This window comes from Citrus clementina, unplaced genomic scaffold, assembly GCF_000493195.1.
Source record: "Citrus clementina cultivar Clemenules unplaced genomic scaffold, Citrus_clementina_v1.0 scaffold_5, whole genome shotgun sequence".
NCBI classification, from domain to species: domain Eukaryota; kingdom Viridiplantae; phylum Streptophyta; class Magnoliopsida; order Sapindales; family Rutaceae; genus Citrus; species Citrus x clementina.
Window position 1 is genome coordinate 32,172,846 of NW_006262201.1, and position 136,113 is coordinate 32,308,958.

General features: G+C 36.7%; 16 protein-coding genes across 19 annotated transcripts; 11 read left to right on the forward strand and 5 right to left on the reverse strand.

Annotated features, from left to right (window-relative positions):
* Positions 1 to 13,150: 13,150 nt before the first annotated feature.
* On the forward strand, positions 13,151 to 16,604 carry LOC18040246 (cysteine-rich receptor-like protein kinase 10). The gene is made up of 7 exons (XM_024184354.1): positions 13,151 to 13,958; positions 14,292 to 14,390; positions 14,482 to 14,684; positions 15,150 to 15,360; positions 15,571 to 15,808; positions 15,907 to 16,057; positions 16,293 to 16,604. The coding sequence occupies exons 1-7, from the start codon at positions 13,151 to 13,153 to the stop codon at positions 16,602 to 16,604; spliced, it is 2,022 nt and encodes a 673-aa protein (XP_024040122.1).
* Positions 16,605 to 22,802: 6,198 nt separating this feature from the next.
* Positions 22,803 to 23,955, forward strand: LOC112098164. The gene is made up of 2 exons (XM_024183796.1): positions 22,803 to 23,619; positions 23,696 to 23,955. Exons 1-2 carry the CDS (start codon positions 22,803 to 22,805, stop codon positions 23,953 to 23,955), a joined length of 1,077 nt encoding a protein of 358 aa, XP_024039564.1.
* Positions 23,956 to 28,586: 4,631 nt separating this feature from the next.
* LOC18042762 (magnesium transporter MRS2-3) lies at positions 28,587 to 29,846 on the forward strand. The gene is made up of 4 exons (XM_024183797.1): positions 28,587 to 28,645; positions 28,774 to 29,203; positions 29,319 to 29,561; positions 29,670 to 29,846. Exons 1-4 carry the CDS (start codon positions 28,587 to 28,589, stop codon positions 29,832 to 29,834), a joined length of 897 nt encoding a protein of 298 aa, XP_024039565.1. The 3' UTR covers positions 29,835 to 29,846.
* A 4,352-nt stretch (positions 29,847 to 34,198) lies between these two features.
* Positions 34,199 to 37,987, forward strand: LOC18042764 (cysteine-rich receptor-like protein kinase 10). 2 transcript variants are annotated; one of them, XM_006433161.2, is made up of 7 exons: positions 34,199 to 35,009; positions 35,380 to 35,487; positions 35,578 to 35,780; positions 36,240 to 36,450; positions 36,951 to 37,188; positions 37,287 to 37,437; positions 37,673 to 37,987. In XM_006433161.2, exons 1-7 carry the CDS (start codon positions 34,199 to 34,201, stop codon positions 37,985 to 37,987), a joined length of 2,037 nt encoding a protein of 678 aa, XP_006433224.2. The 2 variants fall into 2 exon arrangements, with proteins under 2 accessions (XP_006433224.2, XP_024040183.1); XM_024184415.1 differs by having other exon boundaries at positions 34,199 to 35,006; positions 35,386 to 35,487.
* A 5,819-nt stretch (positions 37,988 to 43,806) lies between these two features.
* On the reverse strand, positions 43,807 to 54,291 carry LOC112098165 (sugar transporter ERD6-like 5). The gene is given in 19 exon segments (XM_024183798.1): positions 43,807 to 43,848; positions 43,850 to 43,935; positions 44,177 to 44,291; positions 44,369 to 44,428; positions 44,544 to 44,580; positions 44,658 to 44,737; positions 44,845 to 44,907; positions 45,019 to 45,062; positions 45,180 to 45,264; positions 45,377 to 45,457; positions 45,562 to 45,654; positions 52,943 to 53,007; positions 53,089 to 53,164; positions 53,398 to 53,463; positions 53,561 to 53,626; positions 53,717 to 53,776; positions 53,866 to 53,955; positions 54,060 to 54,122; positions 54,235 to 54,291. Coding segments are annotated over 19 exon segments (1,329 nt in total).
* Positions 54,292 to 59,078: 4,787 nt separating this feature from the next.
* LOC112098166 lies at positions 59,079 to 60,585 on the reverse strand. The gene is made up of 3 exons (XM_024183799.1): positions 60,423 to 60,585; positions 60,024 to 60,145; positions 59,079 to 59,945 (listed from the first exon to the last, which is right to left on the reverse strand). The coding sequence occupies exons 1-3, from the start codon at positions 60,583 to 60,585 to the stop codon at positions 59,079 to 59,081; spliced, it is 1,152 nt and encodes a 383-aa protein (XP_024039567.1).
* A 1,574-nt stretch (positions 60,586 to 62,159) lies between these two features.
* On the reverse strand, positions 62,160 to 63,971 carry LOC18040187 (probable LRR receptor-like serine/threonine-protein kinase RKF3). Its single transcript, XM_024183800.1, has one exon. The coding sequence runs from the start codon at positions 63,969 to 63,971 to the stop codon at positions 62,160 to 62,162; it is 1,812 nt and encodes a 603-aa protein (XP_024039568.1).
* A 5,158-nt stretch (positions 63,972 to 69,129) lies between these two features.
* On the forward strand, positions 69,130 to 74,436 carry LOC18040188 (receptor-like cytosolic serine/threonine-protein kinase RBK2). Of its 2 annotated transcripts, none has more exons than XM_024184375.1 (9): positions 69,130 to 69,276; positions 70,324 to 70,436; positions 70,561 to 70,920; positions 71,064 to 71,312; positions 71,409 to 71,563; positions 73,147 to 73,226; positions 73,309 to 73,444; positions 73,536 to 73,685; positions 74,036 to 74,436. In XM_024184375.1, exons 1-9 carry the CDS (start codon positions 69,197 to 69,199, stop codon positions 74,204 to 74,206), a joined length of 1,494 nt encoding a protein of 497 aa, XP_024040143.1. In that variant the 5' UTR covers positions 69,130 to 69,196; the 3' UTR covers positions 74,207 to 74,436. The 2 variants fall into 2 exon arrangements, with proteins under 2 accessions (XP_024040143.1, XP_024040144.1); XM_024184376.1 differs by having other exon boundaries at positions 69,130 to 69,240.
* A 2,764-nt stretch (positions 74,437 to 77,200) lies between these two features.
* Positions 77,201 to 83,452, forward strand: LOC18040189 (autophagy-related protein 18h). Its single transcript, XM_006433164.2, has 9 exons — positions 77,201 to 77,676; positions 78,287 to 78,751; positions 79,096 to 79,536; positions 79,852 to 80,103; positions 80,400 to 81,200; positions 81,278 to 81,453; positions 81,940 to 82,070; positions 82,157 to 82,714; positions 83,144 to 83,452. The coding sequence occupies exons 1-9, from the start codon at positions 77,485 to 77,487 to the stop codon at positions 83,146 to 83,148; spliced, it is 3,021 nt and encodes a 1,006-aa protein (XP_006433227.1). The 5' UTR covers positions 77,201 to 77,484; the 3' UTR covers positions 83,149 to 83,452.
* A 4,905-nt stretch (positions 83,453 to 88,357) lies between these two features.
* On the forward strand, positions 88,358 to 90,211 carry LOC18041892 (histidine-containing phosphotransfer protein 1). Its single transcript, XM_006433165.2, has 6 exons — positions 88,358 to 88,786; positions 88,896 to 89,026; positions 89,136 to 89,204; positions 89,567 to 89,638; positions 89,740 to 89,812; positions 89,907 to 90,211. The coding sequence occupies exons 1-6, from the start codon at positions 88,724 to 88,726 to the stop codon at positions 89,961 to 89,963; spliced, it is 465 nt and encodes a 154-aa protein (XP_006433228.1). The 5' UTR covers positions 88,358 to 88,723; the 3' UTR covers positions 89,964 to 90,211.
* A 2,743-nt stretch (positions 90,212 to 92,954) lies between these two features.
* Positions 92,955 to 95,199, forward strand: LOC18041893 (cinnamoyl-CoA reductase 2). Its single transcript, XM_006433166.2, has 6 exons — positions 92,955 to 93,220; positions 93,490 to 93,659; positions 93,813 to 93,998; positions 94,148 to 94,310; positions 94,584 to 94,773; positions 94,924 to 95,199. Exons 1-6 carry the CDS (start codon positions 93,103 to 93,105, stop codon positions 95,054 to 95,056), a joined length of 960 nt encoding a protein of 319 aa, XP_006433229.1. The 5' UTR covers positions 92,955 to 93,102; the 3' UTR covers positions 95,057 to 95,199.
* A 2,015-nt stretch (positions 95,200 to 97,214) lies between these two features.
* LOC18041276 lies at positions 97,215 to 101,741 on the reverse strand. The gene is made up of 13 exons (XM_024183801.1): positions 101,683 to 101,741; positions 101,308 to 101,479; positions 100,913 to 101,092; positions 100,687 to 100,791; positions 100,264 to 100,578; positions 99,960 to 100,139; positions 99,576 to 99,857; positions 99,361 to 99,483; positions 98,915 to 99,112; positions 98,535 to 98,788; positions 98,158 to 98,359; positions 97,636 to 97,938; positions 97,215 to 97,532 (listed from the first exon to the last, which is right to left on the reverse strand). The coding sequence occupies exons 1-13, from the start codon at positions 101,739 to 101,741 to the stop codon at positions 97,215 to 97,217; spliced, it is 2,691 nt and encodes an 896-aa protein (XP_024039569.1).
* Positions 101,742 to 104,131: 2,390 nt separating this feature from the next.
* LOC18041277 (cinnamoyl-CoA reductase 2) lies at positions 104,132 to 117,426 on the forward strand. 2 transcript variants are annotated; one of them, XM_006433168.2, is made up of 7 exons: positions 104,132 to 104,671; positions 104,876 to 104,969; positions 115,959 to 116,034; positions 116,121 to 116,306; positions 116,453 to 116,615; positions 116,879 to 117,068; positions 117,182 to 117,426. In XM_006433168.2, the coding sequence occupies exons 1-7, from the start codon at positions 104,554 to 104,556 to the stop codon at positions 117,312 to 117,314; spliced, it is 960 nt and encodes a 319-aa protein (XP_006433231.2). In that variant the 5' UTR covers positions 104,132 to 104,553; the 3' UTR covers positions 117,315 to 117,426. The 2 variants fall into 2 exon arrangements, with proteins under 2 accessions (XP_006433231.2, XP_024039795.1); XM_024184027.1 differs by having other exon boundaries at positions 116,882 to 117,068.
* Positions 117,427 to 119,389: 1,963 nt separating this feature from the next.
* LOC18043170 (cinnamoyl-CoA reductase 2) lies at positions 119,390 to 121,550 on the forward strand. Its single transcript, XM_006433169.2, has 6 exons — positions 119,390 to 119,747; positions 119,874 to 120,043; positions 120,187 to 120,372; positions 120,476 to 120,638; positions 120,930 to 121,119; positions 121,267 to 121,550. The coding sequence occupies exons 1-6, from the start codon at positions 119,627 to 119,629 to the stop codon at positions 121,403 to 121,405; spliced, it is 969 nt and encodes a 322-aa protein (XP_006433232.1). The 5' UTR covers positions 119,390 to 119,626; the 3' UTR covers positions 121,406 to 121,550.
* Positions 121,551 to 123,123: 1,573 nt separating this feature from the next.
* LOC18043171 (spindle pole body component 110) lies at positions 123,124 to 125,421 on the forward strand. Its single transcript, XM_024184422.1, has one exon. The coding sequence runs from the start codon at positions 123,321 to 123,323 to the stop codon at positions 125,208 to 125,210; it is 1,890 nt and encodes a 629-aa protein (XP_024040190.1). The 5' UTR covers positions 123,124 to 123,320; the 3' UTR covers positions 125,211 to 125,421.
* A 1,573-nt stretch (positions 125,422 to 126,994) lies between these two features.
* LOC18043172 (gibberellin receptor GID1C) lies at positions 126,995 to 129,739 on the reverse strand. The gene is made up of 2 exons (XM_006433172.2): positions 129,408 to 129,739; positions 126,995 to 128,601 (listed from the first exon to the last, which is right to left on the reverse strand). The coding sequence occupies exons 1-2, from the start codon at positions 129,444 to 129,446 to the stop codon at positions 127,606 to 127,608; spliced, it is 1,035 nt and encodes a 344-aa protein (XP_006433235.1). The 5' UTR covers positions 129,447 to 129,739; the 3' UTR covers positions 126,995 to 127,605.
* Between the last annotated feature and the right edge of the window lie 6,374 nt (positions 129,740 to 136,113).

A 136,113-nucleotide genomic window follows, 5' to 3' on the forward strand; every position in this document is an offset into this window, starting at 1 on the left:
AGGAAAAGAACTAATGATATGATCAAATTAATCTTCCGCAAGATGAATATGAATTTGATCCTCGTGTTTCTCTCTATGCTAAGCTTTCTGATCAGCCTCGCAAGAGTATGTGGTGACCCTTCCTTCGTATGTCTTTCTTGCAGAGACGAAGGGGTGGCTTTAGGTATAGGCGAACAAGGTAGTTGCCTAAGGCCTCATATTTTAAGAAGGCTTCATATTTTTAGTATTTCTTTAATAATTCTCTAATTAATAAAAAATTTTAATATGTATTTTAAAAAATCAAAAAAGTTTATTAAATATCTATCTATTCTTAATTATCCTACAATTAAGAAATATTTTTGATAAAAAAAATCTATATTTGGAAACCTTAATTTTAAAGAAATATAATTAATAATATGATTTAACCATTAGTTCATGCATTATTAATATTTCCAAAAAATTATTTACCTTTTTAATTATTCAATGTTAAAATCTTGACTTTTAGTATTTCTTTTAATTTTTATTAAAAACCTTATAATCTCAAGAATTAGTAAATGAAAAAAATTTCTTGTTCTTTTCTCTACAAAGAAAATTATTATATTCATTGGTTCATTTAAATATAATTAGTTTCTTAAAATATAAAGTCCGTTTTTATTTTTGAACATCAATTTATCATTTCAAATTTTTATATTCTATCATTCTAAATATTCTATTTGAAAATAATATTATCTTTATTTATTTGTTTATTTGTTTTTAACGGTTTTAATGGAATACAAAAATATATCTTCTTGACTATTTTTTAGGTTCTATTTTTAAAATTTTTTATCTTTTTTTAATTATTGTTGAAATTCAAGAATAAAAGATGAAATAAATTTTGATCCTTTTTATATATCTTTGAGTATTGAAATTGTAAAATAAATAAAGGTCTCCTAAAAAAATTTCGCCTAAGGGCCCTTCGACCCTAAAGCCGGCCCCGCAGAGATGGAGTAAATTTTGCCAGAAACAGTGCTTACCAATCCAACCTCAATCTCCTGCTCTCTACTCTTCGCTCTGACGCTTCCCACAGCAGCAATGACAAATTCTCCGAAGGATTTTACAATGCTACCGCAGGCCAAGACCCTGAGAAGGTCTATGGTCTCTTTGTCTGCCGTAATGACCTCAGTACAGAAACCTACAAGGATTGTGTCAATTGCCTCAGCCCAAAACTCTTTGCCCAATCCAGTATTAGACAACATACATTGAACTTTCTCCAGTATAGTCCGGTTCATGTGTTCTGCCACCCCATTTTGTTGTGGTGTATCTCGAACAGTGAAGTGTCGCACAATACCCTTATCTTGGCATATTTGAAGAAATGAATCATTCTTGTACTCACCACCATTGTCTGAACGAAATCTTTTGACCTTTCGACCAGTCTGAGTCTCGACCATTTTCTTCCATTTCCTAAATATGCCCAAAACTTCATTCTTATTCTTCATCAAATACACTCACACTTTTCTTGAATAATCATCAACAAAAGTAACAAAATAGTGCATACCTCCCAAAGAAGCTGTTTTGGTAGGTCCCCACACATCACAGTGAACATAGTCCAGAATTTCTTTTATATTGTGAATTGCTGAACCAAACTTTATCCTTGTCTGCTTGCCCAGAGCACAATGTTCACAAAATTCTAATTTGCAAGAATTTGTACCTTTCAATAAGCCTTGCTTCGACAAAGTCTGCAAAGCTTTTTCACCAGCATGTCTCAAACGCATATGCCATAACTTGGTTACTTCTTTTCAAATGCATCTTTTCACCAGCATGTCTCAAATGCATCTTTTCCAGAAACTGTTGATGCTGATCCAATAACTGTACTTCCTTGGAAATAATACAAGTTATTTATTCTTGTGCCTTTCATCACCGTTAGTGCCCCAACTACTACCTTCAACAATCCATCTCTCAAAGTGATTGTGAACCCTTTAGATTCTAGGACTCCTAATGAGATGAGATTTTTGTTCAAGCTTGGTACATAGCGAACATCCCTCAAGACTTGGATTGAGCCATCATGATTCTTTAATTGGTTTGTACCTATTCCCATGGTTTTACAAGCATTGTCATTGCCCATAAAAACAACTCCACCGTCTAGCTCCTTAAAACTAAAAAAGCAGCCCTTGTTAGGACACATATGATAAGTACAACTTGAATCCAAAATCCACTCATCTGAGTGACATATCAATGTCATGCCAACCAGACTAAAGTCTGACTCCTCATCATTCTCTGCTACACATGCATCAGAAGTAGCCTTGCCCTTTTGTAACTTAGGACAATTCTTTTTCCAATGCCCTTTCTCGCGACAAAAAGCACACTCATCTTTGGCAGGCTTCCCTTTAGACTTGCTTCTTTTTCCAGGTTTGCAGCTTTGTGAACGACCTCTCGCTGTCAATGCTTCTGCTACTGCATCTTTATGATCTTTTCTGTCTTTTTTTCTGGTCTCAGAGTTGTACAATGCACTGCATACAGCATCGAATATGACACTGTCCTTCCTATTAAGCAAAGTAGTGGTGAGATGATCATATTCATCAGGAAGGGAATTCAACAACAGTGCCTTATCTTCATCTTCAAATTTTTCATCCAAATTTAGCAAATCTACTAATATTTTGTTGAATGAGTTCACATGGTCATTCATTGATATGCCAAGTGTATATGTGAAACGATAGAGTTTCTTCTTCATATAAAGCCTATTTTCAAGACTTTTCTTCATATACTTTTCTTCCAGTGTCTCCCACAATTTCTTTGCCGATGACAGAGCATTTCTGATCTTTAGCCAAATATAGGCGAATAGTTCCACATGCCTGTCTATTGATTTTTATCCACTCCTTGTCATCCATCATGTCAGGCTTTTCTTCAAGAGCAACGTTCAACTCTTACTGACATAAGACATCTAACACCTCACATTGCCACATACCAAAATTATTGATACCATCGAATTTCTCCACTTCAAACTTTGCATTAGTCACAGTAGTCCTTGCTGATGAAGACGACAACGATGCCTCTGCCATCCTTTTTATCTCAAATGATCAGTTTCTTCAACAACTATTTACACTTGAAAAAAAGCCTCTATGATGTTTATCTCGCGTGAATAAATGCACCAGGAAAGTTTCTAGGAGAATGAAGGGGTCACAACGGTCCCACTTAAAACCTAGACTCCTTAGGCTCTTATCGCCTTGTTGACAGAACTTTCCTAGACATGCAAAAATACACACTACTTACAATAGACTGCCTCCCAAGTATAAATGACCATCTCCATCGTATCAATGAACAGTATCGTATATGTGAACAATATCGTATCTGTGAACAGTTCCGTATACGTGAACAGTACCATATGCCCCAAACACGAACCTCCGGCTTTGATACCAATTGTTGCGGAAACGCGGGTTGAGCAATTACTAATACTGCGATTTCTGGAGAAATATAAATGTGGTGATAAACAAATGCAAAGAAAATATGACACAATAATTTACGTGGTTCGGCGTAATGCCTACGTTCACAGACAAAAACTGGAAGATAATTTTACTAATAATGAGACTTTACAAAAGTGGAAAAACTCTCAAAAAACCCAATACCCAATACCCAATACACCCAAATTTCTTTAGCACCTAAGGAATTTCTCTACCAAAACTCACATGGAAATCTCACAAATTTGGATGCCCTAACAAATGAGGAATTGCCTTCTATTTATAGGGAAAAATGGGGTGCACTATTGCACCAACCCCAACAAAATTGTCAACAAAAATTAGGCACCTACCTTAGGAATTTGTCTTCAAATTTGCCTCTCCAAAATTGAATGGATGCATGTGTATGCAAGTTGGTCAAATGATGTATTAGCCAAATTTGAATGCATGTATTTGAATTCCAATTTTAAATTTTTCAACAAGTTATCCTGTGTTATTAATGCTCGGAATTGAAACTTTCAAAATAAGGTAACACAAGACTATCACTCATTATAATCAGTGATTGTTTGAATATAAATAAAATAATAACTAAATCTCAGCTTATAAATATACTCATAATAGAATCTTATTAAAAGATTAGCACTAGATCTAAACTTCTCAAAATTAATCTCTCCAAGACAATCAGTTGTTACTGTAAGGACTAATAAAATAATTATTATATTGTTTATACTGAAATTTATGCTATTCATAGTTGCCCCTCCTCAACAAAATTCATGGCTAGCCTTCCTTGGATCTCTTAATACTAGGCATCTATGGTTCATTATGTCGCAATCGACAAATGTCTCGTAGCTCTTCTAACTTTCTGGACAGAGAGATTCTCCATTTACTTTTTCCACGAGAAGAAGGAAAATTAATTGGATGCTTGACATACCTTTACCGACTGCTCGAGTCAACATATCTTAATTGGATGCTTGACATGTTCTTAATGCACGAGAAGAAGGAAAATTAATTGGATGCTTGACTTCACCCTTAAACCCACGTCAACTCTACTCAAGTTATTATTATTAACTTTTTTGGTAAAAAAGTAAATTGGTTTGGCTGCGGTATTGAAAGTTTTGTTATTACTATTTTCTTTTTTAAAAGCTGTGAAATATATAATATATTTATATTATTAATTAGATAGTAACTCATCACATTAATTTGCAATCCACATACGTGTACAAGCATTTATCAAACACTTTACAATAAACTATTGAGGAACCAAATAGAGCCTTACAATGGTGCCAAGTGAGCCATCATGTCGGACGGATAAGCGCTGTTTCGGGACAATATTGTGTCGGAGCAATTATGATTAACTTTGTTGAAGACCTAGACAATTTTTCTTTCCTTCTCCATGAGGCTAATATTGTGCTTGTGACAAGTGTAATCATTCAGTTAGGTACGTAGAAAAATGTTGCAACGTTATAGGAAAGGAGAAAAAAGAGCAAAAGTAGTTCTCGGGTACCATGTTCGACGGATAGACTCTAAGATGCTTTAAAAAAACAACTTTAGATAGTATTGAGGCCATAAGGCCACCAAGGGGATTACATAGTATTGAGGCCACACATACACATATATAAATGCACGCGTGATAGAATATTATTTAAAGATTAGTGTCATTGGATCTAAATTTCTCAAAAGTACACACTCTATTGCTGGTATAATGGTTAATAAATAATGGTTAGGTTAAAATTTATAGTATTCATAGTTGTCCCTCCTCAACAAATTTCATGTCTCCATCCCAGCAGATGTAGCCTAAAACATTAGAAATACTAATATATATTCGGTAAAAATGCTAAAGTGGTGGACCCAAATGATAAGAACCTGCCATTTTACTACGCTCTGCTTAGTTTTTTGATGGAACCATTCGTATTAATGCTATGGGATCCATTGTTTGTAAAATGAGAAAAAAAAATAGATTCATCAATAGGTTACTGGCTGACTCGAAAATATTGTTACTAGGCCCTGTTTAGTTTGTGATGGAACAATTAGTATTAATGCTATGAGATCCATTGGTTTTAAAATGAGGAAAAAAAAATAGATTCATCAATAGGTCACAGGCTAACTCGAAAATATTGTTTACATTGCAGAGAAATTTATAGACACCTCCAAATATTTGGAATACAACGAGTCTAAATCCAACCCCAATTTTTATTTTCTTTTTTTTTCCAATGATATGTTTATATAAGTCAGGAAAGGCATATAAACAAAGTTAACTGGCCAGAAGATAATGGATAAATAATCTGTAAGTCTTTCAATGAGTGAATGGATATATTCCCGCCGGAACAAGCTCAAAAATTCATTCCTGACATCTACTGAAGGGAGTCTGTATAATCCTGAAAATTAATGACAGAAAAATAAAAAATAAAAACTTTACTTTGATTTCAGCAGCTTCTTGAGAGATATCATCTGCCCTCTCCTCTGAGGATCTGTAAAGAAGCTGTTGAAAAGTCAAAGAGTTTTGGTTGAAAAAGAAAAGTGAGCCACATGCATTGCTTTTGTTTTTCAAAGTCGGCACCAAAATGCAAGCTGTAAAATATTTGGCATTTGACAATCCTGCACCAAATGAAAAAAAATGGAAAAGTTAGCAAAATTTGTCAAATTGACAGAGATGAAGATTGACAAATTGCAGAGGGATTAGGTGGAATAGTGCAAGCTTGAAGCCTATAAATTGAAGCCATTTCTTCATTCTAAATTATCCTAAAATTGTTAAGCTTATAAGTTTCTAAGCTTTTGAGAGAAGTGAGAGAAGTGTATTTGGGGAATTTATCTTTCCTGCAGAGTGTGAGAGTACTGGGTATATTTGGGTTTCTGGGAAGTGAGATTCTTTACTCGAATATTTGTACTCTATTAATTATTAAATAAATAATTATTCTTAGTTGCCTCCGTGGATGTAGGTTTAATTACCGAACCACGTAATTCTTGTGTCCTTTATTTTTCTATAATTATTTGGTGCGCTTGATTCCGCATTTCGCACACAACAAGTGGTATCAGAGCCGACGGTTCATACTTGGGGGGATACCGTACTGTTCGCGTATACGGTACTGTTCACATACGGTACTATTCACGAATACGATGGAGACGGCCATTTGTACTTAGGAGACAGTCTATTGTAAGTAGTGTGTATTTTTGCATGTCTAGGAAAGTTCTGTCAACAAAGGCGATAAGAGTCTAAGGATTTTGGTTTTTAATTAGGACCAAGTTCCCGTCCAGTCTCCTGGGAACTTTCCTGGTGCATTTATTCACACGAAATTAACATCATAGAGACTGTTTTTCAAGTGGAAATAGTTCGTTGAGAAAATGGTAGAAGGTGAAACTTCCAGAATTGGGGAGAGATCTACCGAGACTATTTCAGGAGACACTTCAGGTGGGAGGCGAGATTTGTCAAATCGCTATTCAGCACCTGTTATAAGAGGCCAGAAAATCGATGTTGAAAAGTTTGATGGGAAAATCAACTTCGGCATGTGGAGGCGCGAAGTTATGGATGTCCTTATTCAAATCGATCTTGATGTTGTTCTGAAAAATAAAAGACACTTGTATGATGAAGAAATTTGGGATCGTATGAACGAGAAAGCCTATGGTCAGATCAGATCTTGTTTGACCAAGGAGGTAAATTACTTGGTGAAAGATGAGGAGTGTACGATGACTTTGTGGTGTACATTGGAGGAGAAGTACCTGGTGAAAAGTCCTGAAAATCGCCTTCATGCAATGAGCCAAGTATATGATTTTCGAATGAAGCCTGGGGTGTCAATGCACGATCATGTCTCAAGATTTGAAAAGTTAGTTGCTGATTTGAAGAATCTTGATGAAGATATTAAGGATGAAGTCAAGACTATGATTCTGTTACACTCACTACCAGAGGAATATAGCCATTTTGTGACTACTTTGATATATGGGAAGAGTGTGATCGTCTTTAAAGATGTTTGCACAACATTGACTAGCTTAGAGATTCAAAATAATGATAAAAATTCTGAAAGAGCATCGTCTGAAGCTTTGGTGAGCAGAGATTGGGCGATGGAGAAACAGAAGAAGCGTGGTGGAAAGAATTCTCGATCCAAATCGATAAGTAGAAATATAGCTCGAGACGAGTGTGCCTTTTGTCATGAAAAGGGTCATTGGAGGAAAGATTGTCCAAAGGCTCAAAAAAGAGATGGGAAGAAACCAGCAGCAGCAAACATGGCATGGAAAGATGAAGACTCTGATTATTCACTAAGTATTACTCCTGGAGCATACGTGGCTAGTTCGAGCGAGTGGATACTTGATACTGGAGTAACCTATCATTTGTGTCCTATTAAGGAATGGTTTACAGATTTTCGTAATCTAGAATCCGGTGCAGTTGTGATGGGGAATGATCAACCTTGTCGCACAATGGGGATAGGAACAATTCGACTCAAAATGTTTTATGGAATGATCAGAGAACTCAAAGAGGTTAGATTTGTTCCAGCTTTAAAGAAAAATCTAATTTCTGTGGGTGCTTTGGAAGTTAAAGGTTACAAGGTTACCATGGAAGATGGTATAATGAAGTTTACACATGGGGCTATGGTGATTCTGCAAGGGGTTCGACGTCACAATCTGTACTATTTGAAGGGAGGTACAATTGATGAAGCAAATGTTGTTGAAGCGCACAGTGACACCACCAAGTTATGACATGTACAACTGGGACATGCTGGAGAGAAGTCTTTGCAAACTCTGATGAGACATAGACTCTTAAAAGGTACCAAAACCTGTAAATTAAATTTCTGTGAGCATTGTGTAGTAGGCAAGAAAACAAGGGTTAAGTTTGGTACAGCTAATCACGATACTCGTGAGATCCTTAAATATGTTCATAGTGATGTATGGAGACCAACCAAGACTGCATCAATTGGTGGAAGCCATTATTTTGTTACATTTGTTAATGATTTCTCTAGACGTGTGTGGGTGTACAACATGCGAGTAAAGGATGAGGTTCTAGAGATTTTCGTGAAATGGAAGAAATTGGTGGAGACTCAAACTAGCAGAAAGATCAAAGTATTACGATATGATAATGGGGGTGAATATACTTCTGATCCATTCTTGCAAGTATGCCAGAACGAGGGTATTAAAAAATATTTCACGGTAAGACATACTCCGCAACATTGTTAATAGCCCTTTTCCCTTTTGGTAACTTTATAAGTTCCCAAGTCTGGTTTTGATCGAGAGATTTCATCTCTTCCTCCATGACTAACTTTCATTGATCACTTTCACTGTTGCGTAATGCTTCACCGAAAGTGTTGGGGATGTCATCATCAATAACTGGAAGTAAGGATCTCTGAATCAAACAACTCCTCGATACAAGGCAAGGCTCGTGGCAAAAGGTTTTGCTCAAAAGGAAGGTATTGACTACAATGAAGTTTTCTCTCCAGTTGTAAAACATACTTCCATTCGTATTGTACTTGCCTAAGTTGCAGAATATGAGTTAAAGTTGGCTCAATTGGATGTTAAGACGGCGTTCTTACATGGAGATTTAGAGGAGGAAATCTATATGATTCAGCCTTGTGGTTTCAGAGTTGCTGGAAAGGAGAATCATGTGTATAAGTTGATTAAATCTTTGTACGGACTGAAGCAATCGCCAAGGCAGTGGTACAAAAGATTTGATCAATTTATACAAGGGCAGAAATTCACCACAAGTGAACACGATCATTGTGTTTACTTTAGAAGACTACTAGATGGAGCTTTCATCTATTTGTTACTCTATGTCGACGATATGCTTATAGCATCGAAGAATAGAGATGAGATCGAAAGATTAAAAAAGCAGCTGGCTTCTGAGTTCGAGATGAAAGACTTGGGTGATGCACAGAAAATACTTGGGATGGAGATTCGTAGAGACAAGAACAATGGGAGTGTATGGTTGACTCAAAAGTCTTATTTGAAGAAAGTGCTAGAAAGATTCGGTATGGATGACAAAACTAAACCGGTATGTACACCTCTAGCTCCTCATTTCAAATTAAGCTCTTCTTCATGTCCTAGATCTCAAGAGGAGCGCGATTACATGGCTCGTGTTCCATATGCTAGTGCTGTGGGTAGTCTTATGTATGCTATGGTATGCACAAGACCCAATATATCTCAAGCAGTGAGCATGGTTAGTAGATACATGTACAATCCGGGTAAAAATCACTGGCTTGTGGTAAAGTGGATTCTCCGATATCTGTATGGGACAATTGATGTTGGGTTATTGTTCAAGAAGGATTGTGGTCAACAATGTGTTGGGTATTGTGATTCTGATTTCGCCGGAGACCTAGATAAGCGAAGATCAACAACGGGTTATGTATTCACATTAGGTGGAGGTACGATTAGCTGGAGGTCGATTCTACAATCGACAATTGCTCTGTCCACTACGGAAGCAGAGTACATGGCAGCAACTGAAGCTGTAAAGGAAGCTATCTGGTTGAAAGGCTTGTTAGGTGATTTGGGAGTAATCCAAGAGAACATTGCGGTCTTTTGTGATAACCAAAGTGCGATATTCCTCGCGAAGAATCAAACATATCACGCTCGGACGAAGCACATAGATGTGAAATATCATTATGTGAGGGAGATTATCGAGGGTGGTGATGTATTGTTGAAGAAGATCGGTACAAAAGATAATCCATCAGATATGTTGACGAAGGTAGTTTCTAGAGTTAAGTTTCAACATTACTTGAAATTAATTCAAATCCTTTGATTGTGTTAAGTTATGTCCTTGGGGAACTTTGAACTACGTTGGCTTGATCCCAAATTTTGGGTACGTAGGCAGTCACAGAGATGCAGCCACTTTGGGGATGATGATTGGTTGGTAGTCGGCTCAGATTTGGACAAATCTTCACCGAGGTGGAGAATTGTTGAAAAGTCAAAGAGTTTTAGTTGAAAAAGAAAAGTGAGCCACATGCATTGCTTTTTTTTTTCAAAGTCGGCACCAAAATGCAAGCTATAAAATATTTGGCATTTGACAATCCTGCACCAAATGAAGAAAAATGGAAAAGTTAGCAAAATTTGTCAAATTGACAAAGATGAAGATTGACTAATTGCAGAGGGATTAGGTGGAATAGTGCAAACTTGAAGCCTATAAATTGAAGCCATTTCTTCATTCTAAATTGTCCCAAAATTGTTAAGCTTATAAGTTTCTAAGCTTTTGAGAGAAGTGAGAGAAGTGTGTCTGGGGAATTTATCTTTCCTGCAGAGTGTGAGAGTACTGTGTGTATTTGGGTTTCTGGGAAGTGAGATTCGTTACTCAAATATTTGTACTCTATTAATTGTTAAATAAACAAGTATTCCTTCTTGCCTCCGTGGATGTAGGTTTAATTATCGAACCACGTAATTCTTGTGTCCTTTATTTTTCTATAATTATTTGGTGCCCTTGATTCTGCATTCCGCGAACAACAAAAACTTCAAACTCAATCATTCGACGAACGTTTGCTTGCAGTGATGTGCAATCCTGGTTGGATGCTTGGAGCATATCATAAACAATTGTGCCACCAAGAACAGAGCCAAAACGCAGAGTTTTCTGCTGTCGAACTCTGTGATTTCATTGGACAAGTCCTCACTTGGTTAAAGTCTTTGAACTGTTTTATTGTCAACTTAAAGTCAATTATTTAAATTACAACAAAGATAAAACAAGAGAAAAGTACATAAAATAGTATTATCCATCCCAAATTTTTCTTCTCAAAAAACTATTTAAAATGATACAGCATTTCATTAATTGATTGGTGAAATAATACAATTAATTCACTTAGATTTTGTAAAGACTTATCAAACACTTAATGAATAACATATCATTTGAGATAAAATTTGAAATAAAAAAAATTAATTTTTTTTCCTTTTTTTCTTATTTTTTAACTAGAATTGTTTAATTTTACTGAATTGTGGATACAAGTTATGAGCGAGCTGTCGGAGGCTAAACAGGAAATAGAAAATCTAGCCGAGAGCTCAACAGATTTTACCGAAACGATTATGATCTAAGCTCACAGAATTAAGGTTATGTAACAAAGGAAAGAGATATTCGTGACTGAAAGCAATCAGCGAGAAAATAGAATGACTGGGATTCCTAAGGTTATTTCCATTACTTTCAAACAAACAGTCAAGTAAAACTTTGCTTTTTGGTTTTTGATTTGGATGCTGATTCAGCTATTGTAATAATTTCCTTAGCAGTTTCTGGGCATTTTCATATCGAACTCGAGAAAAGTACGTTGATGTATTGTGTAGCGTGTAATGCTCTTCTAAAATTATCGGGCACTGTTGCCTGATGGAATAAAATTCCCAACAACCTCAACTTGCCACGATTACTAACAAAAGGACCACTATTTCTTATGGAATGACTAAAATTTCCCCCTTTTTTCATCTAATTAATACATCCCTTCTATTTAGTTTTTATCACTTCTATAAATATTCAAATATTGTAGCCACTCAAAATTGAATTTGGATTTAGTACTGATTTTTTAGAAAATTGTAGCGTATAGTTATTGGATACAAATATATAGTTAATTAGATCTGATTTATATATACTAATATAAATGCACGTGTCATAGAATATTATTTAAATATTAGTGTTGGATCCAAATTCCTTAAAAGTAGTCTCTCTAACACATTCTATTGTTACTAATTTACTATAATGATTAATAAAAAAATAATTATGTTAAAAATTTATATTAGTCATAGTTGTCCCTCCTTAACTTGGGTGGGCAAAAAAGTCCGGGCCAGCCTGGCCTTCACACATGAGGGCCTGGACAAGGGCTCAAGAAAAAAAATCCGATCTAGGTCCAGGCCTACTATTTTAAAAAAAAAAATGTATAATTAGAATAATATAATTAAAATTGAAAAGTAACATAAAAATAAAAATAAAAACTTAAATTCTTAATTTATAAATTAATGATTATTCAAAAAAGTAAAAATTATGATACTAGACTCTCTCTTATGTGTTAATTAATTAAGAAAATGTTTGAATTAAGAAATTCAATATTAAAAGAAATTAAATTTCTAAGCTTTTATTTATTTTATTTATTAATTTACTTTGAAATATTTATTTTCTTTAATTTATTTATAATTATAATAATTTATTGATCATTAATTTATTTTAATTTTATAATAATTTAAAAAAATTTAAAAAATAAATAAAACCCGAGCTCGACCCAAGTCGGCTTTCGCCATCTCTCTCAACAAATTTATTATCTCCGTCTACAAGACTACAACAAATGCAGTTTAAGACTGTAGAAAAATTAATGTCGGTCGGCCATAACATCTTACTCTGTTAAGGTGGTGCACCCAAACAGATAAGAACATGTCATATATTTTGCTGGGCCTGCTTGGTTTTGTGATGGAACCATCCGTTTTAATGCTACGCTTTTTATTGGTTTTAAAATAAAAAATAAGTCAGATCCCTTCAAATTTGCCAAATGGTTAGTTCTTATTTGTGGGTTCCACCAGCTTCAAGTCTGCCAAATTAGTACTCTTGTAAGTTTTTTTCTACTTATGTCCCAATTGATATGGAAAATAGCTCTTCCAACTCCACGAGCCCGCGGAAACTTTCCACAATCATTATTGACTTTTGAACATCGGAGTCTCCTTCGCGCGCACCTTCATCCTCGTGTCAAACATTTATTAGCTATCTGATAATTATGGCTACGAATACGAAAGAAACAAAACAAAACAAGCGGAGTAGAAAGAAAAAGGAAAAGAACTGATGATATAATCAAATTAATCAATTAATCTCCCGCAAGATGAATATGAATATGATCCTCGTGTTTCTCTCTGTGTTAAGTTTTCTAATCAGTCTCCCAAGAGCATATGGTAACCCTTGGCGCATGGGTTATTATTGCAGCGACGGAATGAATTTCACCAGCAACAGCACATACCAATCAAACCTTAAGCTCCTCCTCTCTACTCTTCGATCTAGCGCTACCCACGGCAGCAGCGACAAATTCTCCGATGGATTTTACAACGCTACCGCAGGCCAAGACCCTGACAAGGTCTACGGTCTCTTTCTCTGCCGTGGTGATGTCAGTAGAGAAACCTGCCAAGATTGTGTCAATTTTGCTATATCAGAGCTATCCAAATTCTGTCCCGTGCAAAAGATAGCCGTAATATGGTACCAAGAGTGCCTTTTACATTATTCGAACTATTCTTTCCTTTCAACCGTGGACACCTCGGCAGTTGTTTTGGTGCCGAAACCACAAGATTCCCCAAATCGGTCATTTGACGGGGGAGTGTCGAATTTGATGAACGAAGCTTTAAGTCGGGCTCTGAGGACCCCCAAAATGTTCGGGACAGCAAAGAAAGATTATTCAGACTCTCCAACGCTGTACGGCCTCGCTCAGTGCACGCAGGACCTGTCACCAGATCAGTGTCGTAGTTGTCTTGGAGAGGCTATTTCAAAGCTGGCTGGGTGCTGCAGCATTAGGCAAGGAGGACAAGTGCTGTATCCAAGTTGTATCACCCGATATGAGCTGTCCCAATTTTATAATGATACGTTGATCGCTTCACCGACACCGGCGCCCCCATCTCCTGGTTCTGAAAGAAGCTCTAAAGGTAAACTAATTTCGAATTTCATTCTTAACTTTATGAATTAACATCAAATTTAATAGCTATCCTTTAAGTTAAGTTCATTTTGTTAAAATTATTCGAACTTTTTGTGAGAACGTAATACTATCCCTCATTAAACCTCTTGTTTTCATGCAAAATACCAACAGAACTCGGTATCTCCTTGATAAAAGAGCAATCTATTTATTCATTTTTGTGTATTTTTACTAATGTGTATAAGACATTTTTCACATGAGTTTGTGCCTATAACATTACTTATTTTAGTTAGTTCAAACGAATAAAATAAAATAATATAATATATATGGTTCTGGTATCTCGTAGGCAGAGGAACGAAAGCAATATGGATTGCAATTGGCACAACTATACCTCTATTCATATTGTTGGTTTCTGTCGTTTGGCGCAGGAGGAGAACAAATAAAAGTAATAATGAATTTCTTTCGCGACTTCGAAGGTTGTTTCATTTTTTCACAAATACTAGGAAAAAAAAATAATAAATTGATGTGTCTTGCAGAGAAGAAAGCAATAAATCAACAAGAACTTTATACGAGAGAAGGTAGAACCGGGGACGACTCATATGATATTTTAGGAGGAGAAACGCACGGGGATTCTCATCAAGAGCTCCCAATCTTCCCGTTAAGTCTAGCACTCGAGGCTACAAGACATTTCTCTGATGAAAATAAGCTTGGAGAAGGTGGTTTCGGCTCTGTGTACAAGGTACTTGGCTTTAATTTATTTAAGCAATTAAACCACTTATGCCATGAGTGTCAGAGTGTGTCATCTAGCTCAAGGCCCTGTGCTTAATTTCCGTGTTGTTATCCTTATATTGGCTTAATTTTAGGTTTGTTGCTGGTTTATTAACCCAAAGCACCTTCCGCTTAACAACTGATTTTTAAGACACAGTTCTACCTTGTGAGTTCATAACAATCGGTTGTCAGAGCAAGGGCTTCAAGTTGGGAAAAAATCTTCTCCATTCTCCATGCATGCAACCCTTTTATTATATGTGTATTTCACAAACAATCATGAATATATATATATATATATATATATCCCTTTCAGGAAAAAAAAATAGTATATTGATCAAACGTAAATTCTGATATGGAAATGATTGATCAAATGTAACTCGAACAGGGGATTTAGAATTTTGTTTTATACATTGTAACAATAGAAATTTGTGTCCAGGGTATATTAGCGGGTGGGAAGGAAATTGCAGTAAAAAGGCTCTCAGGATCATCCGGCCAAGGGCTACAAGAGTTCAAGAATGAAGTTACTTTAATCGCCAAATTACAACACAAAAATCTTGTGAGACTATTGGGATGCTGTTTAGATGGAAATGAACTGCTGCTCATCTATGAATATATGCCCAACAAAAGCCTTGATGTCTTCCTTTTCGGTTCGCCTCTTAAAACTTTCTAGCTCTAGTTCAGTCTTGATTACATTTAATTTCCCTTGCTGCCGGTAGCAAAGTTCCAGGATGAGATCAATCAATATGAAATCAAACTTCCATGAATCAACAACTTTTTCTATTTCTTCTCCCTTAGAAATAAAGCATGACAAACTAAGTGATCAAGTGCGTAATTCAATTTTTTTTCTTGGTTTTCAGATTCAACTAGGCGTGCACAATTGGATTGGAAAAGACGCATTAGCATCATTAATGGAATTGCACGAGGCCTTTTGTACTTGCACGAGGATTCTCGGCTGAAAGTTATTCATCGAGATCTTAAACCAAGTAATGTCTTGCTAGATCATGAGATGAACCCAAAAATATCAGACTTCGGAATGGCAAGAATCTTTGGTGGCAATCAAAATGAATCTAATACCAGTAAAGTTGTTGGAACATAGTAAGTACAAACCTATTATACCATATACATGTATTGAGAATTTATCTAAAATAATGTGTGTTGATTGACTTAATTTATTTGACATTTATTTCCAACAGTGGATATATGGCGCCCGAATATGCACTGGAAGGAATAATTTCACTAAAATCGGATGTTTTTAGTTTCGGAGTTCTTCTTTTGGAGATCATAAGTGGAAAAAAGAATAGTGGATTTTATCTTTCCGAACACGGTCAAAGCCTACTTACTTATGTATGTGATCATTTTGTTTTATTTAATTATAGCATGATTGGTAACTAAATCTACTCTCTGGCCTACTTGTGGATTTCAAACATCAAATCTCTTATTTTAACTCTTAAAGATTTTACTAACTGAACTATTGATACTTGAGACCATGCATGTATGCAACTATATTTATCACTCATTTGGAAGAATGATTTCTCCATGATTAAAGGTCGGATGCTAATCTTTGTTCACAACATTTCAGACATGGAAATTATGGTGTAAAGGAGAAGCTCTAGAGCTGATGGATCCAGTACTCAAGCAGTCATGCGTGGCCGCTGAACTTCTGAAATTTATACATATTGGATTATTGTGCGTTCAGGAAGACCCAGCCGACAGACCTAACATGTCATCTGTGGCTGTAATGTTGGCGAGTGATACAGTACCACTTCCTCAACCATCCCAACCTGCGTTTTCTGCTGGCCGAAGTATTGCTAGGTCTGGTCAATCCTCATCATCAGATTCTAAAATTTGCTCCGTTAATGAGGTTACTCTTTCAGACGTGTCTCCTCGTTAACAATTTTCTGTCGTTCGAAAATCAAAACACAGGTTATTTCATGGACCATAATATGTCTTAGAAACTCTCTACAAATTTCTGTGCGTGCAAAGTGCCAGAGTTATCCCAAAATTTGTCACCCTTTGTCAAATCAATAATAAAAACACTTGTTATTATTGCATGCTGAAATATTTTGATTTGAGTTACGCCCCTCAAGCTCGGTTAGCTGTGAATACATTTTCATTGGTTATCGCTCAAGTTCTAGTAATAATAGAGTTGGTGTTTTATAAATGAGGTTTTTTATCCCCATCAAGTCTTTAAAAAAGAAAAAAAAAACAGAGTTATTTCTATGTTAAATCTATTCAGATTCTATTTCCAGCAAATGTATAGCATTTTCTCAGTACTTGGTGTTTTGCAATCTCTGGGGAAAAAAAAAAACAATTTCAACGACAATAGGGAATAAATTAAATGCTCAACTCCAATGAATGAAATTAAATACTCAACTCCAATAAATCAATAGTACAAATACAAAATGAGAAAATAACATTCATATCAAGATCAATCTGTGAATCTCCTCTTCATTATTTTGAGAAGGGAAGAATTGTTGGGATTATGTGCTTTTTTAAAGCATATTAATTTATTTTCTGATTAATAAAATATTTGAGATATTTTCAATTGCATAAATATATTGAAAAAGTTTCGTTTACTCATATTTTATGTATTTATGTGATCATTATATGGATTCACAGAAAACATAAATACAAGTTATCTTATGATTAAATAAATTAAGTTCGCAGTTGATAAATAGAGTTGGGCGCTCTATTTATGTTTAGACTGTAGTAAATTCATTGAATGATTTGTCTTAATCGTGTATGAATTTACTGATGTAGTTTGACTACATTAAGCTGGATCACATATCAGATTTAATTAACCTTGAAATGACTATCAGACTTATTAAATCTCATAGGCATTAATTTTACTGTAATCTTAATCTTGAGTTAGTTATAATTTCATGATTGTAATTGTTATTCCATTTGAGTTACCAATGGGCACGACACACACTTATAGTCAAGATTACCCGGTATCTTGGTGGGAGCAATTATGAGTATTGGAGTTATAGATTAACAATATAGAATTTGTACAACAAATCTCTTGATGAATTTTCGGCACTTGATCATAGAATTCTCTGGCCAGAGTGTGTCAACATATTTAGTATGTTGAAAATGATCATTAGAGAAAACCAGTAAGTATCAAGGAACAAGATGTAATTAAATCGATTGGATAGTTGAGATATCGATTTAATTAACGATGTGGTACAAAAGATTATGCAATAAAGAAATCAATGTGGCTTGGGACGAATTATTATTCGAGCATACAATTATAGAGGTCAGTTCCAATTTTATAGTGGAGTAGAGTTGGAATTAAATGATTAAGCTTGTTCATTTACAAGCTTAATTGTTGTAGCCACTATTATATGTTCTCAAATGATCCCCGGGTTAGCTCATTTAATTGACTGCGCCGCTACTGGATTAATAAACAAGATAACTAGTTATTTGGGTTAAAAGCCTAAATATATTATTTAGTAGGAGGCTCCATAAAATATGCTTGTGTGTAAGGGGTCTTGTGTTATTTTACAAGGTGGGCCCCTGTCACAAGAAGAAGTAACGTTACTTTTAGTTTTATTATTTTTAATTTAAATCAAATTTGATTTATTAGAATTAAAAAATAAAAATATGGAGCCTAGGGTTTCCACTAGATAGAGATATAAAATGGCTTGTTTTCTCCTAAAAGAATAGAGAAGCCATATTATACAGATCAAAGAAAAAAAAAATTTTTCTCTAATTTTGAGAGGAATATTTTATCTTGCTAGTTGCTTTTAGTAGTGATAAAGGCGCCCACACGTCAAGTGCAGACCAAACCTAAGTCATAACCCGAAAGATTATTTGGTGACGGATCGTGATCTAATCAGCATAGTGGTGACGGATCGTAAGCGTGGTGGTGACAGATCGTAAGCGTGGTGGTGACAGATCGTGATCTAACAGGCGTGGTGGTGACGGATCATGATCTGGGAAGCCTGTATTAATTTCAATTGTTCATCTTCTCGGATTGTCAAGGTATAATTTTCTAGATTACGTATTCATATATATTGTATGAGATCGGTCCTAAAAGTTTTTATAAAAAAATTAAAAAACTGATTTTTCTCCAACAATAATAACTTTTGTTTTCTCTGGCAGAAACAATTAACACGCAAACAGGCAAAAGCTCGTTTTGGGGTTGCAATAGCTTTTTATCCATCCTACTGACCCATTTCACAGTACCTTGTAGCTTAAATAATTATAGTTTACAAACTTTCTTAGTAGAATTTGTTTCTAGATTCAAAATTTTCATAAATTAAATTAATCACCTCGATATAATATGCTCTTCAATGTGTTGCTTTTTTTTTTTTTCAATAACAGCAACCATCCATCATTGAGGCTTGAATTTCTTTGAGTGTTCTATTGGGGAAAAATCAATTTTTTTAAATTTTTATAAAAAATTTTATGATCGCTCTCATATAATATATAAGAATTTGTAATATAGAAATCGTACCTTGAAAATCTGATTTGGCTTTTTCCGCTGAAGTGATTTAGGCTCCCAAATCACGATCCGTCACCACCACTCCTGTTAGATCACGATCCGTCACCACCACTCTTGTTAGATCACAATCCGCCACCCAATAATCTTCCAGGTTATGACTCAAATTTGATCTGCACTCGATGTGGGCGCCTTTATCACCACTAAACACTACAAGAAATTTGATTTTTTAAGACGATATTTTTTTCAATGCTTTGACATTTGGTCACAAAATGATATTTACTGTGACAAATTTATGAAATCGTATCTAATAATTTTGTCCTGACTTGTGTTATATTTTGTGACCAATAATTTTATTTTGGAACACAATATTTGGTATCCGATTCAACCTTTTTGTGACAAATATTTTTTTAGTCACTGAAAAACATATTATTTTAGCACAAAATTTTCCCACCAAATTCGAAACATTTTGGGACAATATTGCATTATTTATGACAAAAAAAATGGTTGCAAAATATTAGTGTAGGCGATGACACTATTTCGTAACTAAAATTTAAGTACAAATTTAACCAAACTATCTGTGACATATATATTAGTCTCTAAAGCTATTTTTACTTCTTATAATTTTAAGACGCCATTTTTTGGTCTTGGATGAGTAATTACAGTGACAAAAGTAAAAGTAGTAGCTAAAGGTATTGTCTTGAATAACATTGTATTTTTGTGACCAGGTTCTTTCTTTTCTTGGACGCACTATTTGGTATCTGATTCAACGTTCTTGTGACGAATATTATTGTAGTCGGAAAAAATAAATTTATTTTTTTTACACAAAAATCTCATTAAAAAATTGAACATTTTAAGACTATTTTATTCTTCATGACAAAATAAATGGTCACGAAATATAATTGTGGGTAACAAAAATATTTTGTAACTAAAAAATAGGTGTAAATTTAGGCAAACCATCAATAACACATAATATTAGTCTCTAAAGCTATTATGATTTCTTATAATTTTAAGACTTTGTTTTTTTAGTCATAAATGTAGTCATTATAGTCATAAAACTAAAAATAGTAACTAGAAGTTTTGTCTTAAATAACGTTGTATTTTTATGACCGAGTAATTAATTTATTTCCTGATGTAGTTTACACATAATTGCTTATAATAAAATGTAATTAAAAGGTTAGACAAAATTAATTTTTAAGTATGTATAAACAATTAATTGGTCTCACCAAATAATAATAATCGGTATTAAACAAAGGTAAGAAATAGTAACTTGTCTTCCTTAATCTTTACTACTGTCGTAGCAAGACAAAACACGCACATACTACTGTTACTTAGGATAATTTTCAGTTTTCCCCCTGAGATTTGTCTTATCTCCAATTTGATGAAAGTATCATAATACCTTCACTTTCCTCCCCTATTATTTCATGTATTGTTAATGGATGAGGGTAAATTGGCAATAACCCATTTATATTCCAAAAAATTTAAATTAAAAAAAAAACTGAAGCTACAAGTTATTATCCAAAGCATTTATTGCTACATAATAAATCCAGTAGATTTAATGGTGTTTCTTTTCCTTTATCGAAGCTACCCATCACAAAAAACAAGTGTTCTTCATCTAACCAAAACACGCACATACTCCATCTCTAAATCTTTGAAGATAAAGAAATCAAACGCAATCCTGCAACTTTAGCTCGGAGAATCCACCCGCCACGATCTGGGGTTTTTAATTAAATACCCTTTAATAGTTTCAAAATTATTGAAATACCCCCTCCCTTTTTAGTTTTCATGGATACCCTAACAAATGCGAGTAAAGTCAGAAAAACCCTTAATGAATTGTCTTCATATTCATTTCCTCATTTCTTTCACCCAACTCCATTTTTGCTGCCGATTCTTTCAAAATCTCTTAGAATCTCTCAAAATCTCTCATAACTTCTTACACAAATACAATTATGTATTCATTTCTTTAACACCCACTCTTTCTTTAAAGGTGGATTGCTTATTAAACAACCCAATAAGGTATGTTAATGTTGTTGGGTTTTAAATTTTTTAATTTTGAGAAAAATTTAGAAATTTTCCTCACATTACAATGTTTTATTTTCACCATTTTTTCTTATATGTAGAAATATATGCAATGTAGGTTGTTTAATTATTTTTTTCAGCAATATAACTTATTAATAGCGAAAATGTTTCGCGCCGTGCTTTCTCTTGATACTGTGTACGTCATATAGTTAGTCATGTAGGTCGTGTAAGGAATATAGTCTTGTAAGTCGTGTAGGTTATGTAAGAAATATAGTCGTGTAAGTCGTGTAAGTCGTGTAGGTCATGTAAGAAATATAGTCGTGTAAGTCGTGTAAGTAAGTCGTGTAGGTCATGTAAGAAATATAGTCGTGTAAGTCGTGTAAGTATTATAGTCGTGTAGGTCGAGTACTTACTTGTATATGAAATTTGATATTATTGTTTTTATTGTATCATCAGAAATGGTTTTGGTACGTGTGCCTATTCTCTTTAATGGTGAATGGATTGAGCAAAATGACGAGTATAAGTTCAAAGGTTCCAAGGCTAAAGGGATAATGATACCACGATCGACAACATATGCCGAATTGGTGGACAAGATAGCTGAAGTTATTGATATAGATACTTCAGAATTCGAAATCACAATGAAGTTCAAACTTAAGACATCTGATCCTATGCCACCAGTTACAATTCAAACCAATGATGATGTGGAATTTTTCTTAGAGGAAGTAGCTAGTGGAATGGAGTTTAGAAACCCGCTCTGCATTACTTTTGAACGTAGATCAATTTCGACAGTTCCGGTGGATAGACAACCTTCACCTCGTCTTTCATGGGAAGAGAGTCATGCTTTCTCCAGCTACGTGCCTCCATCATTTCCTATTCTCAGTTCGAACAATTTTACTGAAGTTAATGAATTTGTAACTGAAGTTGATTGTTTGGATGAGCCACCATTAGCTGTTGATTTAGCATTAGGAGATAATACTCCAGCTCCTATAAGTTCAAGAACCTCAAACAATGGACATGTGCCCAGAATAAATTTACTTGCTAGTAGCAGTAATTTATTAGCAACAGAAGTTAGTGGTGATACTGATGTGTCGATGGTGAAAGAGGTGTTTGAGTCAAAGGAGGCATTGCAAGAAAAGCTTAAAGCACTAGCTGTGAAAAAAAGGTTCCAATTCAAAACCCCAAAATCAGACAAGGACTTACTTGTTGTTGTTTGTATGGATGACAACTGCAAATGGCGCCTTCGTGCAAGTAGGCTTAAAGGTTGCAACATGTTTGAAATTAGAAAGTATTACAATGTCCATACTTGCTCCCTTGATTCACAGGAAAAAGACAACCGTCAAGCTTCATCCAAGTTAGTTGGGAAAAATTTTCGGCACAAGTTTGATGGTGCTTCATCTACTTATAAGCCAGCTGATATTATGCAAGATTTTCAAAAAGAGTTTGGTTATGAAATAAGTTATCACAAGGCGTGGAGAGCAAGGGAGTTTGCAATGGAGATGGTTAGGGGCAGTCCGGCTGATTCATACCATTTATTACCCTCATACATGGCAATGGTTGAAAAAAAAAAATCCTGGAAGTCGAACATTCATTGAAAAAGACAGTGCGAACAACTTCAAGTACTGTTTCATGGCCATTGGAAGTTCTTTGAGAGGATTCACTTCATGTATTAGGCCTGTTATTGCAGTTGATGGTACATTCATGAGGGGCAAGTATAAAGGAACATTATTCATTGCAACATCTCTTGATGGCAACAATCAACTTTACCCTGTTGTATTTGGTGTAGGTGACAGTGAGAATGACGCTTCATGGGAATGGTTTTTTATGAAGTTAAGAGAGTCTATTGGTGATGTTCCGAATTTAGTATTCATTTCTGACCGTCATGAAAGTATTAAGAAAGCAATTGATAAAGTATTTCCTACTGTAGGGTATGGCATATGTACGCATCATCTAAAACGAAATGTAAATGCTCATTTTAAAGAAGTCGATGTGGGTGCTTTATTTGAATTGGCTGCAAAGGCATATCGGCCCATTAAGTTTACTCAATATATGAATGTCATCCGCAGTGTTAGTTTGAATGTTCACCAATACCTGACTGATGCCGGATATGAGAAGTGGGCTCGTTCTCATTTCGAGGGGAGGCGTTATGGGATTATGACGACTAACATTGCAGAAAGTATGAATTCTGTCTTAAAAGAAGCACGAACCTTGCCTATTCATAAGTTAATGGATTGTATCATTGACAAATTACAAGAATGGTTTGCAAAAAGGCGAGATTTGGCAATGGATGCATGTACTTTAATGACTACTTGGGTTGAGAAACAGTTGAAAGGGAAATTGGATAAATCACACACATATCCAGTAATACAGATTAATTTCCATGAGTTTATAGTTAAGGATGGCGACCTTGATGGCCATGTTGACGTGCTACAAAAGACTTGCAGTTGTATGTAAGCATATGCGTAACTATTCTGTTTATGATTTATGTGCTCATTATTATTCTGTCAATGCGTGGGTTACAGCATATGCAGAGAGCATTTATCCTGTGGGTCCACAAGAGGAATGGGATGTTTCAGAAGAGGTGCGTGCATATGTGCTGTCACCGCCAATGAAAAAGCGAGAGGTAGGACGACCGCGAACTACTAGAATACCTTCTCAAGGGGAAGACATCGTGCACCGCAAGTGTAGTAGGTGCGGGTTGAGGGGGCATAATCGACTAACATGCACTGCAGCAACACCACTTTCAGAGCAAGAGCATGGCCCTACGGCTAACCAAACTTAGATAATTGGATTTACAATTTTTTAGTATTGGACATGTTATGCTTGGAAACTGTAATTTGTTGCATTATGAAATAACTAAATTTCTTTACATTCCAATTTAATTTAACTTCTTTGTTTTTATAATTTCAGTTGACATTTTCTACATAGCAGCAAATATAAAATTTTAGCCCCAATTAAGTCCTTAAAGAACTAAATTAATCTGGTGATTATTGGAAAAAGTCGTGTAATACATGAAGTCCTGTAATACATGAACGTCATGTAATAGTCGCGTACTATATTAAGGTCATGTAATATACTCGTGTACTACACGACGGTCATGTAATACACGACGGTCGTGTAATACACGACCGTCGTGTACATGACCTTACATGACCAAATTGTGTATTCATAAATTACAGCAAACAAATAAATTTGCATATTCGACATTTTGAGAAATGATGAGATTAATTATTATAAATAAAGAAAGTTATCAGTTTACAATGTCAATATTTGGATAGGATACACTAATGGATATCGCAATTAAACATATTACAACCATTTAAAAGTGTTTTTTTTTCTTCAAACTGCTTTCTTCCTCTGCCGAAGCATACATGCATGCATGAGGAATGCCTGCATATAATAAATCCATGAAATTAATTAGAAACCAAACTAACAGTGATGGCCTATTTTGGTTTCATATTAAGAAACCAAACTATTTCCAATAGCAATGACTTCATTTCAAAAAATAATACTCACATGTTAGTTGTTCTTTGAAAGTAATGACTGGTCATAGAAAAGTCTTTCAGCTAGTTGCTTACGATAAGAAGAGACATGTGCCTGCGTACAATTTGTTTGAATATCTTCACCACGTGCAAGTGTGTCCAGGTAACGCAAAACAAACACACCACAATCTCCACTGAGAATTTTAAAAAATAGTTAACTACATACTGAATATATAACTATAACAGTAAAATGAAAATAAATTGAGCATTTGGTATGCTCACCGAGATTCTTGCTGTGGCGTATTCGCTAAACGCAACACTATCCAAACTTTGTTTTTTTGGGTAGTTTCAGGGTGCGAATCATACCATAAAACCTTCTCTAGTAGAAGAGGAATAATAACAGCATATGGCAATAATTCTTTCAAAAATGTTGAGTCATTCATTATAGAAACCATGGAGTCATATATGGAAATTGTCTCCCTTACAATGTCAACCTCAGCAAGAATCCAATGACACTCAAGTACATTAATTGGGATATAAACCTACAATAATTTGAGCCAATCAAAAATAGAAAATTTAAACTTTAGCGATGCATTAAGAAAATTTAAACTTTACCTTATAAACATCTCTCCATGGAATAGCGAATGGAAGATCTTTGCCATTTGCTTGTTTGATTGTCAAATCATGTTCTTGATCTTCATCCCATATTGTAGTTGGATCCTTCTTAAACAACTCATACTTCAACAAAAGCTTTTGCTGAAAAAACAATGAATTTTGCAAGTTTTCAGTGCACAAATTTACATATCTTATTTGTTTATTACTACAGAGCACTAAGTACCTGAAATACACTATCCATGATTGCACATCGGTGCAAATGTGGCATAGTGAGCTTGGCCAAATCATATCTTATCACGTAACAACCAACGTCTATATGCTGTACATATTACCAACATATGTAAATTAATATTAAATGCAAACATTACTGCAGTAAATTACATGCTAAACAAAAACTATATTAACAATACCCCGCCATTTAACCACGCGTCTGCATCATACAAGCTGCGGAAGAAGTTCTTTGTTGCTTCATGCATAGGCCACGATAATATTTTACTGTGCAGTCACGAAAAAGAAAATGTGAGTAAAACTTATTGCTTGTTATAGTCAACCAAGAAATATTGTTTCAAATAAAAGTAAGTTTACAAAGAGAAATAAGGAATTACGGTTCCATATTATCCTCCTTCAGCCAATGCTCAAACTGAACTTGCTGTTTTGCTTCATCGACGTTGACATGTCGCGATTTTCGAAATGGGTTAGTATATGGCGTGCGTAAAACAGCTGCATCCTTTCGAGATCGCCTTTTTCTTTCATATTTTTTCACCTCTTGCTGTGTAGACGGAATAATTATTGGATCCTCTTTGACTATGCCTGCATTTGTGGTGAAGCTTGGAAACACAGTCGCAGGTGTGGCAATACTCGGGTTATCATCAAATGTTGTCGGAATCTGCACAGCAGCAAATATTAATAACTTTACACAATTTGTACTTAGTTAAAAATAATAACATACTTAGTTAAAAATAATAATAAAATGAACCTTCACATTGTAGTCCGCTGAATTTAGGAACTCCACTAAGTCTACAATTTTATTGACTTGTTCTCTCATCTCCCTCACATCACCTGTATTCTCCTTCAATGAGTCAATTTTCTGCACCTTCTCTTCGATCTTTTTGAGACGCTTATCCAAACAATTAAACTTGTCCTCGATAAAAGAAATCAAATTATCAATGTAACCAGGACGTTTACCCTTGCAAGCAGAACAAGACAGAGCCTATTAGGCAAACAAAAAAAAATTGAAAAATGCAATTGTTATTAAAAGATTAAAAAAACTTACAATTTTGTCCTCAACAGAATTTGCTTGTTCATAATTCGTTTTGCATTTCATGGACATAACTTGACACTTCGCACGTTTATTAGTCTCTTTAACTTCCATGGCCACAGAATTTTTCTGCACAACACTGCTACTTTTCTGTTCTGAGACTGGAGTGGCTGATGTTTTACTCTTTGAGTCAACACGAAAATCATTTTCAAGTTGTTGCAGCCAATTTGTTTGCCAAAACCATTGTAGATTAGGCTGTGATGCCTCTATTTCATCAGCGACATCCAACTTCTCTAGTACCTTAAGCTGTAATAATTAGGCCAATTAATAAATGTCAAAGATAAATTAAAAAGAAAAAAAGAAAGACACTAACGATCTAGATTGTTTGTTATTACCTTTTTCTTATCAAATATGGAATAGTCAAGCGAATTAGAGCTAACATGTTTAGTGATTGTCCAATTTAGAATTCTTGGGTATTTGACATGCTTACATTTCGAGGAAAAAGTTTCACACACTTCACTGAAAATTTCAAGTGCCCATACCTGTGCAAGTAAAAGAAATAATTAATATTCCTAATCTTAATAATCTCTACGAAACCAATATTGACAATTTGTTACCTGAACTGCAAATGGACAGCCATGAAGACTGTATGCCTCCTTTTCAGGGACATAGTCTGGATTTGCCCTTTCTCTATTCTGTCTAATTGCAATCACATTCTTCATACTTTCTAATGTGTTCTCAAAACAGACACGGCCCCAAGGATATTTATTGAAATCTTCAAAGTTGTCAATGTGGAGAATGTGATCCCTAATTATAGATGATCTATATTCTTTTCCAAGTAATACAACCTCCAAAAAGTACAACATGGCAAATTTAACCATTTTCATATCATCCTTGGACTTAGTTGCTTCAAATATCTGACCTAGCGTTGTGTTAGTGAACTTTGTGCAACCGTCCAACAAAACATCACATACACGACCACCGTCATCAACAATGTCCAAGTTAGGTTTATAAATTTCTTCACAATTCAGTCCAGTAACTAATGCAAATTCAAACATTGAAAATCGACAAACTTTTTTCCCTATCTTAAAATACATTGCCTTATCGGATGAATGCATATGCCTTAATACCAACTTGTGCAACAACTAGGCACAAAACTGAAACTCATTCAAGTCCAAAAAGTGCCCAAAACATGATTTGCGAAAAATCCCCAATTGTACGTCACTAAGGTTATTTTTTATTATTCTTATTGGTTCCAACGATGACAAATTAGTAATTTTCACTTTCGGTTTGCCTCATTTCATTTTTTCCTGAATACTTTTCGTTGACATTTTCTGCATAGCAACAAATATAAATTCTTAGCAAAAATTAAGTCTTTAAACAACTAAGTTATTATAATGAATTAACAACAGTAAAAAAAGTCGTGTAATTTTGAGGTCGTGTAATACATGAGGTCGTGTAATATATGAAGGTCGTGTAATACATGAACGTCGTGAAATACATGAAGTCGTGTAAGTGCAATACATGAAGTCGTGTAAGTGCAATACATGAAGGTCGTGTAATACACAACCTTGAATCCTACATAACCTTACACGACCAAATTGTGTGTTACATGACAAAATTATAATCGGCACAAGCCATCAATTGTTCACAATTTGCATGTAGTAAAACAACTAGAAATTTATTTTTGAACATATAATGAGAGACCCGCAACTAATTAATCTATTTTTTCTATATAAACCCTAACTTTTGTTTTTTTTCCCTGAATATCAACAAGAAAACTATTTATAGAGAATTACTTACCTCAACTAGTTAAATTATGACTATTTTGCAGTAAAGGATCAGCTGTCGCTGGCGATTATGTAGCGACGAACTAGGCTTCTCTTTCTCAGTTGTGGCAGCTTCCCCTTCTCAAGCTTAGTTTGCTCGTGTTGAAGTTCAATCGATTTACCATGTATGGAGAATGAATATTTGTTTCGGTAGAGGTGATGCCGGTGAGGGAATTGCAGAGGTGATGCCGGTGAGGGAATTGTAGTGTTTGTTTGTTTGAGTTTGATAATGGAGGGAATTGCAGCAGATGAGTGTTTGTTTGCTTCAGTAGAGAAGGGAGAGGTGCTGTCCGTTGAGTTTAAATGTTTTAAAATGAGGATAGCTTAGTAATTTCCTATCCGTTTTTAAAGGGTATCGATGAAAATTTCGGCAAAAACAGATTTTAGGGTATTGAGATAATTTTTGAAGTATGGAGGTGTACCGGGCGCAATTGGCTCCCACGATCTAGACCTGAACATGAAAACAACCCTGATCCGACGCAACAGCCCACCACTAACCTGGCAGTCACCTCGGTTGGGGGGGTCCGGAAGAAGGTAGCCGGAGTTCGACCCTGGTTGGTTTTAGATTCAACCGGGCAGACGCAGGTAGTGGAAGCCGGAAAGCACGCCATCATGAGGCGGACGGGGCTGCCAGCCCGGGACCTTCGGATCCTTGATCCGATGCTCTCATACCCATCAACTATACTGGGTCGAGAAAGTGCCATAGTCATCAATTTGGAGCAGATCAAGGACATCATCACTGCACAGGAAGTCCTTTTGCTGAACTCTAGAGACCCTTCTGTTGCTCCCTTTGTTGAAGAGTTGAAAAGGAGGATTTTGTGTCACTATCAGGCCACTAAAGCTCAGGTTTTTTATTTGGCTTCTTGAGTTTCTTTGTTCCTTTTCAGTTATTTTTTTTAAAGTACCCAATAATGATTGTTATTTTTACATTGATCTTGTTATAACACTTTGTTGTGCATAGGAAGACGATGGTGATATTTCAAACTGGAAGAATTTGTATGATTCAGGGACACCAGAATCAAGAGCTTCCAGTCCTCCAGATTTTGCCGGAACCGGCATTTCAGAGTCTGAGGAAATAACCGAGGAAAGGAAGGAAGATGGGAAACAGGGTCTTGAGAATCGAGATGGACCGAAGGTTCTTCCGTTTGAATTTGTTGCACTAGAAGCATGCCTTGAATCTGCTTGCAGTTGCTTGGAAAATGAAGTAATGTATCCAACTTTCTGCGAAGATAGATTTACCTTTACATTTTTGGCTTCCTTGTTATGCTGTTTCATTGTCTATACTTCAACTCATTTTTTGTTTCTAAGTTAGGCAACAACATTAGAGCAAGAGGCTCATCCAGCCTTGGATAAGCTTACGTCAAAGATCAGCACTCTTAATTTAGAACGTGTGCGCCAAATTAAGAGTCGTTTGGTTGCAATAAGCGGACGTGTTCAGAAGGTTGAGTGGTTTCAAGCTTTTAAATCATTCATTTGATTTTCTGTCATAGTGTGCTGTATATGCTGCTATTACTTGCAGTGATGGAAACTTGCAGATCAGAGTAATGAAAAAATTCTTAGATATGATTATTTACGTCTTTAAATTATTAGTATTTCATCTACTGAGAGAGGGGGCAAAACAGAAAAGATGAAGCCCAGTGAAATGTTAAGAAATTTTGTGGGCTCAGAGGAGATCCATATATTAAAGCATGATTTATCTTTTGGATAGGTTAAGAAAGTTTTTGAGTTTCTGAAAAATGGCTTCCATGAGATCGGTAGTTCTTTGGATTTATCTTTTAAAGATGATTTTGGAATAAGTTGAACATTCTAAAAGAGTGTTCTAAAAGAGTGTTCTGTTTTCCCATATGAGCCATTGCAGCAGTTGTATTGAGACTTTATCATGATTGGAAACACAATGCTCAATGCCACGAATCTCAAAATGCTACTAAAAGAGGTAAAATTCTTATTGGAATAAGTTGAACATTTGTTGACAGTCTGCAGAGTTGGTTCTATTGTTGTTGGAAGATCTTATCCGAATCAGCTTTTAATTATTTTACAAGAAGAAATCTCAAAGTTGTATTCATTTAGATGTAAAACAGTTAGCATGCTCATTATGGTCTTATACAAAGTTGTATTCATTTAACACTATATATATGTTAAAATTCTTGGAACAATTCATTGAGAACTGAAAACCTTATCATTTAATCATGTGATTTACTAGCTTGCATTTGGCTATATGATATGGTTGGAATGGTGGTTCTTGTTGTGTGAAATTGATGAAACCTACCTTGGTGCAAAGAATTGACTGTAGAAGTTTTGCAAATTTTTTAGAACATACTGTAGAAGTTGGCCCATGGATGTATCCAGAGGCTTATGCTCAATATGTTAGCTCGGACAGTTCTTTGTTGTTGTGCTTTTGAGTGATATATCGCTTAACTAAAAAAGAAAAGAAAGAAGAAGTTTATTGAAGACTAAATGTCTGATTTATGTCTCTTGCAGGAATGCTGCTGTAAATGTAGAAACCTGGGTTAGTGCATCTGGAAATAATGGTTTGCAGCATGATTGGCTCATTTGCATTGCTAAGATAGGCCAGACATTAACAAGAGCAACCAGGTAGGGAATTCTTGGTACAGTTTTATTACTATTCTTTTGTGGTTGTTATGGAAGATGTGCTATATTTCAATGATTCTGGTAATAGTTTTATTTTGTTTTAGTAAAAGGATTTCCTTATGGTAACTTCCAAATTATAAATGAACAAAAAATATATATAAGTAGACTCTTTTGGCAACCTACTTATGTTTTGGAAGACATAAAAATAAATTATTATTTTTCAGATTGTAACGTTTATTTTTTTAGTTAAATTTAATGAGTTAAAAGAATTAATTTTGGCGGCATTAGATAGATGTACCGCCACATCAGTTTATTAATTTGTTTAACAACACACATCTATTATGACAGCCTTTCATAAATTGCGACATGTATTAGTTTAACTCACCCAGTTAACTCTTCTTTTATCACTTCTTTAAACCCTACTTTATAAGGTTTTCATTACAAATTATTTCCACACCCCGCCACTTTCCCCTGTGTTTCACGGTTTTCAAAGAAATAAAGCAACTGGTTTTTTTCCTAAGATTTCTATTAGGTTATTTTATTATTAGTTTATTTTATTTGTACTGCAATTGTGTGCCTTCCTTTCTTTTTTTCTCCCTTGAAGTAGCAAGTACACTTACCGACATACACATTTTTTATTGCAATTTTTGTTTAGGATTTTCATCCAGCAGCTTTTTCTCCCTTTTCTGATCCATCAAGTTTTCATAGGGATTCTCCATTCTCTACTCACAAGGTTTGATTTTTTTTTTGTTTTATATTATTTTAATATAATATTCTGCATTCATTATTATAGTGATCTAATATTTTAATGATTAATTGTTTAATGAGCCATTGTGATTGAAAAAGCAAGTACACTTACTGACATATATCGTATTGCAATTTTTGTGTTGGGATTTTCATCCAGCAGCTTTTGCTCCTTTTTCTCATCCATCAAGTTTTCCAACCGTCCTCCATTCACCAAGGTTTGGTTAATTTTTTGTTTTATATTAAATTCTGCTTTCATTATTATGCTGATTTAATATTTTAATAATTAATAGTTTCATGAGCCATGTATTGTTGACTTTTTACTATTTATAATAATTAATAGGTTAAAGATATGTTTACCTTGACTTTTTTCAATCCTGCAAAGTGGCCACAAATATATTATTAGAACCTAGACTTGGTATAACATATGTGTTTGAAATACATATTTAATAAATAAAAGTATATAATATTTTAATAATTAACATTAGAAATACATATTTAATAAATAAAAATATTTAATATTTTAATAATTAATATTTGAAATAATTAATATTTTATACTTTATACTTTAATAATTAATATTTATGATTAACATTTTAATAAAAGTATATAATAAATGTACTTTAATAATTATTTTAATAAATATTTAATATTTTATATTCAAATACTATTTCATCACCATTAAAATATTATCATAGAAATATTTGAAATACATATTTAATAAATAAAAGTATATAATATTTTAATAATTAACATTAGAAATACATATTTAATAAATAAAAATATTTAATATTTTATACTTTAATAATAAATATTTATGATTAACATTTTAATAAAAGTATATAATAAATATACTTTAATAATTATTTTAATAAATAATTATGAATTTATGATAAAAATATTAAAGATATTGTAAATTTTTATTATAAAATCAATTTAACTTATAAATCACAGCAGCAGTGAGTGTTTATCACCTACTTAAGTGTTGTAGTTTACACCTTTCTAATTATAATATCAGACAAGGTCTCCAGCCATTGCTTTATTGACAGTTTTTGCTTTATTGACTTTGGAATTTTGGAGTCTCCTTTGCATTGCACCTTCGCCGCTCCTACGTCTCTAACATATCTTTGTTATCTGATAATTTTGATACTGATGATATAATCAAATTAATCAACAGATCATCCGCAAGATGAATACGACCCTCGTGTTTCTCTCTGTACAAAGCTTTCTAATCAGCCTTTCAAGAGCTATTGATGACGCTATTCACGTTAATCATAATTGCTCAGACACAATATTGTCCCGAAACAGCGCTTATCCATCTGACATGATGGCTCACTCGGCACTATTGTAAGGCTCTATTTGGTTACTCAATAGTTTAATGTAAAGTGTTTGATAAACGCTTGTACACGTATGTGGATTGCAAATTAGTGTGATGAGTTACAAGCTAATTAATAATATAAATATATTATATATTTCGCACCTTTTCAAAAAAAATAGTAACAACAAAACTTTCAATAAACATATTTTTGCTTTTATTTTTTAAAATGATATATATTCATCCCGCCCTTAAACTCCACACGAATCATACCGCAGCCAAACCAATTTACTTTTTTACCAAAAAAATAAAAATAGCTTGAGTAGAGTTGTCACGGGTTTAAGGGTGAAGTAAATATCACTAGTGTGTACACTAATATATGTACCAAATCTCTGTCTATTAAATTTTCCGTTAAAATCAACATAAAACCAGGCGACGGACCATCAACACGAACTCTTTGTTCTCAAACTGTGTGATGGCCGGATGACATTCTATGTTCCAGAGATCACCCAAAGAGGGGAAAAAAAAAATTAGTTCTATATAATTTCTTATGCTATTACTAAAATCTTTTCATCTTGTCATCCAATTAATACATTTCTTCTATTTAAAAATAGCTTGACTAGAGTTGGCCCGGCCCCCGCCCCCTTTTTGCCATCTCTCTCAACAAATTTTATTATCTCCGTCTACAGCAAATGCAGTTTAAGACTGTAGAAAAATTCATGTCGGACGGGCATAACATCTTACTCTGTTAAGGTGGTGCACCCAAACAGATAAGAACATGTCATATTTGTTGCTAGGCCAGCTTGGTTTTGTGATGGAACCATCCGTTTTAGTGCTACGCTTTTCATTGGTTTTAAAATAAAAAATAAGTCAGATCCCTTCAAATTTGCCAAATGGTAAGTTCTTATTTGTGGGTTCCACCAGCTTCAAGTCTGCCAAATTAGTAGACTCTTCTAAGTCTTTTTCTACTTATGTCCCAATTGATAATAGCTCTTCCAGCTTTCCACAATCATTATTGACTTTTGAACATCGGAGTCTCCTTCGCGCGCACCTTCATCTTCGTGTCTAACATTTATTAGCTATCTGATAATAATGGCTACGAATATGAGAGAAACAAAAAAAACAAGCAGAGTGGTAAGAAAAAGGAATAGAACTGATGATATAATCAAATTAATCAATTCATCTCCCGCAAGATGAATATGAATATAATCCTCGTGTTTCTCTCTGTGTTAAGCTTTCTAATCAGTCTCCCAAGAGCATATGGTGACCCTTGGTACGAGGGTCATGTTTGCAAAGACGGAATGAATTTCAATAGCAACAGCACGTACCAATCAAACCTTAAACTCCTCCTCTCTACGCTTCGCTCTAACGCTACCCACGGCAGCAGGGACAAAATCTCTGATGGATTTTACAACGCTACCGCAGGCCAAGACCTTGACAAGGTCAGCGGTCTCTTTCTTTGCCGAGGGGATGTCAGAAGAGAAACCTGCCAAGATTGTGTCAATTTCGCTACATCAGACCTACCCCAACGCTGTCCCGTGCAAAAGGGAGCCGTAATATGGTACCGCGAGTGCCTTTTACATTATTCGAACTATTCTTTCCTTTCAACCGTGGACTACGTCCCCTATTTATGCTTGGCGAATGCACAAGATTCTCCAAATCGGTCATTTGGCAAGCAAGTGCGGAATTTGATGGACGAAGCTGTAAATCAGGCTCTGAGTACTCCCAAAATGTTCGGGACAGCAAAGGAAGATTATTCAGACTTTCCAACACTGTACGGCCTCGCTCAGTGCACGCAGAACCTGTCACCAGATCAGTGCCGTAATTGTCTTGGAGACGCTATTTCACAACTGGTGGAATGTTGTAAAGTTAGGCAAGGAGGACAGTTGCTGTATCCAAGTTGTATCACCCGATATGAGCTGTACCCATTTTATAATAATAAGTTGATTGCTTCACCGACACCGGCGCCCCCATCTCCTGGTTCTGTAACAAGCTCCAAAGGTAAACTAATTTCGAATGTCATTCTTAACTTTATAAATTAACATCAAATTTAATAGCTATCCTTTAAGTTAAGTTCATTTAGTTAAAATTATTCGAACTTTTTGGTGAGAACGTAATACAATCCCTCATTACACCTCTTGATTTCACTGCAAAATACCAACAGAACTCGGTATCTCCTTGATAAAACAGCAATTTGCACAAAGAAAATACCATATGATCCACTTGATTTATTTCTCTATTCATTTTTGTGTATTTTTACTGATTTTTAAAAGACATTTTTCACATGAGTTTGTGCCTATAACATTACTTATTTTAGTTAGTTCAAACGAATAAAATAAAATAATATAATATATATTGTTCTGGTATCTCGTATGCAAAGGAACGAAAGCAATATGGATTGCAATTGGCACAACTATACCAACCATTTGTCTATTCATTTTGTTGGTTTCTGTCGTTTGGCACAGGAGGAGAAGAAATAAAGGTAATAATGAATTTCTTTCGCGACTTCGAAGGTTGTTTCATTTTTTCACAATTACTAGGAAAAAAAATAATAAATTGATGTGTCTTGCAGAGAAGAAAGCAATAAATCAACAAGAACTTTATACGAGAGAAGGTAGAACCGGGGACGACTCATATGATATTTTAGGAGGAGAAACGCACGGGGATTCTCATCAAGAGCTCCCAATCTTCCCGTTAGGTCTAGCACTCGAGGCTACAAAACATTTCTCTGATGAAAATAAGCTTGGAGAAGGTGGTTTCGGCCCTGTGTACAAGGTACTTTGCTTTAATTTATTTAAGCAATTAAACCACTTATGCCATGAGTGCCAGAGTGTGTCATCTAGCTCAACTGCTCAAGGCCCTGTGCTTAATTTCCGTGTTGTTATCCTTCTATTGGCTTAATGGAATTATTAACCCAAAGCACCTTCCGCTTGCCAACTGATTTTTAAGACACAGTTCTACGTTGTGAGTTCATAACAATAGGTTGTCAGAGCAAGGGCTTCAAGTTGGGAAAAAATCTTCTCCATTCTCCATGCATGCAACCCTTTTATTAGATGTATTATTTCACAAACAATCATGAATATATATATATATATATATAGATCCCTTTAAAAAAAAAAAAAGTATATTGATCAAACGTAAATTCTGATATGGAAATGATTGATCAAATGTAACTCGAACAGGGGATTTAGAATTTTTGTTTTATACATGGTAACAATAGAAATTTGTGTCCAGGGTATATTAGCGGGTGGGAAGGAAATTGCCGTAAAAAGGCTCTCAGGATCATCCGGCCAAGGGCTACAAGAGTTCAAGAATGAAGTTACTTTAATCGCCAAATTACAACACAAAAATCTTGTGAGACTATTGGGATGCTGTTTAGATGGAAATGAACTGCTGCTCATCTATGAATATATGCCCAACAAAAGCCTTGATGTCTTCCTTTTCGGTTCGCCTCTCAAAACTTTCTAACTGTAGTTCAGTCTTGGATACATTTAATTTCCCGTGCTGCCGGTAGCAAAGTTCTGCAACTAAAACAGATACATGATGTTAGGATCACTGGATCATGTGCTTTGCCACTAGGCTAAAAGCTTAAATCAATAATTCCATGCACGTTCTTATGGTTTGCACTCTTAGTAGACATAGTTACTAAGTACCAGTAATGAATTTGGATCCAATGGTGATCTAAGATGTGTTGAGTATTAAAGATTTTATGTCATGTCTGCATTTGTAATAGTATATAATATAAATAATTATTTATTCAATCATATCTCATAGATAACCATCAATCACAGGTTTTGAAGTTTGTTCAGCACATGATGAGATCAATCAATATGAAATCAAACTTCCATGAATCAACAACTTTTTCTATTTCTTTCTCCCTTAGAAATAAAGCATGACAAACTAAGTACTCAAGTGCATACTTTAATTTTTTTTCTTGGTTTTCAGATTCAACTAGGCATGCACAATTGGATTGGAAAAGACGCATTAGCATCATTAATGGAATTGCACGAGGCCTTTTGTACTTGCACGAGGATTCTCGGCTGAAAATTATTCATCGAGATCTTAAAGCAAGTAATGTCTTGCTAGATCATGAGATGAACCCAAAAATATCAGACTTCGGAATGGCAAGAATCTTTGGTGGCAATCAAAATGAATCTAATACCAGTAAAGTTGTTGGAACATAGTAAGTACAAACCTATTATACCATATACATGTATTGAGAATTTATCTAAAATGATGTGTGTTGATTGACTTAATTTATTTGACATTTATTTGCAACAGTGGATATATGGCGCCCGAATATGCACTGGAAGGAATAATTTCAGTAAAATCGGATGTTTTTAGTTTCGGAGTTCTTCTTTTGGAGATCATAAGTGGAAAAAAGAATAGTGGATTTTATCTTTCCGAACACGGTCAAAGCCTACTTACTTATGTATGTGATCATTTTGTTTTATTTAATTATCACATGATTGGAAACTAAATCTACTCTCTGGCCTACTTGTGGATTTCAAACGTCAAATCTCTTATTTTAACTCTTAAAGATTTTACTAACTGAATTATTGATACTTGAGGCCATGCATGTATGCAACTATATTTATCACTCATTTGGAAGAATGATTTCTCCATGATTAATGGCCGGATGCTAATCTTTGTTCACAACATTTCAGACATGGAAATTATGGTGTAAAGGAGAAGAAGCTCTAGAGCTGATGGATCCAGTAATCAAGCAGTCATGCGTGGCCGCGGAACTTCTGAAATTTATACATATTGGATTATTGTGCGTTCAGGAAGACCCAGCCGACAGACCTAACATGTCATCTGTGGCTGTAATGTTGGCGAGTGATGCAGTACCACTTCCTCAACCAACCCAACCTGCGTTTTCTGCTGGCCGAAGTATTGCTAGGTCTGGTCAATCCTCATCATCAGATTCTAAAATTTGCTCCGTTAATGAGGTTACTCTTTCAGACGTGTCTCCTCGTTAACAATTTTCTGTCGTTCGAAAATCAAAACACAGATTATTTCATGGACCATAATTTGTGTTAGAAGGTCACCCTTTGTCAAATCAATTATGAAAACACTTGTTATTATTGCATGCTGAAATATTTTGATTTGAGTTACGCCCCTCAAGCTCGGTTAGCTGTGAATACTTTTGCATTTGTGATCGCTCAAGTTCGAGTAATAATAACAGGCTGCAAGAGTTGTTTTATAAATGAGGTTTTTCATCCCCATCAAGCCTTTAAAAAAGGAAAAAATCAGATCTCTTATTTTCTATGTTTAATCCATTCAGTTTCTATTTCCAGCAAATGTATAGCATTTTATCAGTACTTGGTGTTTTGCAATCTCTGGAAAAAAATTCAATTTCAAGGACAATAGGGAATAAATTAAATACTCAACTCCAATGAATAAAATTAAATACTCAACCCTAATAAATCAATCGTACAAATACAAAATGAGAAAATTGTCAAATAAAGTGGCCATCTAGATGGTCAGCAACAATTTGTTCAAACAACAAGAAGAAGAATTTGGCAGCAGCAAATATGGAATGAAGAAAATTGAAAAAGAAGAAGTTTGAAGAAGAAAATGGGGAACACAATTTTAACAAGAAAAAAAAAATTATTATTATTTTAATAGCCATTTTTGGCTATAAAAGGGGAGAGCTCCCATTTCGATTTGTGCATTCAATTTGTGAGAGAATAACAAGGAGAGAGAGTTTGAGAGATTTTAAGAGCCTAAAATTATAAAGCTCTTGTGAGTCCAGTGAGTGAGAGATTGGGTATATTGGGGTTTTGGGTAGTGAGCTAAAATATTATAATACTTGTAATCCTTATTTCACTAGTAAATATTTTCCTTCTGTCTTCGCCCGTGGACGTAGGCTAAAAGCCGAACCACGTAATTTCTGGTGTCCTCTATTGTGCTTGTTCTTTATTTTCTTCCAATTTTATTTTAGCTGCTATCTTGCTTCACCCACCAATTTCCTAAGAGTGGTATCAGAGCTATTGGTTGTATTTTTGGAGTCGGGTACTGTTCACGTAAGGGGTACTATTCACGTATACGGTATTATTCACGTATATGGTACTACTCACGTGAAACGGTGGGAACGATCCAAGAATTTTACGGTGCAAAGCAGGGAATAGTAGTGTGAGTAAAGCAACTGTGTGATTTTGTACATGTCTAGGAAAGTTCTGTCACAAAGGCGATAAGAGTTTAAGGAGTTTGGGTTTTAAGTGAGACCATTGTGACCCCTCCAGTCTTTCCTGATAACTTTCCTGGTGTGCATTCTCACACATACTTACAACTATTTAAGGTGGTATACTAGCTTGTGTGCAGTATTTATCAGCAAAATGGCGGCAAAGTATGAAATTGAGAAATTTAACGAAAATCATTTTTCGTTGTGGAAAATGATGATGAAAGTTGTATTGAGGAAAAATAATTGCTTAGCAGCATTTAGAGAAAGGCCCATGGAGATAACAGATGACAAGTGGAACGAGATAGATGGCAACGCCATTTCTGATCTACACTTGGTACTTGCAGATGGAGTATTATCTTCTTGAAGAGGAAACTCTATACTCTTCAAATGGCGGAATCTACAATGGTGACCGACCACATCAACACCTTGAAGACTATATTTTCACAACTCACAACGTTGGGTCATAATATAGAGGAAAATGAACGTGCAGAGCTTCTACTTCAAAGTCTACCAGATTCGTATGATCATCATCAACCTAACGAACAACAATCCAATGGACATCTAGTTTTCGATGATATTGCAGCCTCCGTATTAAATTAGGAGAGCAGGCGGAAAAATAAGAAAAACAGACAAGCAAGATCGCAGCAAGCGGAGGCACTATCAGTGACGAGAGGGAGATCAACGGAACGTGGCCCTAGTGGGAGTCAAAATTATGGTAGATCAAAATCCAGAAGTAAGAAGAATGTTAAATGCTACAACTGTGGCAAGAAAGGGCACGTCAAGAAAGACTGTTGGAGTAACCAGAAGAGAAAATAGGGCAAAGAACCTGAGTCATCAAATGCTCAGGGTTGTATAGCAAGTACCTCGGATGATGGCGAAATTTTCTACAGCGAGGCAACAACTGTTTCAGAAGACAGAAAATGACTTTCTGATGTCTGGCTTATAGACTCAGGAGCTACCTGGCATATGATCTCTAGGAGAGAATGGTTCTACACATATGAACCTATCTCAGGAGGATCTGTATATATGGGTAACGATCATGTCTTGGAGATCGCTGGTATTGGTACTATCAAAATAAAAATGTTTGATGGTACAATTCGCACAATTGGAGAGGCACGACATATCAACAGCCTGAAGAAAAATTTATTGTCTTTGGGACAAATAGATAGTCATGGGTACAAAACTCATGTGGAGAATGGAATTATGAAGATTGTTAAAGGAGCGCTTATATTGATGAGGGCAGAAAAGATCGGTGCTAATTTATTCATGCTTAAAGGAGAAATACTACAGGAGGCTGATGCGTGTGTCGCGTCAAATGGAGAAGAATCAACGATGATGTGGCATCTCAAACTTGGCCACATGTCAGAACAAGGCTTGAAGATTTTCTCTGAGCGAAAATTGCTTCCGGGGCTCAAATTGGTAAGTTTACCATTTTGCGAGCATTGTGTTACAAGTAAACAGCATCGATTAAAATTCAGTAGATCTATTGCTAGAAGTAAATGCATTCTAGACTTGATTCATTCTGATGTTTGGGAATCACCGGATATATCCATGGGAGGTGCAAAGTACATGGTGACTTTCATTGATGATTACTCCAGAAGATGTTAGGTGTATCCAATTAAGAAAAAGTCATATGTATTTTCAGTGTTTAAAGAATACAAAGCACGGGTGGAACTTGAATCTGGTAAAAAGATCAAGTGCTTGAGGACGAATAATGGTGGAGAGTATACAGACGGCGAGTTTCTTGGTTTCTGTAAGCAAGAAGGTATTCAGAGGCAGTTCACGGTGACATACACTCCTCAACAAAATGGAGTAGCGGAGCGGATGAACAGAACTCTTACAGAAAGAATAAGAGCTATGTTGAAAACTGCTGGTCTACCCAATTCATTCTGGGCAGAAGCAGCCAAAACTGTCTGTTATATAGTAAATCGGTCGCCATCTACAGCTATTGGGCTGAAGACAGCGATGGAGACGTGGACTGGAAAGCCAGCTGATTATTTCTACCTACATGCATTTAGATGTCCTGTGTACGTGATTTACAATGCCCAAGAAAGAACAAAGCTGGATCCAAAATCTAGAAGATGTATCTTCTTGGGATATGCTGATGGAGTAAAGGGGTATCGTCTGTGGGACCCCACTGCCCACAAAATCGTCATCAGCAGAGATGTTATTTTTGTAGAAGATCAACTGCAAATGAAAGATGAGGATGATAGCACTGTAAAAGAAAAGTCAGAGACTGTGCCAATATATGTGGAAAATAATATAGAAGATTCAGATTCTCCTAAAGCAGCACCAGAGCACGAGGAACAAGAACCAGTCGAGTCTGAGGCTCCAGAAGTTCGTCGGTCAACTCGTGAGAGATGACCGCCAACGTGGCACTCGGAGTATGTTACAGAGATCAACATTGCGTACTGTCTTCTAACAGAGGATGGAGAGCCATCAACTTTCCATGAAGCTTTAGAAAGCTCAGATGTTACTTTGTGGATGACAGCAATGCAGGAAGAAATTGAAGCTATACACAAGAACAAGACATGGGAACTTGTACCATTACCACGTGGAAGAAAAGCCATTGGAAACAAATGGGTCTACAAGATCAAAAGTGATGGCAATGACCAAGTGGAGCGGTATCGTGCGAGATTGGTGGTGAAAGGATATGCTCAGAAAGAAGGTATTGACTTCAACGAGATATTTTCTCCGGTGGTTCGACTCACAACAGTCAAAGTAGTCATGACATGTTGGTAGCAGGTCCCAACAAAGATCGAATCCAAGAATTGAAGGCACAGTTGGCTAGGGAGTTTGAAATGAAGGACTTGGGACCAGCAAACAAGATTCTAGGGATGCAAATTCACCGAGACAGAAATAATATGAAGATTTGGCTTTCACAAAAGAATTACTTGAAGAAAATCTTGCGGCGCTTCAACATGCAAGATTGTAAGTCAATTTCTACCCCACTTCCTGTTAATTTCAAATTATCCTCAAGTATGTATCATAGCAATGAAGCAGAGAGGAAGGAGATGTCTCGAGTACCGTATGCATTAGTAGTGGGAAGTTTAATGTTCTCTATGATATGTACAAGACCGGACATTGCACAAGCAGTGGGAGCAGTCAGTCGATACATGGCGAATCCTGGTGGAGAGCATTGGATAACTGTGAAGAGGATTCTGAGATACATCAGAGGAACCTCAGATGTTGCATTATTTTATGGAGGATCGGAGTTTACTGTCAGGGGCTATGTAAATTCAGATTTTGCAGGAGACCTTAATAAAAGAAAATCCACTACTGGCTATGTGTTTACACTTGCGGGAGCAGCTGTAAGCTAGATTTCGAAACTGCAGACTGTTGTGGCTTTATCTACAACGGAAGCAGAATACATGGCAGCTACACAAGCTTGTAAGGAAGCTATTTGGATACAAAAGTTATTGAAGGAGCTCGGGCACAAACAACAAAAAATTCCTGTGTTTTGTGACAGTCAGAGTGCCTTGCACATTGCAAGGAATCCAGCCTTTCATTCCAGGACAAAGCACATAGGAGTTCAGTATCACTTCGTTCGTGAAGTAATGGAAGATGGAAGTGTAGATTTGCAGAAAATCCATACCAAAGATAACCTAACAGATGTTTTGACCAAGCCGATAAATACTTATAAATTTGTCTGGAGTAGATCCTCTTGTGGCCTAGCAGAAACGTAGACAACATGATTATGGCGAAGTAGAAAGGATGGTGTGGAAATTAATTGATTCTCAATTAAATCTCCAAGTGGGAGAAATGTCAAATAAAGTGGCCATCTAGATGGTATAAAGCAGCCATCTAGATGGTCAGCAACAATTTGTTCAAACAAGAAGAAGAAGAATTTGGCAGCAGCAAATATGGAATGAAGAAAATTGAAAAAGAAGAAGTTTGAAGAAGAAAATGGGGAACACGATTTTGACAAGAAAAAAAAAATTATTATTATTTTAATAGCCAATTTTGGCTATAAAAGGGGAGAGCTCCCATTTCGATTTGTGCATTCAATTTGTGAGAGAATAACAAGGAGAGAGAGTTTGAGAGATTTTAAGAGCCTAAAATTAGAAAGCTCTTGTGAGTCTAGTAAGTGAGAGATTGGGTGTATTGGGGTTTTGGGTAGTGAGCCAAAATATTATAATACTTGTAATCCTTATTTCACTAGTAAATATTTTCCTTCTGTCTTCGCCCGTGGACATAGGCTAAAAGCCGAACCACGTAATTTTTGGTGTCCTCTATTGTACTTGTTCTTTATTTTCTTCCAATTTTATTTTAGTTGCTGTCCTGCTTTACCCACCAATTTCCTAACAGAAATAACAATCATATCTAGATCAATCTGTGAATCTCCTCTTCATTATTTTGAGAAGGGAAGAATAACTTTCGTTTTCTTGGGCAGAAACAATTAACACACGAACCGGCAAAAGCTCGTTTTGGGGTTGCAATAGTTTTTTATCCATCCAACTGACCCATTTCACAGAATCTTGTAGCTTAAATAATTATAATTTACAAACTTTCTTAGTATAACAAAGCTATTTGTTTCTTGATCCAAAATTTTCATAAATTAAATTAATCACCTCGATATAATATGCTTTTCAGTGTGTTAATTTTTTTTTTTTTTTAATAACGGCGACCATTCATCATTGATGCTTGAATTTCTTCTGAGTGTTCGACCCTTAGTCTCTGGTACCAGCTTCCAAATGAATAAAACTCCAAGACCACAAATGGCACCATACAGGAAGAATGTTCCTGAAATAGTGTGAACACAATTCTTCATCTCCAAGAAATTCGAAAGCAAAGTCACTAAAATGCTTGGTAAATAGATACTTTTAAATCACCCACCCATAATAAATTTGCATTTACTAACTAGTGATTTCTTCATAGAGAGCAATTGTGGGTTAAAACTACAGCATCTACCAAATTCACTCCTAGCCAAATTCCCTTTGTAGGAATGAGAGAAAGAATTGGAAAGCGAGGGAGGTATATTCACCTATTGAGCTCCAGTCAAATAAAGAGTTGAAAGTGTAGGACACAATCCAGGATCCAATCCAACTAACAAGAATCGTAAGGCTTCCAGCTGAGCCTTTGATGTTTATAGGAAATATCTGGAAAAAAAAAATTATTAACCAAAAGTAACTTAAATCAGTCAAGAAGGAAGAAACTAAAGTAAAACACATCTTACCTCTGACATTATAATCCAGGGAATTCCTCCAACGCCAAGTTGAAGAAATCCCAGATAGACCTAATTTGCGGAGACAAAAACAAACAATAATTAAATCTCAGGATTCAGGGTACTCATTGTCACAGAATCAAACAAAAATAAATTCATACAAATTAAAACAAGCTGATTTAATTACCACTACACCAATGAGGACCAACATGCCTGAGATCTCTGTAGTTCCTTATTATGCAAGCAAGCAACAGAATCACAAACAGATCAGGAAAAAGACAAAAAGACTAAGCTTTCAAATATAAATCGCCGTAGATGAACCTCAAATACAAATGCTAATGCTGTGATTATGCAACCCAAGCACGCACCAACAGTAGATATCTGCATATGTTAATTGGTAGAATTCAGAATCAGTTTCTTTATTAGAATCTACATTACCAACCTTTTTTCTTTTAGTAGGAAAATAAGAATGTGTTTTTCTTTCTGACCAGTAGCATCAGCCGTCGCCCGGACACATCTACGAGGACTGCTCCAAGAGTAGTAGTTATAATCTGCAGAAGAATGAAAATTATATCTTAATTTTTAAGACGTATATAAAATAATCATTCTCATGTGTGCACGTCTGCATTTTATGTGTTAGAATTATAGAGATAGCGATGAACCTGGACAATAGCTGCTGTTATAGACCCAATCCTGCTTGAAAAACCTATTACAAAGTACATATATACACGCATATGTATTTTTATATATCCGAATAACATGTTTGCTTATGTTGTTTACATCAATTCAATGAAATGTTAAAATAGTCAGTAATATAGATTACCAGCTGACTCAAAAATAGTGCCGGCGTAGAAGAGAAATACATAGACTCCTCCAAATCTTTGGAATACAATGAGTCCAACTCCAACCTGAACTTTTTTTATATATAAATTTCTATAAAAATAAGACAACTGAGACAAGGCATCCATAAAAAATTTTAACTGGACGCAAGATAATGGATGAATAATTTGTAAGTCTCACAATGAGTGAATGAATATATTTCCGCTGGAACAAGTTCATAATTGCATCTCCTGATATCTGCTGAAGGAAGTTTGTATAATCCTGAAAATTGAAATAGAAAAAATTGAAATTTAAGAAAATATTAAACTTACATAAATATTGAAAGCTCAAAAAACAGTTATTATAAAGAGTAAAAAAAAAATTACTTTGATTTCAGCAGCTTCTTGAGAAATATCAACATTCAGTCCCCTAAGGCTCTGTAAAGAAGCTTCAAACTCTTTCATTTGACCAACTTTTGCCTGCAAGCAGAAGCAATAGTAGTGGATCCAACGCTAGAGAATTAAAAATTGAGCCAAAACGGGGCGTTTTCCTGCAGCCAAACTCTGTGATTTCGTCAGATAAGTCCACACGTGACAAGTCACGTGATCCACTTATTCTGACCAAGTCAAAGTTCGGTTAAAGTCGTTATGAAGAGCGGGAAAGGCAACCGAGTTTAATTGACTATATGGGCGTTCCTTGGTTCAACTAATATAATGTACATTTGAGATTGAGGCATTCTGTTTGGTTACAGAGCTTTTTCAGTACATTATATAGGATTAAGTGCTTTGATTACTTAGATAATATTGAAGTAAGGTGGAGAAAGGGAAAAATATATGTGTCCCGTAACCCAAAGCAACTCATCTTCTTTTTTCAGCCCAAGGGCCAGCCTTAAGTAGGCCCAACTTTCGTCATCCTTATTATTACACTTGCAAAAATTTGTGCCCCGTAATTTACTCAAGTGAAGTAGTCCCGTAATTTTATTCCATAAAATTTTATAAAATAAAAAAATTATAATTAAAAAATCAGTAAATTTAATAAAATAAATAAATCTAAAATCTAATATGTAAAATTTTTATAATTATAAATTCATTTAAAAAATTATCATGGTAAGTTTTTGTAATTATAATTTCATTTAATTTGCATAGGGAAGTTTCTTAATATTAATTATAGATAAGTTTACAAAAATCATAAGGAGCTTTTGTAAACTTCTCTATAATTAATTTAATTACAAAAATTAAATAAAATTATAATTACAAGATGTTGATTTTTTATGATTATAATTTCATTTAAAATTATCACCTTAGATTTTGAGATTTCTTTGTTTTATTGAATTTAGGGATATTTTATAATTATATTTTTTATTTTTTAAATTTTTAAAAAATAAAATAATTTTTTAATTCATATAGGGGTAAAATGATTATTTTTAGTATCGAAGTGGTTGATTGATATAAATTTAAAAATAAAAGTGGTGTAAAGAACGTATCAAAATAAATAAATATAACAAAATAAAGATGGTATGAAAATAATTTTCTTTTATTCAATATTTCTGGGATAGTTTCTTTAAGGATAATCTAGGCTTGGCAAAGGAAAGCTCACACGTCTCCATCAGGTAGTGTTCAAAAATTGGCTCAACTAAAATGATCACGTGCCCTCCATTTTCATGGGAATTATGGAAGAAAAATTTGGAGCTGAAGAAAATGATATTCTGATTTCTGATAATTGATGATTAATGAATTTGTGTTCCACTTAAGTAGATAAACATTCAATGACTCCAACATTAAAAAAAAAAAAAACTAGTAGATATTTCTGCTAAAAAGTACTTTCCCAAAAGTACTGAAGACGAATAAGAATATTGTACACTAATAATGTTAGAATATTTTTAATATATAAAATAATTTTAAAAATGTAAATTATTATATTTATTTTAATAATATATTATTGTTTATTATAATAAGTTTTAAATAAATCTTTTGGTTAAATGATCTTATAATTAATCAAATTTATCTCATGTATTAATAATATTAAGTTATTTTATATAATATTGAAAAAATATATTTTTATATATTTATTTTAATATTATGTCATTTATTATAAAATATTAGAGTCAATTTTTTTGAGTTAATGGAACTTAAGAGCATTATAGTCAAAAGGAGATTGATTTTAATATCCTTTATTAAAAACTTGGATATTTACATAACTATTTTCTCAAATTTAAATCTTGAAGGTGTGGGTGTTATTTTCCCTTATTTTTATTATTAAGAGCTAGAGAGATACCAGGAATATGATGGAAATTATACGGTGAAACCTACATTAACCAAACTCGCGAGGGGATCGGGTTTGTGCAACCAAATTCGTGAGGCGATCGGGTTTGTGCAGGTATGCATAAAGCGTAAGAGAAAAAGAAAAAAATTGTATTAAAAAGCATGGAGCTCCTTTTTCTATTTTCCACCACTTTACATTGAAGGGCATTGCTTTTCGATTTTGGCAACGAATCCATCAACAGGGCTTTGTCGCATGATGCTTCTGCGTGCACCCATCATCTGCATTGCCTTTGTCGCATGAATTCGAGGACTGGTTTGCTGTGCTCTACTGGTGCTTCTCTATCGCCGTCGTGTCGAATCTTCATTGCCTAAATCATCGAGCAAAATCTGCAAAATCGAAGATTAATTATGTTTCTTTTTCCTTTCTAAGTTGAATTTTTATGTTACACACACACATTGCTACTATCATAATTTTCCTTTCTAAGTTGAACAATCATAATTGTTATTCTCTTGCCATTTTTTTGATTTATTGTAGACAAATAAGGGAGTTTGGCACAATAAATTCTTTTTATCTTAATATAAGGTATGGTAAAATGGTATTTTAACTTATTGTAGACAAATTTAATTTTGTCACAATGAATACTTAATCCATCATAAAATTAAAGGGAAAATAATAATAATTTATATAATCAATCTTTTGGGGAATAAATCTAAAAAAATGGCAAAAAGAATTTATTAAGTTTTGTTTACTACTAAGAGTGAATCCACAAGAACACAACCCTAACTAATTCAATTTCATAGTTTTATTTAAATTAAGTTGTTTATATTTAAGTTTTATTTTCAAAATTTAGATAAAATAAAATAAACAAATTAAATCTTTTCTCTATGGATCGACCTTGGACTCACCGAGATATATTATAACTAGGCACTCTTATACTTGAGAGTAAATCAAACATTTTTAAGTCGTGTCAATCAAAATCCTTCAAAACATATTTGACCAATCACAACCATAATATATATCGGCTTTGCATATATACCCATAAACTATTTAATTCAAATGTTGAAAATCAAAATTCTCTAATATTGGAGATTGATATCTATATAATTATATATATGTAGTTATATACACTTACTGCATGGCCATAAACGTAGGAGCCGCAGGCGGCAACTAAGCTGCTGAAGATGACTCTAAGGGTTACAGGATCAGGTGAATATCGCTTATCATTTTGCAGCTGGTCATTGCTATCATAGCTTGTGATTGAGGCTCCACTGTTTGAAATCAATGAGCTTGTTATTAGTGAACCTTCTTCTATTTCTGAGCAACTGCAGTTACAAAACAGAGACCGATCGGAGAAGAAAGAGTGGGGGCTTTGAGTTTTTTTTTTTTTTTTAAGGCTCAACACAAATCAGAATGTGGGATATTTAAGTGGGTTTTTCAAAAATTAGTAATACTGAAAAGTACTAATACTAGTTCAGCAATTACCGCATTAATACATTATTAGGACTCTGCCACCATCTAGTAGCATCTTTACCAACTAGTTGACGTGACATCTTGGGAAGCATATGCGAAATGCTGGAAGTGTTAATGTTCACACAAATGAAATCATGCCAAGACCATTGTTTTTCTCATGGTGTATAATTAAAACTCAAAGAGAATTTTTAGCCGGGAAAAAGTTCTTTTCATCCTTAAAATTTAATGCAATAGCTCATTTCATCTTTATTTTTTAAACAATAACTTAAAATATCCTTATGTTAACTCACCGTTAGTATAAAGCCATTAACTAGTAATTTATTGAAGGTAAAATATGATTTTTTATTAAAGTGATACAAACTATGTTAAAATAATTTTTTTACACAATTAAATAACACTACAAAGTATGCAAAATTCATTAACTTTTTTCTTAAATGAAATCAACAAGATACTAGGAAAATGATGAAAATTAGCGTGGTCCCCAAAGAGCTACCATAATTGGTATGTATGATCATCCAAGTAAAAGTCAAGTTCAAACTGAATTAGGTTTGAATGATAGAAATTGAAATGCTGTTGGGTGTTAGAAAAAGTTAAGATCAGCTACTTTATCATATAGCTCATGAGAACAACACAAAATATATATATATATATATATATATAATAATAATGATCTTTATTATCTAATAATTAGCTAGGAATGTTTTACTACCTTTCCTTGTTTCAAAATTTCTCTTAATTCCAAATTAAGTAAAGGGTGAGGCTATTTAATAAATTGTTATTGTGAACACTCTTAATTTAAGAAATAGATAGTGCTATTTGAATATATTAAGAAACCCATTTTTAAAAATTATTTTTTAGTACTAAAACATTCATAACCTATATTATTATTGTAGACAAATTAATAAATCCCTAATACCATTTGTTGTACGCTTAACGCTCGTTTTCTTTGATTGCTTTTTTTAGCTCATCTCTTGGGGTTTCAGAATTTAGTCATTATAATTGGATTAGGCTAAAAACTTTTGGCCGGTAAAGCTCCTCTTGAATTTTGCCAATATATTCTCCTTACTCAAGTTTCTTCGAATTAAATGTGAAGAGTTATTTTGCATGGTGATTGTTTGATAATTTCAAATGGACGAATAGTTGTACAATTCGTTTTAAAATTTTCATGTCGACTTCAAGAATTGTAGACGTATCCCAAAAAATCTATTGTGTGGTTCAAGAAGTTACTATTCCATTACCCTAATTAAAGCAAGCATAAATTTTTATTTTATGATGTGAAAACTGAATTACTTTTTCGTAAAAGTAAAAAAAAAAAAAGGTGAGAATGACAAAATTTAGAACACTTGAATTTTTTACTTGTATAATTACAAATACAGACTTTATTATCATAAATCATTGTTTCACTCTATTTGTATTTGCACTCTCAAGATTACTTTAAATACTTAAAATTACTATGAACGCTCATACATCAAAATTAAATAATTAATTTTTACTTTATACACCCTTTTCACAAGACCAGCTGAGTTACTTCATTAGTTTTTACTTGGTTACTTGTTGACAAGACCTGCTGGGTTGGGATTCATTGGTACATCAAAATAATTGAAGTTGGGTACCAACCAGACGGACCCCAGGCCAGAGCTCAACAATATTAATATACAAACAGTGACTAAAAGAGCTTGCAAACAAAGTTTCCTATCAAAATTCTCGTTAATGTTCACGCTTTCAGTTCAACCCATCTTGCAAACAAAGTTTCCTATCAATTACTTGTAGGAATGGTTAAAAGTGAATATTATTTTGGTAAAATCATACGAGCAACTACAAGTTTCATATGGTGTTTAGTAAATTTTCATTTTGAATATTATTTTGGTAAGATCATTTCATTTTAACAAAAAGAAAGAAATTAAAGAGAAAAGGAGTAGCTGCTTTTTCAAATTAATTAAATCGACCCCCAGCTAACAGTAATTATATAAAATGTCACGGTATTGTTATATGACAATAAAAATGTACCTGGCCGGTTAAAATTTTGCCATAACTTTGTTAAAAGGAAACAGCCCTCCTAATTACATGACCCTATTGGAGTACAAATAGCACAAACTTCGATTTAATGGAGATATGAAGACAGTAGGAATATTCTATCTCTTTTTTACAAGACTGTATGTACAAATTCAATTTATTGTTAGCTCACGGATGCTTGAACCTCTTCCAATGTTCTGCCTTTTGTTTCAGGTACAAACTTGATGCTGAATAGCATTGATATTGCAGACAACCCAGCATACAAGAAAAAAAACACCTGAAAAAAACCCAAACTTATGGAAATGGCCAAATGGGTGTACGTATTACCGCTAAATTGCTTCAATTTCAATTTTGCATGTACAAAGAAGACTTACCACATGAGCTCCAAGTCATAAGAAGGATGAAAGAGTAGGAAATGGCCCATGAACCAATCCAGTTCACTAGAGTCACTAGGCTCCCACCTGGACCCTTTATATTGAGTGGGAAAATCTGCCAGAAAAATAATTTGAATTAGATCCCAAATTACTATATGTCAAGTATAAATGAACGGATGATTAGTAAACATTTTTTTGTCAAAAAAATGTTGGAGTTACTGGCCGGTTAACTGTTTAATGTCGTGCTTTAAAAATTAAGCTGAAGCACGGTAATTATAGTTTATTTAAATTTTTCGACTAGCTTTACAAATTCGGTATAATATTACTTACCTCGAACATTATAACCCAAGGAATTGGTCCCATCCCGATTGAATAGAAGGCAATGTAAACCTGAAGAAGTTGCAAGAGAGTAATGTAAATGCACATATTCTGACAGGTATAACTTATCATCAGAAAATAAAATTAAAAATTAAAAATTGAGGTTACCATGACTCTAACCTAACGACTGCAAGGATTGGAACAGCATGGGGAGCCAAATGGTGATCCTGATGAAAAATAAAAAATAAAAAAATCAAATTAGGAGCTATATAGATGGACTTAAATATGAATAATTAATGTGTTTAGGTTTAATTAGTGATGATTAATTACCTTCAAAAGGAAGGACATTCCAGTTAAGAGATTGCCAAGCAATAGGCCAACTATAGAAATCTGAAAATGTTTAAAACAGAACATGGGATTGAATTATTGGTTGTGTAAGAACAAACCCTATTTCGAGTAATGATGAAAATTAAACGTGATTAATTACCATTAAAAGGGGTCTTCTTCCAGCTTTATCCATCAAGGTTGCGCCGAATGCTATGAGAACAACCTGCAGAGAAGCATATAGAATGCTTCCAAGGTTGGGATAAACTCCTGGGTTCAGAAAAGAGTAACTCTACCAATTAGTATAAGAATAAATAAATAAATAAGAAAATGCCTGTTTTGGATTGAGGTTTTGTGACATTTAATCAACAGAAACATAGCAGAAACTTTAAGGGTTCTAGAATGTCTTTAACAAAAGTTTATGACTGATGTGCCTCCAAAATTAGACGGGAGGACAATAGACTTTGGGGATTTACCTGCGGACTTAAAAATTTGAGCAGCATAGTATATGTTAACCATTGATTCCAACTGCTTGTTGAAACACCATTAATCCAACTCCAACCTGATTGCAAATACTCAAGTATGAGACCACTTGAAGATCATGATCATGAAAAATGTTAAAGCTGGAAATAAATTAATTACCAATGCTTACATTGACAAAGTGGATGTTCCTCCGGTTGAACAAGTCTAGTATATTAACTCGGGGAAGTTGATTAATAAGTGCCAAGGATTCCTGCAAGATGAGAGTAATTCGTTTGCTCTGTCGAAACGGAATACAGTGGACGAATAAAATTGGTAAATTGGAATTAAGCAAGTACTAGAATTTCATTCAGTTCTCTGGACACATCAACATTAGGTCCGCGAACCATGCTTAGGGCAACTTCAAATTCCTGATTTTTACCAATCATTGCCTGCAGCATAAGAATCAATTTTTTTCTGAGAATTTTGATTATCTTCAAATTCCAGGAAAATAAATTGCAGTAAGTATTGATAAGCTTGAGCTTACCAGCCATCTGGGAGACTCAGGAATGAAAAAGAGTCCTACTAACATAACCAAACAAGGGACAATTCCTGCAAGGAACCCCACTTCAATAATCCTTGTTGGCAATTATTTGCCATAGAAAATATTAATGTGATTCTGATAAACAATACCGGTTAGAGCCAGTATCCTCCAAGACATCAATGCACCAATTACATAGGCAAAAAGCGCCCCTGTGACAATGAAGAGCTGAAGAGGAGATAACATGCAATCAGAGTCTAAATAACAACAAAGGGAACAAAGATCTATCAGTTTGAGATTCAGATTAATCTACAGCTGGTAGAAAATGAAACCACTAACTTGTAAAGTGCGAAAAGACAGACAGAAAGTTTGCAAGTGTAAAATAGTTCGATCAAACACTTTAGACGCTAACTTCCGAAAATAAACTGAATTCTAATGACCTTATGCATACAATTCAGTACCTGATTTACTGTTGCCAGAGCTGCCCTGAGGTTTTTCGGAGTTATCTCAGCGATATAAACCGGGACCTATGTGTTCAGAGAGTGCAGTAGAAGGTGTTTGTGAATTCCTAATTTGCATATTGTTAGTTAAAAACAAAGGTCAAATAAAAGAAAACTAGCATACCACATAAGACATAACTCCAATTCCACATCCTGCTAAAAATCTCCCAAAATCCAGCAGGGGAGCAGCCTATTGATAGACATAGAATTAGATGGTCATATATACATTAGCTATGCACACTTGCACACACACACACACATATTAATTTACGCAACATACTGAAGATACAGAGATTGTTAGCCATCCCACTATGCATATAACTGATGCAATCCTCATAGCCTGCAACCACAACAAGGCCACCAATACTAAAGGGTCTGTAATAGGCGAAGATTCAAAGAAATGTAACGCGATAATGGCTTTTTCCCCACCCCTTTCCTGGCAACCCAATCAGCAATGCGTCCACTTGTGATTGCACCAATGATGGCTCCAATAGTCAATATAGATCCAAAGAGTGAGTACTAGAAAACACAAAATGTTTCCCCACGGTCAAACTACATAGCCGTACTTATAAGTACTTCGATCATTTATAGAATTTAGAAAGATTGAATTCAAAGTTAATTACCTCTGCATAAGACTCTTTAAGGTCAGCCATAATGCCAAACTGGGCTGGTGATGAATAACCCACCCGGAAAACATTTTTATTTTAACGTTTATTTCAGGATACTATAATCTTCCTTTCAAGCATAAAACAGTCAGATAAATTCATTCCGCGAAGATATCATTGAATGAGTGCTTACACACGATCCAAACTCGAAAGAGCCACAAACTGCAACAAATGTACTGAAGAAAACCATGCACAATCCGTCATTGTTACTTGGGTTTTGTTGTTCTTTTGCTTCATTCTTTCTGTCAATCAATGGCTCCCTTACATTTCCATATTCATTCTTTCTGTCAACATTTGGCTCCGATGAGTTGCTGTTCCCACTTTCCACGTCTTTCTTTCCGACCATTGTTTCCGTCTGTTTGAGGGAAATACTCCGACGAGACCAGACGTGATGAGCAGATGTTTGGTGGCAGAAGTCTGCGAGCAGGTGTGTCCTGTAAGAGCCAGGTAGCAGGGGAACAGGGGCAGGAATATCCTGCTCATCCACGAGCACGTCATCCGCGAGGCCAATTTCCTGTAAGAAGCATAAAGCCATTCCTACTGTATTCTTGCTAAGGGTTGATTCGAGGAGACCCGGTCAACGACAGTTGGCGAGGCATGCTCTCCAGCCCGAGAATCTAGGCACGAAGGCCACGCAACCACCCACGACTACGGAAATGGGGAATCCACGTTCGAGAGGTGGGAGGATAACGGGCGTAGACTGCGAAAAACTGGGATTCAGAGGAAGCCTATAAAAAGGTAGCCAACGAAGGTAAAAGGGTTAGCAATTTTGAGATTAGAAGGGAGATAAAGAAATTCTAAAGAAGAGAAAACTACCCAAAAGCCATAAGATCTGTGGCAAGCGTTCCCCGAACCTTCATATCTGACTTGAGCGTCGGAGGGTTTGCGCCGGGAAAACAACCGGCGTACTCTGACTTGTCTGTGTGCGCAGGAACCTCTGGAGAATAAGCTTTACGAGGAGAGATCCTGGTCGTGGTGAAGTTGATCGAGCAGAGACCCTGGTCGTAGAACGAGGAGAACCAGAATCTCGCATCAACATTTTGGCGCCGTCTGTGGGGAGCTGATCAAAAAGCTTCTGTTGATAGCAAGAAGAGGAGTGAAGCAAGTGAAAAGCAATGGAGACAGGAGGAAGTAGTGCACAAGGGGGTGATATGAGGCTTAACGATTCCGTGACTCTGAGAGAGATAGCCAGTGAAGCACGGGAAAAAGCCATGTTCGACCGGATGGAACGGATGGAAAAGCATATGGAGACCCTGACAACCATCCTGCATGAGTTGCGAAGTGAACGAAGAGTAACCCAGGAGGAAAGGATGAGAGTTGGGGGAGTGGCTCCAGGTCCCGATAGTACGAGGAGAAGTCAAACCACCGGGAGATTTGGTGGTGAGAGAGGTAACATACCTCTGCGGGGAGAATTCCGTAGAGAGGAAGAGTAATCCCCGGCAAGACAGATTTTTGACGAGGATGACGGGGTGGCAAATGCAGAGGAAACAGAGTTAAGGCAACACTTGCTTGATGTGGAGCAATAGAGGGATCAGGTTGCAGCACGTGACCCTGGTCGTGCAGTGCAGCTGGAGGAGGAAGTGCGCAGACTAGCGCAGATAATTGACGACATGCAAAGAAGGAGCAGAGCTCCTGGTTGGAGGATAATGCTGGACGGAGAATCACCGCTCGCAGCAGAGATCATGAGGGCAATTATTCCGAGAGATTTCCGCCTCCCAGACCTTAGATACTCGGGAAGAACTGATCCGCTGGTGCACATAGAGCGCTTCAACGACATAACTGGGGTACAAGGATTATCTCAATCCCAAAGGTGCAGGGTGTTCCCACTATCCCTTGAGGGACGTGCACGAGAGTGGTACAGGAAACTTTCTCGGGGCAGCATTAAAACCTTCGAGCAGATGTGCCAGGAATTTGCAGAGCAGTTTAGTAGGACAATGGCACCAGAAGATGACATGATGGAGCTGAAAAGCATGAAACAGGGGGAGCAAGAAACCCTTCGGGAATTCATCAAGAGGTTTCATCGTGTTGTCCTCGACTTGGGAGCCTTCAACCACCCTCAGGCGTTAAGGGGATTGAAAGAAGGGGTAAAGATAGGAAGGCTGTGGTACAACTTGAGAAGCCCAGTTATTCAGACGTACGCGGCCGCATACGAGCAGGCTAAGAGAGACATTGAGATTGAAGAGGAGAAGGCAGCACGGATTAAGACAGACCAGTTAGAAGGGTTGGGGAGGAAAGAGAAGAAAGCATTACCGGGGAATGGCCCGATCAGGAGGAGGGACCACCAGGCCTCGGGTAGTGGAGCAGGAGGTCGGGTAACTGCTTACCAGCCTCATCAGAGGCCACTACAGTATCAGCGCAGCAGGGCACAACCTCCTCGTTCCCCAGCTAGGGAGCCTTGGAGAATGCATGATTCGGCATATGGTGGCCTCCATCAACATTCCCACGGTAGCAGAGGGAGCAGACCAGAAGTACTGCCACCGCCCCCAACTCAGAACGGAGCAAACAGAGAAAGAACAGTGCACCTGATCGACCAGAACCATGATTATGGGCGGTTTACTTCCTTGAAGATGTCCCTGGATGAGGTGTACGAGGCCATAAAGGATCGAGGGTTGCTGTACCTCCCTGCCCCAATAACGAAGCGGCCCAGCAGGAGGGATAGGGGGCGCTATTGTAAGTTCCATGGCGCTCATGGCCACACCACAGCAGATTGCAGGGATCTCAAGACCCAGGTTGAGGATTTGGTGAGAAATCGGTATCTGGACGAGTTTATATATGGGACCTTCCCAATGGTAGCCTCGACAAGTGAAGAGGAGCAGAGTGACAGGAACCTGAGGCGCGAGCAGCCTACAATAAGGGTGATAGCTGGGGGCCCAATATTGGCTGGAGATTCCAACAGGTCGAGGAAGAATTATGCTAGATACGCCATGACCAGCAAAGAGGTATTCTTCAACACCCCAGCAGCCAAACGTGCAAGAGTCAGGCAAGTGCCAATCATGTGGATAGATGAGGATGAGGAAGGGATTCTATACCCCACGAGGATGCTTTGGTCATCAAGGCCACTGTTGCTATCAAGAAGTTTGACAGGATACTGGTTGACACAGGAAGTTCGGTTGATGTGTTGTTTAAGTCAACCCTGGACGAGATGGGAATAGCAGACCTGAAGTTGGATTACACCAATACCTCCTTGAAGGGGTTTGGAGGAGGAAAGCTGGTCCCTCTGGGCGTGGTCGAGCTGCCTATCACGATTGGGAGCTCCCCGACAGAAATGACAATGATACTGGACTTTGTGGTAGTGAATGAGGAAGGTCCTTATCAGATGATCCTAGGCCGGCCATTTCTAAGGATGAGCAAAGCGGTGCTGTCCAACCATTATCTGGCTCTCAAGTACCGGGTGAATGGGGTAGTTGGAGTGGTACGAGGAGACCAGAGAATCGCACGAAGCTGTTACTCCTCGGCAGCAAGGGAAGCAATGCAGATAACATCCCTTGATACCCGAGTGGAAGCCGGGAATGGCAGCTAGTTGGACCCGGAGTTTACAAGTTGGTTCGCACGGAGGGCCACGAGGTGAAATGCCCCTGGAGCGCGGCACACCTCAGGAAATATTTCTAGTAAGACTTATTCACGTTTTAAAGTTTTTTTTTTCTGTTCGTGTCCGTTGTTTTTTATTTTTGATTTCTTATTTCAAAGCAACCTCATGTAAGCCGAACTCAATAACAAATGAATCAATGAGGAGTTTCAGTCAACTACACTGTTCAAGAAATTATCAAAGGCATGCAAAGGCTCATCAAGTCTCAAAGCCTGTTTTATGGCGAGACAGAAGCCAACCGTGCCAGGATCTGCTCGACCACGAGAAGGCGAGCAGAATCCCAATCCTTGAAGAATCAAAGGCATGCAAAGGCTCATCAAGTCTCAAAGCCTGTTTTATGGCGAGACAGAAGCTAAGCGTGCCAGGATCTGCTCGACCACGAGAAGGCGAGCAGAATCCCAATCCTTGAAGAATCAAAGGCATGCAAAGGCTCATCAAGTCTCAAAGCCTGTTTTATGGCGAGACAGAGGCCAAGCGTGCCAGGATCTGCTCGACCACGAGAAGGCGAGCAGAATCCCAATCCTTGAAGAATTGAAGGCATGCAAAGGCTCACCAAGTCTCAAAGCCTGTCTTATGGCGAGACCAGAAGCCAAGCGTGCCAGGATCTGCTCGGCCACGAGAAGGCCAGCAGAATCCCAAGCTTTGAAGAAATTGCCTAAGGCATGCAAAGGCTCGACAAAGTCTCAAAGCCTGTTTATGGCGAGACCAGAAGCCAAGCGTGCCATGATCTACTCGGTCATGAGAAGGCCAGCAGAATCTCAAGCTTTGAAGAAATTGCCTAAGGCATGCAAAGGCTCGACAAAGTCTCAAAGCCTGTTTATGGCGAGACCAGAAGCCAAGCGTGCCAGGATCTGCTCGGCCACGAGAAGGCAAGCAGAATCCCAAACTTTGAAGAAATTGCCTAAGGCATGCAAAGGCTCGACAAAGTCTCAAAGCCTGTTTATGGCGAGACCAGAAGCCAAGCGTGCCAGGATCTGCTCGGCCACTAGAAGGCGAGCAGAATCCCAAGCTTTGAAGAAATTACGTAAGGCATGCAAAGGCTCGACAAGTCTCAAAGCCTGTTTATGGCGAGACCAGAAGCCAAGCGTGCCAAGATCGGCTCAGCCACGAGAAGGCGAGCAGAATCCCAAGCATTGAAGAATCTTCCAAGGCATGTGGCAAAACCATATACCAAGCCAGAGCCTGCTCGACCGGACGAAGACGAGCAGATTCTCAAGCGGAAAAATAACTCGTAATTACAACACAAGAGAGTAATCAAAAACATTTCTATTAATTTGTTAATAATTAACAAAGCAGATAATCTTCACAAATATTGTTCGTTACAATACAAGAAACATATTTAAGAAGACGGTGGGTCCGCAAGCCGAGCAGCCTCAGTCAGCTGGTCCACCTCAGGTGCTGAGGGAGTATCTCCAGTTGCGTCTGGGGGGGTTACTCGCCTCACTAGCATCAGCAGGGATTACACGGGGAGGAGAGTTTTCCTCCTCTATCACCATTGGTGCCACCTCTTCGGCATCCTCCTTTGCAGCCTCCTCGTCCATATGTTGGGCGACACCAGCTGTAAGGTCGTCCATCTTTAGATCAGGATGCTGCTTCCCGAGGACGGCCATGATGCAACGATAAGAATGCCGAAGTCCCTGGTCGTACTGGTTGTCGGCCTCCTTCTCCAAGTTCTCGACCTGAGCTCGGTGGGAATCGCGGAAAGATTCGAGCTGAGCCTCATACATAGCCTTCTGCCTTTGAAGATCCTCCTTGACCTTGGTCAGCTCTTCCTCGAGATTAATAGCCTTGGCTTGAGCAAGAGATTCTCGCTCAATCAACTTCAGATTCTCGAGGTTTAAGTCCCCTGCTTTCTTCTCAGCAACGTCAACTCTGGTCGTCGCCGACTGAATGTCCTCCTTCATCTTCCTGTCATAACGGCCAACCTTGGCCTTATAGTAGGTGGTCATGCAGCTGAGATGGAAAGCGCTATACTGCATGGCCCCCACCAGCTCACCTAAGGTGCAGCCATCAAAGTCCTCGAGGTCCTTCTTGCTCACGAGTTTGGAAAGCTCGTTGAGATAGGGGGCCAAGTGTTCTGCTTGGCTGTCAGGTAAACGAGATCTATGCCCGACAGGAGGCGAAGAGGAAGCAAGATCAGTGGCTGCTCCACTGGTCTCGCCGAGTTTGGCAGAAGGAGGAGGTAAAGTCTTCAAGGGAGAGACCTGCTGCACGATGTTGGCCCGCTTTGCAGTAGGGGCATCCTTGTTCTGGTCCCTCTTCGTGGTTTAGGGTCGAGAACGTTTCCTGTTTAGAGCCCCAATCACGGCGTCCTCTATCTTATGGCCAGGAAGTACCAAGCGAGACTCGAGCAAGTTGTAAGTAGTTAGCAGTTCTCGGCTCGAGCCGGAATTGGCGAGTACAGCCTTGACCCGTTTGAGCTGGTTAGGTTGGAGCGGGAAGTGAACACCCCAAGAAACTACAACACAAACAGACACTTGGTTAGAGACAAGCCAATAAAGCAAGAACAATTATGGATACAAGACATCTAAAGCGAGCAGGCAACCTGGGACCGTGAAACGGGGTGGGACGCGACAATCCTTCCCGTCTATTTGTGCAACTTGACCCCAAGGACCCCCAGCAAAAAAGAATTTCATTTTCCAGTCCCACGCAACCAAGAACCGCTAAGTTTCTACTGCTGGTCCATTACATTACCCAACACCAGAAACTGGGGGATCGGTGTTTGAGGGAAATACTCCGACGAGACCAGACGTGATGAGCAGATGTTTGGTGGCAGAAGTCTGCGAGCAGGTGTGTCTTGTAAGAGCCAGGTAGCAGGGGAATAGGGGCAGGAATATCCTGCTCATCCACGAGCACGTCATCCGCGAGGCCAATTTCCTGTAAGAAGCATAAAGCCATTCCTGCTGTATTCTTGCTAAGGGTTGATTCAAGGAGACCCGGTCAACGACAGTTGGCGAGGCATGCTCTCCAGCCCGAGAATCTAGGCACGAAGGCCACGCAACCACCCACGACTACGGAAATGGGGAATCCACGTTCGAGAGGTGGGAGGATAACGGGCGTAGACTGCGAAAAACTGGGATTCAGAGGAAGCCTATAAAAAGGTAGCCAACGAAGGTAAAAGGGTTAGCAATTTTGAGATTAGAAGGGAGATAAAGAAATTCTAAAGAAGAGAAAACTACCCAAAAGCCATAAGATCTGTGGCAAGCGTTCCCCGAACCTTCATATCTGACTTGAGCGTCGGAGGGTTTGCGCCGGGAAAACAACCGGCGTACTCTGACTTGTCTGTGTGCGCAGGAACCTCTGGAGAATAAGCTTTACGAGGAGAGATCCTGGTCGTGGTGAAGTTGATCGAGCAGAGACCCTGGTCGTAGAATGAGGAGAACCAGAATCTCGCATCAACACCATCTATTATAGTTCAACACTACAAGGAAAAGATCCTGAAACATTATTACTCAAGAGGGACAAGGAAAGAAAAAAATAGTAACATGATTTTGATTTTTATAGAATAGAACACATTAAAGAAGACTTTAGAAAAGTATCAACAGGCACGATGTAATAAAGACTTTTAAGCTCAGTTCATGACAGAATCCTAGTCTCTTGCATGGACCAGCAAAGCACAATGTGTAATACTAATAATGAATTATTCCAGTAAAGATGTACTACGAGAAAAACCATAAGTTCTTTGTTTGGATTCTGAGGAAATCCTACTAGAAAGATAATTTGATTTATCCAAGCTGAGTTATAGGGAAATTGGTCTTGTTTGCATAATTAACTGTCAAACAATCTTATGTCGTGAAGATAATTTTCCTCTTGTTTTTGGGGAATTTTTGTCGAATATTTAACGATATTTGTGGCTGGATAAGAGAAGAACCACATGCAAAAGTAAATCCTGTTGCTATAGATAAAATAGGAGATTGGCTCTTTTAATATAGATTTGTGTCAATTTTCTATTTTTGTCAATTCTATTAACTAACAAAGATCATAAATAGGCAGTCAATAACGCGGCTAAGAAAATTTTAATGTTTGATAACTAAATTGAAAACGAGAAATAAATAAATACATAAATAAATTGAAGCATACGTAGGGATAGATATCAGGAAAATCTAAAGAGATTTGTGATTGTGAGTGCGGTTGTGAGTGCGGTTGACAGAAGAGACAATAATGGTAGCTGACGGAAATAAAATAGAGATTAAATAAACGAAACAAAATTGAATGTTGGTGTTTGATAACAACTTGAATACATTATTGTTTGAATATTGACGTCTTAAATAAGACCACTATTGTATATATAATTTGTAGTAGTATATAATAATTTCTTATTTTTCCACTCTATCTCAAAAGAATTGATAAGATTCAACAACAATTCTTTTTCGTTTTTTTTGTTCTTTTGCACAAAGGAGCTACATAGATGTATAAACAGTTCATGGAATGAACAGATCATACAATCAGCATAATGTGATGATCATCGCTCCTCAGCTACTCTCTGCGGAACTTGACATATAACTTGAGCTCACACTAATCTCCTCTCTGTTAAAAGAAGCAACATATGATCCAAGAATCGAACGAACCGGAACATCTGTTTCCAAAATTTTAACAATTTGGTCCATTGTTGGCCTAGCTTGCAGTATAGGATGAGCACAAATGGCAGCAGTGAGCACGTATTGCTCCATCATTTCAGGCAATTCCATTTCTGGCATATTTTCTTCAATAACATCCAACGCTTTTCCTTCTTTCACTAATTCCCATGCCCAATCACTCAAGAGCACGGATTTTCCTTGGATTATTTCACATGCTTTTTTCCCGCTCAATAGCTCAAGCAAGACCACCCCAAAGCTATAAACATCACTTCCCGGGGTTAGCTTCCCGTATAGAGCATATTCCGGCGCTACATAGCCCAAAGTTCCAGCCACCCTTGTAGTCAGATGTGTGATTCCTTCAGGATTGAACTTTGCCAGGCCGAAATCTCCCACTTTTGCCTCAAATGCTTCATCCAAAAGTATGTTGCTGGCTTTGATGTCTCTGTGGATTATTGCAGGCTGCACCCCGTAGTGCAAATAGGCCAATCCTCGGGCAGTTCCAAGGGCGATTCTTAGACGTATTGGCCAGCTCAGTTTCTTCATTCCTGATCCGAAGAGATGATCATAGAGGCTCCCATTATGCAACAAATCACACACGATTATTCTCTGGTGACCTTCCAGAGGAACTGTTGCTGTAGAGTAACCTCTCAAAGCAACAAGATTCACGTGCTTAACACTTGCAATAATCTCAACTTCATGTTTGAAGTTCGCATCACCAGCTTTAGAGCAATTCTTGAACCTTTTGACTGCAACTTCAGTCCCATTAGGCAACATTCCCTTGTAAACATTCCCATATCCTCCTTTCCCAATAATATTTTCCCTAGAAAAATTCATTGTCGCAGCCTTTATCTCCTCAATCTTGAACCTGGCCAAATTGCTGGTTCTGCTTTCCAGGACCAAACTAGGCTCATCATTGTCGGTAACTTTCACCACCCTCTCCTCAGATTTCTTCGATCGAATGAACAGAAACCAAAATGCGGTAAAAGCCCCCAGGATCCCAATAACAGAACCTAACACAATCCCATAGATAACAATCTCATGCCTCTTGTTCAAACTGGATTGACGCGCAGAAAAATAAAGTGAAAACAAACACCTAGCGGTTGCTCTATCAATTGGTCCGAATTGATTAACAACAGCAGCGGCATACAGAAATGGATACCCTGAACAGTCCGAGACATTTCCATTTCCATTTCCAGGACCATGACGTAAGATGTCGCTGAGACTTGACAACTTGCTTGTGCATGAATCACAAGCAAAACTCTTCTCTAGGGATTGACTGCAATGACGCTTAATCTCCTGCAATTTGGACTTCGGAATCAGGCTCTCAAATTGTGCCCGAGATGTTATATTCATACAGGCTTCGGAAATCAATTCAGGATAGTACCCACATGACGTTCTGATGTCAAAACCTTGTACAAATTCGGTAACAAAGTTCCTGCAAGATTCATAGCAGGAACTGTTTACAGGAGGAAGAAAGTAGCCATTCGTTCTAAGATACTCCGCTCGAAGCAAACGGATGCCTTGGAGAACAATTTGGCACTGTGTGTTCATATCAGTCAGCATAGGCCTTTTGGGACCTTCATTGACTAATCTTCGTACGGCGTCAAAGTTTAGCGGACATGGGGATTCAGAAAGGTTCCCACTGGAGCTCGAAACTGAATGTAAGACTGAAACTAATGCAAAGAAAATTGATAGGAAGAGTGACATTTGAAAGGGTGAGATTTGATGATCAGTATTGAAAACCGTTATCATAATAGCTAGCTTTCTGAAAAAAGCATTATTAGCTCTTAGTTTGTAAAGTATGAGATGATCTATTCTCTAATGGCCGGTATTGGCAGGTAGTGAGTGGACTGCAAGTCTGCAACTGAATGTTTGAACCAGTCAAAAGCAGAGAGGGATAATGACAGATAAGCTACCCTCAATTATATAGTAATGAGAGATTGATGTACAACTTTTGTGGAAGCATAAGCCTTAGTGCACACGTCACTATTGTCGATCTCTCTCTCTCTCTATAGACATTTACCTTGTAACTCTTGTGGAAAACGATGTTTATTATTATCTAAAAGAAGGTAAAAAATTGTAAGAAATTAGACTTGAATTGTCAATTTTATTGCTATAAAAGAGAAAATGAAACTAAAAATTGGGAAAAAAAAAACTTTTCGATCTTAAATTTCTTACATCTTTTTTGTAGTTATCATGCATCCTACTCCACTTGCCCCTCATTCCAAATGAAATATATCTTTTTTTATACTTATAATTTTCCACAAGTTATGAAATAAACATCATTATTGCATGCTCAAGGGTCCCTGACTGTCATTACTCCTAAATAGAATTGTTAGGTAAAGATAAATCTCTGGTTATGATAATTTACTTACATTTCTTTTGACTATGAGCATCCTTGTGTTGATTTCAAATCCTGAACCATTTGGCTTTTGAAACAAAAACTTGTAAAACAACAATATGGCTAAGATCCATGAATCATGCATGATGAGGGTCCTCTTTTGCTTGGAGTTACATGATTGGCCATGAGCCACACGTCAAAATACCACAATATTTTTTTAGATTCTCTGGTTGAAGAGTGAAGACCCGGTTATTGAAATCTGGATTAAACAAAACATAAAACTCGGTCGTGTCCGTGAAGTTTGGGTTAAAGGATCAGCATGCAATAAAACAAACTCAGGAGTAGGTAGTATAACGTTACTGAGAGGAACTTAAAACTCTTATATATTCTAAAGTGGAGTAAGCATTACCTGAAAGTGATGTACTATTTGTCAGATGCAAGACAAATATATAATTCATTGACAACAAAAGAACTGTTCAGTATTTAGAATGAGTCTTCATGTGGCAGTGACATTAATTGTTTTTCAGCACTTAGTCGATCTTATATGAAAAGAGGACGTGCAAAAGTTCTTTAGCTGCAGATGTACGTTATTGCTGATAGGGTTATAGGTCGATCTGACGAACTTTGGATAAACACAGTGCATGCACAAATGCACTCATTTTATTAGAATCTTGTCATACAAAATAGTGTTGAAGATGGGCGGCCGAGGACAAGCACTTTCTTTAGCTAACCACCTGAATTCAAATCTAAAATAATTAGATGGGGCTGAAATATTTATTTGGGTTTTAAAGTTTATAAATTTAGAGTTTCTAAGGTTTAGATATTGTCTGGGGATAAAAAGAGAGAATAATTAATAAAAAAAATGGAATTGCTGGTGGAATTTGCTGAAGAGGACGTGCACTCCTCATTTTCTCAATCACCCATTTTACTTGTAAGAGGCAATGACCGAACTGCCCTTACCAAAGTCTAGTCAATTAGTGGAAGCCAACTATCCTAATATGGACATTATCATCATCACTTTAATAAGCGGTAGTAAAGCGGTAGTAGGGGTTGTTGCCTATGCTAACACTGCCAGCTACTTCTTGTTCTAGCTTTTTCTGAAGGATTTGGCCAAGCTAATTTAGATTCAATTTTGGCATTGTGCTTGTTTTTCTTTTTTCAGCTTCTGATTTCCTAAACACTTTGCTTTTGTTGTTGAACCATAAACTATTAATTTTTTTTTTGTAAGCTCATAAACTGACATGAGCATCGGAAGGTTAACGTCGAAAGAACTCCTTGTGCCTCTTACTGTTTCTTGTGATTTCAGGTATTCGTAGGTTATTTACTAGTGGTCACAGGCGTCCTTAGTGACTGGCAAGCCACTTATCCACCAAACAAATTTTATGCTGACGTGGAAGTTTGGTATCAAGCAGCTAACTAACTTAACCAAATTTCGACGTCAATAGACATTGAAGATTTAGGTCTTACAAAATCAAATTCAATAGATGAACCACCACACAATTCCAGTTGTAAGAACCAACTATATATGGTGGCAGAGATTATTAAAGAGAGAATTTTTTTTCCAATGAAGCTAGTGAAGCTCAAGCTTACCTGTTCGGTGGTGGGAAAAATGTTGTAATTATGAAATAAAAGTTAATAAAATATAATAAAGATAATTTTAGATAATAATTTTGATAAAATTAGTAAAGATATGATAGATTTTTCATTATATAAGTATAAAATAAAATCAACTTAGTTTTCAAACTACAGCAACAGTTAGTGTTTATCAAATATTTTAGTGCTGTAACTGTTAAGTTACAATTATCCAACTCCAATCTCAAATGGGGTGTGCATTTTATGTGTTGATGTAGTCAGACATCGTTCATGTAGCTAGTTATCTCAAATTTGGGCTAATTCCTGATAGAGAGTGATATAAACAACGCTACTATGTGTATCTTTTTTTCCAGTAGTGTATATGTAAATGAAAAATAAAATTTGGCCGTGCCTATGAAAGTTGGGTTAAGTTTAGAATCAGCATCTAATAAAACAAACTCAGTCATAGGTAGTTTTAATTAAGAGGAAATAAAAATGAACTATTATTCTGTATAAACCAACCTTTTCGTTTCTTCAATTCATTGGGGAGGGCTCCCTCTCTGGTGGATCTTTTGTTTTTACTTTGCCCTTTTTTTCCCTTCATATATATTTCGTATATGAAAAAGGATATCATATATTTTGGATTATGATGGTTACTTTTTATCTATCTGGATATAGATCTATAGAGTAGTTTTCTGAGTATTGATATGAATTCTTTTAAAAATTTACAGTTTCTAATAAGGCTTAGATCTGGAAAATTTGAAGGACCTATAAAATCGATTTTAACAGATAACCCATCATTGTATAAATTAAGACGAAGAGTTCTTTTGTACTAAAGCTCAAATTTATTATGTAGACTTTATCTTCTATGCCTTCAATTAATGTTTTGTAAATCGATCGTAGACATGTCTATGATGTGTTATATGCAATGTTCTTCATGTTGATGATGATAATGATTTTCTTATTTTGAGCATCTTGAATTTCATCCCCAAGTATTCTTTGTGTCTTATCATTAATAAGCATGTTTGATGAGCAACCTAACAAATTGAGCAACTAGGGCCATATCTGATTTTGATATATACCACCAAGATTATAGCATACCTAACAAAGTTGCAGTTTCCATGTCATTCCAATTAATATTTACAATTAAAATTCATCTTCAAATTGGGGCCTGCAATCTGATAGACACACACAACCTTCTCTGCAATAAATAACCAATTAAACATGGCTAGAACTGGTTCCTGTTCAAGCACATGCCTTCAAATGGTGGATTACAACCGAAAAGAATATAAATAAAATAATTTAATAAGTTCTAAAATGGAAAAAAAATTAATAAAAAAAAGACACACACAAGACACAACACAAATTTCAAAAAATTTCATCTATGCGCAACGAAAAGGAAAAAAATTAACCAATGGTGTCAGATTAAGACATCAAAAGATGGGCAAGCTGCTGCCTTATAAGCTGTCAGTCAGCCATGGCTAGGGTTGGCAAACCCGGCCCCGGTCCGGATGTAATTAGATGTTCGGGTCGGGTTTTTCAAGTTAATTCGAGTATTCGGATTTTATATTTTTTTATTTTTTAGTAATTTTATAAATTTTAAAATTTATTTCAATAAAATTTGATATGAAAATATAAATTTTAAATGTTTAAAACTTTATATATATATGTAATAAAAGAGTTAAATAAATATAAATATTTAAAATAATATATATTTTTAAATATTTTTTAATAAAATCGTGGTTCCGAGCTTATCAAGTGATGCCCAAGATAATTTTTACCACCCCTAGCCATGACCATAAAAACCAATAATTTTTATTTTATTTTCAAGAATTTATTTAGGGAGGGCAATTAGGAGTAATGAACGCTATGAACCCCACATACTCAGTTCTGAGACTCCAGTTCATTTTTTGCAATGGTGGGTTTTATTGGGGCGTTAGTCCGAGATCTTCTATAAATTATGTTTAAATTTTTATTTGATATTGTTAATATCAAAATATTTTTGAATTAATCTCAATATATTTTAGGTTGTACTATAAATCTATGTAATCAGAGTCCTAGTAAACCCAACATAACCAATTCTTAGACACCTTTATAGTTAAACTAGGCACATTGAAGGTGATAGTTAACCAAAAAAAATTTTAAAATATATATATAATAACATTGAACCAAAAAATTTTAAAAAATATATATATAATAACATTGAATTTTTGTTTTTATAGTTACAATCTAAGGGAAATATTTTCTCAATTTTTTGTTTCAGTTATTGTTTAGTCACTCCAATCAAGGGAATTCATAATTAGTATTTAATTCATAATAATATTCATTTATATATCAAATTCTTTTAGGAGAAAAATAAATAAATAAATTATGATGTAGTCCTCAGACTTTACCAAAATACCGGAAAGTCCCAAAAGTTTGCGTAGTTTTGAATTTAGTATACTTTAACGTCATTCCCTCTCTCACTGAAAGCACAGGTGTTCATTAAGGTTGAGAGCAGAAGTCGCTGAATAGCATTCAACACTTGTCAGCAACAACGTAGACCAAACCAGCGATTCTTACGGGACTCGAGATCCTCTAACAAGAGGAGGAAAAAAACAAACACGGCGGTCCGTACATTACAAAAACAAACACAAAGACAAAAAGAACTCCATTTTTTTTTTAAAATATATATTTTTATTTTTTTATGAAAAGAGAAAAGAAAGCAATGAAAGAACAATAAATGAAAAAACTTTTTAACCATATTTAGCTCTAGCTTTTTGTTGAATGATTCCCTTATCTGACTGGCTCTTCAGATACAGATGTTATTCAAAAGCTGATTTTTTTTAATAGCTCCAAATATGCAAGAAATTGCAGCCTGTTTAATTCATGCATGTATGGTAAGTTAAAGTTGGTATGGTAGCCCCACTCTTTTAAAAGATTTTATTTTATTCCTTTTTGTTTTGTTTAGTCTCTTCAGTGTGTCTCTTGTTGTTTTTTTCTCTTCTGGTTTTTGGGTTCTTGTTTGTTTTGAGTGCTTATGATCATGGGAAATGGTAATTGTGGTATAGCGGCTAAACCATGGTATGCATGTGTTCTTCTTCATGTTTTCTCATTTGGGTATGCCTTATATCTAATGTTAATCCTTTTTATTTTTCTTTTTTCGCATTGTTTATTGAGTTTGAGCAGATGGGTATTTTGGATTTTGTCTGCTTGTGCCAGTACAGTTGAATTGGAATTTGTGGCTTTTTTGTTAATATCTGTAATTTTCTTTTTTAAAAAAAATGGTATTTTTGGAATCATAAGCTCTCGGATATTGAAGATTAAGATGGAAATGGGATTAGAGTAAATTAAAACAATCAAAGAAAGATTTTTCTTTTTTTTCACTTTAAGTGTTCTTTATCTGGGTAAGTCCTCAGTTTTCAGGTGCTTATTGAGTGTTAGCTTAGAGGACTATTAGATTTTGTGGACTAATTTGACAAGAAAAGAGATGGATAGATTTTCATTTTTTGTTAGTGTTTGAGATTATCAGCTTGTGCCTGTTTCCCTTTTGATATGCTTTGAGATTTGGCTGATGGATATGGAAATTGTTTAGATGACTTTGAACAAGAGAGACGATTTAAATGTTTGAACTGTTATTATTGTTTATCATATAATGCCTTACCTTCCATGCGATCTTGCTTTATCTGAGTTCTGGCTGGTGAGGTCCCAAAAATTGGTATACATGTCTGATAAATTGGGTATTTGTTTATTTCCATCTATGAGCATGAGTTATTTGATCCTAATTGTTTTCTTATAAGTGAGTCTTTTTCCCCTTTATATAGTTAGAACTTATAGGAATGTTAATCATTTTTGTCCCTTTTGGACTAGGATGGATGGTTATAGTTTTTCTTCTCTTTGGGGCCTTTAAATTTAGCCGTATGCATTTAATAAAGCAGTCTTAGTCTGGATTTCCTTTCTTGTCGTATATTCCTTTCACTTAAACGTTCCACATTTCTTTTGTAAAATTCAGTCTTTCATGAATTCTTCCTCATTTTTATTTATTCTACCAATGTGACAATGCTAAACATTCTCTGCCTCAAACGCATATTAAATTCACATGTTAATTGTTTCTTTTGTTTGGCTGGTTTCACAATCTTTTGGAACGGTTGCCATAACTTAATGCAGGAACAATGCTAATGATTCTAGCAATGTACCTCAGAAAAAATCGCAAAATGAGATTGTTCTGGTAGCACATAAGAAACAATCTAAAATGCTTACATCCTCTGCTTCAGCCTGCGGTAACATTTTTCCATCTTTGGTTATTTTATGATCGTTTATGCGTCACGTCTTTTATGTAAGTATGCAAACAGGTCATTTTCTACTTTCATTGTGTTTTGTTTCCTGTATTTCCTATTTTTGTAGACCTGAGATTTTCAGATGTGAATAATGGGAGCTTAGATGCATCATCTCCTAGAGGAGTTTTAGATTCCTGCTTTAGAGGCTCAGAATCTGAAGCTTCTTTTAAGGAAAATACTACACAATCAGAATCTCCTTCAAAATCACGGGCACTTACTAACTGGAGCAGATTCTTCAAGTTATGGAAGAAAAAATCAACCAAGCACCTACGCACATTCCATCCTCTTGCCATGCCAAAGCTATCCAGAGAAAAAAGTAGGAGCACGAGAGAGGATCCAGATTTGACACATATATACAATTATAGGTCATCATTGAAGGAGTTTACCCTCTCTGAGCTCCAAACTGCAACAAAAAATTTTAGCAGTGGTATGTACTTTCTCTGGGATCAGGAATTACCAACTGTTAGCCTAATTTGTTACATAGCATAATGTGGTACAATTCTTATAGCAAAATTCACCACTTGGACAATGTTGTACAATGATGTAGATTGATTGTTGCAATTCTTGCAGAAAATTTAATTGGAAAGGGTGGCTATGCTGAAGTTTACAAGGGTTGTTTACGGGATGGAACACTAGTAGCAGTAAAGAGACTTACCAAAGGAACCGTAGATGAGAAGACTTGTGGCTTTTTATGCGAGATTGGTATCATAGCCTATGTAGACCATCCAAATACTGCTAAATTGGTTGGGTGTGATAGTGACGGAATTCACCTTGTCTTTCAATTGTCTCCACTGGGGAGTCTAGCATCTATTCTTCATGGTTGGCTCCACGATTTTGCTTCTTTTCTTTTATTTTTGGGTTTTTTTAAAATTATGTCATGCATTTCTGAAGCTCTTATAATTACTTTCCCTCCAGGTTCAAAGGATAAACCAGATTGGAGCAAAAGATATCGAATTGCTCTGGGGACAGCAAATGGTCTTACATATCTTCACGAGGGTTGTCAAAAGCGAATTATTCATAGAGATATTAAGGCTGATAATATTCTGCTCACCGAGGATTATGAGCCTCAGGTATCTTTCAAGTTCACAGCCAAGAACGTTCAAACAGTGAACCTTCAGTCATTGCTGAAGTTTGCGCTTTTTGTAGTTTTGTTTTGTGAAGAAAATTTCTTCTTTTACAAAGCAGAGTGGATTACATCGTCAAGTTTTTTTAGTGTAGGCCTTTCCATATAATCCAGAGCTTCAAATTTTTATTTATGTCTATATCCGCACATACTACTTTTAGAGTTTAAATACTACTTTCGAGCCATAAAAATGTTGACATGGAGTTGCATATGAGGTAGTCAGGAAAATGATATTTGTGAAACTGGTTTCGCTGAAAACAAGTGAAACCAACACAAATGACATATGGACTTCCATCTCTTACGCACTGGAAATGTTAAAGAAATGTCGTTGCTAGTGTGGTCTTTAGACATAATAAGTTTTACTACCCAGTGTTTCTCCATTTGTCAGAAAATGAGCTAGGTGCTCTTGGCATGGTAAGTTGATACCAAGCACCCAAATTAATCTTCAAGTGTGACTTTGCATTAAATGTCAGAAGGTCCTTACAACATCAGTTGGAATGCGGATTCAGGACAACTAAATCAGGAATAATAGCATATTAACTGAACAAGAGTATAATTTAGTGAAGTGCTTATTCCCAATCCCTGATCCTATTTAGGGTATCATTCTAATGAAGTATTTATCAGGCTGCTACCTTTAGGATTAGTTTCTGGGTGGAAAAGCAAGAATCTATATGTGATTGCCGAAATAGCTATACCAATGAGTAGTTTCACCAGTGAACAATCTTGCATTCAAGGTTAAATTGTCTTCAAAGCCACCATGGAAAACAGTTTCTATTTCGTAAATGTCCAACAGATCACTGTATGCTAAACTGCTATGTTATAAGGTGAGTGCTTTAAAGCATTTGACCGGTTTAAGCCTGAAATGGAAGGGTTGCACAATTATGAGGATTGAGTCTCATTTCTGTAGGTTGTCCCATAAGCATTACATCGGGACACATTGATAAATACTTAATTTTAATTATTATGTTTGTTTGGAGCTCATCGCATAGCTGTGTGCATCTTGATGGCGATTAATTTATAAATACTAATTCACTAATATGCTTCCTTTAGACTGGAAAAGAAAGTTATTATCACACTCCTTTATAAAACTAAAATTGTACGTTGAGCACAAAAAAAAAAAGTAAAGCGATTTCCATGACAGTAAACTGCTTCTTCATATTTCCTTTGCATCATTTTTTACATCATTGTCCTGTTTGAATTTTACTCTATGTCAATTTTTCTTACTCGCGCTATAGTTTCATATTTATTAACAGTATAACACTTGCAGCCAAAGTTTGAAACATTAATCAGAACGTTTTTGGCTGCATTTGATTAAAACTTATTGCATATATTTTCGAAAGATATTTACCTAGAACTGCGTTCTAACTTCTTTTGGCTTTCTCGTTATTAATTATCTAAGAGAGATATTTATGCAAATCTGCATTCTTACTTCTTTTGCCTTTCTCGTTATTAATTATCTATGATAGATATTTCATGCAAATCTGCATTCTTACTTCTTTGGCTTTCTCATTAATATCTGAGCCAATACAGATTTGTGATTTTGGACTTGCGAAGTGGCTGCCAAGACAGTGGACTCACCACAACGTATCAAAATTTGAGGGCACATTCGGGTTTGTGAGCCAAAAGCTTCTTGTTTTGGCTTTTATTGGAGTAATCATGGTTCAACGAATAACCATGTTTCTTGAATTGCAGCTATTTTGCTCCTGAATACTTCATGCACGGCATAGTTGATGAGAAAACAGATGTTTATTCATTTGGGGTCCTGCTTTTAGAGCTCATAACAGGACGCCGAGCTGTTGATCATTTACAGCAAAGTGTTGTGATATGGGTAATTTTGCTTCTGAACAATTTAATCATTATGCAAGTTGTCATATGCTAGAACTACTAAACTGTCTGATTTTATTTATTCTTCCTTTTAGGCAAAGCCTTTGCTTGATAGCAATGATATTAGGGAGCTCGTAGATCCTTCTCTTGGTGATAATTACGACGCTGAAGAGATGGATCGTGCAGTTTTGACTGCTTCTTTGTGCATTGAGCAGTCTCCTATTCTTCGCCCAAAAATGAGTCAGGTGTGGATTAAGTATAAGAAACTGCATTCCTTTTACATTAGTGGTTCCATATGCTAAGTAGGTTTGAAATACCATTTTTGGAACTAGATAAATGCGTAGGATATTCCATTGATAAATCTATTTCACTTACAATAGATATAAATTAGGTGACTCCATTTTCTTTTATGTTAAGAAGATCTATTATGACAAGAGTCAAATGTCGAGTGGTAGTTTGATTTATGACCGGAAAATGGAATGTCAGTTGTCCTAGTTTGTAGAGGTTCACCCCATCTGCATTGGCTAAAAGTTTTAATAGGTTAATGGAAACAAGTATCAGGTGTAGTTTGACTTATGTTCTCCTGCTGGTTCAGGTTGTGATTCTGCTTAGAGGTGACGAAGACAATGCGCAGAGTGTGAAAGAAAGCCAAAAGCAAACTCATCGGAGAACTTACTCGGAAGAACTTTTTGATGCACAAGAATACAACTCAACAAGGTACCTAAGTGATATCAGTCGATTCAAGGAGATTGCTTTAGGTTCTTGAAAGCAATCTGCCGTACATAGAGTGTTAGTTGGGATAGTTCCATATAGACTTATACAGGGGAGTGTTTGATAATCACATGGAAATGAAGTCATGATACACCCGCTGCTTTTTGTCATAATTTCAGGCAAAGCAGTATAAAATGGGTTTCTTTCCATAGGATGCCCAAACACCCTCCCAAATCTTCCATTACTGTATATAAAAAAAGGTTTTGCCTTAATCAGCAAGGAAATCTGACATTGTATGCAAGATAAAGTTTCAGTTTCATAGAACTTTAGCATGAATGCTTAATCTATATTATTAGCTTTGCTTCAGCTTATTACCCAGATATGTTTATTACAGTTGTATTTCTGCTTAATTTTGAAAGTACAACCGCTAAAATATTTGATAAGCATTCACTTACATAATGAACAAATGATACTTTCATTTTGCAACAACCACAACACCTCAATTTCAAATATTACCTTTTATAATTCCTAGTCCCTATCTTAATGGAAGTTGCCTAGCACATGATTAGGTGCAGCCGCAACATATCTGCATAAGTATTATAAAAGTCAAGTGTCGTTAGTCATATTTGTTGTTTTATCACTTTGATGTGCCCAAAAAGTTAAAAAAAAAAAAAAAAAAAAAAAGGGGGTCCTTTCAACCACTGTGTGTGTAGTAGTTGCAATGTTTTGTTGAAATTAATAGAAATTATGCTTACAAGTTCCTTTTAAGTCAATTTGCAGATGAGGCGGCAGAATTTTATTCCATTCTTTTTATAATGTAATCTTAAAAAATTCTTTTAAGTGTGTTTTTATTAAAATAACAATAATCTACACTTCCTAATACAACATTAGTTATTTTTTAAAAAAAAAATTTACTTGCCAAACAGGCCCAAAGTAACAAGGCGTTTGTAGAAGCCTCAAAAGAACTATTGAAGAAATGGGCTTGGCTCGGGCCCAAAATGAGAAACCAGAAACCTTTGCTGTTATGAGGCTCCATCTTCAATCATTCATTTATTCAAATTTGTTCTAATTTTTTTAGAGTGACACTATTGGCACCCCTTTATATCTCTTATGAAACCCCTTTTGTTCTTTATTTACAAATTTATCCTTTATATTTAAATTATATTAAAAATAAAACTTATCTAATTAAACCCACCTATGTTTTCTTATTTTTTCTCCATTATAAACTCATTAAATCTATAAAATTTGAAAAAACAATGAATTGTCATAGAATAAGAATTTGATCTAAATATAAACAAAGTTTTTGTAGGAAATATAATTTTGTGAAGTTTGTTTACTTAGGCCAATTTTTTTTTTTAAAGATTCGCACACATGTCTTTATGTATAGTTATTACCTACTAGGAAAAACAAAGACAAATATAGATAAAAATAATAAATTCATGAATGCTATAATCAAGAAGAGATTGAAAGTGGTTTGAAATGCGAGAAGGGTGAGAGAGAGCGCCTAACAATTTTTTTTTAAAGTATCGATGATGCAGGGGTTTATTAAGAAAGTACAACAAATGAGGGTTATTTTAAGAATTAAGAAGAGTATGTAGAGAAAACAGGTTTAAAAAGAATGTTAGAGGTGTGCCAATAGTTAAACTCATTTTTTTATCAGAAAGTAATTAATTGTGTTTTAAAAAATTCCTATAGATTTTCAATCAAACCATTTGAGTCCCTGACGACAAATTAAACGAAAGAAAAGAACAAAATATGAAAGTGATATTGATAACGAAAAAATATTATAAATCAAATATATGCTTTAAGTAGGTTTACTTTATGTGATAATCAGAGAAAATAATTTAAACTTGTAGAATAAAGTAAAAAGTAAAAATAAAATAATAATATAAATAAATACGTGGAATGGGGTTGCTTGAGAAACCGAAGATGACACGTCAAAGGTATGTTCTGTGCAACAAATGAAAATCAAATTTGTAAAAATAAAATAATAAAATTTATTTATTTATTTATTTTTTGGGGGGAGAAAATTAATAATAAGTTATCGAAGTCGAAGCGATTGGCTTCCGCATCTTGTTTTAAGATATTCTCGTTCTCTGTCGTAACGTAACCAATGTCTCCCTTCATTTTCGTGTTTTTCACTTCTTACGTTTTGCGGTTTTTCACATTACTCCCTCATTATTTCTTTATTACGACCACGCCCCATGTAAGGTAAAATTTTAGGAAAAGACCAATTGCTCCCACTTACACTTGTTACAGAAGTCGACCTTATCTTTTCCTTCATTAATTTGATTCCAAATTATTGTGGCATTGATATATTGATTGATTGTTTGATTTTAAACATTTACTTATATTTATTTTTAAAAAATTATCACTTTCTTATATAAATTTTTATAATCTCAAGCACATTCATCTCATAAATGGCGGAATAAAGTATTAAATATTATAAGTTTTGAAATTTATTATCTAATAAATGAGTATTATTGTTACATTATTGCTTACAGTGAAAATATTAAAATTTTACTTTGAGTGTAATTTTTTATGTTACATATCACGAATAAATAGAACTAATTTATTATATAAATTAATGGAAAGAATTCGAAGTGCCATCACTATTGTATTTCTTATATCATAAATGTAACTCATCCTCTTTTCATGTAAAATTTATGGATGCATCATTATAATGATGACATCATAATGAGATAAAAAAATTCCCAATTATCCAATTATCACTATAAAAATTTGTGAATCATTCCATAAATTCATCCTCATCCTTTATCTTATTAACTATCTTATCATAAACTTATTAACTTCATGGGAATAAAAAAAATTAAAAATGAAATTACATAATCCAATTTACAGAGAAAACAAGTTTACATGCTAATTTTCCACTAGATCAAGGGCAAAAATGTAACTTCACTAAATTCAAACCACCACAGAGCACTCAAATGAAATTTAATAAGTCTCAAGGGAATCCTGTGACATTTTCCGAAACTTGCTTACGGTTCAATTAAACCCTCAAAACAACGACCCACACAACACAACTAAACAAAAAGCCAAAAAGAAACCAAAACCGTCTCCATTAGAAAGGTCAAACCTGAAAAAAAAAGAACACTTCATTTTTTTTCCTTCTCAATTTTTAATTATTTAATTTGTTTTTCTTAAAAAAGCAACAATCAAGATACCAAATTATCGCCGGAACTTTGAGTTTCTCGCCGGGACTTTGAGATTGATTTTCTCGCGTCTCCTTTTATGCTATTTGGCGATCGCCTATTTGACTCGCCGGTGACTCCCCGGTGGCCGGTCGTATTGTCGGTCAATCATTTGTAGACTATGAAGAGCAATCACAATAATAATAAACAGAGTAATAATAACAATATCAAGCACACCAATGGTTTGAATTTGATTCCAAATTCTTTGAAATTCATTTCTTCTTGTATTAAAACCGCCTCTTCCGGTGTACGGTCAGCTGGCGCCTCCGTTGCCGCGTCTATATCCGGCGATTCTCATGAGCTAAAAGACCAGGTTCAATGAATCCTAATTCTCTTTAATTTTTTTTTTAATTTTTTCCGTCCAATAGAAAGCTATTGTTAGTTGTTTATTTTTTTAATCGTTTTGATGATTAAATAATCTGAGTTATGTATCTTGTGTTTGGTAGCTGCGAAAATGAGGTGAAAGCTGGTGAATTTAGTTAGAAATGAATGAAGTCATGATTAATTAGTAAGTCTAATTAGTTGTATGCTATTGTGCGTGCATTGCATTGCATTAATTTTGATATGACAAATATTTTCATCATGATAGGTTTATATATTTATACAATTTATGACATGTTTGTAATTGCTGTGCTTCTGCTTAAATTTTGGTAAATGCACTATTTCGATAGCTAATGTTTAGGAAGTAGGAACCATCTATCATATGCACTTATACTTGACAGCGAGTGGTTTTATACGCCGGTTGCATGCAACTGGTAAACCATTGCACCTCACTCTAAACCAATACGTAAATTAGGGAGATATAATTCCTATATATGAGTGAAAGTGGTCAATCAAGGCCCCTTGATGGATGGCATTATTGTTGTTTGCATTTTTATTGTGTCTTGGGTGACTAGCATGATTTGATTGTCTTGTTCAAACAGGTATTATGGTCTTCATTTGACAAACTAGAGCTTAGTCCATCTTCCTTCAAACATGTTCTCTTACTTGGATACTCCAATGGATTTCAAGTCCTTGACGTGGAAGACGCTACCAATGTCAGTGAACTTGTTTCGAGGCGTGATGATCCAGTCACCTTTTTACAGATGCAGCCCCTCCCTGCCAAGTCTGATGGTCAGGAAGGATTTAGAAATTCTCATCCTTTACTCCTGGTTGTTGCATGTGACGAAGCGAAGAACTCAGGTTTAGTGCATGTGCATGTGGGGAGAGATGGGCTGGTAAGAGATGGTTATGATGAGCCTCAACCAGGAAATGTAGCCATGTCTCCAACAGCTGTTCGGTTTTACTCGCTAAGGTCTCACAACTATGTACATGTTCTCAGATTCCGGTCAACTGTCTATATGGTTAGATGCAGTCCCCGGATTGTGGCCGTGGGTCTTGCAGCGCAAGTAAGCTTTAGCTCTTGTTAGTTGTTTTGTAAACTAGTTCCAATTATACTTGTGTGTGGGACTAAATTTCTAACATTATCACAAACAGAGGCAGATTTGATATTTTGTTATCTTTAATAGATGTGAGTGTAGAATGGTCACCTTTTTTAAGATAACCCTGAATGCTTAGATTTGATGGTTGTCAGTTTATCAAGAAATTTCTTTTAGGGGATGTTTCACTGTCTAAACATGAACATTTTGCAATTGCAGTTAACAAAGTTGCAAGAGTATCTAAATCATTTCATCCAGCTAATGTGTTCTTATTTTATTTTTTTTATTTTTTTTTATTTTTTTTTGTGGTGCAGATATACTGCTTTGATGCCCTCACCCTTGAAAGTAAATTCAGTGTCCTTACATATCCTGTCCCCCATTTTGGAGGCCAAGGAATGTCGGGGGTTAACATTGGATATGGTCCAATGGCAGTGGGCCCCAGATGGTTAGCTTATGCCTCTAACAATCCATTGCTGCCAAATACAGGTCGCCTAAGTCCTCAAAGCCTTACTCCTCCTAGTGTCAGTCCATCCACCTCACCCAGCAACGGTAATCTGATGGCTCGATATGCTGTGGAATCTAGTAAGCAGTTAGCTGCTGGACTAATTAATCTGGGTGACATGGGTTACAAGACTTTATCCAGATACTATCAAGATTTTATCCCTGATGGTTCTAGTTCTCCTGTATCTTCAAATTCAAGCTGGAAGGTTGGACGCAATGCATCGCATTCTTCGGATACAGATATTGCTGGAATGGTTAGTCTTTGAAAGCCTGATGAGTAGCAGTTTTATTATCGCTAAAACCCACGTGATATCTGCATTAAATTCAGAAGACAACTAAAGTTCTTTTGTGGTTTGAAAGATCATGCTTTTGAGTTCCTCTATCATGAAGCAGAATCTCCCGAACAGTTTTGTATTGATCAGAAGTTCTTAATATCAAATAGTAGAGGGATTCCTTTTCTTCCCCTGTTTTTTTTTTTAAAAATTTTTTAACCTTGTTAAGCAATCAACATCTAATGAAGAGTCAGTTTATTTATTTTCTTTTTTTCTGATTAATTTGTCCTCTTGCAGGTTGTTGTGAAAGATATTGTTTCCAGATCTGTCATATCACAGTTTAGGGCTCATACTAGTCCAATTTCTGCGTTGTGCTTTGATCGAAGCGGGACATTATTGGTTACTGCTTCTATACATGGAAACAATATAAACATTTTCCGAATTATGCCATCTAGCTCAAAAGGTCGTTCAGGTTCAGCCTCTCAAACTTATGATTGGACTTCTTCTCATGTACACCTTTACAAGCTCCATCGTGGCATGACATCAGCTGTAAGTTCCTTCTCACTCTTTCTTTCAACACTGTTAATCTTGGAAGGGTAAACTTCGAATTACCCCACACTTAGAGTGAGAATCTTCAATTTCCCCCCCAGGGTTTTGAAAACACCAATTTACCCCATTTACTGTTAAGAAGACAAAAAAAAATCCATCAATGCACGCCCCCAACTTGCCCCATCTTTGGAATGAAAATGGTGTAAATTGAGAATCATCATTCTAGTGGGGGTAAAAAGAAATTTACCCTTTTTAGGATGTTGATAGAGTTCTTTTCCCTTGTGTTCATCATGCAGGTGATACAAGACATTTGTTTTAGTCGTTATAGTCAGTGGATTGCTATTGTTTCATCCAGGGGAACTTGCCATATTTTCGTGCTTACCCCTTTTGGTGGTGAGACTGTTCTACAAATTCAAAATTCTCATGTAGATAGGCCTACTCTCTCACCAGTTCTATCTGCACCATGGTGGTCCAGTCCATCTTTCATGATAAACCAACCATCTTTTTCTCTACCACCACCACTACCTGTAACACTCTCAGTGGTTAGCAGAATAAAAAATAATAATGCTGGTTGGCTCAATACTGTTAGCAATACTGCATCTTCAACAGCAGGAAAGACCTCAATTCCATCCGGTGCCCTAGCTGCTGTTTTTCATAGCTCCTTGCCTCAGGATTTACAACCCCTTGACTCCAAGGTCAATGACTTGGAGCACGTATTGGTGTACACTCCTTCTGGTCATGTTGTTCAATACAAGTTACTATCGTCCATAGGAGGAGAGTCAAGTGAAACTTCTATGAGAATTGGGCAAGGGTCTCCTCTGCAGATGCAAGATGAGGAGTTAGGAATAAAAGTGGAAGCAGTTCAAGCATGGGATGTCTGCCGAAGAACAGAGTGGCCTGAAAGAGAGGAGTGTCTTTCTGGAATCATTCGTGGCAAACAAGAAGCTCCAGAGATGATGATGGATACATCTGACAGTGAGGATAATGATATTGGGGTTGGGGAAGTCCTAAAACTCCATGACCGATCTCACATGTATATCTCCAACGCAGAGGTGCATATGAGCTCTGGAAGGATACCAGTCTGGCAAAATTATAAGGTATTTGTGATATGGAATTGGGGATGCTTCTGTTTGTACTGCTATCAACTTTGCTTATGTACTTATATATTTTTCAGATACATTTCTATACAATGAGTCCTTTGGAGACTGATGAGTATGGTTCTGCCCAAGAATATGACGGTGGAGAGACTGAATTGGAAAACATTCCTGCTCATTGCATTGAAATTAGGCGCAAGGATTTGTTGCCCCTTTTTGACCATTTCCACAGTATTCAAGCTGATTGGAGTGACAGGTATTGCAAGCTCTTTTGCTTTCTAGTCATAATTACTTTACAGTCACTATTATATAAGGTTATGTCAATCACATATTTGACAATAGGAAGAATTCTTGTCCATAATCCTACCCTAAGTGCCTTTCTTGACATAATGAGATTCTCTTATCCACCTAACCACCTACTAGTGTCTCATTTTCATGGTTAAGTCTTTCTGCCTCTCTGCCCTCCATTGATTGTTTTGCCTTTCACACTTCTTTCCTGTTGATATTAGTATGTCGAAGTAGTATACTACTTTGGATTTTTTTTTTCTCAAGTAGAATTATGTCATAACTAATAATATAATCTTGCATATTCTGGTTGAGGATGCGGTTGGTTCATATCATTTGCCAAGTATAGGGTTGGTATATTAGGTGTATAACCACCACTAAATGTGTCGTGATCACAAATGTGGACCTTTATTTCATGTTCTTACCAGAAACCAACTCAATTGATTGTTTTATGCAGGGGCATTGTCGTAGGAAAATCTTCACTTTCATCTTCTAATTCTTATGATGCTAAAGAGAAGTTTTCTGAAGAAGCTATAATCACACGGTCTAAATCATTGTCACCGGACTCTGTTGAAAGCTCAGATGATGGTATGATTTTCATTTTGATTTTTTTAAGAGAAGATTATGACTTTTAAAATGATTCAACTTATTTGATTTGGTGACACTTCTATCAGGATCATCAAAGATTACTTATCCAACTATATTCCAATACGGGAATGAAAACATTGAGACAAAAAGAGGCAGTTCGGTTTTGTCATCGGCTATCCTGAAACAAAGCTCCCCTAACAAAGACAATGGTTCCATATCGTTCAAACAGTCTGCAGTTGACTTTTCTCCTACAGATGATAGTTATTTTTCAAATTCTGCATCATCTTTAACAAACGGTTCACTTGCTGCTGGACGAGCTGGAGAAGAAGTTCAGTCATCAAAAAATGGTGGGACCGATGAAGTCCTAAGCATTACTAATAACCGTCCCGATTTAAATATGAATATATTAGACAAGGGCCTGGTGAATGGCTCACTGGATTTTGAACATTTTTTTCAAGAGGAATCCTGTGAAGCATCTGCCTTGAATGAATGTCACAAGTCAACAGGAGTTGTTACTGATGTTGATAACAGCAGCACTCCTTGTGATAAACAGAAATCTGAGGAAGATGGTGAAAATGATAAATCTGAGGAAGATAGTGACAGTGATGGCATGCTAGGAGGTGTCTTTGCCTTCTCCGAAGAAGGTAGGAATCTGAAAGTAGAATTTAGTCAGTCATTTTACACTATTCTTGCTGTTAAGGGTTATGATTCTTTTGAATTTGACAGGAATATTGATGCAAGTATTTCCTACTATATGCCATATACATTAAAGTATAGTATCTTTCATTAAGGATAGAATTGTCTAAACATCATTGTGTGTTTTGTGAGAAATATTCTCTTTGCCTGTAACTTCTCTTCAATTCGTCCTAGCAGGAGTTGAACAACTTACAGTAGCTTACTTCTTCCTAACTTCTATAATGTAATGTTTAAACCATTAACTTACATGTCATTTGTGATATGCTTTACGTAAGATGTAATTTTTCAAACTAATGATGGGTAGCTTTAGCGCTGACTGTCATTTGTTAGGCTCTTTATATCTGACCATGATGAAGCTCACAATTCTTTGACTGCAGGTTGAAGTATTTCCTCCTTGGTGTGTTTGAAACTCATGTATCCTCAATGAATGGTTAAATTGAAAGGTTGGTCGAAGGTCAGCCTTATGGATTGTCAGATACTAATAGACCAGATCTGCTACTGACTGATTTATACAAGTTACATAATTTCTAGTCTGCTACTGACTCATCTTCGTGCTGCCAGCAGATGCTTGGTTTCTGCTTTTCTAATTCTCTTGTACAGCATGTAAAATTCATATTCTTAATACAGTGAAATGTGTGGAAAGGATGTTATATTCTGTGTAACACTAATCATTCTTCAAAAATTAAGGAATAAAAAAAGGTGATTTATCACTGTTCAAAATGCGTCCTCTTGACAGACCAGGTTTTCCATTTTTCTTTTGAAAGAATTCTGCTGTTTTTACTCCTTGGCGAGACGGGTGAGCAGGATCTGAGACTTTAGTCCGATAATCTTAGTCTCTTACATTGCGGTAATTAGGAGAAGTACTGCTTTTATGGATATGCTTGGTGGACCACAGAGCATCTTCCTTGTAGTAAAATGGTAAATTCAACCATAAGGTATGGCATTTTGCCCGAAAACTTTGTTGCATATTAAATCAAAGAAAAATTTTCTGTAGATTGTGTGCAGTTTTGCTATCAATCTATTGTTTCTGTATGACATGGCCATCAGATGCATGAAAATGGATTATACATTCAAATGGCATGATTGTAACTTTTCTTTTCCTTTTCTTATAATGATTGAGGGTGGAGACTAGAAATTATTATTGTTAGGGAAAAGAAATGAGTTTAGTGATTAAAAGTTAATCCACTTGAGATGAATTAGCCCCACTATGGCTACTATTGTACCAAGTCAGCATGTTATGATTTCTCACGCTTTCCTTCTTTTAAGATTGTTTGTTTTCGCAAGGGTTGAGGCTTGTATTATTGATGGGTCCAGAGCATTTATTCAGACTTTATATAATTGTCCGTCTTAAACAATTCTTGTGGGTACTCTGATAGGTACATTCATGGTAGTTTGGCCAATGGTTCTCTGTTCATTCATTAACTTTGGATACCCAGACATCCTATAACTTTGTATTCTTGTGGCCTTTCATGCATTGCAGCTACAATAATGGCTTGAATTCTTCTGTTGAAAATGGCCCCCACTTTGATGCCCTTGATATCAAATTTTGAGAGGGATAAACATTTCTGAGTGGTCCCCTAATTCTTATTAGGCTGTATTGGTTTTCACCAAAAACTAGCTATGTGAAGGTGGTAGTGTCATTAGTGAAGCCATCCCTCGTCGGGAATAGTGTTGTTCAGGATTTCACTTCTGCTAGAGGATTTTTCTCAAGGTTTTGGGTAAAACAGTGATAGATTTTGTCGCTTTTGAAATTTTCCAAATAAGCTTCACCGCAAGACTTGAGAGCCGAAATTGAAACCCCATTCTTATAAACTTCCAGGTGATTTTATCAGTTAAATCAACTAACATCGGCATAATAAAAAAAAAAAAAAACAAGCTAAGTCTTACCGAAGTGCTTGGTGCTCAAGTTCAATGTCAGATGAGTTTATTTGGATTTGTTTAGGACGTGTGGGGAGTATTGTCGGCTCACTACTGTTTTATATTACACTTTTTTAAGTTTTTCGTTAACTGCAATAGAAGATTTTGTGACGGATTATTGAACATAGATAATTGCAATCGCTGGATGTTTTTTTATTTATAGAAAGATTAAGAGTGCTTGTTTTCTTATTTATAGAAAGATTAAGAGTGCTTGTTTAAACATTTGTTTGTGAAGCTTTAGCCATCGTGTGTTGGCGTTTGAGACAAGACGACAAGACAATTTGAGACTGAAAAGACCTATAAATCACGCGGGTGCCGGGGGGGCCCTATCTAATTATTTTACCTTAGAACTTGGGACTCTTGTATGTTTCTGAAAATGACAAGATTTAGAAATTAAAAAAATAAAAAATACAAAATGAAAAAGATCCTTAAGATGGAGATAAACTAAATTGAACTAAATAAAGATATGACAATTCACAATTAAAGATATGATTATCTGAAGTTTTCCGCTGAAAGAGACAGCTCCAGTTTTTATAACTAAAACCCCAGTTGAGGCACAAAAGCGTATCAATTCTCAATTAACCTCTTTTGGTGCAAGTTTTCCCACTTTCATTGACTACACATGTTCATGTTGCAGAGTATTGGCATTAATACAAAATTGCAAATGTAACAACTCGGAATTATATTTCACATTCTTCATCATAATTTCACAAATAACATGTCATCTCATGTCATATTACTGTATCAAATATTAAATACTGTTCCTTATTTTGCTTGAACGAGAAAAAAAAAATGAAATACAGTATAGAATCTATGGGGAGGGAAGGGGAGGGGACCAATCTCCCCGTACCCATTTTCGATATTTTGCGTATGTCTCCATCCCCTCCCCATCTCTTTCAAAATTACTTGAGAGAATCTCCATCCCCCCGACCCGCGAATAATAACAGAGGATCCCCGAGGGTCTCCGAACCTCGAATAACTAATATATTTTTTTGTTTTCAATTTTGAGTTAATCATATTAAAATAAAAAATTTAAATAAAAGTAAAGTTCAAAATATATCTTACATTAATATCCATGACAAAAGTCACATACATTAAATTAGTAAGTAACGCAACATGCAAGGGATACAAGCTTCTTTTACAAACTATCATGAACAAATTAATAGTCTAATACAAAATTGTTACAAATAAAATCGAATTTAGATTCAAAATTAACTTTTTCAATTGTGGTGTGGGCACTTTATAAATGTGGACTATTCCCTTTATAGCACAATAGTTAAGTCGAAGCAAATCAAGAGCAAATATTAGATTAGATTAAATCTTAAAATTGTGATTTGCTGTGGGCAATTATAATATCTAAAAATAAATAAAAAATATATTCAAGTTTAAAATATTTACTGAATATTAAAATTAAAACAAAATTTTTGGGCTAATAGAATTTACCCGGTCTTTTTAATGTCCTAAATAAAAATTTAGGATTTTAATTAGTTAATTAGGTCTAAAAGTTTAATAATATAAATATTTTGATATTGTTATTTTACCAATATTTATAATTTTATAATTCAAATTTTATTATTTATTTACTAGTAATTTTTAAAAAAAATTAAAAATTAAAATGGAGAAATAGGTAGGGGATGGGGATTCTACCTCATCCTCGTCCCCTCCCCGAATAAGAAATTGAGTAAAATATTTTTCATATCCTTTCTCCGAATAAGAAATTGGGTATGAAATTATCATCATACCCTCTCCGATAGGAAAAATCTCCGAGGATACTCGTTCCCGTGAAAATTTTTACTATCCCTAGTATAGATTACAAAAGAACAGCTGTGATCATCAACCAAACCCTGAAATCAAGTTAGTATGACAAAACAAGAAAAATGTTCAGAGAAACAAATTAAAAAGAAAAAAACAAACCTCCAAATCAGAAATCTAGAAAGTAGGAACTAGAAACAATGTATGTTCGTGTTTTGTAATAATCTTTTTCACTTCTCTTTTTCCTCTTTCAACTTTGAAAGCAAATGCAACTAAAAACGAGCAGTGTGCCCCCCCACCAAGAAGCCCCCAAATGGCGACACATGCCGCTGAACAATAAAATCGTATCACCCCAATACTGGGACCAAAATTCTGAAACCAACGTGCAAGGATGAAACATTTCAACGTCAAACAATAAATAAAGATCAAAAAAATTAAATTGAAAAGAAAAAAAAAACAACAAAAGAAAGAGAGAGAAAAATAAGCAGTAACCTCATTTATATTCTGCTGCCAAAAGTAAGTAGAGCCAAACGCAGAACAGGAAGATATGCCTAATGGCTTATTGTCCCATGTGGATCTTTTAAAAAAGATGGAGAAAATGAATCAACCAATGAGACATATACACCTGCATGCAAAACAACAAAACAAAAGTCCACTAGCAACGAGCATATACAGTGAGGGCACTAGTGATCCTGATAAGATTCTTGAATAGGTTGAAAATTGATTTGTAGTTAAAAACAATGAAACGAAATATGTGAATGTGACATGCAGGGGGGCAAAAGTAAAATAATTAGAAAGAAGAAGGGAGCAGGTAAGATGAGAAATAATACGCGTGCATCATCAAATTTGAACAACTACAAACCAGTCCAGTGCTGTTGATCTTTTGTTTATAGATATATATATATATATCAAGTTCATCATCAATTAGGTTCGATAGTTGAAAGATCTTGAGATCTTTGTATGGATGTAACATGATTTCAAGTCATTTTCATTTCTTCTCGTATTCTAAGTTAGGATTTAAGATGTGGGTCTATCTACATTTTCTCTTGTTAATTAATTAATTGCATCAAACACTAGAATTTTCGGTATACGGCAATTAAAAAACAATTCGGAGTGAGACTTTAGTAAGTATTGTTAATGCAAAATATATATATATATATATCCATTGGACAAGATTATATATGCATTCTTTATCACCTAATAATGTAATAGTGAATTTTAAAAGCACGATAGGGTAATGCTACATTACTCTTAAAAGGACTTGAAAGTTTGTTTGTTAACTGGCATAGCTTTGTCAAATTGATAGATCTGTATCAAATGATGGGTCAAAATCAATTTTTTTTTTTTTAATTTCATCAATGCGCTGGTTATTACAGCTAAAGCATTTTAATGCTCAGTAGCTGTAGCAAGATTTATATTAGCAAAGAATTGACTCGGTAGAGTGTTGGGGTATAAGACCAAAACTTTGAAAATATTTGGCAACTGGCATGGTATCAAGTTTTGGATCTTATGATGGAAAAATAATATATATGTATATACATTTTTATATATTTTTTATAGCTTCAACTGGTACAATGATTGTTAATGAGAGAATGACTACAATACAATCGTGGTCAATAGTAAAATCAAACATTATCCATTGAAATATCTCAAATCTTGGATTACACTTTTTAGATTTTTCATTTGATCCTTGAGTTATCATATATCATTTATGATACAACTCTTTAAGTTTTCCATTGGACCCCTAACCTATCATTTATTAGTTATGATAGACACAAAAATTGAGATTAATATGATAAAAGTTCATGGGTCTAGTCAACTACTCTTGAGTAGTTGATATGAGATAATCTCTTTAGCAATTAATAAATAAATAAATATACATACACACACACACACATATATATATGGGAACTTAATCGAGAATGTGAGATTTCCATCAAGAATGGTAAGTTTTATACTTAACTAATAGAGGGTGTATTGTATACTACCTACTAGCACTATAAAAAATGTGTTAGAAAGAAGAAAACAGAAGCACAATCCAGAGGTGAGAGGAGGGAAAACAACAAGTAGTGTGACTTCACATTCACATACGGAGTATTAGTACATTGAGTCTCTCCGAGGACACGGAGAATCTTCGGCACCTCACGCTATAAAACATCTCGCCCTCTTTGTTTTACTCTCTCTTCTACAAACAGACCAGATAAGTTACCCTTAGTTTTATAAGATCTGCCCCTAAGTTGATAACTTAATTGAAAAAAGGCAAAAAAAAAAAAAAAAAAAACCCTACAATGGATGCTGTGGCTCGGTTGCATAGGCAGTTGGTTGACTACTCAAACTCCCTCTTTCAGGAGGTTTTGTATTTGTATATTTTACTACTTATGTGTGTGTGTGTGTTTTTTTTTTTTATCTTTTTTCTTGGTCTTGTTTTTGCTGATGTGTTTGTTTTTATGTTTTGTGTAGGGTATTCTTGACAATCAATTTGGCCACCTTCAGCAACTGCAAGATGAGAGCAACCCAGATTTTGTTGCTGAAGTGGTGAATCTTTACTTTAAAGACTCTGAAAGGCTTCTCAATGAGATCACCGTAGCTTTGTGAGAATTTTAGCTCTCTCTTCTCCTGATTTGTCCACATTTAGTTTGAAAATTCTGAATGTATCGGGACTCATTTTTTTCTTTTTTTGGTGGGGGGGATGTCACATAGAGACCAGCAGAATGTAGATTTCACAAAGGTGGGTGGCCATGTTCATCAGTTGAAGGGTAGCAGCTCCAGGTTTATTTTTCTCCACTTTATCGACCTCATTGAATCAAAGATAATTGTGTTCTTTTATCCAATTCTGTATCTCTATATTGTCACTGCTTGATTTATTAAAAGAATTTTGTATCTGCTTACATTGCACAGTTGTTCTAAACCTCGGTTCCCACAGTGCTTAATCATTGAGGAACAACTGTTACATCACTAATGTTTTAATTTAATGTCCCGTTATATTTCTTAATTTTGTGCTTTGAGGTTGATTAGTCTAAGGAACCCCACATCAAAGAAGCATTTTGACCACATATTTGTCGTTATTTTGAAACTTTCTTCTACATTTACTTCCATCCCTTTTTGATGAAAATTATATGCTTTAATAACAGCATTGGTGCACAGAGAGTTAATAATGTATGCACGGCCTTTCGCAGCTTCTGCGAAGAAAAGAACATTGAAGGGTGGGTTTCTTTAAACCCACATAAAATCTTACCTTTATTTAGTGCTATAATTGTTAGAAGCTCCATTTTTTGACGGCAAATATATAAATAATCTGGTTTAGGTGCCAGCAATATCTGCAACATTTGAAGCAAGAGTATTACCTTGTGAAAAATAAGCTTCAGACTCTGTTCCAGGTATGCCTCAAAAGCCTAGCAAGTTCTTGAAGAACACATGTTGTTAAAACAAAGCTTTCAATCAATTTTTCATTCTTTTCTTGTTTGATTGCAGCTTCAGCAACAACTATTGTCAGCAGGCGGGTCAATTCCTGCATATGAGATGCGGTAGATTTATGATCTGCAGGCAAATTAAAGCAACAAAGCTGTGTGGACTTTTGGCTCTGTAGAGGTGTTTTTGTTACTTTGTTGTACTTCCGTCAGTTTTAGTAGTTAATCATTTAAGCTACTAGAGGGTTAAGGTTAAGCCAGCTTTCGAGCTTCAGCTTGTATTGTATGTAATGTATTAGCAGTGACAAATGTGAATAAACAGCCCTCAACAACCCTCTCTTCTCTTCATTAACATTGTCCTTGATCAATTTCTTGTTCACTTTAGCTTGTTAATTTGCTGTTAAACTGTCAATCTCTAAAAAATTGTTTTCACAACAAATGTTCTTATCAACACTAACTGCTATAATGTGCATCAGAATTTTCTCATGAACGATTCCATTAGCCATGTCTCCATCTGGGTCTATTGTGTTTACATGCTATCTGTATACCGTGCAAGAGTCTCCTTCAAGAAATAAGCATATGCATAATGCTTTGGAAAAATAAATTTGAAGCCACCGACCATTAGCCTTGATGTATCTGCTAACTTTTCTGCATATTTTAAGGCGAAAGCAAGTGGTTAGCAATGCATATTTGTATTAAAAATGTGACAAGAAACCCCACGTTGTTGTGTTGATTTGTTTATAAGAGTTGGCAATTTCCAGAGTAACCAATCCGCAATCTTTATCACATTCATTGTACACAGGTATAAAAAATATGGTCAACTGTTATCACATGGGGTTGGATGTCCCCTGGTCTGCAGGTACTGTTCAAGCGAAGGCTAACATAATATGCTTCAATGGCAGCATTGTTGATATTTTAATTCTCATTTGTTTATAGCTTACAAGAAATGATCACTATGACCAACTACTAACCTGGCTCTGTTTATGTTTCTTTGTTTTTTTCCCCTTTAATTTGTTAGATGAACGCTTTTGTATGTCAATGGATGACTACTTCCACTTGTATCTTGTAAGTTGAACCTTTCAAATCAAATCAAATCAAATCAAACTCAAGCGTCTTCTTTTTCATCCTTATTGGATGTCATTCAGCTCCAAGGGGGAAAAAAAGGGAAAAAAGTAAGTCCGTGGCCAAAGCTAAAGTTGGAGAAAGATAGCTTAAAGTTATGAAGCAATCTCAAAAGATGGAATCCTTTGTGATGGGACTAAAAATGAATTGTATAGGAAGAACCGAATAATAACTTAATGAATTGGATTTGGAAGAGCAAGACTTGTTCTGTACCTCTGAGTTTCCAGCTGGGCAGAATCCACTATGAGTTGTACCTTCATATTTTGGTACAATCAGAACAGATTACATCCAAATTCGTGGATTTAAAATTGTTGCATGTTCATGTACTGCCTTGGTGTCATGGTAATATTTTAATCATATAGACATTGTACAAGTACATACACAAGTATGAGTATATTCATGTACTTAAAATAACTAGGAGCATGCAAAACATTTTTCAACTGTAATCAAATATTCATTTCTTTGCCTGATGTATGTTATCTGTTCTGTTTGGTGGCGTATTCCATGTCTTTTTCTTGGTCATAATATCTTCCAGTTACAGCATACTGCCTTTGATCTACTTGACACTTCTACAAAATGATCACAATGCGCTGCCACATTAAGACTTTCCAAGGCTTTTACTAATTTTACTTGCTATTGATTGACAATAACCTGTCCAACTTTTGATTTGTCTCCATCCGAAATGATCTTGAGAGACTTGCTCTTATACATTTGATTCAAATGCGGATTGCTATGGAAAATCACTGCACCAAGGACCTGTCCCGGAAATGTGTCCTGTAAAGCGACATAATGAGCTCGTGTTCATTCTAAGATATGGCTAAGAAAAAGCTGATTGATGTAGTTATGTATTTTCAATATCAGAATTTTTTTTATGTGTCCCTCATGATGATAACTGTGATGATACAAGCAATACGATTGAACATCAGCAAGCTGCTTAATTCAACAGATTATACATTAGAGTATATTGAAATCTGCATATGGGTGATATAAATCACCAATGCTGCTACATTACTCTTGACAGGAAAGAGTTGTCGCTGCTGGAGCAGTCAGATCTAATATCACCTCCCATGACATAGATATGCTCAACATTTTTTTTGCCAAATGAGGATTGTTCATAAGAAATATAGCAAAGTTGGTGTGGGATCACATTATAAACACAGTGATAGGACCAGCAGATATCATATTTAGCACCACTTGTTGTGCAGTAGGTTGCCGAAGAGGAGTATACTTTCAGCCACCCTGCACCACATCAAGACACGTACGCTCGATTATATTACTAATACGTATAAGATCTAAAAATAGATTCACCAGAGAAGTGCCTTGTGTCATAAGAAAACATGAAAGCCTGGGCAAGAAAGGCTTTTCTGAGGCCATAGTTTGTGTTAACATATAGACGCCCTCTTTGGCCCACTGGAATTGCTTTTCTATATCAAGCCGTTGACATACCCGCTCATGAAAATTAGCGAACAGCATATGCGTAAGTTGACGTTCAATGTTTACAAGTTTGACGTTTCATGTCAATGCAAGTATCAGTGAGTGCATTTCAGATCGACATCAAAGAGATGTACCTGATCAGTAATACGCTGGTTTGTTATCCCCCAAGTTCTGGAAGAATGATTCCATTTGGGGGAAAAAAAAATTACGTCTGTGACTTCAATTGAGTTAGAAAAGAAATTAGGCTCTGAGATGGAGCTAGTAAATTAAAAAAAATTAAAAGAACTGAATTTATAAACATACGTGACTTCAAATCAATTGGGTATTACGTATGGTTGTTTGTTTATATAATTGATTCTGTACTGGCAGCTGCAATCTGACATAAATCAAAGAGTATATTTCCAACTTTGATTGTATAAGATACAGTTGCTAAATATAAACTGCCCAAAAGAGAGGAGGGACCATTATGAATATTTAATCGATAAAATTTAATATCTTCTCTTCTGGCTTCCAATATCATTGCTTAATGGAACGATTTTGTACTTTAGTTTGAAGTAGTCAACGAGAAGAGACATTTTCAGTTTAACTAGAAAATTAACCTGTTAAAAAATTATATAAGACAGAGAAGAGCTTCAGCTAGACGGAGCCAGGAAGAAACAATCTTTAATCTAGATTCTAGAGCTGGGTGTCTTTAGGTTTTGGAAATGGCGTTAGAGAAAGAAAGAGTTTGTGTAACAGGTGCCGGCGGGTTTCTTGCCTCGTGGGTCGTCAAGCTTCTGCTCTCGAGAGACTATTTTGTTCATGGAACCGCAAGAGAACCCAGTTAGTGTCATCTTTCTATTGTGCTCTTCTTTTTGTTTTTGGGCTATTCCAATGATCTGGATTTGCATGTGGCTTAAATTCGAGGTTTCGTCTGCTTTGGTTTTCATTATCTGTATCTGAATTTTTTTTTTTTCTTACTGGTTGGTGTGCGTGTATGGTGTTTGTAGTTAGTTCCCATCTGATGATTTCCCGAGGAATTATGCTTTTGTTAGCACAAAATTTTCAATGGTGTTCTTTATAGTGAATTTCTTGAAAAAATAATTTTGCAGGTGATGAGAAAAATGCTCGTTTGTATGAACTTGAGAAAGCATCTGAGAATCTGAAACTCTTCAAGGCTGACCTGCTGGATTATGATTCTGTTAAATCTGCCATTGTAGGATGCAATGGTGTCTTCCACATTGCTTGTCCTGCTCCATCCACCACTGTACCAAATCCTCAGGCAAGAAAGCATCCCTACATTTTGTTTCGTTTACATTTTAATAACGGGTGTATATCACTGTATTTGATGGCCTCTCCGCAGTCTTCGTGATATGTTTTGCTTATAGAAGAAGTTATATTTTAATTTCACATATGTTGTGACACAATGCTGCAGATGGAACTGCTTGAGCCGGCTGTAAAGGGCACGCTCAATGTGGTTAAAGCATGTCTTGAGGCAAAAGTTAAGCGAGTTATTGTAGTCTCTTCTGGAGTTGCAGTAGGCCTGAACCCCAGGTGGCCCAAGGGCCAAATAATGGATGAAACTTGTTGGTCTGACAAAGAATACTGCAGAACAACGAATGTAACCAATTCCAGAATTCAGCTCTATATCAAATTTATAGTCTCACCTGTTGTTCTATTACTAAACCTCAAACTAATTTTTAAAACTAACTAGTGTGGCAAATGTTATTTTTAGTATGCACTGAAAGCAGATTTCTATAATTTCACCAGAACTGGTACTGTCTTTCAAAAACCGAAGCAGAAAGTGAGGCTCTGGAGTTTGGCAAAAAAACTGGGCTTGATGTTGTAACCATATGCCCTAACCTTGTTTTGGGGCCTCTTCTGCAGTCCAAAGTGAACACAAGTAGCTTAGTTCTCATTAAGCTATTGAAAGGTATGTAACCAATGCAATGTTTTTCTTATTTCATATTTGTGGAGTTGCAAGCTGTATTTGGAGAGTCAGAAGGTTCTTAATCTTTTGAATGTGGCTTGTGCATCATTAGTAGTTTTGGATAGATAACAAACTTAGTTGAGTTGTTTGTGTTACTGTATGTGATGACAGAAAATTCCTCCGCTGCTTGTCCAGTTACAGTTGGAACTGGAGTCCTCCAATTCTTAAATGCATTTCTGAGTTCTAACAAGCAGTTTCTATCATCTATCTATACAGAGGGTTATGAATCATTGGAAAACAAACTCCGGATGATAGTTGATGTGCGTGATGTAGCTGAAGCATTGCTTTTGGCATATGAAAAGGCTGAAGCAGAAGGGAGATACATATGCACTGCACACATGATTAGAGCACGCGATTTGGTTGATAAACTGAAGAGTTTATATCCCAACTATAACTATCCTAAAAGGTAAGCTTCAGGTCACTAAAAGTAAATGTCCACTGAACCAATAGGATGATCATAATTAATAATCATAGTACTAACAATGTCAGCCTTTCATAATTGTCATTGTATCTGGTGATCTGTTCATAAAAGTACTTTTTTTTTTTTAATTGGCAGCTTCACTGAGAAAGAGGACGAAGTAATGCTGACTTCCGAGAAGTTGCAGAAACTGGGCTGGAGTTACCGGTCATTGGAGGAAACTCTTGTGGATTCTGTTGAGAGCTACAAAAAGGTTGGAATCTTAAACTGAAAAATGTATATCTCGTTGATGATGGGTTGTAAAAGGACCTGGATATATGCTTCTGGTCTGGCGTAGGACACTTCTAGTTCGAGTCCTAGAATTGGGCTTAATGTGTCTGTTGAAAGCAAACCATCTGACAAGTTTTCAGCGAATTCTGGATAATAAAATTTCCTCTTTCAGTTTCAGATATTTATGCCACTTTATCTTGACAAAAGCAGTAGTAATGGAAAAGATACTTTTGTTCAATTTTTTGTATCACTATTTATCAGCTGGAATAATGACTTTGTATCTAGCCGTCAAGTAAACGAAACGTAGTTAGCGGTTGAGCTTTTTAGAGAGCCGGTAAACGAGAGGTGAAGGTAGGTAAGGGAAACTCAAAATCGTTTAAATGGAGCACGCTAATGGTTAACGTAGACCACAAAGGAAGCAACTGTTGGTTAGTAAATATTTATTAAACAGAATACACTTCCGAATTGGAACGCAGCCAAGATAGAAGAACAAAACTCGTATGTTTGAAGCCAGCTTTTGTCCTGAATAAAACGATGCCTGTTTCAAGACTCGGACAGAACAGGAGGCTGGTTGGCGTCGCGGGACTATGGGCACCGTAAACACTCCCGTTGACTCTTGAACAAATTGAATTGCTAGCAGCAACATTTCCAGGGTAATGAATCCACAATCTTTATCACATGGCAATCCCTATCTTACATGCATGTAAAATAGAGGGATCCCACCGGGTCTGGAGTAACGTACAATCAAAGGCTAAAATATTATGCTTCAGTAGCAGCACTGTTTGATATTTTATTCTCGTTTCTGCGTAGCTTTCAAGAAATGATCACTATGACCAATAATCTAGTTCTGTTTTACCTTTTTTTCCCCCCCTAAATCTTCAATTTGTTGGATGAAAGCTTTTTCATGTCAATGGATGATTGCTTCCACTTTTATCTTGTGAGCTGAACCTTTCAAATCAATCAAAACATACTCAAGTGCCTTCACTTTCATCCTTATTGGACGTCATTCATCTTCAAGGGGGAAAAAATATCCATGGCCAAAGCTAAAGTTGGAGAAATTTGGCTTAAAGTTATGAAGCAATCTCAAAAGATGGAATCCATTGTAACACTATAAGCCGTACATTATTATTTTCATACAACCAGAACAGATTAGCTCTAAGTGTGTGGATTGAAAATTGTTTTGCATGTTCAGGTACTGCTTTGGTGCCTTGATAATACTTTAAGGGTGGGACTATTTGCGCTCTAAATATTTTGGAACATTCTATTACTTTACACACTCATACATTAATTATAAAAGATTAAGTTTTACTTTGTACATTCTTTAAAATTTCAAAAATATCCTTACTTAAACTATTTAAATTACTTAACTTTATTTTCTTAAAACACTAATAAAGCTATTCAACACACTAATTTTAAGAGATTTAACATGTACTTACATCAATATAATTAAGTCAAGTTGTAAATAAATTATTTAATATAATTTTAGTTATTTATGTTCAATATTGAATTTCGAACCCAAAATAACTTGCAATGAAAATATAATAAAAATATATATATTCCATAGATACTACCAAAAAAAAAAAGAAAAGAAAAGAAAAGAGAGAAGAAGTCGTAGAGATGAAGAAGATGAGAAGAAGGGACGAAGCAAAAAAAAAGAGAAGAGGAAGACGTAGAGATGAAGAATATGAGAAGAATGGCGAAAGCCCAAAAAAAAAAAGAGTTCGTTTGTAGTACTTTTTTATTTTATTTTTTAAAAATAAAATGTATCACACATACCGTATAATTAAAATCTTTCTCAAAATTAATTTCCTTATTATTCATTAAAATATTAATTAAGATGTTGAAAATAAAAGTTTTAAGGTTTATAGTATGATTATTAAAAATGAATAATGAGTGTGTTATATGTGTGTTCAAAACAATTATATAATGTTGACTTATAATAAATTGTCTTTAGTAATTTATATTATGGGTATTTTTGTAATATATACTTTTATTAAAATTAGAGTATTCTGAATAATTTTTTGAGTACAAATAGTCTCACCTATACTTTAATCAGATAGATATATACAAGTACATACACAACTATGAGTATATTCATGTATTTGAAATAACTAGGAGCATGCAAAACATTTTCCAACTGAAGTCAAATATCTTCAATTTTATTTCTTTGCCTGATGTAAGCGGTCTATTCTGTTTGGTGGTGTATTCCATGTCTTTTCCTGGTCATAAAAGCTTCCAATTACAGCAGACTGCTTATGATCTCCTAACACTTCTGCAAAATGATCATAGTATACTGCCACATTAAGACTTTCCAAGACTTTTACCAACTTTCCTTGTTCTTGATTGACAATAATCTGTCCAACTTTTGATATGTCTCCGTCCGAAATGATCTCGAGAGACTTGATCTTATACGTTTGATTCAAATGCGGATTGCCACCCAGAATCACTGCACCAAGTACCTCTCCCAGAAATGTGTCCTGTAAAGTGACATAATGAGCTCGAATTCATTCTATGGTCTGTCTAAGAAAAAGCTGACTGATGCAACATGCATTGTCAGTGTCAGAATTTTTTAATGTGTACCACATGATGGTAGCTGTGATGACTCTGCTGCAATGTCATTAGTCCTTGAAGTAGACGCTGGGAAAACACACTTTCAGGAGTCTTCTTTCTGTCCCGCAACTTATGAAGGATTTTGAAGAAAGAAGCAACTCTCCTTTGCATGTGCAGTGGAATGAGTTTAATCTCCAGTTTTGATTCAAAAACTGCCTTTGCTGCTAAAGGATCAAGAAACATGTTGAATTCTGCATACTTACTGGAAGGAACGGTGAAGACATTGCCTTTTTCATTGTCTTGGCCTATGTTTCCTCCAACAATATATACATCCTGCATTAGAAACAACATCAGCACACAGGATGGCTATTGGATTATTGCATGCTGACTTGCATAATTAAAATTAAAAGTGCTTTTGGAACCTACCCACATTAGCCAGAGGCTATAACCGACTCAACACTCAATTAAGTGAAGCATTAAGCAGAACCGAACCAAGCCATTACCAGTGTCTTGGTGAAACCAATTCTAATGAAATATAGTGAGCAACATTACCTGAATTACGGACCTTGAGTTCTGCAAACCAATGATTTGTGCTAAATTTGTTAACGGTCCGTTGGTCAATATAGTAATCTTTGACCCTGGCTCTATTGATTCTACAATAGACTTCCAAACATCTACTGCCAACGGCTGCCTAAGTTCAGGATCATCATTATCCTGAGAAGCTCCAAATCTTACAGAGTTTTCTGCTGTGTATCTTCAAAATTGAAATTGAATATTCAAAAATATATATATATTTGTTACATAGCTTTTATACACCAGCAATACAATTGAACATCATCTGGCTGCATATTTCAACTGATTATAGAACTCATGAACCAGCTCTCCTAAAAATACCAATAACAAAATTCAGAATGAAGAATCAAGCATACCTTCTGGAACTACGAGGTAAGTCACGAGCAAGTCCATACAGGGTATCGGAGTCCAAGAAACCGCCACTGCCAAGAGGGATAGCCTTGGCATACTTGCAGCCTCCAATAGGAGGGAATTTTGGATTCACTTCACCAACTGCAAATACATCTCCTAGACCAACTGGAATGTCATCGCGCCCCATCATATGAAGTAAATCATAAACAACATCTACTGTCGCAGAAGTTGCCCACCCAGTCGAGCTAACTAGTATTCCCTGGTTGAAAAATAGAAAAATTAAACTGAAAGAAGATACTAAAGTACTAATGAAACTGGAATACTAAGATCTCTTGTTGCTTTTATTTCAAATAAAGAGTCAAGAAGAGCAAAAGAGACTTTGTACCTTGAGATTGATAAGTTCCACTGGCAATTTTAGGAGATATATAAGTGCTAGGAAGTCCCCGGCACTCATATCCATATCAAACACAACAGGTTTTCCCATTAATTTCTTTCCAAAGTCTGGTTTGCTAAGGATTTCCTCGTAGTAAGGAAATTGTGTGCTGATATTGAACCTTCCAGCTTGCTGAGGGAAGTTTAAAGCCTGCATTTGACCATGTAACCATTCAGTTGATGAGCACAAAAAAGACTATACAAGATGTTTGAATCCAAGGCAGTTACAGGAGTAATTGTCAAAATCACTCAGTTCTTATTTTTCTTATAACCCATACTAGATATTCGTTCAGTAGTACTGTTATTTGATATATAGAGCAACTGATCGTTGAGCTAAAAATGGAAAATTTACTCTATTAATGGACCATTAGTGTTATACAGAAAATTCGTAAAGCTTACATTCAAAAAGCTTAAATAAAATTCTTTTTCAAGTAAGCTTCCCAAGTCTTGACTTGGTTTAGCTTTTGTAGCGACGAGAACTCGGACTGCTTCAGGACCCTTGACCTCCTTAATGTAACCATCCTGTCACAGTTGTGTATGATTATTCAGATAGTATATGCTTCTTTTCCTGGAAACAACATGAGATTATTTTATTACACAAAAAAATTAAGTACCTGGCATTTTGCTTTCCCACTCTCAAGGCAAAATGGATCTTGCATTCCCGTTTGAACATGACCAGAATGTACTCCATTTTTCTGTACATTGAATTTTGGGACCTCAAGTCCATCGATAAGTGGATTTGAGCCATCTGATATTCCATATGGTTCGTTTGAAGTAACTACTGTCAGATTCATATATTCCATCTCGCTGCATTCATTTTCCCCATTATGACTAGATGAATTGAGCATAATTGATAGTGCTACACCAGCCATGAAGGAGTCCCACATGCAGTATGCCTTGAAAAATGTTAATCGTATCAAATGTAATGGAAATTGATTTCATAATACCTTGCAGCTTTCTTATATATAGAAAATGATCAAGCAATTTTAGGAGATTACCTCATGAAATGGTGGGCTACCGGACCATGTATCACGGATCATTTTCAAGGATTGGAAGCAATATTGTGCCTCGTACGTATTCTGTCTCCTTTCAAATTCTACAAAGAAATTCTCACTCACAGGGATAGTCTTTGTTGCATCCAGAGGAATGATTGTGACTGGAATTCCAGAATGCAACACCTGCTTCAGAAAAAAGCATTGCCGGACCCCACAAACACACACATAATTTTACATTTTAAATGCATCAATGCTGCAAGTAGACAGAATGCCAGATATTGTTACACTTAATTGGCTAGAAAATTACCGTGTATGCAGCAAAAGGATCTGAGAAAATATTGAACTCTGCATATGGGTTGCTATCGTCTGGATATAAATTACCAATGCTGTCACATTGTTCTGACTGGGAAGAGTTTGTGCTATTGAAGCAGTCTGATCTAATTGCACCTCCCATGACATAAATATGCTCAATATTTTTCTTCAAATGAGGATTGTTCATGAGAAATATAGCGAAGTTTGTGTGGGATCCCATTACAAACACGGTGATAGGACCTGCAGATATCGCATTTATCAACACTTGTTGTGCAGTAGGTTGCCGCAGAGGAGCATACTTCCTGCCACCCTGCACCATGTCGAGACATATAAAAGCTAGATTATATCGTTCTTACAGAAAAGATCTAAAATTAAGTTCTCTATAGAAGTGCCTTGTGTCTTAAGAAAACATGAAAACCTGGGGAAGAAAGGCTTTTCTCAGGCCATAGTTTGTATTAACATATAGCCTTTGCCCCACTGGAATTGCTTGTCTATACCTACACTCTCCAGCTGTTGACATGCCCTGTCACATAAATTACCAAACATCATATTTGTAAGTTGATTTTCGAATGTTACAAGTTTAACATTTCATGTTAGTGCGAATATTAGTGGGTGAATCACAGATCGAAATCGAAGAGATGTACCTGATCAATGATAGGCTGGTATCCACCAACATCCGGAAGAATGGTTCCATTAGGCAAAATGCCACCTTCTCCTCCAACTCCAACGGGGATATCATCTCGGTTCATCATAAAAAGGATGTCGTATATATGATTAACTGCATGCCCAGCATCACTCCATCCATTTGCATTTATAGTTATTGCCTGCTCTAAGATTTGTTTGTAATGTTATAGTTATTATTCAGTGCAGACTTTCGCATGCAGACTTATACGTAGGCCCGAAACAATTTAGTATAAAATTATTAACAATATAGTATTGAATGAGTCCATAAGAAGCACTTGTGTACCATAAATAGTAACATAGTACCATAAATAGTAACATAGTACCTACAGGATAATAAGAAATGAAAATGAAAAACCTGCAAGTCGAATTCGGTTCTGTTTTGCTTCAACAGATAAAAGAGAGCAAAAACATCATCTGCATCAACATCTGTATCTACAAGAATCCGGCGAGGTCGATCATACTCCGAAAATTTTCCAATGGACGCAACCAAAATTATTAACCAAATAATCCCAGGTAGGACAACCACTCTATTACAATTTCCACAAGAAAAAAAAAATTATTATCATTATTATAAACTCTTATGTTGTGCACAATAAGAACAAAAAGGTGACAAACAAACTTTCATGAAAATTGTTTAAAGAACACAAACCCAAAATGGATTTATGTCAATACCAACAACCAGAATATTAATTCACTGTGAACCGGACAATAATATTCATAAATAATATACCTGAAATTTGGCAATTTTTTAACATCTTTCAAAGTCAAAACAGGTGTAAACAATGTCATGTTACGGAGAATTAGAGATGTCCCCCAGGTTTTGACTTCTGAAAAATGGAAGAGAGTGCCAAAATGATGGGAAGAAATACCGGATTCGCATTTGATGACTCAAAAAGGAAAAAAGTGATACAAAAATCTTATTTGGATTCATCTACCATGTATAACACTTCTTACTTTTTTTTTTTTTAATAAAATTATAATCTTTCACATATAGAATATATTAGTTGATCACTGAATGGTGACTATTCAAAGAAAAACATTGAGCCGAACAGACCAGCCCCCGGCATATACATGACTAGTTGACTACACAGCCAAGATAAATAGACTTCGAGTCATAAGTAGATACAAGGTGCAGAAGAGGAATAATGTGTGGGTGTGGGCTTGGGTTTGGCCCTGGACTTAATCTATCCGTTAAAGAGTAGGTCTTTTGAGACTCCTAAAATATTCCTATAAAATATTATTCTATTTGAAATTGCTTGAACAACCAAGAACAAAAATCAATGAAGAACAATTTCATTCATTTCTCATTTATTAAACAAAAACAATGAAGAACAATTTCATTCATTTCTCATTTATTAAACAAACATTCTACATGCACACACTATTTGATAATTTATATCTATATTTTAATTTCATTAAGAAATTATCTTTTGTGAAAATTTTAAGAATTTAAAGCTAACGAAATAGAAATTATATAATAAAAAGAAAATGATTTATGATTTTACAATTGTATGTATTCTATGAATAAATATTTTTAAAAAAGATTTTTCATAGTGAATTTTTATGGTTAATTTTAATATACTATATAAATTAAACTAGGGTATTTTATAAAATAAAATTGAAAAGGGAATGTTATAAGGATTTCAGAGGGTGTTAAAACTCCACTCTTTGCTCAATGTTTTTAAAAAAATTATAGTGAAGTTTTATGATTAGTTTTAATACATAAATGTGTATTTTATAAAATAAATTAGAGTATTTTATAAAATGAAATTCAAAAGACAATGATATAAAGATTTCAAAGTGGTGTTAAAAACTTCACTCTTTACTAAATCCCATGATTATTAGACTCAAGACCTATTTAATAGTGAGGTGTTTCTACGTGAAATAAATAAAAACTAAATTTGTTAAAGAAAAGCTTATAGATTATGGTAAATAATAAATTTTGTATTAATTTTCATATTTAACAAGTATTACAAATATTATGAAATTTAAAAAAAAAATCTATTGGACTGTAGAGCAACAAGCCAATAGTGAATTTTACCAAACGAGTCATTATTATTTTTAATGGAATTTTTATTTTTACCCTCTTATTAACTTATAAAAAAGGATCCATTTTATTTATGCATGCCTGATAGAGAAGTGGCATTGTTGCCGAAGTGTGCGAATCCCCTCATTTTGCTACAATTATCAATTACTGAGAACTGAGAAGAGCACGGTGCAGATTTGCGGTCTTTTGTTACTTCGCTCGCATGGTCGTTGCTTTGTTGCTATGGATGACTTGGCAGTTGGCTCTGCTCATTGCCATGTGCTGGTCTGTGTGGCAAAGTTGAACCTCTTTGCTTTTTCTCCCAAAGCCGTGAGCTTTCTGTTTGGTCCTGCGCATCGTTATTGTGTAAATGAATTTATGGATGCAGCTGATGTTGACTAAAGATAGTGATGGCAAGGAAGATTTTTTGACAGAAGATTTCCTCATTTTTTATACCGATAAGAATGGATTAATATTGAGCATGGAGTTGAGAAGATATTTGTTAAGAACATAAAATGATACTCAACCTTTGGGCGAGTGGTAAACCACTGTCTTCAAAAGTGTGTAAGGGCATGCACTCAATTTTCTTTAATTAAGTATGATTGGGTAGAATTAATTTTTAATCTTTCTATTTTATGAAATGCGAGTAGAGCAGGAATACCCCTCGTTTGTGAGAGTTATTTGTTTGGACTATTATTTTATAAAATTTAATATAATATTGTAATCTCAAATATATGTGTGATGGTAAATATCAGTATAATTATCTGCTGTAATAATAATTATAAATATATGATGTAATATCAGTTAAAAAATCATAAAATGATGAAAAAGTAGGGGTAATTTTAGTATAATGTGGGGTTCTTTGAAAAAGAAAAATTATTTTTGAATTCTTTATGGGTTAATTGAAAAGCAGTTGTTGTTGAGGTAAATTAAGAGCTGAAATATCAGCACTCTTACACTGCCTACGGCTTAGCGGTCGTAGGGTACATTTGAGAGTAAAAAACCGTAACTTTTAAGCTGTAAGTATTGTAGAATAAAAGCCGTACCTATAGAGTAAAAACTTTAACTTTTAAACTGTTGAACTGTTAAAGTCCAACTGTAATAAAGGTATAACCAAACACTTTAACAACTCCGCTATCTCATATCACTATCAAAAGCACTCAAATTTTGACAGCTGAAAATCAGCCCCAAACGGGTCCTCAACCTCAAGTTGCGGGATGGAATTACTTTATTCAAAACTAGACCTACCTCCAATCCAGAAGAGAAGAGACAAGGATCATCCGAGAAGAGACGAGAGGCCATTATGAATATTATTTTTAATTTTTTTTTAAAAAGTAAAATTTTGTCTTCTGAGCGAGTTCTGACGTCATTGCGTAGCTAATCAAACAATTTTGTTTTACTTCGATTTGAAAGTCGGTTAACGGAAAGAGACATTTTTCAATTTAACTGGGAACTTAACCTTTTACAAACATATATAAGTAAAAACGGAAGGGATCATCTACACAGACCCAGAAAGAGAGAAACAATCTTTTAAGTTAGTTTATAGACTTGGGTGGGTGTCTTAAGGTTTTGGAAATGGCGTTAGAGAAAGGAAAAGTTTGTGTAACAGGTGCTGGTGGGTATCTTGCCTCGTGGGTCGTCAAGCTCCTGCTCTCCAAAGACTATTTTGTTCGTGGAACCGTGAGAGAACCCAGTAAGTGTCCTCTTTTTCTCTTGCTCTTATTTTTAACCCGTAGCTACCAATATCAATTTCTTTTCCATTTTTAATGGTTGGTGTGCATTTGTGATGTTTCTTGTAGATCTAATATGATAATTTCAAGCGGAATTATGCTTTTGTTAGCGCAAAATTTTCAGTGGTGTTTTTTCATAGTAAATTTCTTGAAAAAAAAAATTGCAGGTGATGAGAAAAATACTCATTTGTATAAACTTGAGAAAGCCTCTGAGAATCTGAAACTCTTCAAGGCAGACTTACTGGATTATGATTCTGTTAAATCTGCTGTTGATGCGGGATTCCGGTTCTCCTCGTTCTACGACCAGGATCTCTGCCCGATCAACTTCTTCACGACCAGGAGGTCTCCTCGTGAGGCTTCTTCTCCAGAGGTTCCTGCGCACACAGACAAGTCAGAGTACGCCGGTTGTTTTCCCGGCGCAAACCCTCCGACGCTCAAGTCAGATATGAAGGTTCGGGGAACGCTTGCCACAGGTCTTATGGCTTTTTTTTTATTTCTTTTCTAATCTTAAAAATGCTAACCCTTTTACCTTCGTTGGCTACCTTTTTATAGGCCTCCCCTGAATCCCAGTTTTTCGCTTTTTTCGAGACGGTATGGGACTCTGACTGCTGCGTTATGGGCAAACGTGGGATCTCGCGTGTTATGCCACGGTTCTGGGGAAAGCGTGGCTGTCGTGGTTCTGTGAGATCTTGTGTGTTACGCCACGGTTCTGGGGAAAGCGTGGCTGTCGTGGTTCCGTGAGATTTTGCGTGTTACGCCACGGTTCTGGGGAAAGCGTGGTTGTCGTGCCTAGAATCTCGGGCTGGGGAGCATGTCTTGCCAACTGCCGTCGACCGGGTCTCCTCGCCTCTCGACCTCTAGCCGGAATGACCTTATGCCTCTTACGGGAAATTGGCCTCGCGGATGACGTGCTCGTGGACGAGCGGGATACTTCTGCTCCTGTTCCTCCGCGCACCAGGCTTTTACGGAACACACCGGTTCGCGGAACTCTGCTATCAGATATCTGCTCACCACGCCTGGTCTCGTCGACGTATTTCTCCCAAACACCGGTCCCCCAGTTTCTGGTGTTGGGTAATGTAGTGGACCAGCAGTAGAAACTCGTTAGTACTCGCCCGCGTGGGTTTGGAAAAGGCTGCCAAGGGTCATGTCGCATTTAATTGCGGACGAGGTGACGTGGCAGAAATCCCCCCCTCCATTTGAATTTCAAAATGACGGTTATGAGACCCTCGGGATTCGGCGCCGTTAAATGCTGGCAACCCAAGAGTCCGTCCTCATTAGGAAAACCGAATCCTCTCGAACGGCATATTCATCCTTCACTCCGTCTCCGTCTCTGTCTCTCCGGCAAAGAAGTTCCGGCATAAAAGGCCTCCATCTCTGACTTTTACCGACTGAACCATTACTTCAGGTATTTCTTCTATCTCCTTGGTCTCGGATAGTTGTAGATAATTTCTCTTCTCTTCTGTTTGGGTAGTAGTTGGTGGTGTTGTGGTTAGAGCTTAGGGAATGTCGAAAGGTAAGGAGAAAGTCGTTGAGATTGATGACGACGAACTAAGTTTCCTGCCTGGTCTGCTCACTGATCCTGCTTTTGACCCCGGGATCCCCTTAGAACCCATTAGGTTTAGTGTCGGGACTAGTGCTAGGAGGATGTCCCCCCAAACAACCTCCACGAGCGGAAGCAATGGTGAGGAGGGACCTTCTGGCTCTGAGGACACCTTAAGTGAGAATGGGGAAGGTGACTCTGGTGAGGTGTCTCCATCTGGAACATCACGACCAGAAGGACGGGGTACAGTAGGAGGCAGAGCCTTGTCGCGCGATTATGCCATTGATTACATGACGTGCACGACCTTGTTTGACGAGCTCAATGACCTCCGGCTTAGGTATAGCATTCCTGGTAAGATACCTCTCAAGGTCCCAGGAAAGAAGGATGCTCCCAGCCGGCCTCCTAAGGGGTACGTTACCCTGTTTCTAGAGAGCTTTAAGTACGGGCTGAGGTGTCCCTTGCAACCCTACTTTGCCCGGATACTTAACGGGCTAAATCTAGCTCCTAGTCAGCTGAATCCCAATGGGTGGAGAGTGCTCTCTGGTCTGTTCATATTGTGGGACAGATGTTGCCAAAGCGAGCCCACGGTTGATGAGGTGAAGCACTTGTACCAGCTAAAGAGCAGCCCAAAAGATGCCGGCTGGTACTACTTCCAATCTAGCACCAAGAGCCGAAAACCCATAACCGATCTTCCAACCGATGGTGGTGGGGCTTGGAAGAGGAAATTCTTTTTTGCTGGGGGTCCTTGGGGTCAAATTGCACAAATAGACGGGAAGGATTGTCGCGTCCCACCCCGTTTCACGGTCCCAGGTTGCCTGCTCGCTCTAGATGCCTTGCGTTCATAATTGTTCTTGCTTTATTGGCTTGTCTCTAACCAAGTGTCTGTTTGTGTTGTAGTTTCTTGGGGTGTCCACTTCCCGCTCGAACCTGACCAGCTTAAACGGGTCGAGGCTGTACTAGCCAATTCCTGCTCGAGCCGAGAACTGTTAACTACATACAACTTGCTCGAGTCTCGCTTGATACTTCCTGGCCATAGGATGGAGGACGCTGTGATTGGGGCTCTGACCCGAAAACGTTCCCGACCTCCAACCACGAAGAGGGACCAGAGTAAGGATGCCCCTGCTGCAAAGCGGGCCAACATCGTGCAGCAGGTCCCACCCTTGAAGACTTTACCTCCTGCTCCTGTAAAAGTCGGGGAAGCTAGTGGAGCAGGCACAGATCCTGCTTCTTCTTCTCCTCCTGTCGGGCCTCGGTCTCGCTTACCTGACAGCCGAGCAGAACATCTGGTCCCCTACCTCAATGAGTTAACTAAACTCGTGAGCAAGAAGGACCTGGAGGACTTTGACGGCCGCACCTTGGGTGAGCTGGTGGGGGCCATGCAGCATAGCGCTTTCCACCTCAGCTGCCTGACCACCTATTACAAGGCTAAGGTTGGCCGCTACGACCGGAAGATGAAGGAGGATATTCAATTGGCGACGACCAGGGCTGACGTTGCCGAGAAGAAAGCAGGGGAGCTGAATCTCGAGAATCTGAAGCTGATAGAGCAAGAATCACTTGCTCAAGCAAAAGCCATTTCCCTCGAGGAGGAGCTTACCAAGGTCAAGGAGGATCTGCAAAGGCAGAAGGCTACGTATGAGGCTCAGCTCGAATCTCTCCGCGACTCCCACCGAGCTCAGGTCGAGAACTTGGAGAGGGAGGCTGACAACCAGTACGACCAGGGCCTTCGGCATTCCTATCGTTGCATCATGGCCGTCCTCGGGAAGCAACACCCTGATCTGAAGATGGATGACCTTGCAGCTGGTGTTGCTCAACACATGGACGAGGAGGCGGCTAAGGAAGATGCCGATGGGGTAGAGCCGATCGTGATTGAGGAGGAAGACTCTCCTGCTCGTGCAGTCCCTGCTGAGGTCGGCGAGGCGAGTACCCCCCCGGACGCAACTGGTGATACCCCTCCAGCACCTGAGGAGGTCCAGCCAACCGATGCTGCCGGGCTTACTGGTCCATCATCTTCTTGATATATTTCTTGTATTGTAATGAACAATGTTCATTGAGATTGTCCCCTCTGTTAATTATTAACAAATTAATAAAAATGGTTTTTGATTACTTTCTTGTGTTGTAATTATGGATTAATTTTCGGTTGAGAATCTGCTTGTGTCTGTCTAGACGAGCAGGTTCCGGCTTGGCTCATGGTTTTGCCACATGCCTTTGGAGATTCTTCAATGCCTGGGATTCGGCTCGCCTTCGCGCGGTCGAGCAGATCCTGGCACGCTCGGCTTCTGTCTCGCCATAAAACAGGCTTTGAGACTTGGTGAGTCTTTGCATGCCTTAGGCATTTCTTCGAATGCTTTGGAGTCTGCTCGCATTCTAGTGGTCGAGCAGATCCTGGCATGCTTGGCTTCTGCCTCGCCATAAAACAGGCTTTGAGACTTTGTCGAGCCTTTGCATGCCTTAGGCATTTCTTCAAGGATTGGGATTCTGCTCGCCTTCTCGTGGCCGAGCAGATCCTGGCATGCTTGGCTTCTGTCTCGCCATAAGACAGGCTTTGAGACTTTGTCGAGCCTTTGCATGCCTTAGGCATTTCTTCGAGGATTGGGATTCTGCTCGCCTTCTCGTGGCCGAGCAGATCTTGGCATGCTTGGCTTCTGTCTCGCCATAAGACAGGCTTTGAGACTTTGTCGAGCCTTTGCATGCCTTAGGCATTTCTTCGAGGATTGGGATTCTGCTCGCCTTCTCGTGGCCGAGCAGATCCTGGCATGCTTGGCTTCTGTCTCGCCATAAGACAGGCTTTGAGACTTTGTCGAGCCTTTGCATGCCTTAGGCATTTCTTCAAGGATTGGGATTCTGCTCGCCTTCTCGTGGCCGAGCAGATCCTGGCATGCTTGGCTTCTGTCTCGCCATAAGACAGGCTTTGAGACTTTGTCGAGCCTTTGCATGCCTTAGGCATTTCTTCGGGGATTGGGATTCTGCTCGCCTTCTCGTGGCCGAGCAGATCCTGGCATGCTTGGCTTCTGTCTCGCCATAAGACAGGCTTTGAGACTTTGTCGAGCCTTTGCATGCCTTAGGCAACTTTCTCGGTTTCAAGCGAAAGAAATTCCTCGACGTTCCATTAATGGCAAGATTCGACTTACATGAGATTGTTTGGACAATAAGTGTGAAAGATAAACGGTAATGAACATGAGCAAAAATAGTTTTCACATGTGAACAAGTCTTACTGGAAGTATTTTCGGAGGTGTGCTGCGTTCCATGGGCGTTTCACCTCGTGGCCGTCCGTGCGAACCAGCTTGTAAGCTCCAGGTCCCGCTATCTGCTTGACTCTATATGGCCCTTCCCAATTCGGTCCCAGCACTCCTTGAGTCGAGTCTTTGGTGCTCTGATTCACTCTTCTCAGTACCCAGTCTCCGACCCTGAATTGCCGTATGTTCACCTTCTGGTTATAATACCGAGCAACCCTCTGTTGGTAAATGACCGATCGCTCGGCTGCTTGCTCTCTCCTTTCCGTTAGCAGATCAAGATTCAAACATATCTGCTCGTCGTTCTCCTGCTCATTGAAATGATTTGTCCGGTGTGTGGTCGTTCCTATCTCAGCCGGCACGACCGCTTCATGTCCGAAAGCCAAAGCGAACGGTGTCTCCCCAGTTTCTGTTTTGTGGGTTGTTCTGTATGCCCATAGCACACCTGACAGCTCGTCAACCCACGCACCCTTTTTTGCTCCAAACCTGGTTTTCAAGAGCCTCTTGATGGTCTTGTTGGCTGCTTCTACTTGTCCGTTCGATTGAGGGTGAGCAGGCGAGCAATACTTCAGCTCTATCCCGAGGTTCTGGCAGAAATCCCTGAAGCTGTGATTATCGAACTGCCTGCCATTATCCGTTACCAAGGCATAAGGGATCCCGTATCGACAGACCAGGTTTCTCCACACGAAGTCCGTTGTTTTCTTCTCTGTGATCCTGCTAAGGGCTTCTACCTCTATCCACTTCGTGAAGTAATCGATAGCAACTATTGCATGTGTTGCTGCTCCCCGTGCCTTTGGCAATGGGCCGATCAGATCAATTCCCCATTGAGCAAATGGCCAGGGGGAGGTCATGGAGGTGAGCTTCTCTGGTGGTTGGTTAGAGAAATTTGCAAAACTCTGGCAGCTTACACAACTCCTGGTCTTCTCTTGCGCATCCTGGTGCATTGTCGGCCAGAAATATCCCTGCCTTAGAACCTTGTGGGCCAGGGACCTCCCACCAGAATGGTTTCCGCAAATTCCTTCGTGTACTTCTCTCAGTACGTAATCCGCGTCGTCCTCATCCAAACACCGAAGGAACGGTAGTGTATATCCTCGCCGATACAGTACCCCATCAATCATCGTGTATCTCGATGCCTGGGCTCTAAGCTTGCGAGCTCGCACCTTATCTGGTGGTAATACCCCGTCCCTAAGGTATGAAACTATCGGATCCCTCCACGAGCATTTTTGTTCTATCCGCAACACCCCCAAATTCTGATCAATACTTGGGCTGGACTTCACCTCCAGAGGAACCGACTTTGGCATTTTTGGGTCGGCTACTGCTGCCATCCTAGCCAAAATGTCTGCTCGACTATTCTGCTCCCTGGGGATTTGTATCACCTCCACTGCTTCAAACTTCCCCATCATCTGCCTGACTATCTTCAGGTACTGCTCCATCTTCTCCCCTCTTGGTTGGAATCTTTCACTGACATGATTTGCAACCAGCTGGGAATCAGTTCTGATCTTAACTCTGTCTGCTTTCACGGCCTTAGCCAATTCCAGACCTGCTATCAAGGCTTCATACTCTGCCTGGTTATTCGTGGCTGCAAACTCCAACTTTACAGCATAAGAGATCTCCTCCCCCTCTGGGCCTTCCAAGACAATCCCTGCTCCCGAACCCCGCTCCCCTGATGACCCATCCACAGACATCTGCCATACTTGAGTTTCATCATTGCCTATATCTGCATCTTGTTGATCTAAGCATACTTCGGGCTCTGTGAATTCGGCTACGAAATCAGCCATTGCCTGGGCTTTTATCGCTGCGCGGGGTTTATAGTCTATGTCGAACTCGCTCAGCTCTACAGCCCACTTGACGAGCCGACCAGAGGCATCTGGCTTGTGCAGAGTTTGACGCAATGGCTGGTTTGTTATTACCGAGACCGGGAATGCTTGAAAATATGGCCTCAACTTCCGAGCAGCAACCACAAGGGCAAGTGCCCATTTTTCCAACGGTGGGTATCTGGTCTCAGCATCGAGCAGGGCCTTGCTGGTGTAGTATATCGGATACTGAACTCCTTCTTCCTCTCTCACCAGAACAGAACTGACGGCCCGATCCGATACCGCCAAATACAGATACAACATGTCCCCATCCCTCGGTGTGGACAGCAGCGGAGCTTGCTGCAAGTATTGCTTCAAGTTCCGCAAGGCTTCCTCGCATTCTGGGGTCCATTCTGTTTTCTTTCCCCTCCTTATTACTTGAAAGAATGGCTGACACTTATCTGTAGCCTTGGATATGAATCTGCTCAACGCCGCCAACCTCCCCGTGAGGCTCTGCATCTCCTTCAGGTTATGAGGAGACGTCATTTGCACAATCGCCTGGATTTTCTCGGGATTTGCTTCAATCCCCCTATGGCTCACCATGAATCCAAGGAATTTCCCTGACTCGACCCCAAAAGCACACTTCTCCGGGTTGAGCTTCATCTTATACTTCCTCAAAAGCTCGAATGTCTCCTCGAGGTGTCTGACATGTTCCTCCGGGATTTTGGACTTGGTGATCATGTCATCCACGTACACCTCCATGGTTTTCCCAATCAACGGCTTAAAGACTTTGTTAACCAGCCTTTGATAGGTGGCCCCCGCATTTTTGAGACCGAATGGCATTACCCTGTAACAGAACAAACCTTGGTTAGTGATGAAAGCCGTGCTCTCCTCATCCTGCCCGTACATGGGGATCTGGTTGTATCCCGAGAACGCGTCCATGAAGCTGAGCAGACCATGTCCAGCCGTTGAATCTACCAGCTGATCGATCTTTGGTAAAGGGAAGCTGTCTTTTGGGCACGCCTGATTGAGGTCTGTGAAATCCACACACATCCTCCACTCGCCGTTTGCCTTCTTTACCAACACCACATTCGATATCCACTCAGGGTAACTGACTTCTCGAATGAACCCTGCTCTCAAGAGCTTCTCCACCTCGCCATTTATAGCCTCATACCTCTCCTGGTTGAAGCACCTCCTCTTCTGCCTTACTGCCCGAGCACCTTTCTTTATTGCCAGCTTATGACATGCTACCTCAGGGTCAATCCCTGGCATGTCTTCATGTGTCCAAGCAAACACATCAGCATGAGCCTGTAAGCATTTCACCAACTCCTGCTTTTGCCCTCCCCTAAGTCTCGACCCGATTCTGATCGTCTTTTCCGGGTTCTCTGGTCCCAGGCTCACTGTTTCCAGATCCTCTACAGGTTCTTGTCTGCCCTTCCTGCTTTCCACTCGGGTATCGAGGGATGTTATCTGCATTGCTTCCCTTGCTGCCGAGGAGTAGCAGCTTCTTGCGATCCTCTGGTCTCCTCGTACCACTCCTACTACCCCATTCACCCGGTACTTCAGGGCCAGATAATGGTTGGACAACACCGCTTTGCTCATCCTTAAAAATGGCCGACCTAAGATCATCTGGTAAGGACCTTCCTCATCCACTACGACAAAGTCCAGTATCATTGTTCTTTCTGTCGGGGGGCTCCCAATTGTGATAGGCAGCTCGACCACGCCCAGAGGGACCAGCTTCCCTCCTCCGAACCCCTTCAAGGAGGTATTGGTGTATTCCAACTTCCGGTCGGCTATTCCCATCTCTTCCAGGGTTGACTTAAATAACACATCAACTGAGCTCCCTGTATCAATCAGTATCCGGTCAAACTTCTTGCTAGCGACAGTAGCCTTGATGACTAAAGCATCCTCGTGGGGGTATAGAATCCCTTCCTCATCCTCATCCGTCCACATGATTGGCACTTGCCTGACCCTTGCTCGTTTGGCTGCTGGGGTGTTGAGGAGCACCTCTTTACTGGTCATGGCGTACCTAGCATAATTTTTTCTCGATCTGTTGGAATCTCCGGCCAATGTCGGGCCCCCGGCGATCACCCTTACTGCAGGCTGCTCGTGCCTCACGTTTCCGCCACTCTGCTCCCCTTCACCTGTTGCGGCCCCCATCGGGAAAGTCCCATCCATAAACTCGTCCAGGTACCGATTTCTCACCAAATCTTCGACCTGGGTCTTGAGATCTCTACACTCTGCTGTGGTATGGCCATGGGTGCCATGGAACTTACAATAACGCCCTCTATCCCTCCTGTTGGGTAGCTTTGTTATTGGTGTAGGGAGGTGCAGCAGCCCTCGATCCTTTATGGCCTCGTACACCTCATCCAGGGACATCTTCAAGGAAGTGTACCGCCCATAGTTCGGGTTCTGGTCGATCAGGTGCACTGCTCTTTCTCTGTTTGCCCCGCTCTGAGTTGGGGGCGGTGGAAGTACTTCTGGTCTGCTCGCTCTGCTACCGTGGGGGTGTTGATGGAGACCACCAGATGCCGACTCATGTCTTCTCCAAGGCTCCCTAACTGGGGAACGAGGAGGTTGCGCCCTGCTGCGCTGATACTGTGGTGGCCTTTGATGAGAATGGTAAGCGGCTACCCGACCTCCTGCTCCGCTACCGGAGGGCTGGTGGTCCCTCCTCCTGATCGGCCCATTCCCCGGTAATGCTTTCTTCTCTTTCCTCCCCAACCCTTCTAACTGGTCTGTCTTAATCCGTGCAGCCTTCTCCTCTTCAATCTCGATGTCTCTCTTAGCCTGTTCGTATGCGGCTGCATACGCTTGAATAGCTGGGCTTCTCAAATTGTACCACAGCCTTCCTATCTTCACCCCTTCTTTCAATCCCCTTAACGCCTGAGGGTGGTTGAAGGCTCCCAAGTCGAGGACAGCCCGATGAAACCTCTTGATGAATTCCCGAAGGGTTTCTTGCTCCCCCTGTTTCATGCTTTTCAGCTCCATCATGTCATCTTCCGGCGCCATTGCCCCACTGAACTGCTCCGCGAATTCCTGGCATATCTGCTCGAAGGTTTTAATGCTGCCCCGAGGAAGTTTCCTGTACCATTCTCGTGCACGTCCCTCAAGGGATAGTGGGAACACTCTGCACCTTTGGGATTGAGATAATCCTTGTACCCCAGTTATGTCGTTGAAGCGCTCTATGTGCACCAACGGATCAGTTCTTCCCGAGTATCTGAGGTCTGGGAGGCGGAAATCTCTCGGAATAACTGCCCTCATGATCTCTGCTGCGAGCGGTGATTCTCCGTCTAGCATTATCCTCCAACCAGGGGCTCTGTTCCTTCCTTGCATGTCGTCGATTATCTACGCCAGTCTGCGCACTTCCTCCTCCAGCTGCACTGCACGACCAGGGTCACGTGCTGCAACTTGATCCCGCTCTTGCTCTACATCATGCAAGTGTTGCCTCAACTCCGTTTCCTCTGCATTCACCACTTCATCGTCCTCGTCGCCAGTCTGCCTTGCCGGGGACCGCTCTCTTTCTCTATGAAATTCTCCCCGCAGAGGTACGTTACCTCTCTCACCACCAAATCTCCCGGTGGTTTGACTTCTCCCCGCACTATCGGGACCTGGTGCCACTCCACCGCCTCTCCCCCTTCCCTCTTGGATTATACTTCGCTCGCTCCGCAGCTCATCTAGGATGGTTGTCAAGGTCTCCATCTGCTTTTCCATCCGTTCCATCCGGTCGAACATGACTTTTTCCCGTGCTTCACTGACTATCTCCCTCAGCGTCACGGAATCGTTAGGCCTCCTATCACCCCCTTGTCCACTACTTCCTCCTGTCTCCATTGCTTTTCACTTGCTTTGCCCCTCCTCTTGCTATCAACAAAAGCTTTTTGCTCTGTTCCCCACAGACGGCGCCAAAATGTTGATGCGGGATTCCGGTTCTCCTCGTTCTACGACCAGGATCTCTGCCCGATCAACTTCTTCACGACCAGGAGGTCTCCTCGTGAGGCTTCTTCTCCAGAGGTTCCTGCGCACACAGACAAGTCAGAGTACGCCGGTTGTTTTCCCGGCACAAACCCTCCGACGCTCAAGTCAGATATGAAGGTTCAGGGAACGCTTGCCACAGATCTTATGGCTTTTTTTTTTATTTCTTTTCTAATCTTAAAAATGCTAACCCTTTTACCTTCGTTGGCTATCTTTTTATAGGCCTCCCCTGAATCCCAGTTTTCCGCTTTTTTCGAGACAGTATGGGACTCTGACTGCTGCGTTATGGGCAAACGTGGGATCTCGCGTGTTACGCCACGGTTCTGGGGAAAGCGTGGCTGTCGTGGTTCTGTGAGATCTTGCGTGTTACGCCACGGTTCTGGGGAAAGCGTGGCTGTCGTGGTTCCGTGAGATTTTGCGTGTTACGCCACGGTTCTGGGGAAAGCGTGGCTGTCGTGCCTAGAATCTCGGGCTGGGGAGCATGTCTTGCCAACTGCCGTCGACCGGGTCTCCTCGCCTCTCGACCTCTAGCCGGAATGACCTTATGCCTCTTACGGGAAATTAGCCTCGCGGATGACGTGCTCGTGGACGAGCGGGATACTTCTGCTCCTGTTCCTCCGCGCACCAGGCTTTTACGGAACACACCGGTTCGCGGAACTCTGCTATCAGATATCTGCTCACCACGCCTGGTCTCGTCGACGTATTTCTCCCAAACATCTGCCATTGTTGGATGCAACGGTGTATTCCATGTTGCTAGCCCTGTTCCATCATCCAGTGTTCCAAATCCTGAGGCAAGCAAGCATGCCTAAATTTTGTTTTGTTTACATTTTAATGATATACAATGGTATATGTGACAGTGTTCGATGGTCTATCGTAGGTGGAACTGATTGAGCCGGCTGTAAAGGGCACACTCAATGTGCTCAAAGCATGTCTTGAGGCAAAAGTTAAGCGAGTTATTGTAGTGTCTTCTGGAGCTGCTGTTGGCCTGAACCCCAGATGGCCCAAGGGCCAAATTATGGATGAGACTTGTTGGTCTGATAAGGAATACTGCAGAACAACGAATGTAACTAATTCCCGTATTCAGCTCTATATCAAATTTATAGCCTTGCCGGTTGTTCTTATTAACCTCAAATTAATTTTTAAATGTGACCAGTGCAGCAAATGTTCTTTGTAGTATGCACTGAATGCTGATTTTTATGTTTTTACCAGAACTGGTACTGTCTTTCAAAAACCGAAGCAGAAAGTGAAGCTCTGGAGTTTGCAAAAAGAACTGGGCTTGATGTTGTAACCGTTTGTCCTAACCTTATTTGGGGGCCTCTTCTGCAGTCCAACGTGAATTCAAGTAGCTTAGTTCTCATTAAGCGATTGAAAGGTATGTGGCCAATGCAATGTTTTTCTTTTTTTAGTTTTGTAGAGCTGCAACTTGCAAGTTGTATTTGGACATTTGAGTGTGGCTTGTGGATCATTAGTAGTTTTGGATAGGCAACAAACTGAGTTCTGTTGTTCGTGTTAGTGCATGTGATGATAAAGAGAATTTCTCGGCTGCTTGTCTAGTTGCCGTTGGTACTGGAGTCTTCCAATTCTTATATGCATATCTGAATTCTAACAAGCAGTCTCTATTGTCTGTCTACACAGAAGGTTATGAATCATTGGAAAACAGGCTTCGGATGATAGTTGATGTGCGTGATGTAGCTGAGGCATTGCTTTTGGCATATGAAAAGGCTGAGGCAGAAGGGAGATATATATGCACTGCACACTTGATTAGAGAACGCGACCTGTTTGATAAACTGAAGAGTTTGTATCCTAACTACAACTATCCTAAAAAGTAAGCCTTGGGTAACTGTACCATTGTGACTTTTGAAGTATCAGTATCAACCTTTTGCATTTTTTTTGCATTATTTCTGGTGATTTGTAAATGAAATTGCTTGCGTGCTACAGCTTCACTGAGGGAAGGGAGGACGTCACGATGAGTTCGGAGAAATTGCAGAGGCTGGGTTGGAGTTTTCGCCCTTTGGAGGAAACTCTCATCGATTCCATTGAGAGCTACAAGAAAGCTGGAATTTTGGATTAAGAGTAGATGTTTACATCTATCATTCCAACATTTTATCTGTTTAGTGATGTTTACATTTATCTTTCCAAAATTTTATCTGTTTAGTGATAAGATAAATTTAATGACTGGTATTGATTCAAGTCTCATGGTCATTGATTTGTTGAGAAAATATCTATCATTGCCTTTTGCCTTTCTGCAATGGATATGATAGTTATGTATGACGCTTAGCATGTAGTTCTAGCCTCTAGGATGATAAATTTGGGACATGAATGTCAAAATTAGGCTTATAAATGTGTCCCTTCAAAGCTTGGACGCTTTAATATTTGTTTAACTCGCTAATAATACACATTTGTTGTCATAAGAAAATTTAGGGTTATTATCATTTCACTACTTCAAAAATTAAAAAATATCAAATGACTACAAAAAGTATTGTTCCTTATATTTTTCTATTATATCTTTATAAAAATATTATTTTATTACTTTTTCGTTACAATTGTTAGTTGATCAGTTAGTTGACTAACAAAATACTAATTTTACCCTTCATAATTAAAAAAAAAAAACTTAAAGCGTATTTACAAAATCTTTCACATTCATTCGATCATCCAAGTTTCATTTCCAACATTAAGATATAAAAATAAATTTATTAATAAAATAAATTTATAATTCATATATCATAATTGCAGCAAAAAAAATCATATTGTTATTTGTATCCATTTTAATAAATATATTGTAAATTTATCTTATTAATAATTTCATTTTTATATTCTAATGTTGGAAATGAAACTTGGATGATCGAATAAACGTAGAAGAGCTGATTTTGTAAATAAGATTCAATTATATTTTTTTTTAATCATGAAGGGTAAATTTAGTATTTTGTTAGTCAACTAACTGGTCAACTAACGATTGTAACGGAAAAGTAATAAAATGATATTTGTTGTAACAGAAAAATAATAAAATGATATTTTTATAAAGATATAGTAGCAAAATGATAGGATATAATATTTTTTATAGTCATTTGATATTTTTTAATTTTTGAAGTAGTGAAATGATAATAAACCGAAAATTTAACATCTAAAAGGAGATTGACGCTTAAAGCAAAAGAAGAGGTGCCTGGGCCTGGGGGCTGCTTTTTCTAATCTTGATTCCTTCTTATCCATCTTGACACTTTTTAAAGTTTATCCCGTAGCCGGCAGCACAATGAAATTTGGTTTTTGCTTTAACCTATGCTGACGAGGGAATCCTCCGGAACCCAAAAGGGACGGACCATTATTTCCTAAAGAATATTCATGAAAGTGTACAGAAATTTCTTAAAATAATTCTTGTGATAGGCGCAATTTTGAATATCTGAGAAAGAGACGATCTTTAAAACCGGAGTCGGATTGTGTTTGATATTCACTCTCAGGCTCAGCCTCAGGCTCCTATAAACTAAGAGATGTATGTCATGGATTGTTAAACGACATGGACATATGACTCTGGTCTGCTGTGGGGACACTTCTAGTTCCTAGAGAGGATGAATTGAGCTTACATAATGTGTCCTTTGAAAGCAAGCCCATCTGATTACTTTTTCATCTTTCATCAATAAAATTTTCTCTTTCAGTTTCAGATATTTATGCTACTTTATCTTGACAAAACCAATAGCAGTAGAAATGATACCTTTGGTGAAGTTTTTGGTATCACAATTAGCTGCTGCAACAATGACTAGAAGTAAAATATTGAAGTTATTGGTTTTTTCTTCCTTGGAAAGAGCATTTATCTTGCCCTTGTGACCATTCCATTACCATTAGTTTTTTTTTTTTTTTTTATATTAATCACGAGGTATCTTGGGGAGGGCCCCAACTGTGGGAGGTACCTTTAAGCCCGTACCACAACTCAGACTAGAAGTCCCCGCTCGAACCGGAAGGCACAAGTTCTCCCAACAAATACGACTTCCCTACGACTCGAACTGGGGAGCAAACCCAGTCAAGCCACTTAAGGGGACTCCATTGCCAGTGGAGCTAACACTTTGTTGGTTCCATTACCATTAGTTTTAAAAATATATGCGGTAGTGTAGATTTACCAACTATAAATTTAAAAAAAAAAAAAAAAAATTACTAATCGGAATGCAGCCAAGAAAGAAATACAAAACTCATATGTTTGATGTCAGCTTTTCTCTTTAACAAAACGAGGTTTGTGTCGAGACCAAATCAAAACAAGCGGCTAGATGGTATCGCCAAACTGACAATTTAATTTTATATTTATATCATAATCTGCATGTCCATTTGGGCACTGAAAGCACTCTGTTGACTCTTAGAACATATTGAAATGCTTGGCAAGAACTGGAAGTGAGATTAGAGATGAGCGGAGAAGATAAGGAGAGAGTGTGCGTGACTGGTGCTGGAGGCTACATAGCTTCATGGCTTGTCAAGTATCTGCTTTTGAAGGGCTACATGGTCCACGGAACTGTAAGAGACCCATGTAAGTTTCTTTCTTGGTATCAAAAGATTCATAAATAATTCTGTTTCTGTTTGTGTTGTTAGCTATTTCAATGGACCTACTTGGAATTTTCTTTTTCTTTTTTTAAATAAAATATTCTATCTTCAGGTGATGAAAAGAATGCTCATTTGAAGAAATTAGAAGGTGCTTCAGAGAATTTGCAGCTATTCAAAACAGACTTGCTTGACTATGAAGCTCTTTGTGCTGCTACGGCTGGCTGTACTGGGGTTTTCCACGTTGCATGCCCTGTTCCAGTTGGCAAAGTTCCTAATCCTGAGGCATGATTTTTAGTCACTTAATTTACTGTTTTTGCCTATTGAAGTTTGGTCAACTTACGATTAGGATGAAGGAATTTTTGTTCGATAAAAACATGCAAAGCTAATTCTCTCTGGCTTGAGTCTAATAAAAATCTTTTGTGCAGGTACAACTGATTGACCCAGCTGTTGTTGGGACAAAGAATGTTCTCAATTCATGTGTGAAGGCAAAAGTAAAGAGGGTTGTGGTAGTGTCATCTATTGGAGCTGTTATGCTGAATCCAAATTGGCCAAAGGGTCAGGTCATGGATGAGGAATGTTGGTCTGATGAGGAATTCTGCAAGGCAACTGAGGTATCCAATTAACAAAAATTTCATTAGCTTTCATATCATGGACTTATAGAATTTTGTCAAAAGATTGCTTTCATTAATATACCTGAGCTCTTGTAAATCCCAGAACTATTATTGCCTGGCGAAAACAATAGCAGAGATTCAGGCTTTGGAGTATGCTAAGAGGGGTGAACTTGACATTGTGACGGTTTGTCCATCAATTGTTATTGGGCCAATGCTGCAGCCAACAATAAATACCAGTAGCTTACTGCTTCTAGGATTTCTCAAAGGTTTCTTCTTTACAACACCATCTCATTCCTACATGTTAGAAAGGACACTAGTTTTAAACCAGGGAGTACGTCTATATAGATGCAAAATACAAATTCCCACACTGTGAATTCGAAAGATGCTATCAACATTAGCTTGTTATATCATTGCACCTAGGACGTTTCTGAGGCATTTGTAACTAAGCATCCAAGGAATTTGGGGCTCCACGATATTCTGTGTCATGCTTAGGATGCATTTTGTTTGCTTGGTTGATGTTTACCATTAATTCTGAGATTTGACATGGATAATGTTAGATAGAACTGAACCACTGGAAGATGAAGATCGACCCTTGGTAGATGTGCGCGATGTGGCTGATGCTATTTTGCTACTATATGAGAAGCCTGAAGCAAAAGGAAGGTATATATGTACTTCATTCACAATCAGAATGCAGGCATTGGCGGAGAAGATAAAGAGCATGTATCCTAACTATGATTACTCTAAAAGGTAAGTCCCGACAGATCAGCTATATATGTGTACTAACAAAACAAGAAAAATAAGTGATTGTATGACGGCTGCAGCACTTCTTTTGTACTCCTTTCATCAGCTTCTAATTTAACATGTATTCTTGTTATTTGATGCATATCATGACAGTTTCACTAAGGTGGATGAGGAGTTAAGGCTGAGTTCAGGAAAATTGCAGAATTTGGGATGGAAGTACAGGCCACTAGAAGAGAGCATCCGCGATTCTGTCAAGAACTATGAGGAGGCCGGCATCCTGCACAAAGAGTAGCAGACCGGGTTTTCCTTATAAAAGTCAGTCCCAGACTATGTAAACAGTTTCCTATCTTCCCCTAAGGAAGATGTTGTTGTTGGAATAGGCATGTTACTTTCTGTCTTCTTGTTAGATGAATGGATGAAATAAGTTTTCTTTGCAATGTAATGGCTAGGTACAATCTCATGGTGAATTTTATATTAAAACAGTTTAAATTTGAAAAAGTACTTGGTCATTAATGTATAGGCCATTTTCAATTGGGACACCCTGTAAGCTTTGTTTAGGTCACTTGTTTTGTCACCTGCATCAAGAGTTCCATTGCATTAGTCTGCCTGCCTATTTCATTCACCATAAAATTACTGTCTAGAATTAGGGATGATAAGAAAGTTTGCCCGACCTGAGTTCAGGTGTTTCAACCTCTGTCCGAGCACCTTCTATAAATACTCGAGCTAGGCTCAGATTTCACTTAAAAAGTCCGAATCTAAAAAAACATGAGAAATGCTTAAAAATATTATATATATATATATATATATATATATATAATACATATTTTTACATATATATAACCCACTCATAACATATGTTTATAATTTAAAATCCTAGTCCAATTTTTAAAATCTAATCTTAAGAAAAAATATAAATCATAAATTTATAAAACGTTATGATTTTTAAAAAAAATATATATATAGAACGTAAAATTCAAGCTCTTGCCCCGGCCCCCAGAAATATACGTCAATTTGAAAATTTGCTGGTCAAATTACAAATTCAAAACACTTCAAAAGCATCTTATGATATAACCGAGTGATTTTTTAAGTATATTCACATAGTTGGTCATTTGAGTTTTTAACTCTAAAAGAGATAGAGAATTAAAAAGGTAATTTAAACTTTACTCACTCGTTTTCTTTTAAAAGAAAAAAACTTTCAAAGCTAACTCTGTTAACGCAGGAGCAAAATATTTATGCGAGTGAAATAATTAAAAATTAACTATAGAGATGATTTCACTTCTGCTGACGCTTGAAGTAACTGCCCTTTGAGTTGCCTCTGGAAATGGATCTGATTATGATAATTAAAGACTCATATACATATCTAATTAGAAGTTAATATCTTTTCTAAATAAATAGAAGGTCATCTTAAAAAAAATTAAAAAAAAAAAAGACTAAAGGTCGAAGTCCCATCTTTTCCTTTCTTCTAAAAAAATAAATGTATTGTAGTTTTCATGTTTAAATATTACCAATTATCCTCTCGTTTGTAGTAGAAAAAAAAAACTATTTTTTTAAATAATGTAAGCTATTTTCTTAATTTGTATTACTACCTCTATCCTTTGTATTTTCATTTCTCTTTAATAAAGCCTCTGTATTTAAAACATAATTAAAATAAAATTGCAATGAGTAAAGGATAATTTTTACCCCAATAAGAAAAATCATGAAGACTAGGGCAAGGCTCAGCTAACGAATGTGCTATTAAACAATACAACTTCTTTATTGAATATGTAAATAATATCAAAACCTTGAAAAATAATTTTAAATTACAGACAAAATTAAACAATTTCTAGGCTTCTAGCCCCAAAAAACAGATAAATGATGGATGAATTATTATCACTATGCCTATCAATAAATGGCCAAATGTTCTTTATCAAGAACGCCGACAGACCACCCACATTTATTTGAAAAACCATTTCCCATTACAAGATCAATTAATAAATCCCATATTTTAAGGTACCTAAAGGCTTTCAAAGTCCCAAAAATCCCTAAAACTGTGGGCCCCAATATTTGAATTCTTGAAACAGCCCTCCACTTTCTCTCTCTAAACTCTCTCTCTCTCTGTCTCTCTATCTTCACAAATCACAACTGCATTTCCCCACCATAAAAACAAACCCGCCCCAGCAAAAACCCTAATCTTCGAAATCTGAAATCCCATCATCTCCACCTCAAGAATGGCCAAAAAGAAAGCGACCCAAAAGACCAATGACGCCAATGAAGCAAACCCACAAGAGCAAAAGAATAACCAAAACCTAACTCAAGGCAAAACCGTAGCCCTAACCCACCGAAACTCCATGGAGGACCCTTCAGAGCAGATAAAGCGTCTGAAATCCCTGAACGATTTGCTTGTTCACAGGAGCCATGAACAGAGGCAACAGGTTGAGTCTTTGAGTCAAGCCAAGGCGGCTTTAGAGGCTGAGTTGAGTCTGTTTGGAGTTGAAAAGAGTGAGCTTTTGGCTGAGTTGAGTGGTGAGAGTGACCAAAAAGTCAGCTTGGAGATTGAGAAGGGTTTGTTTTGTGTTTTTCTGATGACCCAGATGAAGGAAATGGGTGAGGGGCTCGATGAAGAGAAGAATGAGAGGGAAAATGAGATTATCGCTTTGAAGAGTGAAGTTAGTGGATTGATGGGTAATATTGAAAATGAGAGGGAGAGATTGAGCCAGGCATGTAGGGAGAAGGATTTGATGAAGGGTGAACTTGATTGTCAAGTTAAGGAGGCAAGTAGGTTGAAAGATAGACTGATTGAAATGGAAGGAAAAGAGAGGAATTTGAGAAGTGAGATTTTAGTGCTACAGAGTGATTATGGAAGGTTAAAGAAGGAGAAAAATGAGAGGGATGGAGATATTGAAGCTTTCAAGAAAGAAAAAGGTTTGCTTGGGAAGAGATTGGTTGGATTGGAAAAGGAAACTGATGATTTGAAGCTAAAGATTAAAGTGATTGTGAAGGAAAAGAATGCAATTGAGATGCAGAACAGTGAGCAAAAAGTGAAAATTGATGAGCTGGAGAAAGAAGTAAACAAATTGAATGAGATTGTTTTGGCTTTGCAAAAGGAGGAGAAAGTTTTGTGTGGAAAGATTCTTGAATTGGAAAATAGTTGCAGTGAGGCTATGGATGAGAAACTAGAGATGGTTTTGGAGATCAAAGCTTTGATGGATCAGGAAAGGGAGAAGCAGAAAAGTATTGAGAGGCTGATAGAAGAGAAGGATGAGATCTCCCATAGGTTGGAGAAGGCTGTGGTGGTGTTAGATGATAAGGAGGGAGAGATTGCAAAATTGCTTCGAGAGAAGAATGATATTGAGGAGAGGAAAGTTTGCCAGGATAATGAGATTTCTGGGCTGCATAAGGAGATTGGTGAATTGAGGGATGTTGTTTTTAAGCTAAAAGCGTCTTGTAGAGATCAACAAGATAAAAGCAAACAATTGGTCAATGAACTTGCAGATTATAAAAGTGCTCTTGATCAAGCTACTCTAGAGAGAGATAATGCTTGGAAGGATTTGGATGAGCAGAGAAAGAGTGGCATGGACTTGAGGTTGAAATTATCAGAAATGGAAAAGAGGTTTGAAGAGAAGGTTGAAGAATTGGCAAAAACTAGGAATGAGCGTGAGACTCTAGTTGATCTAAGGAGGAAAATGGAGAGTCACATTGGACTGTTGGCAGAGGAGAAAGAATTGATGCAGAAGAATCTTTTGGAGGCAAAACGAAATGCTGATGATTTGAGGGCTAAAATGGAATCAATTGGTTTTAATTATGATCGAGCTTTGAGCATGTTGAAGAACACTGCAGCTATGGTATGTCAATCCGAAAATGATATTGATGGACAGCAAGAACTGGTTGTTGATGAGAAGAAGCTGCAAGGTGAAACTGATCAATATGCGGCTGAGTTCCAAGCAATTGTGAATGCTTTTAGGAACAGGGAGAAATTGGTTGAAGACATGAAGCATCGAGTTGAGTTAATGCAGAACTCCGTGGAGGCACAGAAGAAGAAGAGCTTCTGGACTGTGGTGTCTTCTGCAACAACTATCTTTGCTGCAGCTTCTGTTGCATATATTGCTAGAATCCGCTGAGTAGTTTGATTCATTTGTCTGTTTTTTTCATTCAAAGAAATCTCTATTCGAGAATTAGATGATCATGAACTTCTTGACCAATTGCTGTTTTGATAGTTTTTTAACTTCTAAACACTAATAATGTCTTTTGAATGATGCTGAAATTACAGCATAAGATGATAGGATCAGAATTCAGATCAGGAGAGGATCCTATTTCAAGATGATAACTTTGAACTGCTTTATGAGTATGAACATCATCAATTCATAATCTCAGTTCCCGTTTTCTCTTATATGCTCATTTGCAGTTATAAATTATTGATTTTACTCCGTGCTCTGACTGGTTCTATGTGGATTTATTTGCATTTCCATTTGCATTGTTGATTAGATCAAAATGGTTATTGTTTTTGTTATGTAAGAATGGAATATGATGCATGGATAAGGTATCTGTTCTACTAGTACATACATAATGGTCCCTATTAATTCTGCTGATGAGAATTAGATTCTGAAGTAATCATTTCCATTTGAACTTTTTCTACAATTTCCATGTCTCTTTTTTGGGTCAAGCATATGATTAAGGCTAATGAATTGTGACCTAATTATTTCATGTTAGGTGAATGCAATAAATGAAGCATCAATTTTATTGCACTTCACCTGCATCACCATGTTCACTTCCCTTCTTATACCTGTTTATGGTTCAATGATTCACAAAATTGTCAAAATTTAAATCATCGAAAGTGCTGTTATATTTTGTTGTGGCATTGTAGATGCACACATTATGTACATTTAATTTCTGTTGTGGCATAGGCAGAGGCAAGATTTTATTGCTGTGCCCTTTGTTTGATTTCTATGGTACATTATAATGGCAAATATAAGTGCCAAAAATGTCACCTGATAACTTGCTAGCTAATTCACATTCCATGGCAACAATTCAATTTGTCCTTTAAACAGACTACAGATTGTCCGTGTATAGCTAGCTAAAAATAAGGTTTGTTGTGAGAAAGAAATCATCATTGCATTAGTACACATTAGCGTTCAATGGTGCAAGCAATTTCTGCTGATTACTTAGAAGCATAAAAGTTGCTAACATCATGCTTAAGTTGGTCCACAAAGGTTCAAATTAGACATGGTTAATGTCTCAATCAAAAGCTTAGCTGTTTCTTTTATCTCCATGCTAATGTTCTTTTGTCATTCTGATAGCAAATTCATGTTCTCAAGAGAGATGTGTGGTTTACTTAAGTGGTCCCTTAAAATGCATCCAAAGTCTAACCATCATTTATATTCTTTTGGTTCCACCACTAACAAAACAAGCCAATTTTTGTATCTTGTGCTATCCCAAGCTCCAGATTACTCGCATTCAAGAACTGACAGGATTGAACCAAATCAATCTCTATCCACAGCCAAAATGGACCAGCGAAAATTGCTTCCCAAGTTCCAATCATTTTGTGGGGTTGAATTTAGGCTAATCTGAACACAGGATTCCATGGAGGGGAAGGCAATACCTTTAAAGTTGACAAGGAATTAAAACTTCTTCCCAACTTCTAAATGACTATTATATAAATGTACTCCATGCCATTAGCCTATTATCTCTAATAAACATATATCTTAGCTGATCACAAATCTTCCGTCAAAAATAGAACAGTAGAGATGCAGGAAACCAATGGGCTGATGATAATATAGAGTATGGTTTTCAAGGTTGTTTACCTTAAAATCTGTTGCATATCAATATAACTGTGAACAATGGACATAAGACTACAGCAAAACTACCACATTTTCTCAATGTTATTATATTTACAGTTACCAAGCAGTAAGGCACAAATTAGGCACAGAATACCAGAATTGAAGTCGAATAAAGAAGAAAATGAAAACAGTTACAACAGATAAACGATCGTCTTTAAATATACTAATACATGTATACACATAACAGGATCACAACACCACGGAAGATTTCCCATCCATGTTCTTGAAATTAGCTTATATAATATGAGCCAGGGACCGAACCCAATTGATCGGCCACCAAATGTTATACCAATACTCAGTCTTCCTCTCCATTGTGGCTGGAAGCTAGAGCGAGCACTCTCAAATTTTATGGGTTTACTAAACTTAGTCAAACAGTTCATGCTGCATTAAAGCTTCATTGAACTATATCACCCACGTTCAGATGACTGCATGTATAACAGAACACATCCACATCCAGCTAGTTGCCGAACTAAATTTTCTGGCCCTGATAACCGAGTGCCTTAGTCTAATCATATCTAGAATTTGACTCAGGCACCTTATAGTAGAACACCACCACAATTAGTAAAACAGAATAGCATAATACTAGACAACTATATAAACTGCAAACAACCTTTGATTAGCCCAAGTGCAATCTAAAGCTTCTGTGTGGTCGACTGCCCATTGGTAAAAGTTAAGCATATCAACAGTTAGAACTCACAAAATTACTTATCTCGTCCATGACTGTGTAGAAGTGACCGTTATTAGGCAAGAAATAGAACCCGATAGTTGCCTGCTCCAGATACAGAAGTTTTACATCTTGGCCAGCCTTCTTCAGCCCTTCCATGTAAGCTAGTTGCCAGTCCTGAATGAGATCCAAACCAGCTACCACAACAAGACTCTTAGGGAATTTCACTCCTACAAGATCTATACCTTTTGGACCAAATGGATTACATGCCGGATGATCCCTATTTGCTCCTTCAGGAAGATAAGCTCTCCAATACCAGTCCCGATCTTGGACAGTGACAAAATATTTTCCATCTAATCTCTTCTCAGATTCAGTACGCTCCTGCCCACCAAACATTGGATTGAGCAGTATATTCCCCAATATTTCGACTTCTGATTCTACTGCTCTTAAAGCAACATGGTGTACTATGTTGCCACCAGAGCTATCCCCAGCCAAGTAGATATGAGCTTTAGAGTCCTTACTTTGAAGCCATGATCTCGATTTAGCCCACTTTAGAACTGTCCATCCATCATCATAAGCACAAGGATATCGATTTTCAGGTGCACGCCTATAATTCACAGAGACCACAACAGCCTTACAAGTCCCGACGAGTCTGCGACATAAGATATCATATATGGCACTATTTGCCGAGGAGTGTGCAAAGCTTCCTCCATGGAAGAAAATTATTACTGGCACAACAACCTCAGAGCTCACAGGCTTCTCCAGCTCGGCAATATTTGGCCGATGCTCTTCCCCATTTGTAGGTCGATAAATCCTGCAAAGTAGGTTGGTGCCACGGTCAACAATGACATCAAAGGAAAAGACACCATCAACAGGATTTGCATTTGCTGGGACTTTCCGGTCAAGGAACTCTGCCAAGTGGCGATTGAAAGTGCCATCAGGACGACGAAGAAGATTGTAAGCCAACTTAAAATTAGAGATAAGAACCCATGTATGCAATGGAACCACCATCTAGACAGAAAATCACAGGATCAGACTTCAACTTCATGCCAACATATTACCAAGATTTGTAGCTATCCAAACAGAAGTTAAGAAACTGAAAACAATATAAAAGAAAAGAGCTATAGAAACCCCAGATATGAACAATCACACACTTTAATTACATAGCAGAAAATCAAGGAGCAGATGCCAATATGGAAGGGACAGAAGCAAAAGTCAAGGCTCTAACCAAAAATGCAAATCAAAGGTGCCCTCCAAATTAAATTGATCAAATCCCCCCAAAAAAAATAAATAAATAAAAAGTGATAACGATGATAACAATAGTAAAAGAAACTCATAAGCAAACCCTCCAATAATCCTTTTTTTTTCTTTGGTTTTTAATAAGACCCTCAAATAATCTTCAAAATCTATCAAAAACCTACTGAAAACAGCTTTAAACTGGAAGCGGAACTGTTGACTTTTCAACTTCAGCATAAAAAGAGAAGAAAAGTAGAAGCAATGGGGCAAAATCTAAACTTTAGGCAACCCAGAGTCTTAAAACCAACCATAGCATCCTATGACAGGAAATCAAAACCAAAAACAAAAGGAACAATAACAACAACAAACCAGTACAAAAAATCGACATATGCATCATTTCCCCCAAGTGGCCGACTCAAAATCAGAGAAAATTTCAACTCTCAGAAACCAAAACACTGATCAAATCCATATACCGACAGCAAACCCATCAGGAGTTTCAAATCTTTCAACAAAACTTTGAACGAAAAAGATCACAAAATGAACAAAATAAGTAAATTTTCCGAGGGAAAAGAAAAACACACCTTGGAATCATTGAGGTTCACTTCTTCACTTGCAGCCATCAGAACTAGTTCTCCAAAAAACAAAATCCCAAAATAACAATAAAGCCAAAAACTTTTGAACACAGATCCTGTTTAAAGAGCAGCCCACTTCATCAGTTTTTCACATACTTTAATCCCCACTTCACAAAATCATCAAATATTCATTCACTCTACTAGGATCGCGCTAAATAAAGCCACAAACTTCCAATTTTTCAGCTCTCATTCACTATCTTTTCAGAAAAAAAGTAATGAGGTGGCAGTAATCACTTACTAAAAATATTATAAAATTGCTACAAATTTATAAAATCTAACTGCAATAAAACAGAGAGAGAGAGAGAGAAGTGATGTGATAAGAAGGGAGGCGTAAATTAGCTAGAGGTTAACGACAAATGCTAAAGTGCGCACAACAGTGAATGGGGACAAGATAGACGACAAAGTGATCGGCCGAAAGATAGCTGGTAAGTGGGACCCATGTGATAAAAATTGGCAAATTAATTACTAATTCGTTAATATGTTTTATTATCATTTATGTCTTTTAAGAGTTTCTATTTTAATTATTATTTTGGTCGTAATAAATAAGTGGAATTTATTTTTTCTTTTTCTTTTTTTTTTATTTCGAGAAAGAAACAAAGAAAAAGAACGGGAGAGGACAAAAGCTTCCGTGCGTGCGGCCAACGCCACGCCACGTGACGACAAACGGGGTCCGTTCGGAAACTCTTTCCAAGGTCTGCAAAATTCAGGAAAAAAATAATTAATAAAATAAGAAAATAAACAGACACAAACCTGTATGCAGTATACTGTAAAATTTAGAAAAAAAAACTAATAAAATAATAAAATAAGGAGCCACAAGTCAAATATATATACAGAAATGATTTTTTTTTTATTACAGAAATGATTTAGTTAAATAGAAATTAGTTGTAAAATTTCTGCACGAAGTTACTCCTCACAAAACAGATCTAGCCAACCCGTGTACAATTATATTAAAAATTTAGGAAAGAGTTCTTAAAATTAGTTAAATAGAATTTAATTATATTTTATTAATGAAAAGTAAGTATATATTATGATCAAGTACTATAATACGACCTATGAATGCTAAACCGTTGGATCATGGGTGCCGAGGCGCTGATTACATTGGCAAGCCGCTTGGGAGCGTAAGGTTAGACGTTAAGAGTGAAGATACAAAATTGTTGGCGTTATCCACCGTTCATTTATGTTGATAGGGAAATCCAAGGGCCCATCGTTATCAGAAAGCACCCTGTCCTTGCTATAAGACAAGTACACGCGAGTACGTTGATAAGGGTGGCAATTTTCTACGTATTCCTCAACGTAGGCTCAAAAAATCACAACCTTTTGATTGGTGGACCGTGAGAGAACGAACATGCCCCAAAAAATATGTTACATGTGATTAATAGAGTGGAGATATTTGAAGATAACCTTTTTCTTTTTAATCAATTTTCTACAAATTTATGAGAGATTATTAAAAATTTTGAAAGGAAAAAATTAAATTTATAATTAATAATACAAATTCAATTTTTTTTGGGTTCTACCACTCATTTGTACAGGAATTTAATTTTAAACATTTTTATTTTGGAAGCCTACATGCCCCTTTTATTTATGAAATATATTTTTGAATGTAATAAAGCCTACTGATAATTGTTTAAAAATTTTATTAAAATTTTACGTAAATTAATACTAGTTTCGTTATCTATCTCTACTTTATGATAACTTTAATTAAATTTATAATAATTTTGCTAGAGATAAGATTTTCTTCAAGATATTTCAAAGAAAATCTTCTCTCACTCAAAACAAAATTAAAACGTAATGCAAACAATGGAGATGAAATTAAGATAATCATAAATTTAATTCGAATATCATTTGGTCTAATAAGACGCTAAGAGTATCATAATAATTTTATAAACCCATCTAAATCAAAGTCATTTATAGACTATAATTTGTAACTCATTCTTAAAGAGAGTGTTTATCACATATAAAGAAACACAAATATTTCCATAATTAGAGAACACTTTACTATCGTGCTAGGAGGTTGTTGCGAGTATTAAAGCCACTCTAAATTAGAGGTTATAATAGGAAAATTTACATTCGAGATCATCATTCTGATGCCTAGAGTAGTAAATAACCAATAATTTGGATCAATAATGGGTTCACTAGGTGCCACACACAAATGAACCAAAGAAGCACTTGGAAACTTATAAATGAAGGTCGTTTTCGTGAACTTCACTATCAATACGGTACCTCTGGGGGGACTTTACTATTATTGAGAAGCCCACAATGCACAGTATTTTTTGGAAGCACTTGTGTGGTGTCGACAACTAGCAACTGCTTTTGGCTTTTTTTGGGTTAACCTTTTTACTGTGCATTTCAAGGGGTCAGATTTTTATCTCCACGCGTATTTGTAACTCATGAATAACTTGTAATGATCAACTAGTCTTAAATCTGGTGGTTAAAAAAAGTTCTTTAATATCCAAGTTAGTCTTTGATTTTGATTAACGAGAGAAGAAAGAAAAAGAGGTATTTTTCAAAGGTTAAAGATCTTTTTTTTTTTAGAGATGAGCCTCTTATTTATAAATGATGGATGACGTAGATTTAAGATTTTACGTTGAATTATTGTCCTAATAACATATATCATCCATTATTATTATATACGTGAATGTAAATTTCATTGTGCGGAAACATACGTATTCGTTTTGTTTTTACTTATTTTTCTACCTTTATGATTTTAAATGTAGTTTTCTTAGACCATAGATTTTAAAATCAGCATGAGTGTAATTCATTCTCTTATCATTTTTTATAAGTTTTTGAAAAACTTTATCTTAAGTGTTATTTCTCTTGAAATAATTCCTCTTTTATCTAAAAGAGTGGACACGTTTTGTAACGCAGTGCCTTTGAGATATGGCACCAACACCATCAAAACTTACAAAAAACAAAATTGCCAGGATATCATCCTCCCTTCATGACTCCACACTTTGACTTTGTCAAATCTAATGTGCTTGTATGGACCATCACCGATTTTGTAGTTCAATACGAGAATCTGCACCTTAAAAGCTGAGAGAAGTAGATTTTAATCTTACTATTAAAAAAGCTATTGTTAAGAATTAATTATTCTCCTCTTATTAACTGATGATAGTAATCAGAAGTTCATATTTTCTCCTATTAACAGATAGAAGTTGATAGGAGAACTAGAAACAAAAACGCCCATGGACCAAATCTCACCACGTCCTCACATATGCTTTATTAATTTGATAATTACATATCCCTCTTCTTTTGGCCTTTGCTCTATATTCTTTATTCCTTTAATCTGTCTATAGATAGGGATGGCAAAAAAACTCGTCAATCCACTTGAGTCTACAAAAACTCACTCGTTGTAGGTAACTTTATAAATTTTAACTTTTAAGCAGGGTTGATATTTTAAACTAAAACTTATTGTGGACTTCAGCTAGTTTAGTATTGAGAAAAATCTGTCAAATTTATGCACGGTATATGCCAACCCACATTATTTATTTTTAATTATTTATATTTTTAATTTTAATCATAAAAATTATATTAAAAAGTTTAATCATAAACATATGTAATAAAGTTTTTAACTTAACCCCCCCCCACACACACGCGCGCGCGTGTGTATTTGTTTTTAATTTAGCTAAAGTTGGGTTTTTATTTTTTTAAATAATTGTTAAGAATAGTTGTACAAAACTTACTTATTAATGTTGTTGATAATACTTGTATAATGATTAAAAGATAGAGTAATGCATTAATATTAGTGATGATAATTTGCCTACGACAAAAATATATTTATGTTATATTAATATATTATATTTTGTGTATTTGTTTTAATGTTAAAATCTTATTTTTTTATTTACATTGATAAAATTTAGAATTGAGTATCATATGCAGATTTTTTAGGCTATTGTCATAAATTTATAGTTTGAATTATATAATTTAATTTTTTATGTATTATTAAAAGTATTTTTTTAATATTTGTAATTTTTAATGACAAAACCCGCAAACAATCTGTTGCGGGTTACAGGTATGTTTGGTAATTTTTAAAATTTACAACGGATTTAAAAAAAATAAAAACTCATCACAGGTTGCGAGTGGGTTTAGTAATTAAAATTTTTTACAAGTGCAAGTTTGGTAATAACAAACCCACAACGGGTAGTGTTCGTAGCATTCCTTACCTACAGTACATGTATCAATTCTGTCCTCAACTGTCAAATGTGTGTTTTGAGTTCTTTGATGTGTTGACTTTTGTTTTTTAATTTCTATGAATGTCTGAATGATGACTAAGAAGGTTGATTTAATGAAAGAGTGATCAACTTGTCGTTCTTATAACCTTATTATTAATGTCAATTGGTGATAATTTGTATTTTTGTGCCAAACTGAAGATATGGGGATATAATGTTGTTGTTGGAATTTATTGTCATATAATCTAAAGTCCCAATATTGGGAGTTCTTCGTCTACATCAACTCATCCAAGATTAATAATTAACATTTTGGTTTGTATATGCTTTTAGTCAATGTCGTTATTACTAATATTGTTAATTTTATTGGGCAAAAAAAAAAAGCTTGATTTTTTTGTAATACTTTTCATTCTTGGTAAAATTAATTAAATATTATCATTTTTTATTTGGGTAAAAGATTGATCAAGTGGTTTTTATCTCTTAAGTTCAAATTATTTAATTACAAAATTTTAATAAAGTAAAATTAAAATATTATCATTTCATTCTCCAAGTTAATTTGTTAGTCTATAGTGGCATGAAACAGACCCAGATATTTTATCATTTAATTTTTTATTTCCAGCAAAATGAAATATCATTTAATTTTATCATAATATTATTACGAATGCATGAATCTAACACAAGATTTGTGGAAACTCAAATAAGAAGATCCAACTCTTACGAACAACTATCAAATGAAATTGTGACAATATTATGCCATCCACACAGCAGTAATGGCAAATGAAACGAGTGAACATCGATTAACATTTATTAATTGGTAAGTGTTGTCACCAACCCTTCGCCATTTGTCGCACTGAATTTATTTTAATTTGGGAGTTTGCTGTTTCGATACATTATTAGATTAACTGTAGAATGATCATTTGCAGAAAAAAACAGTGATGGTTAATCATTGTGAAGTTGACAATTGAAAGAAGTTTTTCTGCTGGTAAAAAAATTTTGCAGAGAAAATGAACCCGCATAATTGAATTTGTCTGCAATCATTAGTCATCAACAAGGGCGAAGGACTTCATGCATTGATACCAGAAAACGTGTGGGGTACTTGTTCTCAATGCCAATTATATATGTTTTACCTGTCTCACTGTCTTATGCCATGGAAAAATAGATTGGGTTATTTTTAACCAGTACCCAAATGTTTTAATATATTTTTTATCGCGTACACCCACTTGTTTTGACAACTATCACCACACACTCAAAACGTTAAAATTCTATGTTAGGTGGTGTTTGTTTTTTTTATCTAAAATCTAAATAGATCTGAATTAATCTGAATTCTGAATAGATCTGAATGTCTAAATCTGAATAATATGTTTAATTTTTTATCTGAATCTCAGAAAATAAGTATTAAGTTATTTATTTTTTTCAACTTAAAAAGTTGAAAATATGTACTTTTACATTTGTATCCTTATTAAATTTGAATGCCAAATAAATAATAAATTAAATACCATAATATTTTAACATTTATAAGTAAAACTATATTCAAGTGAATATATAAAATACCATAAATTTTAAATTTTATCGTATATAATATAAGAAAGAAAAAATAGGGAAAGTTTTATGTGGGGTAAATGTCTATGGGTGAGTTTTGGGATAGACATGAAAAATAAATTATAAAGCAGAGATATTTTTGAGATTAGCAAGTAATTGACTTAATTTAGATTTCTCCATTAAGTAAAAAGTCAAAAAAATTGGCTTATTTTATTAAGTCAAAATTATCTAAAAAGTCTCATTAAATTATAAAAATAAACACCTTTAATTAACTTAAATAATTAAGATAAGTCACTTTAAGTCATTAAGTTAAAAAACAAACGCCACTTTAGTTTAACGATCAAAAGGGTAAAACAGGAAATGCAAGTATGTAAGAACTAAAATAATAAAAATTATATTCATTTCCTTCTCCGTTTTCCTTTCCTTTTTTAATTTTCTTCTCCATTTCAAACGTTAAACAAAAACAACGCAAGGGTAATTTGATGTTGCCGAAATCTGATGACCAGCAACAAGGGTTGTTCGCCTTTGTTCTCCTCTGCCGTCTTAAGTTTCACAAGCTGCAGCGTGGTCGGGGCAAGCGCAAGCAATTTGGCGGCGAAAATAGGTGGAGCACAAGAGTCGTGAGATGCTGGTAGCGGCAAGATGGCGGCGATGCTGCTGGTGGTGTCACGATGGTGGGGATGGCGGTTGCAAAAATCATAGCCCTTGATGGTGTCCCGATTGTAGAGATGGTGGTTGGTGGCTGCAATGCAAAAATAATAAAACCTAAAATTTTAGGGCATCTTTATTTGTTTTGTGGTTATTTATTTGGTATAATAAGTGTATTGAAGTATAATCTCTACTATAAATTTGCTTTGTCCTCACTTGAAAATAAGATTTATATGGAGATATTGAATTAAATAAAATTATAAGCAAATTGTTTATTGTTTAGTTTTATTATATTATACTCCTAG

Coding starts and splice junctions, on each gene's coding strand:
- LOC18041277 (XM_006433168.2), top strand. CDS start 104,554: ATGGCGTTAGAGAAAGGAAAAGTTTGTGTAACAGGTGCTGGTGGGTAT. Junction 104,672..104,875: donor TGGAACCGTGAGAGAACCCA/GTAAGTGTCCTC, acceptor AAAAAATTGCAG/GTGATGAGAAAAATACTCAT. Junction 116,616..116,878: donor TCTCATTAAGCGATTGAAAG/GTATGTGGCCAA, acceptor CTGTCTACACAG/AAGGTTATGAATCATTGGAA.
- LOC18041276 (XM_024183801.1), bottom strand. CDS start 101,741: ATGACATTGTTTACACCTGTTTTGACTTTGAAAGATGTTAAAAAATTG. Junction 101,093..101,307: donor GAACCGAATTCGACTTGCAG/GTTTTTCATTTT, acceptor ATCTTAGAGCAG/GCAATAACTATAAATGCAAA. Junction 100,140..100,263: donor ATCCTTTTGCTGCATACACG/GTAATTTTCTAG, acceptor TTTCTGAAGCAG/GTGTTGCATTCTGGAATTCC.
- LOC18040188 (XM_024184375.1), top strand. CDS start 69,197: ATGATCATGGGAAATGGTAATTGTGGTATAGCGGCTAAACCATGGTAT. Junction 71,564..73,146: donor CCGAGGATTATGAGCCTCAG/GTATCTTTCAAG, acceptor GAGCCAATACAG/ATTTGTGATTTTGGACTTGC. Junction 73,686..74,035: donor TTCGCCCAAAAATGAGTCAG/GTGTGGATTAAG, acceptor CTGCTGGTTCAG/GTTGTGATTCTGCTTAGAGG.
- LOC18042764 (XM_006433161.2), top strand. CDS start 34,199: ATGAATATGAATATAATCCTCGTGTTTCTCTCTGTGTTAAGCTTTCTA. Junction 35,010..35,379: donor TGTAACAAGCTCCAAAGGTA/AACTAATTTCGA, acceptor GGTATCTCGTAT/GCAAAGGAACGAAAGCAATA. Junction 36,451..36,950: donor CCTTGATGTCTTCCTTTTCG/GTTCGCCTCTCA, acceptor CTTGGTTTTCAG/ATTCAACTAGGCATGCACAA.
- LOC18043171 (XM_024184422.1), top strand. CDS start 123,321: ATGGCCAAAAAGAAAGCGACCCAAAAGACCAATGACGCCAATGAAGCA.
- LOC18043172 (XM_006433172.2), bottom strand. CDS start 129,446: ATGGCTGCAAGTGAAGAAGTGAACCTCAATGATTCCAAG. Junction 128,602..129,407: donor TGAACCTCAATGATTCCAAG/GTGTGTTTTTCT, acceptor TTTTCTGTCTAG/ATGGTGGTTCCATTGCATAC.
- LOC18042762 (XM_024183797.1), top strand. CDS start 28,587: ATGGAGGGAATTGCAGCAGATGAGTGTTTGTTTGCTTCAGTAGAGAAG. Junction 28,646..28,773: donor GTAGAGAAGGGAGAGGTGCT/GTCCGTTGAGTT, acceptor TGAAGTATGGAG/GTGTACCGGGCGCAATTGGC. Junction 29,562..29,669: donor GCAGTTGCTTGGAAAATGAA/GTAATGTATCCA, acceptor TTTCTAAGTTAG/GCAACAACATTAGAGCAAGA.
- LOC112098164 (XM_024183796.1), top strand. CDS start 22,803: ATGGCCATTGGAAGTTCTTTGAGAGGATTCACTTCATGTATTAGGCCT. Junction 23,620..23,695: donor GCTACAAAAGACTTGCAGTT/GTATGTAAGCAT, acceptor CGTGGGTTACAG/CATATGCAGAGAGCATTTAT.
- LOC18040246 (XM_024184354.1), top strand. CDS start 13,151: ATGAATATGAATATGATCCTCGTGTTTCTCTCTGTGTTAAGTTTTCTA. Junction 15,361..15,570: donor CCTTGATGTCTTCCTTTTCG/GTTCGCCTCTTA, acceptor CTTGGTTTTCAG/ATTCAACTAGGCGTGCACAA. Junction 15,809..15,906: donor AGTAAAGTTGTTGGAACATA/GTAAGTACAAAC, acceptor TATTTCCAACAG/TGGATATATGGCGCCCGAAT.
- LOC18040187 (XM_024183800.1), bottom strand. CDS start 63,971: ATGTCACTCTTCCTATCAATTTTCTTTGCATTAGTTTCAGTCTTACAT.
- LOC18043170 (XM_006433169.2), top strand. CDS start 119,627: ATGAGCGGAGAAGATAAGGAGAGAGTGTGCGTGACTGGTGCTGGAGGC. Junction 119,748..119,873: donor CGGAACTGTAAGAGACCCAT/GTAAGTTTCTTT, acceptor TTCTATCTTCAG/GTGATGAAAAGAATGCTCAT. Junction 120,639..120,929: donor GCTTCTAGGATTTCTCAAAG/GTTTCTTCTTTA, acceptor GGATAATGTTAG/ATAGAACTGAACCACTGGAA.
- LOC112098166 (XM_024183799.1), bottom strand. CDS start 60,585: ATGGCTTTATGCTTCTTACAGGAAATTGGCCTCGCGGATGACGTGCTC. Junction 60,146..60,422: donor TCACGTCTGGTCTCGTCGGA/GTATTTCCCTCA, acceptor TTTGTGTTGTAG/TTTCTTGGGGTGTTCACTTC. Junction 59,946..60,023: donor ACTTGCTCGAGTCTCGCTTG/GTACTTCCTGGC, acceptor TAAACCACGAAG/AGGGACCAGAACAAGGATGC.
- LOC18040189 (XM_006433164.2), top strand. CDS start 77,485: ATGAAGAGCAATCACAATAATAATAAACAGAGTAATAATAACAATATC. Junction 81,201..81,277: donor CAGTCTGGCAAAATTATAAG/GTATTTGTGATA, acceptor TATATTTTTCAG/ATACATTTCTATACAATGAG. Junction 82,071..82,156: donor TGTTGAAAGCTCAGATGATG/GTATGATTTTCA, acceptor CACTTCTATCAG/GATCATCAAAGATTACTTAT.
- LOC18041892 (XM_006433165.2), top strand. CDS start 88,724: ATGGATGCTGTGGCTCGGTTGCATAGGCAGTTGGTTGACTACTCAAAC. Junction 89,027..89,135: donor AATGAGATCACCGTAGCTTT/GTGAGAATTTTA, acceptor GATGTCACATAG/AGACCAGCAGAATGTAGATT. Junction 89,639..89,739: donor GAAGAAAAGAACATTGAAGG/GTGGGTTTCTTT, acceptor AATCTGGTTTAG/GTGCCAGCAATATCTGCAAC.
- LOC18041893 (XM_006433166.2), top strand. CDS start 93,103: ATGGCGTTAGAGAAAGAAAGAGTTTGTGTAACAGGTGCCGGCGGGTTT. Junction 93,999..94,147: donor AATACTGCAGAACAACGAAT/GTAACCAATTCC, acceptor TAATTTCACCAG/AACTGGTACTGTCTTTCAAA. Junction 94,311..94,583: donor TCTCATTAAGCTATTGAAAG/GTATGTAACCAA, acceptor CTATCTATACAG/AGGGTTATGAATCATTGGAA.